At 52.1% G+C, this 114,504-nt stretch overlaps 5 protein-coding genes across 11 annotated transcripts; 3 read left to right on the top strand and 2 right to left on the bottom strand.

Annotated features, from left to right (window-relative positions):
* Positions 1 to 4,057: 4,057 nt before the first annotated feature.
* Positions 4,058 to 6,712, bottom strand: HTATIP2 (HIV-1 Tat interactive protein 2). The gene is made up of 5 exons (XM_058842784.1): positions 6,521 to 6,712; positions 6,137 to 6,244; positions 5,914 to 6,051; positions 5,118 to 5,179; positions 4,058 to 4,548 (listed from the first exon to the last, which is right to left on the bottom strand). The coding sequence occupies exons 1-5, from the start codon at positions 6,674 to 6,676 to the stop codon at positions 4,323 to 4,325; spliced, it is 690 nt and encodes a 229-aa protein (XP_058698767.1). The 5' UTR covers positions 6,677 to 6,712; the 3' UTR covers positions 4,058 to 4,322.
* Positions 6,713 to 7,375: 663 nt separating this feature from the next.
* Positions 7,376 to 11,730, top strand: LOC131580969 (uncharacterized). 3 transcript variants are annotated; one of them, XR_009277992.1, is made up of 4 exons: positions 7,376 to 8,250; positions 8,500 to 9,788; positions 10,020 to 10,465; positions 10,549 to 11,729. XR_009277992.1 is itself a non-coding variant. In XM_058842783.1 (3 exons), the coding sequence occupies exons 1-3, from the start codon at positions 8,022 to 8,024 to the stop codon at positions 10,023 to 10,025; spliced, it is 1,524 nt and encodes a 507-aa protein (XP_058698766.1). In that variant the 5' UTR covers positions 7,376 to 8,021; the 3' UTR covers positions 10,026 to 11,730. The 3 variants fall into 3 exon arrangements, 2 of the variants coding, with proteins under 2 accessions (XP_058698766.1, XP_058698765.1); XM_058842783.1 differs by having other exon boundaries at positions 10,020 to 11,730; XM_058842782.1 differs by lacking the exons at positions 10,020 to 10,465; positions 10,549 to 11,729 and having other exon boundaries at positions 8,500 to 9,909.
* Positions 11,731 to 14,838: 3,108 nt separating this feature from the next.
* On the top strand, positions 14,839 to 25,105 carry SELP (selectin P). Of its 3 annotated transcripts, XM_058842778.1 has the most exons (16): positions 14,839 to 14,941; positions 15,585 to 15,672; positions 17,833 to 18,222; positions 18,563 to 18,670; positions 18,759 to 18,941; positions 20,858 to 21,043; positions 21,178 to 21,363; positions 21,499 to 21,684; positions 21,819 to 22,004; positions 22,139 to 22,324; positions 22,455 to 22,640; positions 22,782 to 22,967; positions 23,133 to 23,318; positions 23,462 to 23,581; positions 23,955 to 23,985; positions 24,187 to 25,104. In XM_058842778.1, exons 1-16 carry the CDS (start codon positions 14,849 to 14,851, stop codon positions 24,239 to 24,241), a joined length of 2,556 nt encoding a protein of 851 aa, XP_058698761.1. In that variant the 5' UTR covers positions 14,839 to 14,848; the 3' UTR covers positions 24,242 to 25,104. The 3 variants fall into 3 exon arrangements, with proteins under 3 accessions (XP_058698761.1, XP_058698762.1, XP_058698763.1); XM_058842779.1 differs by lacking the exon at positions 21,499 to 21,684 and having other exon boundaries at positions 24,187 to 25,105; XM_058842780.1 differs by lacking the exons at positions 21,819 to 22,004; positions 22,139 to 22,324 and having other exon boundaries at positions 24,187 to 24,914.
* A 227-nt stretch (positions 25,106 to 25,332) lies between these two features.
* ATF6 (activating transcription factor 6) lies at positions 25,333 to 96,003 on the top strand. Of its 2 annotated transcripts, none has more exons than XM_058842747.1 (16): positions 25,333 to 25,453; positions 25,556 to 25,620; positions 27,475 to 27,562; positions 27,868 to 27,962; positions 28,442 to 28,571; positions 28,811 to 29,017; positions 31,464 to 31,684; positions 37,115 to 37,300; positions 37,692 to 37,783; positions 50,049 to 50,192; positions 51,910 to 52,029; positions 53,243 to 53,354; positions 54,449 to 54,513; positions 57,046 to 57,157; positions 80,148 to 80,232; positions 93,852 to 96,003. In XM_058842747.1, exons 1-16 carry the CDS (start codon positions 25,384 to 25,386, stop codon positions 94,058 to 94,060), a joined length of 2,001 nt encoding a protein of 666 aa, XP_058698730.1. In that variant the 5' UTR covers positions 25,333 to 25,383; the 3' UTR covers positions 94,061 to 96,003. The 2 variants fall into 2 exon arrangements, with proteins under 2 accessions (XP_058698730.1, XP_058698729.1); XM_058842746.1 differs by having other exon boundaries at positions 57,043 to 57,157.
* Positions 96,004 to 96,408: 405 nt separating this feature from the next.
* OLFML2B (olfactomedin like 2B) lies at positions 96,409 to 110,035 on the bottom strand. 2 transcript variants are annotated; one of them, XM_058843017.1, is made up of 8 exons: positions 109,771 to 110,035; positions 108,438 to 108,701; positions 105,162 to 105,269; positions 102,230 to 102,400; positions 100,137 to 100,374; positions 98,816 to 99,286; positions 98,164 to 98,340; positions 96,409 to 97,909 (listed from the first exon to the last, which is right to left on the bottom strand). In XM_058843017.1, the coding sequence occupies exons 1-8, from the start codon at positions 109,930 to 109,932 to the stop codon at positions 97,308 to 97,310; spliced, it is 2,193 nt and encodes a 730-aa protein (XP_058699000.1). In that variant the 5' UTR covers positions 109,933 to 110,035; the 3' UTR covers positions 96,409 to 97,307. The 2 variants fall into 2 exon arrangements, with proteins under 2 accessions (XP_058699000.1, XP_058699001.1); XM_058843018.1 differs by having other exon boundaries at positions 100,146 to 100,374.
* Positions 110,036 to 114,504: the final 4,469 nt, after the last annotated feature.

The following is a 114,504-nucleotide window of genomic DNA, read 5'->3' as shown; positions in this document are numbered from 1 at the left end:
CCCTGCCCTGCCCATCCCTGCCCATCCCTGCCCTGCCCTGCCCATCCCTGCCCTTCCCTGCCCATCCCTGCCCATCCCTGCCCATCCCTGCCCATTCCATCCCATCCCTGCCCTGCCCATCCCTGCCCATCCCATCCCTGCCCTGCCCATCCCTGCCCATCCCTGCCCTGCCCATCCCATCCCTGCCCTGCCCATCCCTGCCCTGCCCATCCCTGCCCATCCCTGCCCATCCCCTCCCCTCCCCTCCCATCCCCTCCCCTCCCCTCCCCTCCCCTCCCCTCCCCTCCCCTCCCCTCCCCGCCCCCTCCGGCCTCACACCGGGACAGGAAAACCTGCGCTCTAAGGGCTCAGGACAGCCCATTGAACTGGAAGGGCCACGCTGATGTTTAGGGGGCTCCAGGAGGCCCACAGCATTTCTTTTAATGATGCATCAGGCTGCGGGTCAGGATTTAGAGGAAGAAATTTTTCAGGTAGAAATGCTTCATTCAAGTGGGATTTTTCCAGTGAAAATTAGGACTTTCAGAAAAGTAAAAGTGCTTACGAGAAGTCTCGCTGTTGATCTCAAGGCTGTGGCTAAAATACCCACCGCTTCAACAGTGGCGGTGGCTAACAGTGACATTTGTTTCACCTTGGCTCCTGGGTGACTGAAAATGTGCATTTCTGTGCTTTGTTTGGGAGCTGGGAACAGGGACTTTGCTCCCAACCCGGCTGTCCACGCCCAGGTGCACCAACAACCATCATTTCCCTGGCTAAAACCCGGGGTTACCTGTAGCTCTTGGTCCCCTTTCCCTCGTGCTGTGTCAGAGCTGTGCCCGCCTGGCTCTGGGCTGGATTTTGGGACTCTTGTGGGATTATCAGCAAGACACTGCATTCAGGCATCCGAGTGCAGTCAGTGCAAGCTGGAATTCTGCTGGAAACTGCCTCCCTGGAGAGCCTGGGCTGGCTTTGTAGAGGTTTGTGATGGAAACCGAATGAAGCAAAGCTTCAGAGGATGGGCTGCTCGGACAATAATGGCTTGGGCTGATCAGAGCCCCTGCAGGCGAGGCTCAGAGCCGGGGTCTGTGGGCTGCCCTTCCCTCGCTGCCCCCCAGCCTCCCCCGTGTGTCACAGAGCCGGGAAGGGAAGAGCAGCAGCACAGAGGATGGAGGTGCTTCACTCTGCCAGGCTGCTCTCATCCTGCCCTGTTCCCAGAGCGCTCAGGAGCAGCCTCAGCTGGGTCAGGGGTAGCACAGAGCCCCATTTCCCAGCAGCTGGGGTGCAGCCCCCGCTCTCTGAAGGAACACAGCCATGCAAACGGCACCTTGCCAGCAGGGATGTCACCGGGATGTCCCCGGGATGTCACCGGGATGTCACCGAGCGCCAGGCCAGCGCCTGCCAGCCCGGGGGCTGCTTTGAAGAGCTCCTCAGGAGCGTGGTGCTGCTTGCAGGAGGCTTTGCCAGCTGTTCCCTGGCTCGGAGGGAAGGGGCTGGCGCTTCCCAGAGCTCAGGGCTGGGACAGCAGGGCCACGGCACCTCCTGGGGAGGAGCTGAGCCCCGGGGACCGCAGCTCTCCTGTCAGCATGAACCCCCTGCAACCCCAGCAGTGTCAGAATGCCAGGAGAACGTGGGGCCAGGTGCTTTGTGTGGGTGCTGTCCAGCAGCCTGAGCACCCCTCCCTGCTCTTCCCCAGCTGCAGGCAGGGCTGTGTGCCCTTGGAACACGAAGAGCCCCGCCAGGCGTGCCAAGGACACGGCTCCATCCCTGCACACCTCCTGCTGCCCACTGACACCCTCTGGAGGGGCTGGGTCTGTTCCCTACAGAGCTTTGTCTCCTTCACCTCTTTCAGCCCTGGGGGCAAATCCCCTCTGCAGTAATTCAGTGAGCGATGGTCTAAAATCTGGGGGGGGGGGGGAGTTTAAGGAATGCTCAGAGCAAACTGGGGAGCTGAGGTCCAAAGTGTGGGAGGAAACTCCGCGTGGGAGGGTGATAAGGAAGCTGCACTGTGCGCTGGGACTGCATTTTAACACAGATTTATCTGAAACACTGAAAAGGACACTGTAACCACTGAGCAGAAACAAGGGTTACACAGAAATAGCTTGTGTTTTCCACAGACCTTTGTCCAGCAAGAAATGTTTGTTTTGTGTGTTTCAAGGCTTTGGAGTGGTAAGAAAATATTTCCAATAAGAAATTACACAGACCTTCCTTGTCTTCCCACGACAGCTTCATTTCTTTAAGAGCCCTTCAGGGAGAGCTTTTTGGAGACCTGAGTGCACTCTGAGGAGCAGATTGTCTTGTGTTCACAATGGCTGTTTCCTCCAGGAGGGCTCCAGGCTTGTGCTGCCCCTTCAAAAGCCGCGTGGAATCTCCCATTGCACCCGATTTATCCTGGACCCTGTTATTTCCAGACTTTATTATCCTTTCTAGCAACGTGCCTTTTATAGAAGGCAGCCTAGCTGCCTTGCAGTTTCCTGGTTCCCACTGGAACTTTTTAAGAACTAGCATCATATTTAACAATGTTGACCTTTTGGTAAAGGGATCACTGCAATTCTCACCCAGGAGAGTATCTGGCCGTTCATCTGAGTGCTCCTTCTGGCAGACTTTTAACCACGTGTTCTAAAAATGGGGTAAAAAATATTTCTTTTTCCCCTGCACGCTTTGGGACAGTAATGCAAATGTGCGTCCCCCAAGGAATGGTGGTAGTGTGAGCTCCCTAACAGCAAAGGGCAGCGCAAGTAACTCATTGAGGCTTTCTGTGATGGCTCATTCCTTCCTATAGAGCCCGGTCACATCCTGTCCTTGAGCCTCCCTGGAGAACTTTCTGCTTCTCACATAGTCATAATTCATGTTTATGCCTTTAGGATGCTTTCCTCATGTGTTCTGTGGCTGCCTTTCACCTGTAAGTTTCCAAAGCTTGCAATACTTTATTTTTTTTTTAATTCTCTCATCTCAATTTTCCCTTCTTTTAAGTTCTTACCACTTCAGGTATTCAATTCCACTCCCTTGTATAAGCACATGCCCTTTTAAAAATCTCTCTTTGAGCGCTGAGTGCAGTGTGCCTGTGTAAGCCAGTGCTGCAGGTGACCAGCCTTTGTACTCTGGACACTCAGGTGATGCTCACCAGCCTGCTGTCATTTCCCTTTCTGCATTAAATGCTGTTCTAAAGGTGCTGTTTGCTCTCACTGGGACAGTCTTATCAGGAGCTGTGGCTCTGTGGCCCCGTGGAACCGAGCCCCACAGGTGGCTGAGGAGCCAAGTGCAAGCCTTGCACCATCTCACTGCCTCCACCAACCTGCTGAGGCCCAACCCAACAATGGAAAGGCTTGTGGAGGAGGAGGAGATGAGATCTAGGCCCTCTCCATCTGCCACATCCAAGTCAGTGACACAGGAGCCGTGGATGAGGTCAGAGAAAATCCTGGAAAGCAGTGTTACCCGGAGCACTGGGACTCTGGCCAGCAGGGAATTTGGGAGTCACGTATGTTCTGCGTCCCATCCGAGGAGCCACCGAGTTCCTCGACCCCGAGCATGAGGCCTGAGAACAGCCGGGGCCGTGCCTGGGACACTGCCCTGCTCCTGCTGCCTGCTCCACGCCCACAGAAGGAAGCTGGGCAGGAGCAAACCCTCTCCAAGGTGTGCACAGGGCTGGCCTCATCTCCTGCACGTGCAGGGCGCTCCCGGGAACATGGGGCTCAGGTTCATTTGTGCCCCAAAGGAGAGCCCAGAGGAACAGGCACTTGCAAGTACTTGCCCGGTGTTTTTGTGACTGCAGGTACCGAGTGGCAGCCCAGGTGTGAGCAGCAGTGTCCCCAGAGCCTCCCTCTGCCCCCTGAGCAGGTGAGGACAGCAGTGTCTGCAGGGAGCTGCTGCAGGCAGAGCCTCCAGGGCTCTGCTGTCCAAGCAGCACTGGTGCCACCGTGTGCTCTGTGAGGTGCAGCCTCCACACACTGCCTTGCTCTGCTGTCCTGTGCCTGTCACCTGCCTGTCAGCATTCCCTCAGGTGACACCAGCTGAGCACACGAGCCCTGGGTTCCTGCTGCGTGGGTGACAGAGATTACCTCAGCACAAAGCCGGCACAACCAGATCAGTCACAGGGTTTTATTCACGGCCTGGATTACATCATCTTTACCCGTGTCACAGATCCAGCAGCAGAGCACATTGTTTATCCTCACCCAGAGCCAGCACCTGCATTTTGATCCCCTGACAGAATCAGCCACCGTGCAGAGAAGTGGGTGTACCCCTGGCTCCACACAAGCACCCCACACCTCTCCTGTGTGTTCATGTGTTCATCCCCAGCCCAGAGAGCATCTGAAGGGTGAACCGAGCTCCTGCCCGCCATCCCCTCTGCTCTATGTGCCCTGCTCTGGCCCTGCCTTTCCCAGCTCATGGATGGCCCCGTTCTCCAGCACCTCCACCCTCCCCTGGCCTGGCTGCAGCACACAGGCCACCATAGCCCTGGCCACCGTGTCCACAGGCACTGAGTGAGCGGAGGGGAACACCCGAGCCACAGCACCCAGGATCTGCTGGACTATCCACTCCATGGGCCGGGACTCCTGGCGCTTGCACAGCAGCACCCTGCAGAGCAAGGAGGTGAGCTGGGTCAGCCTGGAACAGACTGAGGTCTCCAGCTGCACCAGGGCCCAGACAAGCTCCCTGAACCAGTGTGGGCTCTGGGGCTTTGCAGGGTCGTGGGACGTGACAGAGCCGAGCCAAGCCCTCAGACACTAAACTCCTTTCCCCACTGTGCTGATGAAAGCAGAATTACAGTTTTCTTAGGTAGCAGGAGCACAGTACAGCTGAAAGGACACAGGTGAGCGTTCCCTCTGCAGAAGGCCAAGGTCCATCTGGAGATAAGCTCTGACCTATGTGCCCTGACCTGTGCTTCCAGCCCAAGGCTCCTGTCCTTGCATGGCACATGGCACTGGCACTGGGATGGGCCACAGGAAATGCAGAGCTTGCTCCCTGCAGCACTGGGAAGCAGTCCACTCATCCATGAGCTGCCTTTGCAGCCGGTGCCATTCTCCACTTCCCTCCCCAGCCCTGCCCTCATGTATCCTTCCTCTTCCTCCATCTCCCTGTGAAGCATCTCCCTGATGCCCTGGCAACCCTCCACCCTGTGCCCGCCCTCCTCCACCACTACTCACGCTGGCCGGAGAATGGTACAGCGATCAAAACCAACAGCCTGCACCAGGTTTTCCACTTCTCCCTGTCAGAACAGCCAGGCAGGATGAAAGGAGACAAGGGTGACTGCAAGCACCATCCTTGCTGCTGTAACACCCCGTGAACGGGCAGGAAAGAGCTGCAGGATGGCACTAATGCCAGCACAAAGCTGGGACGGGGCAGGCAGGGATCAGGAGCGTGGTGGACACGGAGCGCAGGTCAGCAGCGCACCCTTGCAACCACCAGGCCAAACTGCAGCTTAAAAACCTGCAGCAGGATGCTCCGGAGAGCGGCTGGGCTCAGCATCCAGCCTGGGGACGGGTCCAGATGCTGGCAGGCAGCTCCGAGTCCAGCAGCTGTTGGAGCTGCGGCACACAACACACGGAGAAGAAAGCTTTTGCGATGGGTGTGGTGTCCCTGGGGAGCGATCCTTCCATCGCAGGATAGTTCACATCTCACCTGGACACCGCCCTGAGCCTCCCCACAGAGCTGTGAAGCCACCCCAGCTTAGGGCTGGGGAGCTGTTATTGGGCCAGAGAGCCCAGCAGATGTTTCTGGAGCTTGAGGAGGGAGACAAACGCTGCATGCAGGTGTTGTGCTGCTTTACAAGAAGCCAGCTGCACCGCTGTCCAGCCAGCCCCTTCCCTGGTCCCGCAGCAGCAGGAGCATCCCCAGAGCCATTTGCATCTCAAGACCTCAGCTCCTGCTTCCTTCCCAAGCATCCCAGCACCCTGTGACTCCTGCAGGAACACCAGGAGCCCACCCCAGCCGCCCCCTCACCTTCACTCGGAGGTAGAGGAAGCGGCTGTGCGCGTTTGCCCCCCGGGAGGACTGCAGGACAAAGTGTTTGCAGCCCCCTGCCCGCGCCAGCTCTGCTGCCTGCGCCACGTAGTCCCGATCCACACGGACAAAGCCGTCCTGGGGGGACAGGAGGGTCAGCAGGGCAGGGGAGGGGACGAGCGGGACCCCTGCTCGCCCGGGGGTCAGCGGTGTCCCCACTCACTGCTCCAGCCTTGGCCCTGGTGGTGCCCAGGCAGCAGAAGCCCACGTCGTGTCCCTGGAAGGCGGCGGCGTGCTCGCCCAGCCGCTCGAAATCCACCACCGCCTGCTCCTGCGGGGAGACCGAGGGTCAGTGTCACCGTCCTGTCACTGCCACCAGGGCTGTCCCCTGTTCCCTGTCCCCTGTCCCTGCCACCACGGCCAGCCTGTCCCCTGTCCCCCGTCCCCCGTCCCCTGTCCCCTGTCCCCTGTCCCCTGTCCCCCGTCCCCCGTCCCCCGTCCCCTGTCCCCTGTCCCTGCCACCACGGCCAGCCTGTCCCCTGTCCCCTGTCCCCCGTCCCCCGTCCCCTGTCCCCTGTCCCCTGTCCTCTGTCCCCCGCCCTCTCACCACGGCCGCCTCGGTCCCTCCGAGGCTCAGCCGGCGCCGCCCGATCAGGGTGACCCTGGCGAAGGCTCCCCGGGCCAGCAGCTCCCGCAGCAGAGCCCGGCCCGTCTCCCCCGAGGCTCCCAGCACGAAACAGCTCCGGCCGCCGCCCGCCGCCATGGCCAGACCGGGGCGGGACCGGGGCGGGACCGGGGCGGGACCGGGACACGGGGAGGGGACACAGGGAGGGGACAGAGACAGGGTTAGGGATAGGGATAGGGATAGGGATAGGGATAGGGATAGGGATAGGGATAGGGATAGGGATAGGGATAGGGATAGGGATAGGGATAGGGATAGGGATAGGGATAGGGACAGAGGGACAGGGACAGAGGGACAGAGACAGGGATAGGGACAGGGACAGGGATAGGGACAGGGATAGGGACAGAGCTAGGGTCAGGGTCAGGGTCAGGGTCAGGGTCAGGGTCAGGAACAGGGTCAGGGACAGGAACAGGGACAGGGTCAGGGTCAGGGTCAGGGACAGGGCCAGGGACAGGAACAGGGACAGGGTCAGGGACAGGAACAGGGCCAGGGCCAGGGCCAGGGCCAGGGCCAGGGTCAGGAACAGGGTCAGGAACAGGGTCAGGAACAGGGTCAGGGACAGGGACAGGAGCAGACACAGACACAGGGCCAGGGCCAGGGTCAGGAACAGGGTCAGGAACAGGGTCAGGGACAGGGACAGGAGCAGACACAGACACAGGGCCAGGGCCAGGGCCAGGGCCAGGGCCAGGGCCAGGGCCAGGGTCAGGAACAGGGACAGGGTCAGGGACAGGAACAGGGTCAGGAACAGGGACAGGGCCGGTTCCGGCAGGAGCCGCTCCGCGGGTTGGGCGCTCCTTGCCCGGGGAGCCGCGGGCGGACGCGACGCGGGGCAGCTCCCGGGGCCCGGGCGGGGCTGTCCGGGGCGGGGGCAGCCCCAGGGACCCCCGCTCAGCGCAGGGAAGGTGCCCCTGGGCCTGTGCCGGCTGTGGACCCCCCGAGGATCCCTGTGCCCGCCCCGCTCGGGCGGATGTGAGCTGGAGGTATGCTCGGAGGGGTCTGTGACCTGCCCCGAGGCTCCTCTCCAAACCCCTCTGGGTTCAGTGTGTGCTGTCACAGACCCGGCAGCTGTGTCCCCTGGGCAGGAGGCGGGTCACAGCCCTGCAGTGACTCCAGCGTGAAGCAGTCCCTGGTGCCTGAGGAACAAGGAGATGAAGCCCACTCCCTTGGGAACTGCCGCTGAGCAGGTCCTGGGGTGTGCCGGCAAGCACGGAGCCCTGCTCCGGGTACTGCCTGTGCTTTGCCCCTCTGACAGGGACAGCCATCACTGGGGTGCTCCAGGTGCCACCGGGACACAGCTCTGGAGCAGGCGTGCGGCACCCGCGGCTCTGCACGGCCGCTCCCGTGGGCAGCATCCAGGGGCCCCGCGGCACCACGATCCCGTTTGTCCTGATTCCTGGGGAGGGAGGTGCAGAGGCCTGAATGGCTGATGTCGGGATTAGCCAGGTGGTTTTCCAGCCTGATGTGTCTGTCAAGTGCTGTCCCTGGCCGAGGGCTGAGGATGAATCCCGGGTGCACGTGCCGCTTGCGAGGCAGGACGCGCGTCATGAGTGTCCCCGGGTTAATGGCTGGCATCCCGTTCCACCTGCCAGTGTGCCGCCGGCACCCACGGCCCGCCTGCCCACCGGGCTCGGCTCCGCAGCCACAGGCAAAGCCAGGTGGGTGAACGAGGGGGAGCTGGGGCCTACCGGGGTGCGGGGATACTGGGACGAGCGCTTGAGAGCGGCGGGGGAACCGTACAGTGCCACAGAAGTAAAGGCGGGTGTACGGGGCGCCCGTGGTACCTCACAGGGTACGGCGTGCTCCAGGCTTTCCCGGTACGCTGGGGATGCCACTGGGGACGGCGGGATCGGGACGCATGGGGACCACACTCCCACCGCTCATGGTGTGTTTCTCCTCCGCGGCAGGGCTCCGGGGTGCCAGCCGGGCTCCGGGGTGCCAACCGGGCTCCGGGGTGCCAGCCGGGCTCCGGGGTGCCCGCTCTCCCGCTGGCATGAAGACCTGGTCCCGGCGCAGCGCTGCCTTCGACTGCGCGCCCCAGCCGGCAGCCTGCTGCCCCGACTGGATGGCGGAGCTCCCCGACGCTCTGCCCCTGTCCCGCCTCTCCATCCCCGGCACCCACGACTCCCTCAGCCTGTTCGGCGGCCGGCGCCTGCGGTGCCAGAGCTGGGGCCTGGAGGCTCAGCTGGCGGCCGGCATTCGCTTTCTGGATGTGCGCTGCAAGCTGCGGCGGGGCGAGCTCGGCATCTTCCACCTGTGCACGTTCCAGCGGGCCAGCCTGCGGGGTGTGCTGCGCCGCACGCTGCGCTTCCTCCGCGCCCACCCCGGCGAGGCCGTGCTTATGCGCATCAAGGAGGAGCTGCCCGGCCGCTCCCGGGCCCGCTTCGCTGCCCAACTGCGCCGCTGCCTGCTGGAGGAGGGACAGGGATGCCTGTGGTGCCGGGAGGAGGTGCCCACGCTGGGCCAGGTGCGAGGGAAGATTGTGGTGCTGGAGGCGCTGGCTCGGGACGTGCTGGGCATCCCCTACGAGCGGCTGAGCATCAGCGACGCCTGGAACGTGCTCTCGCTGCAGCGCAAGTGGGCCCGGGTGCGGCGGCACCTGGAGAAGGCGGCCGGAGGAGACCCCGGCACCATGTACCTCACCTTCTGCTCGGGCAATGGGCTCTTCACGTGGCCCGAGGAGGTGGCCCGCTTCGTGAACCCCCGCTGCTGGCAGCACCTGCGGCGCCGCGGGCAGCCCGTGCGCTGGGGGGTGCTCATCATGGACTTCCCCGGCTCCGGCCTTCTCCGCCTCATCGTGGACAGCAACTGCCCGAGGGGCAATGGACGGGACACAGCGGCCCCCCGCAGCCCCACGGTGCGGGCACAGAGGGGACACAGGGACACGGGGGACACGAGGGACACAGGGGATACAGGGGACAGGCGGCACAGAGGGGACACAGGGGACACAGGGGACACGGGGGACAGAGGGGACACAGGGGACAGAGGGGACACAGGGGACACAGGGGATACAGGGGACACAGGGGACACAGGGGACACAGGGGACACAGGGGACAGGCGGCACGGCCCTGCGCACTGGCCCTCGGCAGGGACGCTGCCCCCGTCCCCGCGCCGCTGCCCCAGGAGCTCGGTGCCTGGAGGACACAGGGGGGTTTCTAGGTCGTGCAGAGCAGCGGGGAGCCTTCGTGTGACAGCGGTGTGACAGCGGTGTGACAGCGGTGTGACAGCAGGATGACAGCGGTGTGACAGCGGTGTGACAGCAGGGTGACAGCGGTGTGACAGCGGGGTGACAGCGGGGTGACAGCGGTGTGACAGCAGGGTGACAGCGGTGTGACAGCGGTGTGACAGCGGGGTGACAGCAGGGTGACAGTGGGGTGACAGCGGGGTGACAGCGGTGTGACAGCGCTGTGACAGCGGGGTGACAGAGGGGTGACAGCGGTGTGACAGCAGGGTGACAGCGGGGTGACAGCGGGGTGACCGCTGCTGGGAGCGGGGCAGCCCGGGGAGCTGCGCCCTGCCCCGAGGAGCCGGGTTCGGTGCCGGAGCGGGGCTGGGCCAGCCGAGCCCCACAGGGCAGCAGGGATGGGGGGCACAGGACCTCCTGCCTCACCTCCTGTCGGGCCAGTGAGTCCTCCCAAAATGCCTCTTTGCAAAAGAGTCCTTTTCCTTAAGGGCAAATAAAAATAAAAAGAAGCTAGGAAAGCACTGCTTATGTTGCCTTGCCATTTCCTGACAGAAAAGGGGGGAAAAGACCTTTGCTTTGGCTGCTTAGATGTGAAGGAGCCTGTACCCCTCTGCCCACGGATGAAGCGCAGTTAAATTGTTCTCTGTGACCATCTCGCTCTTAAAGCACAGTTGCAAGAGGTCACAGGAGTAAGAATTAATTTCAAAGGTGACAACAAGTGGTTAGCAACATCCCTCCCCTCATTATTTTAGCTTTTGTTTCTTTCTTGCAGGGGTTTGCCCCAGGAATCAGGACTCTCAGGCAGAGCCAACTTCAGCAAGGGCCACTCACCCTGTGCATGGAGAGCTGGATGGCCCCAGAGGCAGCGATTCACACGGGGCTGTCCTGTCACTGCATGCACTCCAAGGGATGCTGCATGGGCAGAGCCCAGCACTCTGCAACAGCTGGGGCAGTGCAGACAGGGCAGTTTGCAGATCCACACTAGCAAGGTGCTTGAGGCATAAAAAAGACTTTAAAACATGTTGTTCCATGCCCCACCTGAAGATAATAAATCACTAATCTAAATAGACAACAGGATAACTCCTTGGAGCAGAAAGGTAACCAAGATCCCAGGGGGGAATCATCACCCAGGAGGGTGATGGCAGCAGCCGAGCCAGACAGGCTGTGTGCTGAAGCTGGGAGGTGAGAAAGAGAGGAACTTTTAGAAGATGAAAGCTCGGCCCTGGCCTGCCAGAAGGTGAAGAATGTCCTCAAAGTTGCTTCTGTATTGGGTGAAACACAGCTGGGCACAGTGCCTGCTGGGGGAGATGCCTCAGGGTTTCCTGGCCAGAGGAGAGGATGCCTTTTGCTCTGCAGCCCTGGCTAGAGACACGGCTCTTGGTGCTGAGCCTGTTCAGCTGCTGCCCAGGGAGGGGAGCAGGCAATAGTACACAGCGGGGACAGAGGTGACAGGCAGAGGAGTCTGGCTGTGTTTGCCATGTGAGACAAGGCTGAAATCTCTGCATTAAACCAGGCATGTGACAAAAGCACTGGTGGTGTCCAGGGTCCATTGGCTGCCGTTGCCTCCCGTGCCTGGGCTGTCCCCACACCGGGCCAGTGTGGCTGGTACCGCTGTCCTGCCAGAGGATGGGCTCAGGGCCAGGTGGGTCAGTGGCTCGTCTCAGCATCCCAGGAGTGCCCAGTGCCATGGAGAGCCAGGCAGGGCACAAGCACAGCAGCCACAGTTCCTAGGAGCTGTAGGCTGGCTGGTTTGGCTGTCCCTTAGGGCTGCCCCTGGAGGTGGCACGTCCCTGCAGCTGTCCCCAGCACCCCGTACCCACCCTGTAGCTCGCTGGCAGGGCAGAGGTGCCGCCCGGGATTCCCCGGGTGGAACTGGTTTACGCCCTATCGCCCAAGCAGTGAGATAATGTCAGTGTTCTCTGTACCCCAGGCATCCTGTTTGGCAAAGCCTCCTCCGTGCCGGGCTCATGCGGCTGCTGCCAGGTGCCCAGAGCCGGAGGCAGCACGGGCAGGGGGGCCCGGGGGGCGGTGATGCCCAGTGAAAAGGCTCTCCATCACCAGCTTCGCAGTGAAGGGCAGGAGGCAGAGAGCTGTCCTACAGCTGAGGGCAAAGAGACATCTCCGAGAGGGTCTGGATAGGGTGGGCAGCAGTGATTTGCCCAAAGCTACCCCTCTATTCCACAGCCAGGGCTGTCCCAATGCCTCGAGCTCCCTCTGGGTGGGGGGTACAGGGTACCTGCCCCTGGATTTCTGGTCCTGGATAATCCTTGCGATTATCTCGGTCCCTCCAAGCCTCTTAATGCGTCTCCCGGTGTCCAAACGCTTTCATACCGTGAGAAAGATTTTATCAGGTGCCGCCTGAGGCGGGGCAGGAGCTGATAAGAGGTTGGAGGCTCCGGCTGCTGGAGCTGTGCGCTGGCAGACCTGCCCAAGGGCATCCTGCAGCTCAGGGACACCCTCTGGCTCTAGCGCTGTCTGGGGACCTGTGGTGGAAGGGAATCTCCTGCCCGCGCTCAGGAGACGCCTCTCAAGGCTCGGGGAGAGCCGCCCGAGTCCCCAGGGCGGAATGCAGGGATGGCAGCAGCGAGGCTGAGCGCAGCCGTGTGTGTCCCCGCCGGTACCCCCGCACAGCCCTGGCGGGCCGGATCGGGGGCTCCCCCCGGGCTGCTGAGCCCTGCCGGGGCTCCCAGGAAGGTGCCCCCGTATCGCGGGCAGCAGCCGGGCCGGGCCGGGGTGACTCGGTTCCTGTGCGGTTTGCGGGGACATTGCACAAGGAGGGAACGGGCAGTGCCAGCCCGGGCCGGAGCCTCTGCCCTGCCCCGGAGGCACAGCCTGTGCTCGGCTCTGCGGCACCCAGAGCATCGCCCCGGCTCTTTGCTCAGCACGGCCACGGCCAGGGACGAGCTCTCCATTGCCTGAGCCCAGGGGGACGGTGCGGAGGTGGCACAGGGAAGTGTCCTCGTACCTGGCTGGCAGCTCGCCTTGTGCCCTCGGAGGGATGGCTGTGCCATCCTGACACTCGGGAAATCCCGACACGGCTCAGGCAGGCTCAGACCCTTCCTTGGCAAGCAGAGCAGCAGGAATCCAGCAGGAGCACCTGCCCTGCAGGATTCCCTGGAATCCCTTCCAGGGAAGGCAGCCTTGGAAAGAAGCTGAGATGTGAGAGGGCTCCTGGTGATTAAGCAGCTCCCAGCAGAGCTGACTCGGGTCTTCTCTCCCTCCTGCCATGTGCACCTTTTCCACTACCTGCAAAGCAAGGCTCAGTATCCATCCTGCCGTGTAGGAGCCCCTCTCTGAGCCCAGGCACGGGGCACCACACACAGCTCAAACTCGGTCACGTACTGTCTTTGCAGCAGCGACAGCCTCTGCATCTCAGACACCTTGATTCCGTTTTAAAGCAGTGCCAACAACTATTTGTAGTTACAAAAACAAAGGCGGGAGTATATTTTTCCTACTGCTCTGCCCTACCATGCTGGGTTTCAGCAGAAGTGAAACTGGCAGGGGCACAGCCTGCCCTGCCCTGGGGCCGTGTACCCATGAACATCCCTCTGAGTCCCAGCGGTGTGTCACTGTGCAGAGGTGACCCTGAGCACCTAGAGCTGCTCTCCTCCCCAGCAGCTGCCCCTCAGCCTCTCTGCCTGCCTGGCTGCTCCTTCCTTCCCAAACTGCCCACTCTCAGCAGAGAGAGCTGAGAGCAAGTGCTGCTCAGTTACTGGATACACACACTCAGCAATTCCACAGAAAGAGACAACTGCATTAAAACATTTTTCAAGGAAGATATCCAGAGACAGGAAACAAGGTTCATTTATATTGGCCAGTGATAAAGTAATTGTAGTGGGTTATGGCTCTTGCAGAATGGGTTCCTCCTTTTGTCTAGAATGAGTCCTGGTGGAGCAGCATCAAATTCTTTGGAACTGGAAAATACATGTGACCTGCATGGCTCTTGTTTGGCTTTAGCTGGAAGTGAACAGAGTAATTTCTGCAGAAAACCTGGCCAAGGCAATTCTACTTACGAGCAGGATGGGGTAAGAAAAGATTTATAATGATTGTAATGATCCAAGGGGCGGTGGACACAATTAGACATGTTCCTGAAACACTGGTGGAAGCTCCTAAAGGACGTTAATAAGTCAGGGGGAAGTTCCTCTGGCATATTCCTGGACCTTTATCATAAAGACTTAAAGCTAAAGACAGAAAAATACGTTGTGTAAGTAATTTTGTAACAAATAACAAATACAACAAATTGTTGTTTGTTTATAAATGGTATTGAAGATTCACAGCCAGAGCAAAATGCCTGCATGTGAGGAGAGTGTGTGGCACTGGAGCTGGGAGGTTGTGAGCCACACTCCCACTCAGCCCATGAGGGACCTCAGCACAGCTCAGCTCAGCCTCCTCTGTCCCCTGCCACACGGACACGGCGGCTCACAGAGCTCTCGGTGCTCTGGGAATCCTGGGCTGAGGCTGAGCACCTTTCAGGGGTCCCTCCTCCTCCTTCTGGGGTGCTCGGGCAAGCCTGGCTCATTGTGGCTCATCTCCTGTGGCTGTCCTGTCCCCGTGGCAGTGGGGCTGCAGCCAAACTCCCGTGCCATGGGGCTGCAGCCAGCTCCCATGCCATGGGGCTGCAGCCAAACTCCCATGCCATGGGACTGCAGCCAAACTCCCGTGCCATGGGGCTGCAGCCAAACTCCCATGCCATGGGACTGCAGCCAAACTCCCATGCCATGGGACTGCAGCCAAACTCCCGTGCCATGGGGCTGCAGCCAAACTCCCGTGCCATGGGGCTGCAGCCAGCTCCCGTGCCATGGGGCTGCAGCCATCTCCCGTGCCATGGGGCTGCAGCCAAACTGCCATGCCATGGGGCTGCAGCCAAACTCCCATGCCATGGGGCTGCAGCCAAGCCAGGTCCCGTGAGGACCGTGGCCAGCGCTGACCCCACTGTTCCCCACCAGCTCCGGGCTCAGAGAGGGGTTTCTTGGGGCTGGAGAGCCCTGTGGCAGGGGAGGCAGGGGTGTGGGGCAGGATGTGGGCTGGAAGCAGGGCTGGGGCGGGAGGGGAAGAGGCCGGGGCAGGCAGGGATGTGCTGCACGCTCGGAGGAAGCGTGAGCAGCACTGCCCAGCGAGGGACAGCTGCTGCTGGCTGGGCACGCTGCGATCACAGCTCTGGCATGGTAAATCCTGCTCCTTCCCTGGGGGTCACTGAGGGTCTGCCTGGACAGGGGGATTAGGGCAGGGCAGGGCTGTGGGAGGGCACTGAGGGTCTGCCTGGACAGGGGATTAGGGCAGGGCAGGGCAGGGCTGTGGGCAGACACTGAGGGTCTGCCTGGACAGGGGGATTTGGGGAGGGCAGGGCTCTGGGCAGGTATTGAGGGTGTGCCTGGACAGGGGATTAGGGCAGGGCAGGGCAGGGCTCTGGGCAGGCACTGAGGGTCTGCCTGGACAGGGGGATTAGGGGAGGGCAGGGCTGTGGGCAGACACTGACAGGAACCGCAGCTGGGGGCTGTGGGACACACAGGCTGCCCCAGGGACAGCCTGCCCGAGTGACCCCAAGCTCAGGGGCACTGCCGGGCACACCGGGCACTGCCGGGCAGAGGCAGATGCCAGCCTGGCTGGGCAGGAAGGGGCTCAGGGGGGCACAGGACTCAGGGGCTCCCCAGGAGTGAAGTGCCCTTTGTGCAGCAGAGCCGTACCTGGCTGGGGGCACCGCGTGTGCCACAGGGCACTGCCCTTGTGTGAGCCAGCACTGCCTGGCAGAGCTGGGGGTGCATGTGTGAAACCCTTGGGATGTGCACGCTCACGTCTCCCTCCGTGCAGGGCACTGCTGTGGGACGGCGACCGGCCGGGAGGACGCGGACTCCAGGCTCTCCTGGCACCTACCTGGCCATCGCTGCCCTCACATGGGGTAAGCCACCCCCACCCGCCCAGTGACCCTGCTGCCAAGGGCTCTGCAGCTCTGGGAAACTGCAGAAATGTAGCATTGTTATTTTGGGGGTTCATCAGTCACAGCCCCAGGGCTGGATCCCCCTGGGCTGGGAGGGAGCTGCTCCTTCTTGTGCCAGCTGCCTCCGGGCACACTGTGCTCCCCTGGGGGCCCAGGGCTGAGCTCCCTGCAGGGTGTTTGCTTCCCCAGATGCAGCGTGGCAGCTGCTGCAGTCCTGTGAACCGGGGAAACGCAGGGGCAGCTCTGCCCACTGCCTACCCCCACACTCGTGCTGGGGAGTTGGGCATGGATGGAGCCCCAGGGCCCACGGGTGTCAGGGTTCACAGCACAGCTGGGGCAGCACCACACACAGCTAGAGCTCCTAATTGACATTGGGACTATAGAAACTCATCTGGTTTTGCTGTCTGTATGATATTTCCTTCACAGGCTGGCATTGCACAGAGCAAAACCTACTGGTGCTCTGTCCCTGGAAATCCTCTGTGAGCTGAATTATTATCCTAAGAACCTTAGTGAGTGAGCTAAGGAACAGAAACGAGGCAAGTGCAGAAGTGTCAGGAGGAGGCTGAGATTTGGCTCTGAGAGAAAACAAAAAGGCAAAGGCACCTCAGCTGCAGAGGGAAGAGGTATCAGAGCGCCACAGGAGCCAAGGGGTCAAAACACAGGAAAATATCTCCCATTTGGGGGCTCAGCAGCAGCTGGGGCAAGGACAGGCAGCACAAGACAGGGGAGATGAGCTGTGCCACAGGGAGGCTGTAACTGGTGGAGCTGGAGGAAGGAGGTAGGAGAAGAGCATGTGGAGGATAGACACGGAGCAGATGTCAAATTTGGGGATGGGCTGTGTGAGGGGAGCAGGCAGCTGCCTTGAGCCATGCTGGGGAGCAGCAGGGGCCAGGAGGAGGGTGCTGGGAGCTGAGGATGGGGCAGGCTCCAAGAAGGTGCCCTGAGTTCCTGTCCTGCAGCCCCGAATTCCCAAAAGGTAAAGAGAGAACCACATTTTCCTCAGCTTCAGTTCTGTTGAACAAAGAGAATAGTTTGCTCTTTCACAAGAAAAAAACAGACAAATTATGGGAAATTACTTACAAAAAGATGTATAACAGTGGACCAAAGTACAGCCCTAATTAGACTTTAGAAGATGTGTATTTGCATCTAATCTGCAATGCCCAGATCCTTGCCTAACTGCAGTGTGAGAATGCTCTCCGAGAGGAAGCCAGGCTGGTTGTTTGGAGCAGCCTTTGATCCCCATCTCGCTTTCTGCACAGATGGAGATATGATATCCCCACATCACTTTCTGCAGCTGTGGAGATAGCTGCTCCTGGGGAGAATGGAGGAAGAAGCTTTCTGTGGCTAAAAGCCTTTGATTGCATAAAGTTGTGGTGTGAAATGCTGTAAATAAGAGCAGGGTTTCAGCAAAGTGCCCTTCACTTCTGGGTGTGGGTTCCAGTTACTTTCTGGCTTTTCCCTGCCTGGTGGGCATGGCCATGATGTGAGCTTGTTTTTGAAAGACCTTGTTTTGCAACACCGAGTTTTACAAGACTCTGGACCATCTCTGTCTCAGATGGGCAGGTTGGGCTCCAAGTGCTTTTGGGGGGTGAGGGCACACTGGCTGCTCTGTCTTGCTCCAATCTGGCTCTCATGCAGCAGGGTAAAGCAGGAAAACTGAAGTGTGTGCTTCTGCACCGCAGGAAGGAACTGTGCTTACAGAACCATCTTGAAGTGGGGCTTTCCCCTTTGGGAAGTTTTTGTGGGGAACAGGGCTGAACTTTCAATCCTTGTGCTGGAGGAGGGGTTGGCATCACTGCTTGGGGCTCTTCTGCCTCCTGTGCTCTGCCTGCCCCATCTCAGCCTTCACCCTGTCACCTCCACCTTCCTCATGCCTGCGCCATCCCCTCTGTGCTCAGCTCTTTCTGCCATGCCTGATCCAGCCACACCTTTGTGCACCCAGTGTTCCATTCTCATCCACACTGGTCCCTTCATCCAATCCCCTCACCTTCACCCAGCCGGTCACCGGCCTCTCTTGGCCGAGGTGTCAGGCTTAGCCCACCCTCATGTCCCAAGGGATCCCATCCCTGACCCAGCTCCCATCCTTTGTGCATCAGTCCCAGAGCTCGTCCCCTCCCACAGGCACGGTGCTGTGGGTGGAGGTGGGTGCCTGGACGTACCACTACAGTGACCAAGGGGACTACACGTGGGAGCAGGCCAGGAATTACTGCCAGACCTTCTTTACCGACCTGGTGGCCATCCAGAACCAGCAGGAGATCGAGTACCTCAACAGGAGCCTGCCCTACCACAAGCACTATTACTGGATCGGCATCCGCAAGCTGCGCGGCACCTGGACCTGGGTGGGCACCAGGAAGGCGCTGACCAAGGAGGCGGAGAACTGGGCCCTGGGGGAGCCCAACAACCGCCGCTCCAACCAGGACTGCGTGGAGATCTACATCCAGCGGCCACAGCAGGCCGGCAAGTGGAACGATGAGCCCTGCAGCCGCAAGAAAAAGGCGCTGTGCTACCGGGGTGAGCAGGGGACCGCGGTGCAGAGCTGGGGAGGGTGAGCAGGGTGAGCAGGGGGACCGCGGTGCAGAGCTGGGGAGGGTGGGCAGGGGACAGCGGTGCAGAGCTGGGGAGGGTGAGCAGGGGGACTGTGGTGCAGAGCTGGGGTGGGTGGGCAGGGGGACTGTGGTGCAGAGCTGGGGTGGGTGGGCAGGGGGACTGTGGTGCAGAGCTGGGGCTGGGGGACCGCGGTGCAGAGCTGGGGAGGGTGGGCAGGGGACAGCGGTGCAGAGCTGGGGAGGGTGGGCTGGGGAGCTCGGCAGGGTGGGCAGCAGCTGCTGATGGCCGTGCCCTGCGTGTGCAGCCTCCTGCCAGCCCTTGCTGTGCAGCCAGCGCGGCGAGTGCGTGGAGACCATCGGGAGCTACCGCTGCCAGTGCTACCCCGGCTTCCAGGGCCCCGAGTGCATGGATGGTGAGACACCCATCCCCACCCCTCCCTCCCTGCTGGGGTGACACAGCAGGGCTCTGCTGCTCCTAACGTGGCACCGTGTCTCTCCCAGCTGTGCAGTGTGCCGAGCTGGAGCCTCAGGGAGTGACCATGAGCTGCAGCCATCCCTTCGGAGACTTCAGCTACAACTCCAGCTGCGAGTTTGGGTGCCCCGAGGGGTTTGAGCGGCGAGGGGCGGCCGTGCTGCGCTGCCTGCCTTCCCAGGAGTGGTCAGCAAACATCCCCACCTGCACAGGTAGGGCCTGGCAGGGGCTGGGGGTCTATAGGGACCCTGCAGCTGGGATGCAGCACTGATGCTTTGGGGGGACGAGCCCCGTGTGCCCAATGCTGTTCAGACAAGTGTCGCTGTGCCCTTACCTGTTGAGGAAGCATCTCCTGGTGCTGCATGTGAGGTGGGATTCCCTGGGGAGCTGCAATGGGCAGAGCAGCTGTGAGCTGAGGCCCTGTTCTGCCCGGCTGTCCCAGTGCCCATGGGTCCCAGTCAGATAGCAGCACCCTGTGTGCACCAGGCATGGGGTCAGGATGGTGTCCTGGCTCCTCTGTCAACCCTGTGGCACCGTCTCTCTGCCCTAGCCCACCCTGATCTGCCTTGGGAAGGCATTTGGCATCTTGGGAAAGAGAAAGGGGGCTGCTGTCCCACAGCCAGGGGAAGAGTGTATCCTGGCAGGGGTGGTCCACATTCAACAGGCATAAGGACTCAAGAAATGATGTTAGAAATAAGCTGGGAGGGACAGAGTGTGGCAGGAAACCACACAGGAGAGAAAGCTGTGGTTTGTTATGCTGCAGGGGCAGAGAAAGTCTTCCTTCAGTGGCTTGAGGGTTTGCAGCCAGGCACCAGAGAACTGCCAGGCTTTTTTGGGGGTGCAAGAGTCTTGCTCCACCTTTCCTGTACTGCTCTGTGGTACACCTGCAGCCTTGCACAAGGATGGGGTGGGTGGAGGACTGCAGCAGACATGGGACACAGATGGGGACCCTCTGTAGTGAGAAGGAATGGGAGTGGGCAGCATCTTTGTATAAATATTCTTTTTAAAAGAAGCCTGCCTTGAGTTAGTGCTGCTGCTGCTGCCTGTGCAGGGCAGGTCTGTGGTCCAAGCCAGGACCTGAGGTAGCTGAGAGCAGCAAAACTGTCTGCAGTTAACTGGAACAGGGATGGAGACTGCTCTGTAACCAGTATCCCCAGCAGGGGCAAGGGCAGGAGCTGGCTCCCAGTTTTGTGAAAATCCCCACAAGCAAGCTGGGCTGAGCCTGTGTGCTCCAGGCTTTTTAAGCTCCCAGGGACTTGCTTTCCCAGCTTGTTGTTTTTTTCTGGCTGGCTGTAATATGATTGATTTTTGTTTTATTACAAACAGTCAGATGAGTCAGTTGGTTGCCTGTGCTGATAACAAAATGGTGTTAGCGAGCATTGCCAGCTGGGCTTACTCCAGAAACGAGCAGAGCAAGGCTGCAATCAAGGCTGATGGTGCTGCAAGGACAGAGGGACAAGGCTGCCTGCCCTGCCTCCAACTCTGCCCCACACCTGCCTGCAGCTATGCTCACCAAAGGCACCTCTGGGGACTCTGGGGAACCAGAACTGCCTGGAAAATAGCCATGAAAGGAAAAGTCCACCCAGGAAAGTGCTTGGTGTCAGTCTGAAAGCAGAAGATGCAGCGAATGCAGTCTGTCTCTGCTGGGCTGGGTGGTGTTAATGCCCTGCTGGCACTCACCTTTGGTCGCAGCAGAGCCACTCACCCCAGAAAAACCTTGGGTATTGCCCTGGCATGGAGCAAAGCACACTCTGGGTACAGGCTGGGGAGGCTGGTACACAACCTCTTTAGCCACTGCCATGGTTACACACCCAAAGCCATCCTCCTGCCGCTGTGGCAAGGACGAAGGCTGGTCTCTGCTCCAGGAAAGGGAGGGAGGTGAATGGGACTGCAGCAGCTGTGGTCCTTCCTCCCAGGGGCTTTGGCCCAGGGTAGTGAAAGGGTTAAACAGGGCTCTGGCAGAGCAGCAACTTTGTCCCCCCAACAAAATCACTTGTAGGGCAGAAAAATCATTGCAGCAACTACAGATTTGAGAGGTGAGTCTGAGTAAGCTCTGATTTGGATTCAGCCTGAATCATGAGATTTAACCTCATCTATCCCATCTCTGAGATCTGCTCTCCCATTGCAGCCGTCACCTGCCCAGTGCTCAGAGCTCCAGACCGGGGAGAGCTGAACTGCTCCCACCTCCATGGCAACTTCACCTTTGGCTCCACGTGTGCCTTCTCCTGCCAGGCAGGGTTTGTGCTGGTGGGTCAGGAGAGCCGTGAGTGCACAGCCACGGGGACCTGGACTGGGGACACCCCACACTGTGAAGGTAGAGCTGCTGCTGGAGTGATGGCCATCACTACCTTTGGGGTGACACTGTGCTGTTACCCAGCCCCTTGGTCCCAGAATTTTAGTCTCCCAATTCCCAAGCTGCTGTTTGATGTGTACCTCTTCACTCTGCAGCCACTGCCTGCCCAGTGCTCAGAGCACCAGAGCAGGGAGAGCTGAACTGCTCCCACCTCCATGGCAACTTCACCTTTGGCTCCACGTGTGCCTTCTCCTGCCAGGCAGGGTTTGTGCTGGTGGGGTCAGAGAGCCGTGAGTGCACAGCCACGGGGACCTGGACTGGGGATGAAACAAGATGTGAAGGTAGAGCTGCTGCTAGAGGTGCCACAGGCCTCTGGCTCACCCTGGAATGTTCTCCAGTGTCTTGGTCCTTTCATTCCAACAGTTTAGCCATATAGTCCCCAGACTCCTGCTCAAAGTGTTTCTCTGTCCCTGTAGCCACTGCCTGCCCAGTGCTCAGAGCTCCAGAGCAGGGAGAGCTGAACTGCTCCCACCTCCATGGCAACTTCACCTTTGGCTCCACGTGTGCCTTCTCCTGCCAGACAGGGTTTGTGCTGATGGGGCCAGAGAGCCGTGAGTGCACAGCCACGGGGACCTGGACTGGGGACACCCCTTACTGTGAAGGTAGAGCTGCTGCCTCAGCTCAGGGTGTCACTGCCTGTGGGGTGACTCTAGGGTTTCCCCAGTCTCTCAGACACCTAACACTTTAGCCATGTAGTTCCCTGGCTCCCCCTTGAAGTGTTTCTTTGTCCCTGCAGCAATCACGTGTCCAGTGCTCAGTGCTCCAGAAAAAGGAGAGCTGAACTGCTCCCACCTCCATGGAGACTTCACCTTTGGCTCCACGTGTGCCTTCTCCTGCCTGACAGGGTTTGTGCTGGTGGGGTCAGAGAGCCGTGAGTGCACAGCCACGGGGACCTGGACTGGGGACACCCCACACTGTGAAGGTAGAGCTGCTGCTGGAGTGATGGCCATCACTACCTTTGGGGTGACACTGTGCTGTTACCCAGCCCCTCGGTCCCAGAATTTTAGTCTCCCAATTCCCAAGCTGATGTTTGATGTGTACCTCTTCACTCTGCAGCCACTGCCTGCCCAGTGCTCAGAGCACCAGAGCAGGGAGAGCTGAACTGCTCCCACCTCCATGGAGACTTCACCTTTGGCTCCACGTGTGCCTTCTCCTGCCAGGCAGGGTTTGTGCTGGTGGGGTCAGAGAGCCGTGAGTGCACAGCCATGGGGACCTGGACTGGGAATGAAACAAGATGTGAAGGTAGAGCTTCTGCTAGAGGTGCCACAGGCCTTGGGCAGACCCTGGGATGTTTTCTTTTTATTCCTCTCATTACAAGAGTTCAGCCTCAGTCCCCAAGCTCCTGCCTGAAGTGTGCTTCTTCACTCTGCAGCCACTGCCTGCCCGGTGCTCAGAGCTCCAGTCCAGGGAGAGCTGAACTGCTCCCACCTCCATGGCAACTTCACCTTTGGCTCCACGTGTGCCTTCTCCTGCCAGGCAGGGTTTGTGCTGGTGGGGCCAGAGAGCCGTGAGTGCACAGCCACGGGGACCTGGACTGGGGACACCCCTCGCTGTGAAGGTAGAGCTGCTGCTCGAGGTGTCACAGGCCTTGTGTTGGGCATGGGATGTTCCCTAGAGGATGCTCTTGCTCCTCTTGTTTCAACAGTCTAGCCTTGCAGTACCCACATTTCAGCTTGAAAATGTTTCTCTGTCCCTGCAGCCATTGCCTGCCCAGTGCTGAGAGCACCAGAGCAGGGAGAGCTGAACTGTTCCCACCTCCATGGCAACTTCACCTTTGGCTCCACGTGTGCCTTCTCCTGCCAGGCAGGGTTTGTGCTGGTGGGGTCAGAGAGCCGTGAGTGCACAGCCACGGGGACCTGGACTGGGGACACCCCACACTGCAAAGGTAAATCTTGTGGTCTCACACACATCTGGGAGGGCTCTGCTGCAGCAGAGTGCTCTCCCCAGCACCCTGGGCTGTCAGTTTGTCCCTGGCTTGCCAGCCCACATGTCCCCATCCCATTGCCTTCAGTCCTGTGCTCTTGATGCTCCTGCTGTGCTTTATCTCCAGCCATCAGCTGCCCAGTGCTGGTCCCCCCCAGCAGAGCCCAGCTGAGCTGCTCTCACCTGCACGGGAACTTCTCCTACAACTCCACCTGCAGCTTTTCCTGCCAGGAGGGGTTTGTTCGGATGGGAGCAGAGATGCTCCGGTGTGAGGCCACGGGGAACTGGACCAGGGATCCCCCTGTCTGTGCAGGTACAGCAGGACCCCCAGCTCCTCTGGCACTGCCGAGGTTCCAGCTTTCCTCCAAGCACATCTTCAATGTGGTGGAGTGGGAGTCCCCAGGGCTGTGAAGCCCTGACAGCATTCTAACCTGTGGCTCTGTGGCTTTGTTTCAGAGGATGGTGCCGTCCTAAAGCAGGTCCTGGCTTACAGCAGCGGCTCAGCGCTGGCAGTAGCTGGTGTTGTGCTCTCTGGGGGGCTCATTGCCCTCCTTGCCAGGAAGCTCAGTGATAGAGGTACAGAAATGCTTCCTGCAGCCCACCCTAGCTTTGGCCAGGGGCTCTCAGGCAAGGTGGTCACAGTCCCAGGGGAGGCTGGGGTGATCAGGAGAGTGTGCCTGCCTCCATTCACATGTTTTATCTGCTGAGTTGCTTGGGTCCTTGGCAGTTTGTCCAGCTTGGTGTCAGAAGCCAGGTTTGGAGGGTAGAGCCAGATAATCACTCTGAGGAAGGCAGCAAACGCTTGTTAAAGCAGCCCCACCCCATGCTTGCTAAACTCTGCTCAATTTCAGATGCTGCTGCTGCAGCTTCTCATGACCTTCACTAAACAGAACTGGTTATTTCTTTTCTATGTGCTTTATCCCCATGGACATTTCAACACTGTTACCAGAGGAGAAGAAGAAGCTCCTGAAACCCACCAGGTGAGAGCCGTGCTCTGCAGGAGGGTGGCTCTGCCCTGTGACTGTCACAGCCCTGTGTGCATCCTGCTGACACCCAGACCTGCCTGTGTGGGGCTGTTTTTATACGGGAGCATGCATCATCCAGCATTGGCAGGGTGCTAACCCCTGCCCTTCACACACTCCTGCACTCCCCAAGGTGACACCCTTGTGCTTGCCTTCCAGCGACCTGGGAGCGCCGGGCACCTTCACCAACACAGCATATGATGCCAACCTGTGAGGTGAGGGCAGGTGGGACCCTCACAGCACCCTCTTCAAAATTCACCCGGGGTGCTCCTGCGTGGGGCCAGCCCTCGGGACGGATGTGGGTAACACCAGCTCCATCTCTGCTGTGCTCCCAGGCTGCCTGAGTGAGAGCCACCGTGTGTCCCAGGGCCGCAGGAGCTGGAGCACAGAGGGGCTCCATGCCCATGCTGGCAGCCTGGCCCTGGGCAGTGCCACCCCGCTGTGTGCAGCATCCCCTGGGCAGGGGAGCTGGGCAGTGCCACCAGGCTGTGTGCAGCATCCCCTGGGCAGTGCCACCCCGCTGTGTGCAGCATCCCCTGGGCAGGGGAGCTGCCTCCAGTGCGGGCAGCGGAGCCCCAGCGGGGCCAGGAGCAGCGTGCCGGGGCAGCACCCAGCCCTGGACACGCTCCCTCCGGGGATCTGGACACTCCCGGAGCTCCACTCCTGCTCCCACCGGGATCTGGACACTCCCGGAGCTCCTCTCCTGCTCCCACCGGGGATCTGCACACTCACGGAGCTCCTCTCCTGCTCCCACCGGGATCTGGACATTCCCCGGAGCTCCATTCCTGCTCCCACCGGGATCTGCACACTCCCGGAGCTCCATTTCTGTTCCCACCACTGAGCTGGTGTCAGCGGGCTGTGAATAAACACCTCTGTCTAAGTAACGCGTCCTGTGTGCCTGGGCCGGGCTGGGGGGAAGCGTTCATTAAAGAACCGACAGCAGCAGGGAAATGATTCTTGCCCCCGGACTGGCCCGGGTGAGGCCGCTTCTCCGGTGCTGTGTCCGGTCCGGGGCCCCTCGGCTCAGGAAGGGCGCTGAGGGGCTGGACAATGTCCAGAGAAGGCCATGAGGCTGGAGAAGGGGCTGGAGCACAAGTGCCGTGCGGTGCCGTACCGTGCGGTGCCGGACCGGACCGGACCGTGCCGTACTGTACCAGGCCGGACCGGACCGGACCGTACCATACCGGGCCGGGCCGTGCCGTACCGGGCCATACCGTACCGTGCCGTTCCGGGCCGTACCGGGCCATACCATACCGTACCGGGCCGTACCGTGCCGTGCCGTTCCGGGCCGTGCCGTTCCGGGGCGGGCCCCGCGCTGCCGGAAGCAGACGTGTGCGTCGGCAGGAACGGGAAGCGATGGCGGCGGCCGAGGCCGAGTGGGAGCCGGCGGGGCTGCTGCCCGCCCCGGGGGGCGGCCTGGACTGGGGTGAGCGCGGTTTGGGGCTCCGGGAGCGGGGCTGGGCCGGGCCGGGCCGGTGCGCAGCTCCCCGCGGGGCCGGGCCGGCCTCAGCCCGCTGTCTGTCCGCAGAGGCCGTGCTGGGCGAGGAGCTGAGCGAGCTGCTGGGCGCCGCGGCCCCGAGGGACGAGCCGGAGGTGAGTACCGGGCACGGCGGGCCCTGGCCCCGGAGCGGCCCGGCAGGAGAGCGGGGGCCGGTGGCCGAAACCGGCGGGGCAGAGCGGGCAGGGCTCGGGCAGGGTGCTGAGAGAAGGGCGGCTGTGTTACACCTACACCCAGCCGGGCCATGCTTCATCCCTTCGCCTCTTAGATTGCTGCTTCTTCTCTTCTGTAGCGTAGGATTCTCTCCAAAAACCTTTGCTTGCGACCTTATGAATTAACCCGTATCTTTTTCGCTGTCCCCTCGTCCGGTGTGCCTTTTCTCTCCGGTGTGCTTTTTCTCTCCGGTGTGCTTTTTCTCTCCGGTGTGCTTTTTTCCTCGTGGATTCTCCTCTCCCGGCCCTGCCGTGTCCCTGCTCGCTGTGTCCTGATCCGGCAGGAGCCGGGGTTCCGGGCAGTGTGAGCCCCGGGTTGTTGGGGTGTTCCTGCAGGTGTACAGCCCATCACCGCACGGCATTTGGGAACAGACCGGTGTCGCTCTATTGGGAACGGCAACAAGAATGACACAGATTCTCGTGGGAGTCAACTGGGAGAATTTCTCTCTGGTTTATTACCTCAGGTCTTTTTTATAGACCGATACGTGGAAAGTACAGAAAAGAAACTCTTATTGGTTAGCAAACTAACACATCACCATCATTGGTCAGTGGGGTACACCACCCTTCAACCTTCCCTTGCAGGAAAACAAGGAACAGACAAAACAGCACCTGCAAGGCTGTTCTCTATCTCTGAGGATTGTTCTGATTCCTCCTTATGAATTCCCAGGCCACTTTCCCAGGCAAGACTGAGAAAGCTATGTGGCCTGCAATTTCCACAGCTCTCTATTTCAGAGTTAGCATCCATAGACTGGTTGTACAAGGGACAGGCATTCCCCAGCAGCAGCTCTTGCCTGGCTGAAGACTCTTAATGCACAGCTCACGTTGTGGTTTTTTGGTCATTCTTCCTTTAAATGTACTGTGTTGAGCTTTCTTTGCATTCCAACTTGTAAGTACCCTTATCTGTGCAGTTTGCAGTGCTTGTGAGCCTCCCTTCACAAGGCGAGTTGGGAGCATAAGGGAAGGTATAATTGCAGTGTAGTTTTTAGAAAAATCTTTGTTGTATATTTGTATAAGCTGGGTAGGTCATGTTTGTATATTTCATGCAAGTGCTCATGAAGGGCCACAGGGGCATGGGAAACTGAGACTTAGAGATGCACAAGCAGAATAAGTGGAGAAAACCCCAATTGTTGTTTTAAAGGTTGTATGATAAGTAATAAGTATGGAGTGATTTCAGCCTGTTTGTTACATGTCTTTGGCTTTAGATGTTGACATCAGTGTATTTAAGTACAGGGAGACTTAACACACACTGTTAATCAGGTCTTGGGCAAACCAATCTTGTGTCTGTTTTCCTGCTGGTAAACTGTCCCTGGTGCTGCTTTGGTTTGTAAAGTGCTTTTAGACGTAAGGGTAGAAGACCATTAAATAAATTTTTCAAGGCAAATGAAGGATGGCAGCAGGTTCCTGCAACTTGTGTTTTATGTGAGATGGTTCAACAACTGAATTTAGAACTTTTGCTTCACGAATTGCAAATAAGAACGCGATAATTAGTGATGGTCTTAAACTGACCTGCCCCTTACTACGGTGTAAGTTAAAAAGAAGCCTTGTTTTGTGTGTTTCAGTTGAGAATTTCTCCTTTAAGGACTTTCATCTCTGCATACCTTAAGGCACCTTAAGTGATTGATAGATATGTTGTTTGTTTTATTTTCTGGAGGTGTAAGAATGTGAACATAATGGCTGATGGTGTCAATGTATTTTTCTTTTTCTGTATTTGTCTCTTTTTCTGAACTGTCATTTCAGGAAAATGATCTCTATAACTTTCATTTTGATTTGGATTTGATGTCTTGGGACTCGGACCTTTGGAATATTACAGGCCATGCTTATGAAGGTAATTAACCTTCTGTATTTTGCAGGTGCTACACTTCCCCTCCTTCCCCACAAGGGTGAGCTGTTAAAACTCCTGTGGAGCTGCTTGATTTTGCTCTGTGATGAGAATTCTGCTGTGTTTCTGTAGGATGGGTACAGCGGGCAACGGCTGCCCTACAAGCCATGCTATTTCATAACTTTAATCCCCCTACATTATCGGCTGTGCCTTGCTTTGGGAATTAAATATCTGGTGTAGGACAGTGTGTTCTTTACTCTTCCTGTTGCTAAAAGCCTGTGCAGTGAAATGTCTTTACCTGCCTCTTGCAGATGCAAACGTGAAGACAGAACCTTTGTCACCAGCCGCCTCCAGCTGCTCGGTCCCCTCGCCACCGTCTGTGGACTCTCCAGTGCAGAATGTGCCTGTATGCAAAGCCACATGTAACACACACAGCAACAGCTCTGACAAACAAAAACCCCGTGCTTTACTCCTCTCACCAAATTCATGGCATAAGAAGAAAGAGCTTATTTACCCAAGCCTTGCAAAATCCCCTCAGTGGTGTTTTCTTACCTCTTCTCTGTGACCCATTTGAATAAGAGCATGTTCAGCTCTCTTTCCTCAGCTATGTTCATTACATTTGTTGCCAAAGTGCCTTCTAAAGGCTTCTGGGTCTAGCAGGTGTTGACCTTTGCCTCCCATTGCTCTGCTGATGGGGAGAAATACTTGTTGGGTTGTTTTTTAGTGGTACCTGGCATTGGCCAGAATCAAATTGCAGAGTAAAACCTTTCTCCTGTTGGCTGCAGCAGCAACACAGATGTGATGAAAAGCAGATATACTCTGAACTGCTGGTACATACTGCTCTGAGTTTCTGAAGCATTAGTCTCCTGTGCTTTCTGTCTGCAGGATGATGTGGACTTCAGCTGTAGCTCCCAGATGTCTCCCATCTCTCTCTACAGCAAGAGCTGCAAAAGCCCTGCATCCCCAGAAGGAGATGGGGGGAAAAAGCCTGCTGTGAGCATCTCTTCTCGATCTGGTATGAAAGAGAAAGTTACTTTCATCCTATAGATAATGTGTGTTGTCTTGCATCCAAAGTATTAACTAACAGACACTAGATGTCCTATCATTTATGACTTGCATATTTAATCAGATGTGTTTATTTTTAACAAATATTACAGATGGGTAAAAAACCCCATATTAAAAGGCACTTCATTATTGCTTGCATTATATATTTTGTGCCTCTTGGTCCAATTCTGACTTTTTTTCCTTTTCTAGCAAATAATTCTGCGAGGAGCCTGAAGAGGTGTGGTCAGACAGTGTCCAGGCCTTTGATACAGCCCAAACCCCTTTTGCCTGCTGTGCCTGAAGCTCAGGCTAACATTGGCATCCCAGCTAAAACCATCATTATCCAGACTCTTCCCACACTTGTGCCCCTGCCAAAGAATCAGCCAGTTGTTAACATCCAGCCAGCCCCTCCTAAAGGTAAGGGAATGGTCTTGGTGATGAGCCAGTGACAGCATTGTCTATTTGGGATGGCTGATAGAATGAAGTTAGCTTTGGTGTATGAAAGAGGAGGAATAGAAAAAAGGGCCCTACATGCATTGCTGGAAAATCTTTGGGCTAAGAAGATGGCCTTGCTCCTCTTGTACTGTGAGGAGCAGCACTCAGATGGGCATTGTTTAAAATGGAAGGCTGGATTATATAATTGTTTGGATTGGAGGACAGAGGCTGTGCTGAGCACTGGCAGCTGTGGAGGTAAAAGTGCTGATTTGGAAGGATCTGTAGGGATGCTTTGCTCTGCTCTGCTTGCAGTGTCAGGTGGTGCATAAGGTGATTACAGTGCTGTTCTGTCATGACTGAAGGAAGATCCAGCAGAATCAGTTAGGATGAAGCTGGAAAGCTTGGGAGAAGTGATACAAGCCTTTTTTTAACCCCCAAAAAACTCTTCCACGGGGTGGTGGGAACATGAGTTTATGGCTTTGTAGCTCACTAAGCAGCATCAAATAGAATGTTGTGAAATCTGCTAAAAATTGAGAGCTGTGTCAGAGGTTAGAAAAGTTGCTGATGCTAACGAGAGGAAAGTGACTTCCTGCCCGGTGATAATTCTTCATTCCTGCAGTTACCCTGTTACTGATTTTTGAAGCAGCTTGAGCTTTCATTTCTGGATCCAGAGCATTGTTTCTGTCTCCAGCCTGGGCAGCAGGGACACTGCTTGCCTTGCAGGAATTGCCAGCTGCAGTTGCTCGTTCCACCAGCTGATGGCCACAGTCCCTTGCAGCTGATTGCACTGGCCCTGAGCAAGGAAAAGGAGACAAATTCTTAAGGGCACGTATCTAGAAATTATTGCAATTGGGAAAAACTTGTCTCCATTACTGATTTCTCTTCCATCAGGGGTTCAGCCTAATCTGGAGATGCTGACATTTGTTACAACATGCCTAAGATTGCTAGACTGCTTAAAACACAGGTCAGCACAGTCAGCGTGACCTAATTCTTATTCCTTCTGATGCTCCAGCTGATGAAATACCATCTGGAATAAGGAATGCTGGGGATATGGATTTCTTTGGATATAAGTCTAGTGCTCTGAAGATCAGCTTCTCTTTTTCCCTGATGAAAAGTCGGGACAGTAGTTTCTGTGAGACAATATAGAGGAAATACTTTTGAGAAAGTATGTCCATGCTTCCCTTTAACTGATGGTATGTTTAAAAATTCTCTTGTGCAGCTTCCATAACAAAAACCATAAGGATCTTTTTCATCACTCTAAATCCCCTGCATATGACAAGTTGGAACCACCAGTTTGAAATATGCCATTCTCTTCCAAGAAGGATGAGAAATTTTATTTTCACAGCCCTCTTTATAAAAGTTTGAAGGAGAAAGCATGGTCTTAGAGCATCATCTCTTTTCCACATTAGAAAAAAAATTGAAATAATCTCAACTTCATCATTAAAACTCTTAAACAGGATCATACTAAGTTTTGATGTCTTCAAGATGGTGTCTGAAAAAATATATTAAAAAAAAGCTCTAGTTTTACCCCATACATAAGATCTTGGCACGAGGTAAATTGCTTCACTTTCCACCTTCCAGAAGGCTGGATAAATGCTGTAATCCATTGTCGTGCTTTTTGGTTGGAATGCTCAGCTGGAATGTGCTCTTTCTGAGAGCTGGCAAGGTCATCCTGTTACAAAGGATTAGAGAGACATTAATGTGTTTTCAGACAACAGAATATTACTCAAGCACCTGCTTGAGTTAAATGCAGTTGTTGGACTGAAATTTCTTGGAAGTGGCTGTTTTTAATTCCATTTCAAACTCTGACAAAATTACCTCATTTTGCCGGCTTTTCTTTAAGCTCTGTTTGGTTTGTGTATAAACTTCTTTGCATAAGATGTTTTTCTAAAAAAATGGTCTTGGTGTGAATTGAAGCTTCAGTGTAAGTTTTGAAAGTGTAACTTGCATTGTTCTTTTTTGTTCATCTTCCATCTCTGCTAGTTTGAATTGATCAGTGTGGCACGAGTCACTTCTGTGTAGTAAGTTTTCTATTGAATACAGAAATAGAGTAGTTACAGAAAAAAGGGAGAAGGAGGATTGAGGTAAGCTGGCTAAATTCTTTGAAAAGGTTGTTCAGAGTGCTTCAAGTATTCAAGCAATTCTGAGTAATGTATATAACAAGTGTTGAATTTTATTAACTTTGAAGAGCCTTTGGGGCAGAGCTTGGTTTATTGGATTCCTCTAATATCTGTAGTTTTAGTTTGCAGGATGGATTAAGAGTCCTGTAAACTTTGGAACAGCCTCTTTCCATTCCTGATGTGTGGGATCTACTGATGGATTTGAGATCAGGTGTGCAGGGCAGGAGGGCATAGCAGTCTGCCCCTACAAAGTGGTGATGTACAAATGCATTTCATCCTTGCTGAGCACTGCTGTTCTTGTGTTCCAGGTCCATCCGTGGTGCTGCCCCAGCCTGCTGTGGTACAGCTCCAGGCTTCAGGGGTGCTTCCTGCCTCCCAGCCTGTCATTGCAGTGGCAGGAGGGGCCCCAGCACTTCAGAACCACACGGTGAATGTGCTGTCTCCAGCTGCTGGGAGCGGCTCCAGCAGCGCCAAAATCCCGGTGACGAAGCCCCTGCTGCAGAGCAGCGCCCCGGCCGCGGGGCTGGACGTGAGTTCTGACTCTGAGAGCTGCTGGCCAGGGCTGTGCACACCTCTGTAACCTGCATGTGGGGCTGATGGTCCCTTCAGAGTCTCAGGAAAACTCTTCCTAGGATTTCCAGCTGTAAACAGGGAATTTAGCAGCTTGGCACAGAGCAGGGAGGAGCAGCTCAGGATCTGCTGGCCTGCCCCGAGCTGCAGGCCAGGTGTGCAAGCATAGTGGCAGAAGACAGTGCTGATAGGTGTTTTCTGCCCCTTGTCTTCTCAAGTGCAAGCTCTCAGTGGCTGCACCTCTCTTACTTACAGGAAGATTGGATATATCTGATTTTTGATTAGTGCTAAATCACTTTTCTAATCCATATAATAAAAACATTTTCTTTGGAGGCAGATGAATTGGAAATTTCAGTGCCTCATTCTTTTTCCATAGCCATTTATCTCCAGATTTTAATAATGATTTTTAGAAACTTTAGTTACTGAGCTCCATATGATCCTAATCTCTTCAGGCTCCCTTTTGATGATGTAGTGAATGTGTAGAAGAGGGTTAAGATCTCAACAATTACAGTGCAAATAAGAAAGTTTTTCCATAGTAGCTCACAGTAAGCAGTAAGTGTAAACAGTGGCTTTTGAGAAGTGTGTGGGCTTTTTTTTCCCCTTTCAGTTTTGACATCTTAACCAGCTAGCCAGCTGGCTGTTAACTTGATTTAGCTCCTAGTAACTTGGAGCTGCTCTGATTGTGTTTTATTGTCCAAAGAAGACATGCTTGAGGAAAGGACCAAAGCTTCTTGTTGGTGACTTCAAAACTCTGTCGTTCCCCCATGTGGTATTCCAAGCTGTGAGCTGAGAGTCCTATCACATCTCAGTGTAAGGGAGGAAACACTGGTGGAAACACATGGAATTTTGCCGTATAGGCAGCTGCTTCTTAGCAGTGCAGGTCACCGTTTCCCAAAAGCAATGGGAGCCAATTCCTTCAGCTCCTGTGGAGGGATGATGCTGTGTGCTTTCCTTGTGTCTGGGATTGCCACTCAGGCTCAATGGTAACTTTTCCTCACTAATCATATTTGTGTGGGGGCTGCATTTTATAATGAAAATATTGTGCTACAAATAGTTCAGCAGCCAGAGTACAGTGGAAACTTGATATTCAGTGTGCAAGGAGCAAACAAAGGTCTCTCAGTAGGCAGAGCAGTTCAGTGTGCTGCATTTTTTAGTGATAATTCCCTGTCACGCAGAGTTAACTCAAGAGATCAGTGAGCTGCAGTCATTGGATTTGTGACCCCCTGTAAGCAGGGCTAGCATGGCACCTTGCCATTGCCTGAATGTCAGGTTTAATTGACAAAAGCCCCTTTTTGTCATCATACTGCATGTACATACCCATGACATCAGGAGTCAGATGTGTAGCTGGGGTAACAAGCAGCTGTTTGTTTCCAAGGGTGGCTGTGTGGGCATTTCCCCCTTTTAGGGAAGCAGTTTGAAGACTTGTGAAGTGCTGCACATCTTACCTGTGCTTGTTACATGGGAAAACAGTTGCAGCTGCTCTTTGGCACATATTGTGAAACAGTGCTTTGAGAAAAAACAAATGTTTTGGGATTCAGCTGGGGCCAGCAGGGTTAAAGCATCTCCTCGGGCTGCCTTGGATACTGCATGTGGAGCTCAGGGCTGCACAGATGGAGCTGTCATTTGAGCTCTGTAACACCTGTTATTGTTTGCTAATCTCAGCAGATGTTGCAGGATAAAAAGAAACACTGCAGGACTTTCTTTTGGGTTTAGGAGGGATAAACTGTTAGCTTTACACTCAGCCTGCCAGTGGATTACAGCAGCGTGAGCTGATGGCAGGGCTGTGAGCCTGGTGGCACACATGTGCAGCCTGCCAGCCATAGGGAAGTGCCAGAGTACTGCAGATCTAGAAAAGATTCATTATGCAAAATAACTTCAGCATAAGTGTGGATTTCTGTTGAGAATCGTTGTTTCTGTGCTGTACATTGTGCAATATTTGTGTAACATAAACACATTAAGCAAGTTGTGTTCTGTTGAGTTAGAGACAGGAAAACCCAGAACTTCCATAAGAGCAAAAATACCTTGCATAGGTTTTGTATTCCTGCAGTCAAAGATGTGTCTTCAAACACAGCAGCTTTCATAAGCTGAGGTGGGAAGCAGCTAATCCTACATTGAATGGTTTGTACTTTCAGCATTTTGTTAACTTTCCCAGCAGCATACAAAAAAACTCTCTGGAGTATGAGAAACAATCTTACTTCTAGAAGTACAGCTTGTGTTGGAAGGGAGGTGAAATTTTGCTCATGATGGAGTTTTCTTTGGAAGTAAATTGAGGTAGCAATGTTTATTTGTAAAGTGCATGACTCTTTGTAAAACCTCTGAAGATAAAGGACAATCTGAATCTGGTTAATGCTGTTTGAAGCGATGTTTGAAGGTTTGCAATGAACCTTCCAGTTCTCCATATTTACAGCATTTTTGTCTATATCTCCACTAGTGGTGGTCTGCTTTTCAAAGCCAGAAAAGCAGAAGTTGCATCACTGATTCCTGATTGTTTTTAAGGCCAATGTTCTCCCTCTGTGGTCTGTGTTTCCTTAGAACCAGAAGATGCTATCTTGAGTGGAAGATCAATACAATACAACTTTAAAAGTTGGAGGCTGCAAAAGAAGTTAGCAGGCACTTGCTGCCTTTAATCTTGGTTCAGCACTTGTGCAAAGCAATGCTGCTGAAGCAGAGTGACATTGTAAATGGGTTCCTCTCCCTCCTGAGTATCAAAGAGTGACATTATAAATGGGTTCCTCTCCCTCCTGAGTATCAAAGAGTGACATTATAAATGGGTTCCTCTCCCTCCTGAGTGTCAAAGAGTGACATTATAAATGGGTTCCTCTCCCTCCTGAGTGTCAAAGTGCTGGAGCAGGGGGCATGTTTGCCTTGGGGCTGGGCCAGCTGTGTAATGCTGATTGCCATACTGCTCCCAGGGTCAGCATTCCCGTTCCACTTCACTCACCCAGCTCTTCCCATTTCCTGCATCACTTCTAGCTGGGATTGGATTGTGGCACAGTCCCTGAGAAAAGCCAGGCAAGAGCTGGAAGGCTGACCAAGGAGGACCTTAAGCTGTTTACAGATTGTAAATTAAAACAGAGTATCTTAAGGGCACAAGTACTGGATTTTGTTTAAGCAAGGTTTAAAAATGAGTCAAAAAGTAGTTGGTGTGGCATAGGCTGAAATGCAGGTACTCCACAGAGTACCTGGAATCAGGCTGGGGAGAGCTCATGTTCCTCACAGCATCTGGAGAACTGTGAATAAAGTAGAGCAATCTGGATAAAAAATAACACCCAAAATGTAGATGGCAGTGTCTGAAACAAGTGACAGATGTACCTTAGGATGTACTCTCAGTGCAGAGTCACTGCACTGGTGCTCTAACACCTTGTTTTCTTAAGGGAAGCATCTAGATTTGCCAGGGGTTCCAGACACGTGATTAAAAGCTGTCCAGTAATGAATAATCCTGAGCAGGTCTGCAAACAAGAATGGATGTAAACAATTTGATCTTCTCTGAGTTCCTCTTTTTGAAAAGGGGAATGTAACTCCTTGTTTGGAGTTCACAACTTGAGCCAAAGCTGCTGCATGAACTCATTCCTTGTTTTTTCATCTCTGAACGGTTTAAGTGATCCTGGCCCCAAACTGGTGTGTTCTATACACTGCAGCTCTTGGCTAGCCTGAATCTTTTTTTTGGTCCAGTTTTTATATGTCTGCAGAAGCTTTTTTATGTTAAATGTTGTAGTACTTAAAAAATTCAAGACAAAGCTTAGTGTTAATGAAAATACGTTAAAATCTTTTCCTTCTCCACTCTGCTGAAGAGAGTAGCTGGAGTAAGTGCAAACAGCTTCACTTTCACAGACTTTTGTTGGTGGCAGCAGACTAGACATTAAATAAATGATCTTTATAAAAGCAATTAGACCAACATAGAGGCAACCCAGAACGTTAATGCACTGTAACGTGTTTTCTTCATCTTTGTCACCAAACTGCAGCATTGTGAAGAATGATGTCTTCAAACAGCTTGTGGCCACTTTTTGTTAAAGACGCCAGTGCCCTAGAACAGCATACTGTGTGCAGGTAGATACAGGGAGAGAGCTGAAGAGCTGTGGGAAAGGTTTTTTACATAGCCAGACTCAAAATATGAGTTAGTTAATGTTACTATTCTGTGATTATACTGTTTCCCCAAAATAATACTTCTGGAATAGTTCTTACCTTTTCTTCTTTAATATTCCTTCTCTGAGAGATACAGATTACAGCAGTGCCTGTGGTGGTAGGTACTGAAATATTCAGGTCTGTGTAAGAAGGATCATTCAGTTATCTGTCAGTGTAATGGTCATTAAGGCACTTCCAGTTGCAGCTTAATAATGTGATGGAAGTCTTCTGTTCCTAATGAAAAGACAGCTGCTAATCTGTGAGGGAAAGGAAATCAACAGACTAGTATTTAAACTTAGGATTTCAAGTAGTTTTGTGTAGTTCTGCAGTATCCATCATTGTTTATCCTTGTCAGCAGCAAGATGATTTCGGTCTGGATTGTCCCACTCAGTGCAAACCACAAAATGAGTAAGTGGTAAAAGATGATGGAGTGTTCCTGCTTGGGAAAAAAATCAGTCAGGACTGTTGGAGGATGGGGAGGGGTTGCTTTGAGCTGTCCCAGTCTGGTCTTGCAGACTGAATGCCTGCTAGTGGTTAGAGTGAGTTATGTGCTCTCCTGGAGTACGTGTGCTGAGCTTCACCCTGAAGGAATCCAGTGTGTGTGCTCTCAGAGACTGCTCTGTGATGTGAAGTGAAGCACATTTAGTGGGGCAGTCAGGAAACTGAGCCACCCTTCTGATCTGAATTAGGATGTTAGTGTAGATGCACCCAGAGACTGCATTTAAACTGCTGTGTGAGTGCTTGATACACACAGAATGTGCAATCTGAGATTAGCAGCACTGTTCAAAACCTCAAAAACTGTGTAGCCTAGGGGGAAAAGGTACAGAAACATGTGAAATCAGTGTGGAAATGACTTCCAGGCAGAACAGACTGGAAAACCCTAGAAATTTCCTGTTAGGAAAGCAGATTGTAGCCTGTAAAATGGTGCAGGGGGAAGCCAAGGTGGAAGGCATTCTTGCTGCCTTGCAGACCTGAAGAGAGGTATTTTCTCTCTTTGTGATTTGATTGATCAAATCAAACTCGAGTGTGTTTGATGACCCCTGCATACAGAATATTGAGAACACAGAAGGAAACTGAGGCAGTGCAGGATCTGTTTTCCCTTAGGTGTACTGTGATCCTGAGGTGCCTCTGTGCTGACCATTCCAGCTCACTGGAAGCAGAGTGTGGGAAGCTATCTGTGCAGACCTGTGACAAAGCAGAGATTCTGCATGAGACAGAGGCAGTTTTACCTTGTGGGTTGTTAACAGCCTTTGTTTTGTGTGCTCAGGTCAATGTCCTGAGGCGGCAGCAGCGCATGATCAAAAACCGGGAGTCAGCCTTCCAGTCACGCAAGAAAAAGAAGGAATACATGTTGGGACTGGAGGCCAGGCTGGAGGCAGCCCTGCTGGAGAATGAGAAACTCAAGAAAGAAAACAGCACGCTGAAGAGGCAGCTGGATGAAGTGGTATTAGAGGTAAGAGATTGTGATGAAAGTGTGATTTCATATGAAAACAGTTGTTTAAGTGGAAGGCACTTAACAGAGATGGGGAGATGTTGACTGAAGGACCTTTGAAGATTTCTAGCCCAGCATCCCATTCCAAGCAAGACTTTCACCAACTCTGATGCATTATCTGGTAGACTTTTAATTCTTTACTTCACGGTGCTTCTGAATATTTCACTGGATAGAAGTGGAATATAATGTATAAACCAAAGTTTTATTTTTAAATAGTTCAGGAATGTATTCACACGTAATTAGGCAAGTATAAATCAAAAAAGCAAATATAATTTAGTGTACTTGGCTTCTGACATACCCCTGCATTTGTGCACCCCTCTTTTACTCAGTGTCTTCTGTTCTCTCTGTCTAGAACCAGAAGCTCAAAGTATCATCTCCAAAGAGAAGAACACTGTGTGTGATGGTGATATTGGCCTTTATAATGTTGAATTATGGTCCATTGAGGTAAGCTGCTTAGAAATTCCTGTTTGCCTAGCAAGTTTGCTGTCCTGATATTTTTGTTGGAATCATTAATAACAGCCATTGCTGTGTCTTAAAGCCTTGCACTTGAAATCTGAAATCTGTCCTTTAGTCTCCTCCTGCTTAGGGGAAGATGCATCTGTATAATGGTTCCACTTTTGGAATCCTTCTGGCAGTAAGAACTAGATCTTGTACATCTCAGTTCTCCTGGTTTGGCATTTTTCTGTTCAGTGCAGCGTACAGCAGTTTGTCTGCTCCATTTTTACTTGCAGAGATTAAGAACTCTGTTTAGAATCCTTTTAGGAAAAGAAGTCAGACTTGGAGAGCTGATCTGCTTGCTCATGCCTGTGCTAATTTCAGTAGCTGTGACTTGAAGCTGCTTTAGTGCTCAAAATACTCAGGAAATCCTGCTGTACATTCTGTGCCTTGCAGTCCTGACTGCAGGATGTGTCCAGTCTCCCTCGTTACAGAGCCCTTGTCTCCCAGGTCTGGTGAAGAGGTTGTTCCTTCTCCTTGGTTGGAGGAAGTGGTAATCAGAAACCTCTCCTGTTGGAGCTGTTATCTGTGGGGTGTAGGAGCCAGAGAGCAGCAGGGAAATGCTACATCACCTCCCAGGCACTTTATAAAGAAATCTGTGGAAGAAAGGAGAATAAAAAAAAATACTGCTTGCACGTGCCTGTCTGTTTAACTTGGCTTTGGAACATAAAGACCTTTGAGATGGAGCTGTTCACTTTTCAAAAAGGCACAATATTTCAGTAGGATCCCAGTCAGCACTGTCTCCATTTGTCCTCAATGCCCCAGTCAAACTGAAGGAATGGGATAAATATGCAGGAAGACTTTGTTTCTGACTGTGATAGAGTTTTAGAGAGTGGTGTTTGCATTTTTAATATTAGAAAATTTGCTAAAGCTGAAATGACTTCTGAAGTATTTGCACCTACTGCAAATGTCCTTTTTCTCAGGAAGTGAAATACAGGTGATAATTTTGCTTTGATATGGATGATGTTAAGGTAGACCAGTTCTTAGTGTCTTTAGAATTTATATTGTGAGTTTTGACTGTCAGGCAGAAAAATCATCTTCCAAATACTAAGGGATTGATTTGTACATCCCATCTGCATTTCAGGCATTTCCACTCACTTGAGAGAGACACTCATTAAGAATTACTAGAACCAGTGATCTTTCTGAAGCTGGGGGAAATGCACTCATGTCTGCATTGCAGTGAGAGGATGCAATGCATGAAACTGTGGTTAGTGATGAAAGGTTTGGGAGCTCACAGAGATGGGGGAAGTCTTTCAGCAGAGTGCTCTGCAGTTCTGTGCTGTCTCCCCTGGCCCAGGGGTGAGCAAGGTGTGGAGCTCAGTGCTGGCAGAGCGGGCTGGAGGCTCTCGCTGTGTCCCTGTCCTTGCAGCACTCAGGAACTGTGGGAACCTGACAGGGTTAACTCCCTGACATGTGTGATGTTTAATAAAGTAGATAAAGCAAGAAGAAATCCTTGGATGTCTGACTGTTCCTGGCTGGTACAGTAGCTGAGCATGCCAGTGGAACTGCTGTGCCTGAACCAGGTGGTTTGCATCAGCACTGGATTTAGGCAATGAAGAGAAATGTAATTGCAAATTTGCAAGAATTACTCTTTCTGGGTTGGGTTTTTTTTTCCCCTCCCTAGAAGAAGAAATGCTCACACTGCAATTAAAATTCTAGGGTGTGTGGTGTGAATGTTTGATTGTGCAATACTCTTTAGAAGATCCAGAATGTGAGATTTACAGACTGTTTCTTTAGATTTCACTCCTCCCATACACATTTTCTCCCTTTTATAAAGGTGTCACTGAATGGCAGCTCCATGAACATGACAGGATTGCTGTTCTCTTTAGCCCTTCACAACAGAAGCTTCCAATATATGTGCTTTTTTTCAGTCCCTGCAATTTCTTACAGAAATAAGTAAATTTTTGTGATAATATCCATGCTAACTTACACTTTAGCAAAAAGCTTATAGTTCAGCAAAACCACTGAATTTTTCCCCCAAATCAGCTAACTGTGGAATCTCTAATTTCCATGCAGTGGCCAGCTGGAGGTAAGTATGTTCTGAAACCTTGTGTTGCCATTTTTTCTGTGTAAGAAACCATTTCACTTCCACACCTGAATGGAGCTGTGCCAGCATTTGGGCTCAGGATGTTTTGATCCAAACATATTAGCAGTGAATATTTTGTTACTTAAAACCAATGAACCATTTCAAAGAGAGAGTGACATCCAAAAAATGCAAAATCACTGGAAATTCACCCCCTAAAATCTGTACCAGATGTTGAAATTTCCTTTTCTGGCCTTACTGTTAGATGCTTCTTAGGGAAGTGGAGGGTTTTTTTGAAGACTAGAGGTAAAACAAAAGGGCAGAGGTGTAGGTTAGCTGTTTCTGTCAAATCAGAGAAAGCAGGGAAGCAGTTGGGTTGTTTGGGGCTGAAGAACAGGCAGTCCTGCAAAGCCTGCAGTGTTGGGGCACTCAGCATCCCACAGAGCAATCCCACCTGCAGGGGTGGCTGTTCAGGTACTTCTGGTTTTCCCTCTGCATTCATGGATGTCTGTTGCACTAATAAAGACTAACACATCATTTTCTAATTGGACCTCAGTCCTGTTGGCCGTGTGTGTGTGGTGAGATGTTTGTGATGTTTCATGGAGGACCCTGGGACTGCTTTCAGCTGTTTTCAGATTGTGGAAAGCAGGCCAGGATGTGGCAGCCCTTGGCAGATAAAATTATTCTGCTGACACATTTTTTCATGCTGACAGATGGGGGGGGGGGGGTAATCTGTAACGCTGAACTTGGGAGTTTGGGGCTGGGGTGAAAGTCTGGTAGTGAAGCTGGTCTGTTGACACAAGAAATGTGTCTGGAAATACCAGAAGGAGAGTTCTGCCCAGTCTGCTTAATTACCAGCAAGCTTTCAGAACATCCTTCATCCCTAGACACAGCACCATGGTATCTCTAAGAAAAGAATGCAAGTCTAATTTGATGTAAATTGAATGCCAGTGTGATTGGAGGATGAGAAAGGGGCTTGTGTGCAGTTAGTGGTCACTCTGCATTAGGTAGAGCTCTTTGGATTTGTTGCTGCTTTGTATTGAAAACTGAAACTTTCAGTTATTAAAAGCAGAAGTAATTTAGCAGGAATTCTGGTAGTGTTTCTGTTTTATCTGTTTGTTTTATACTGGAAGAAAGGCGCCCAGGAATTTCCCATCTGTGTGTCAGTGAACTATTCTGTAATCTTGGTGAGTTGTTTGGATTTGGATTCAACATGTGTAAAAACTTCCTTTTATTATTATTTAAGAGTGATTGGTGAGGTGTGTGGGGGGAAAAGGGTCCATTCTGGTTCAGTTCATTGCAGAAGTCACCCCCTTGCCCCAGGCTTGCATTCCCTGAGGTGCAAGGGAGGAATTGGCAACCAGCAGTGTTTGCACAAAAGGCAGTGAGCACACAGGCCCTGGCACTCAGCAGGGCTGGGAGCTGGAACCAGGGCATCTGAGCCAGGTGTACCTGGGGACCAAGTATCCCCAGGAGTGTCCCTGGGAGCCAGGTGTCCCCAGGATCCAGATGTCCCAGAATCCAGGTGTCCCCAGAGCCAGGTGTCCCCAGAGCCAGGTGCCCCAGAGCCAGGTGTCCCCAGAGCCAGGTGTCCCAGAGCCAGGTGTCCCCAGAGCCAGGTGCCCCAGAGCCAGGTGTCCCCAGAGCCAGGTGCCCCAGAGCCAGGTGTCCCCAGAGCCAAGTGTCCCCAGAGCCAGGTGTCCCAGAGCCAGGTGTCCCCAGGATCCAGGTGTCCCCAGGATCCAGGTGTCCCAGAACCAGGTGTCCCCAGAGCCAGGTGTCCCAGAATCCAGGTGTCCCCAGGATCCAGGTGTCCCCAGAGCCAGGTGTCCCCAGAGCCAGGTGTCCCCAGAGCCAGGTGTCCCCAGGATCCAGGTGTCCCAGAATCCAGGTGTACCTGAGCCAGGTGTCCCAGAGCCAGGTGTCCCCAGGATCCAGGTGTCCCAGAATCCAGGTGTACCTGAGCCAGGTGTCCCAGAATCCAGATGTCCCAGAATCCAGGTGTACCTGAGCCAGGTGTCCCCAGAGCCAGGTGTCCCAGAATCCAGGTGTCCCCAGAGCCAGGTGTCCCTGAGCCAGGTGTCCCCAGAGCCAGGTGTCCCCAGGATCCAGGTGTCCCCAGGATCCAGGTGTCCCCAGAGCCAGGTGTCCCCAGGATCCAGGTGTCCCCAGGATCCAGGTGTCCCAGAGCCAGGTGTCCCTGAGCCAGGTGTCCCAGAGCCAGGTGTCCCTGAGCCAGGTGTCCCAGAGCCAGGTGTCCCAGAGCCAGGTGTCCCAGAGCCAGGTGTCCCCAGGATCCAGGTGTCCCCAGGATCCAGGTGTCCCCAGAGCCAGGTGTCCCCAGAGCCAGGTGTCCCTGAGCCAGGTGTCCCCAGGATCCAGGTGTCCCCAGAGCCAGGTGTCCCCAGAGCCAGGTGTCCCAGAATCCAGGTGTCCCCAGGATCCAGGTGTCCCCAGAGCCAGGTGTCCCAGAGCCAGGTGTCCCCAGAGCCAGGTGTCCCAGAATCCAGGTGTCCCCAGGATCCAAGTGTCCCCAGAGCCAGGTGTCCCAGAATCCAGGTGTCCCAGAATCCAGGTGTCCCAGGATCCAGGTGTCCCCAGACCCAGGTGTCCCAGAATCCAGGTGTCCCAGAGCCAGGCTCTCCTCCATGTGTGCTCTCTCTGGAGCCAGTGTTGGTCCCCCTCCCAGCTGGCAGGGCATCCCTGAGCCATGGCACTAATTAGCTAATTAGCTGTGCAGGTTTTTTTGCACTGGTCATTTTCAAATGATTGCAGTTGCTACATGCCTTTTTCTCCTTTGATTTCCACGTTTGTGTTGGACTGTGCCTTAGAGTAAACAGATCTGAAAATGTGTTAAACAAGCATAAACAGGGCTGAAAGAAATGGCAACCGAGCACATGTTCTAGTCTAAACAATCCATGTATTTATTTTGGGAATATTTTTATTTTGGTTCTCTTCCATGTTCTCATTTGAATATAAATTGCCTTTTATGTTTGTTTTTGTTTTTTTAATGCAAGTCCTACATGTGATAGTAAAATATTTGCGGGAAAATAACCCAAGTTCTGTAAAAAGCAGGGAAAGGAGAACAATCACAGAAGATGCAAAGGATAAATCTTCTGCATCTCCTCTTGGGACAGTAGCAGCAAAGCATGTAAGCCAGGTATTTGCTGGTGGTGTGGCATTATCTTTCTGGCTATAAAAAGTGTTCAACTAGTTATTTTTTTATCCATAATCAGTCTGCATAAGCTTACATGGTGGTTGTCACCTAGAAGCAGTCTTGGGGCATTTATTAAGATGTCAGCCAGCCAGAATGTGTCCCAACTACCACTTCAGCTATGTAGTGGACAGAAAACAAAGAAAAATATGAAGTTGGAGGGAGGAAAGGCAGATTTTCAAAGAGATTGGAGCAGGAGGTTTGAGAGGTTGGTGTGATACTGCTTTTTTAATGTTATTATTAGTAATTGTGTGTTCTCTTACAAGTTGGCCACCTCTGTGTGGCTGGAACCCCTTTCAAACAGGAAGCCAGACGTGGTGATGTGCAGAGAGCTGTATTTGTGGTGGAGGATGAGTGAGGTGGTGATTGATGGAGCTCAGTACAGCTGCTGCTGCTCCAGAGCCTCTTGTGACCTCGAGCAGCTGCACTAGAATTGCTGGCCTTTAGCAGAGGCTTCACTGCAGCCCCTCTCAGGGCTGTCCTCATGGACTTCCCTCTGCTTTCCAGGACTAGCCTGGAAACTGAATAATCTGTTAAAAGTTTAGATCCACTGAGCAGTTGTAAATAAAGACACTGGCCTGGCTGGCTGAGAAGTGTGATTTGTCTGCTGTTGTCATAGCCTACAGCAAATGAAGCAGCAGTTATTTTTGACTCCTGAAAGACTTAGGGGTGTGTCTTGTTTCTTAAATTGGTAGCAAAAACCAGGAAAAATATCCCAGAAGTGCTAAGATTAATAATCTTTTACTAAAAACGAGGAAATTGCCCAGGGATTGTTCAGCTTGCGAGCTACCATGACCTTCTGCTTGTGAGGATAAAGCAATGAAAACACAAGTCTTGGATAGCAGTGCCCAGATGATCATCCCAGCTGGAGTGCAGGATGGCTGTCAGCTCTGCTGGGCTCTGCTGAGCTCTTGGAGCATGCAGGGTTTGGGCTGCTGACACTGAGCCTGTGCTGGTGTCACTCACTGGAGCTGAGCAGTCTCTTGGGGTGGGCAGAGCAGGATTGTTCTGGGGTCTGCTGCTTTCAGCAGTGTTCCTGAGCACCTTTGCTCTTGCTTGAGACTGTGTGCTGGACTCCTCAGTTAGAGAACCAGAGCCATCTCAGGGCCAGCAGGAGCGTAGGGACACCTCAGGGGTGGGATGTTGGGAAGTTATGGTGTAATGCCAGCAGGGAGCATTTTCTGTGTGGGCAGAGGAGCTGCTCTCGTTCCCATGGTGTCCCTGCTGCAAGGGCTGTGTTGCTGCAGAGGTGTGGGAGCTGTGTGCTCTGTGCTGGGTCTCAGAGCACATCCCAGCAGCAGCCAGGTCCTGCTGTGCCCTGGAGCCACCCTGTGCTGCCCTGGCAGGTACCCCAGGCAGTGATGTGACATGTTCAGAACCATCCCAAATGAAGCCACGTGTCTGGCACCTGCCCAACACGAAGGGCAGGGACCAGCAGCTCTAACTCAGCATTATTTTGCCTTCCCAGACTCTGTGTGTGCTCCTTCCTGCCTCCACCCCAGAGCAGAGTGGGGCAGGTTGGTTGGAACCACCCCTGGCTTGCAGCAGGAGTGGAAGAGGAGCTCCCAAACTTGCAGTGACTGCTTGAAGCATCTCTAGGAGGTGTTCTGAGATCATGGGCTGTACTTCAGGGTCAGTTTCTTTTTCTCAGTTCATCCAGTCCTGGGCTTTCTTTGCACTCAGTGAAGGATAGAAAAGGATTGGTTTTCTGCATTTTGCAAGCCTCAGTGGCCTCCCATGTGTCTTCAGGAGGTTGGTAGGCTTAAATGTGATGTAAACCCACATACAAATGATGACAGCCAAATGCCTGTGAATTTCTTACACACTAGTAGAGAGGAGCTGGTGAAATGTGAAGGAAAAGCTGTGAGATGAGTGCAAGAGGCGTGGAACAGAGCCATGGTAGCCAGGTCCAGGCTTCTGCCAGGGAAAGATGAAACCCTCTGGGTGTTTGAGCAAAAGCAGCAGAAGCGTTGGGAGACATTTGAGGCTCTTAACACTTGTAGTACAGGAAACTCAATGTAATGTTTGTGACACTGAAAGAACACATTTCAGGGCTGAGTTGAGTGTACATTTGTGTTGGAGATGGCCCAAGGATATAAAATTGCTTCTGCAGCACACCTTTGGTCTTGTGTTGTAGTTTCCTCCTGAAGACAGAGGGGGAAATCAAAAGAAAAAGGACTCAGTGAATGGGACATGGGTCTAGGTTCCAGAGCTTTTAATTCCTCTCTTGACAGGTTGAATAAAATTTGGCACCTTTGGTTTTCTTACAAACTAAGCTCTGGGAGCAGGAAGGGATTCCTTCCTCTCTCCTCTGCTGATCACAGCCACAAACTTTGGCAGTGAAGGCTGGATAATGGTACAGAGTTTTCCAAACAAAAAAACAAGTGCTCTGGGTGTCAGTATTTGCTTTCTTCCCTTCTTTTCCAGAGGCTTAATTAAAAATAAATTGCTATTTGAAGCATGCAAAACACACCAAAAATGCACCAAAACTCCACTTAGGGTTGCTTTCCTGCTCTTCCCCTGCAGAGGAAGGAGGCTGGGCTGCTCTCTCCAGCCCAGCACTCAGAGAGAACAGCTCTGGAGCCCTCAGGAGAAGGCAGAGCCTTGCTGTCAGCAGATGGTGGAATAGAAACGAGAAATACTTTCCAGAGAGTGTCTGGCACTATGGCAGCCTTGTCTGGAATCAGTTAGGAAGAGGACAAGGTCTTTGGTTGGTGTCTCCTTGCAATGTCAACTTTAGCTTGTTGGAAACTGCCCAGCTCATGCTCAGAGATGGTTCTGTCCCCAGAAAACTCTTTGTTATGATATCACTGTTGGCTTTCGTCTGCAAATTACTGTACAACTTAAATGTCAGGATTCAAAACTTGAAGTGCACAGGATTTCTTCAGCCAGAAGCACAAATGAAATTTAGTTTGGTCTCCTGGCTAGACTTGCTTTCCCATTTATCAAACTGACATTCAAACCAAAGAAGTGAAAATACAGCTAAAATATCAGGTGCTGTTGAATGCCTGGAGGAGCCACGGCAGGAGTGCTGCTTTTCTTTCCCTCTTGTAATCAAATTTATCTACACTTCTGAACAAACATCTGCATGAAGTATTTAGTGGTTCTTTCTTTTTTCCCTTGGATCTGGTTTTGCATCTGAAGCAAGCTGAGAGCTCAGCCAGCTTGGGCAGGGTGTTTGTGGCTTGTGAAAACCCTTTCATGCTCACGGGCTCTGGGCTGTCCAAATGCAGGCTCTCAAGCCTTGCTGGGCACCACAGGTGTGTGAGTGAGCCAAACAGGAAAGATTCCAGCTTCCAAAAGACTGCCTTGCCCAGTAAAGCCAATTCTCAGCTTCAGGCTTTTTCGACTTTTGATGTGGGGCAGCAGCTCAGTTCCCACCAATAGCAGGACTTGCACAGGGCAGGTTTGCCAAAGTCCTCTTCCTTTTCCAACCTCTCATCTTGTAGCTCAACAGGATGAAAAAACTGGCTGTGCTTTTGCCATCTGACATATTAAACCAGTTCTTAAACCAGCTGTTGATACCTTAGTTGAAAATACTGTTTTTCTGGAGCTTTCTTCCCTCTGAACGGGATCTTCTACCTTTCTTTTTCACATTTTCTAACCTCTTCTGCCTGATGTTGATATTTATTTCCTCTCCAGTGTCATGGTGCTGGGATCTGTCCCGTAGACCCTTCCTGTTGCTGCTTGTATCATTGCTGTTCTTGGTGCTTGTGAAGCTCAGCAGATGTTTCCAGATGCTCTCTGCAGGACAGGTCCATCCCCATCCCAGCTGCTTTGAGGGATTCCTTGCTCCAGAGTCGTGCTTTTCCCCCTTTCATTTGAGATGAAGGAGGAATATTCCTGGTACCCTGTCTCAGCCCACGTGGCAAGGAAAGGGCACGGACCATTACCTGCACATCCCCTCCTGTTTGCTTCCTGGAGCCCTGTTTATGGACAGACTTCACTGGAGTTCCCTCTGGGGAGAAACGATACAACAGAACAACAACCTCTTCTGTTCCCATGGGGAAAACACTAACAAAACTCCCCAAGTAATTAGAAGGTGGAAGTGGGACAGAATTTCAATTTGTGGGGTTTTTCCTTATCCAGAAGTAAAATTATTTTGGTTTTGGGTCATGGCCACAAACCAGAGGAGTAACAAAGGGGATTTTTACGTTGATTTTTTTTCAGACATATCTGAGACATTGAGAAGGAATAATCATTTTCAATGGCCTAGAAAAAGAATGGGCAAGGGGGAGTGCAAAAGTGGCCCATAGAGCAGGAATTGCTGCTAGCCCTGCTTCAAAAGAAAAATAACAATCCTGATGAAGGAAAGGGCATTGGAAAAAACACCCTGATATCATATTTTGTTCTTGACTTTGTGGGAAGTGGGTGCCATGGTTTATGCCTGTAAGGATGGCAAAACATTTTCTGTTCATTCTTTGTCTCTTGCTGCTGAAGGTATCTTCTTCCAGGTTGAAATGTCCCATGCTCAGCTGATTTTTGATGAAAAGATAAAGATGTTTTACGCTTGAGGGAAAATAAACATCTCTTCTAAAGCTGGTGCAATAAAGTGAGGTGTGTGTGGTTTAGAATGGGTGTGTAGCTAAAAGAACTAAATCACAAAAAGGAAGATTAGCTTTGATTGCAGAGCAGCGTGGGTCTTTCTCCTTGGTTTGAGTTTGTCTCTGTTGTTCAGAGTTCAGGGTGAGCTGCAGTGGGAATGGATTGGATGTGACACTTCACCTCCCCAGGCTGGAGACTGAAATTACAAGAGCTGCTTTTGCAGAAGGAGACAAATAGGAAGGAAGATGCAGTTTGGAAAAAATGCAATTTGTTGCAGTTCTTCTGCTTAGATTTTTTCTCAGCCTTAACTAACTAGTTACATGGAAAGTTTCTCTGGTTCCATGTGTCATTTTGAATAGGAAAGGAGAGAAGTAGGATAGGCTAAACCACCAGATCCCGGGGTCCAGCAGCACCCTGGGTGGCTGATACACTTCAGGCTGTGGAGGAAGGATTTGCAGGAGAGTTAACAGCTTCCAGATCTTGTGAGGGATATTCTTGGTCTGATGAATAAGGTACCATGTAGTTCTGGCTGTCATGACTCCAGATGAAGTACAGTAAGGGCATTTCACAGGTGAGGGGCTGCCAGCAGCAGTGTGAGGCATCCTTTAAATATCAGCCTTAGTCTGGAGCTCTGATTCTTGGGCTGAGACACTGCCAGTTGTGCTGATGCTTTCATTGGCAGAGAAGAAATGTGATCTCATGAAACCTAGTAGGTAGTGGAGATTGTTTCTGTAAAATTGGATGGGCCTGGTGTTGCCTGATAGGAGGTTGTGAATAAACCATCCAGCTTTCCAGGCAGTGGAAGCAGTGAGACATCTGGACACCGATGTACATGGGCAGTAAGGAAACTGTAAGTGCTTTTCTGCCCATTGGCACAAGTGAAAGCAGAGCCTGGAGCACTTCTGCTGCCCAGAAACCTGGAGAAGAGGAGGCACTCAAAGCAACATCTGCCTGGATCGAGGATTGTCCTGCTCCTGTGGTTCTGAGCATGACACAGTTGCTCACAGGGACACCTAAGAGGAGTGCAGAAGTGTTGGCAAAAGAGAGGGGATTTCTGGGCAGTGCTGGCTGCCTTCTGCTTAGTTGTGGAGTGTTTAATCTGCCCTCCTTGCTAGGCTTTGCCTGTCTCTGTTTGTATTTGTTGCCTGTTGCAAAGTGATGCTGTGTAAGACAGGAAACACTCCCTTGCAGAGTTTATGCTGTGCTGCACAGGAGGAGGGGGCATGAGTTAAAATCCACTCTCTGAACTGACCAGCAGGAATGGCAGAGACCTTGTGGGTGTGCTGGGGGCTTGTTGCATTTTTGTTTTGCCCCTGTTGCTGCTGGTGATGCTCTGCTGCTGTCAGCCAGGAAGGTTAGGATTTGGGTTTGCAAACATGCATATTTCAGGAAGCAGCCGTGTTATGAAAGAGGAAATGCAGCCTCTGGAGAGGAGAAACTGAAGTGTTGCTTCTGTGCCTTGGAGAGTTCCCCCCTGTAGCTCACCCTTCTGAGGATGCAGGTGTGGCACAGCCATGGTGGGGCTGTGCTTGCAGCTCACACGTGCAGGGCTGCTCCTCTGGGCATGCAGGGATGCATGCTGCTCTCTCTGTGCATGCAGGGATGCATGCTGTATGGCTCTGTGCGTGCAGGGATGCATGCTGTCCCTCTGTGCATTCAGGGATGCACACTGCATGGCTCTGTGCATGCAGGGATGCATGCTGTCCCTCTGTGCATGCAGGGATGCATGCTGTCCCTCTGTGCATGCAGGGATGCACACTGCATGGCTCTGTGCATGCAGGGATGCATGCTGCTCTCTCTGTGCATGCAGGGATGCATGCTGTCCCTCCTCCTGTGCAGCCTCCCAGCCCGCAGCAGGACAGGCTGTCTGGCACCATGGCCTGCTGCCCTGCCAGTTGTTCCACATCCAAGCAGAACTGAACATATTTAGGTTTGTGTACAGTCCTGGTGGATGTCTGGCATAGCATTCCAGGCTTGCAGCTGCATGGAATTTGATAGCTAACTTTTCCTTACATGCTGTATTCATATAAACTGTGTAAATTGTACTTTGAGGCTGATGAAAGTTAAAGTTTAGGAGTGCTTTGATTTGATTGTAGATAATTTTCTTATCCCTGTAGACCTGTTACAAGCAGAGTAGTTTCAGCAGATGAAGCTTGTGTGAGGGAATGTGAAAACTAGAGCATCAGAATCCTTCAAACAGTTAAAACTGAAAAGGAAAACAGAAATGCTCTTCTGACTTCTGCTGCTTTGAACAATGATATTATAATGACACATCAGTTTTGTGCAGGAGATGTGATGTGAACCTTATCCATGTGACACAGCAGCAGCCAGAAGCTTCTCCCCCTGGGTATTTATTTAATGCCTTACAGAAAAGTGCCTTGCAGACCCCTCATGTGTGTGATACATTTGGCTGTGTTTGTCACGTTTTCCAGTGTATTTGAAAAGGATCCCAATGGAGCAGAATCCACTGTGAGTTCCAACCACCGGACCAGAAATCTTCTGGAGTTCTCAGCTGGCCAGGAGTCCAGCTCAGCTCAGAGGGTACCTGAGGGCATCATTTCCGAGAAGAGCAATAGGTGAGGTGAAAACCTTTTACATATTTTGGGTGGCAGAGGGCAGTGGTGCTTTCAGCCCTCACTGCCTTGCTCAGCTTTTACAGTGCTCTTGCTGTTTTTACAGAGTACCTGAGCTCTAAACACAGCATTTTGAAAACTGCTCAGTTTGCTTTTCAGATGAATGTGGTGTTTTATCTTGCAGAGACACAGAGCTTCAGCAGTGTACGTGTGTCTGTGTGCACAGTGTTAGGGAAGAGAGCACATCCACAAGTGCTTGTCACCAAGGCCTTCAGCACCTTCTTCAATTCAGCTCTTTGCTTTTCTCCTCTGATCTGTATTTTAGCTTGCATAGTTGTGATGTTTGTCATGCTGTCTATCTCTTCTTCCTTTTTAAGCTGGAGTTTTTATTTTCTTAGTTGCTCAAGAGTTGACTGGGGAAGTTCACGACTAAGAACACGCTCTGAATTTAGCAGTGTCTTTTTCATTTAAAAAAGTCCATCTGAGTCCATCCCTGTGCTTATCCATTATTTAATTAAATACTGACTTGCAGGCTTCCTAGATCTGCAGCATGCAGTACATAAGTGAACATATAATTGCCTCCAGATTGAAGTCTGGCTAGTACAGCTCATGTTTTCCCCTTACAAGATTTATCCTATTAGACTGTCCCTTTCCAGTGGAGTGTTTTGGCTGCTTGAACAAAGCCAGGCACAGATGTGCAGAAAGCCCTAATGTATTTTGCCATGCAGAGAGAAGGCAATAAATCAGGAACATTTTAAGGCTGTAGCCATGGTGAGGGCTTTGTGTCCTACGTGGTGCATTTCAGACCTGTGGGACAGAAGAGGGGAGTGGTTCTCTTAGGAGGATGTGCTCGTGCCTGTACCTCCTTTTCTTTCACTCTTTCACCCTGGCTTTGGCAAGCTGTGAGCTTTTGCTGCATACTCTTTATCAGTCCTAGGTGCAGTGGAGAGGAGAAGCAGACAGGAGGTTGGAGAGAAAGCTGGGAAAGGGAGGGGACTATGAATAAGGCTTTCATGAGCTCTTATACCTGATTTTTCAGAAAAAAGGTGAGGTTCAGGAGCTACAAGTCTGTCAAAACCAAGAGGACTAAAGCTGTTACATTGAAAACCTGTCAAGAGAGAAACCTACATTAGGTATTTGGTGATAAATAGTTAACCCCTCAGGAACTGCTGAGGGTGTTACAGATTTTTGTACTGAGAAATACGTGCTCCTTTTCACATTTTATCAAAACCAAGCTAGATTCTGGAGACAGAGATGTAAATCCTCTCCACTCAGTCACAGTTTGTGGCTGCTCAATTGTCATATAGCTTATGGTCTTTCTATCTGCATGGTTTTAGTGGATAATAAATTTAGTATTTCTGGAGCAAGTCTTGCACAGCTCTGGAATGAAAAAGGAAGTTGTGTCTGCAGAGATTGCATAGTTTGCATACTATGAGGAATATTTTACAGACTACATATTCTATCAATATCTGACCTTCTTGGGAAGAGATCCAACATCTGCTGGTGCTCATCTGTCTGCCCTGCACTGAGAGCTGTCAGCCCTCCTTGAGGGATTGACTGAGAACATTGGATGTTTGATAGGAATTGTTACTCACCTGTTTCAGAGGTCTCAGGGGAGCAGCTGTGACTTTCATGGGTCTGCTGGTGTCAGTGCTCATTCTTTGGCTTTGGTCAGAGTTTTTTAAGGGATTTCTTGATGTGGTTTGTTGATTTTTCCCAGGTATGACCGTTCTGTGTCTGACAACAAAGCACTAATGATAGTCTCAGAAGAACCACTGTTATATATTTCACCCCCACCACCCCCCTGCCGGCCCCTGATCAACAGGACAGAGTCACTGAGGTGAGCAAACAACCAAAATGTTGTGAGCATTTCAAATTTATTAGGAGTTGATACATCAGCTCTGTGTTGCTCCTGTGAGTGATGCTGTTGTTCAGTCATGGTATTCATCCAGTACATGACCAGTGTCTGCCCTGTCCAGTGCCTGCTGTCATAAGGACAGATCCACTTGGATCTTTGTAATCTTTCTGTGGTTTCAGTAATGATTTGCACCACTCTCTTTTCAAACTGGTCATTTGCAATAACCGAATAACAATTTTCTGATTGTCTGGGGGGTTTTCATGACTTAAAAGAGAAATCACTTCATGTGTAGAAATGTTAATGGTGTGGAAATCAGGTCCAGCTAAAAGCCTTTCCCAAGAGATGGTCTTCTGTTCTTCAGCTTCTGATAGAAGCAGACTGAACCTGACATTGCAGATGTTCTTTGTTCACTGTTAGAGCTCTAACACCTGGCTCCACTTTTCTGTAGATACGAGTCACTGACCTTATCTCCATTCTCTTTGTCTGTCCTTTCTCTGATTTATTTGCCATAATTTGCCCTTAACCAATAATTTGTCTTGATCAACTTTTGATTTCAAATTTCAGTAGTCCTTCCAGTAATTTCAAAATTACTGTTCATTGGGCAAAAGAAAGGGCTGTCTACAATTTGTGGGAACACCTGTGAATCTAATACTTTATAGATAAATCTTAAAATTGTATTTTCTTCCTGTGGTATTAGAAATAAGCAATCATAAGGTGAAATAATAGTAATCTTCAGTGTCTATGATGTTTTGTAGTGGATACCTAGAACAGAGGCTAGACAAGATTAAGAGAGTAAAAGCAGGTATTTATTAAAGGCCTTCAGTGGATATTCCTTGGTCCACCCTGGGGCTACACCCAAAATGGAGCACAAGTTTTAAAACTTCTGTAAGTTTGGTCCATTTGCATATTGGGGGTTAATCTTGCAGGTAATGAAGTCATTTACCCCAAGTTTGCTCCCCCAACTCACTTTTACATTTCTCAGGGCCTGAGGCAGTGAGGTGTCCTTGGTTCTCAGGCCTGGAGAGGAATTTTGTCTGATCACAGTGTGAATGTGTTAGAGTTCCACACTAAAGAACTGCAGGATTACAAATCTATGAAAAATACAAAATCCCAAGGCATCTGTCTGGCAGCTGCAGTGCTGTGTGGCCCTGGTGGCAGTGCTGTTTGCAGCCTGTGCTGATGCTGTGTTTCCTAGGCTGACCCACGAGCTGCGAGGATGGGTGCACAGGCACGAGGTGCAGCGGACGCGCTCCCGGCGGCTCATCAACAGCCAGCAGCAACAGCAGCAGCGAGCTCGAGTGCCACAGGTGTGCCCTGCCCTTCCCTGCCCTTCCCTGCCCATCCCTGCCCTTCCCTGCCCTTCCCTGCCCTTCCCTTCCCTGCCCTTCCCTGCCCTTCCCTGCCCTTCCCTGCCCATCCCTGCCCTTCCCTGCCCATCCCTGCCCTTCCCTGCCCTTCCCTGCCCTGCCCATCCCATCCCTGCCACCCCAGATCTGTGCCCTGAGCAGCCTCCCTCCCTCCCTCCCTCTCTCCTCTGCCCTGGGATCCAAAAGTGCCATCCTGCCTGTGGTTGGAGCAGCCACCACTGCCCCTTCCAAACTGCCCAGTTTGCTCGATTGTTGCATTGTCAGAGTTGTTCTTCCATCCCTGCTCGTGGATTCAGGGTCTTGAATTTTTTAGCAGCCATCAAAATATGTTCAGCATTTCCTAAAATGAAATCAGTCATTATCCTTTTTATGGCTTCTCTGTAAGGATAAGCAATTAATGGGGAGAAATACAACCTACAGCACATTCATCTGTCTCACTGTTAAGGGCCACAGCTGATTGCTTTGGTTGAAATATTTCTATTGTTTAAATTTTTGCTAGAGGGGTTATTTTCTTTTGTAAGACTACAGAATTATCAGACTTGTGCTCACATTTCCCATATTTTAAAATCTCTTTTATCTACATGGTATACTGGTATAAAGGCTGAAATTAAGACAATGAATTTTTTAAGTATTTAATTGGTTAGACATAGTAACAGCTTTAAAAAGTATTCAGCATTACAATGTGGGAAATACTGCAGTTTTCTAAAGAAGTGTGTATTAAACTTAGATCCTTCTCACTGGTCTCCAGAGCAGAATGGTAAAATATTTAGAAACATTGTCTATAGTGCCAAGCTCCCTTTCTCGTCTCTGAATGTTGACTTCAAATGTGGCCATATTAAAATCTTGCTGGTTTTGTTGTTCCAGCTTGATTGCTGACCATTTCAGGTTCTCATTTCAGTGGAAATGTGCATGTTTCTGGTGCAGGGCACTGGGTGAGCTCTGCCCCCCCTCTCTGTGTGTTGTAGGGCAAACCAAAGGAATTATTGCTTATGGGCTTCACTTTGTGACACCTTTTCTTTCTCCCCCTTTTTCAGAGCTCCCTCAGTGACAAAGCAGATTCCCAGCTAATGGCCATGCCTTACACAGACACCAGTCTCAGGTAATGCAGAACAGCTCCTTTGTTATTGCTTTCTACTGAATAATCTACTTTTTCACCAACAGTTGGTAAAGAATGCCCATTTTCGTCTTCTCAGGGTTCTTAAGCCAAATGCAGCTACTTTTCTTGGCTTGATTTTGTCTCTTAGCAAATAACTGCTTCTAATTATTTATATTACACTTAAAGGAACCCTGGTATTGCAGCTCCACTCTTCCAGGGCCTTTCTAGCCATGAATTTTAAGAAAATCCTTGCTTTGCTCTCCAGAATCCCTTTCTAAGCAGATTTGAATATTTAGGAAAAAACAGGGGGAACTTGCTTTGGATTCTCTGTGGGTCTCTCATTGTCTTCAAGAGTTAGAGCCATTATAGCTATCACCAAATTATGATGATGACCCTGAAGTACCATTGTATCTCATTTGCATCCTTTGTGTCCATCTGCTGACTTTGCTGATTATTGGAGCACGTTAATGCAGGGTTTCCTGCTGTCCCCTCCTCATAACTGTCCTGTCCCCCTTCCCTGATGACAGCAAGCACTGGACAGAAGAGATCTGGGAAACAAAATTCCTCTCCTGATCTCTGTGTGAGACTGTTCAGGAGGCTGTCTGCTTTGAGGTGCCAAAGAGGAGTGTAAGAGCTGAATGGAGAACAGACTCCTTGGTGAGAGCAGCACCTGAAGTGGTGCTGTGGGAAGGAACAGCTGTGCACTCTCTGTTTGCAGTGCTGCATTGAAAGCAGGATCAGCCTGGGGGAGAAGAGCAAGCTGCAGACAGAAAACAGGCTGTCAGATTTTGATACATCTTAACTTACAAGGAAAAAAAAAATAAAAAGATTTTTGAGTTCTACAGGCAGATGAAGGATGGCTGTTTTAACTGAACACTCATGAACAAGCCTCATGCCATAAGGCAGTTTAATGTACATGCTTGAATTACTCTTGAAAAAAATTATCTGGATTATTGGAAACAGTGTGCAACATCATGCAACTCTGCATGGAATAATCTGTTGTGCTCTGAAGGAAGTGAGATTTTTGGGGCTGTTTTTTTCAGATTAATGATGTTTACATGAAAAGCAGCAGTGAGTCATGGCAGCTGCATGCTGAGAGTGTCCTGGAGCTGCTAAGAACATAGAACAGATCTCCAGTTCCTCCCAGAGCCACCAGCTATTGGGTGCTCCATGAAATCATAGAATCACGGAGTAGTTTAGGTTGTAAAGGACCTCTGGAATCTCTAGCCCAGCTCCATCTCAGCAGTGGCTTGCTGGGCCTGGGTGTTTCCATGAGTGAGTAACCAAGCTCAGATGAGCTTTGTTTCCTGTGTGAGAGGATGGGAGCCCATTCCTCTGGTGCAGAGCTGTGCAGAAGGGGGTGTCTAGAGAAGAGCTGCCTGCTCCTGGGCCCGCAGGATTTACACCCCCAGGCCCATGGGAGGGCAGCAGGACTCTGGTCTAGCAGTGGCAGAGAGGATGGTGACAGCCTGCTGTTACTGCTGCTGGAGAAAATCTCTTGATGATAGATTTGTTCCTTGTTATATTTTAGAAACATACTAAAATAATCTCAATTAGCCCCCCTAGTTCAAAGCCTGGGTGAGCAGAAGACAGCTGGGGAGGGGAGGTGTCCTTGCCACAAACACAGTGTGCTGGTAAAGTGGAGGACATGAAAATGGTCCAGCTCATGGTTTCCCTGAGTACAGCTTTGCAGGGTGATTAAACAAGATACTTAGGCATGGGATTGGGGAAGTATAAATGATAGCAGGGTATGCCAGGAATTTCTCACCTTTCCAAAATAAACAGTGGATAAGTACCATGATTGTAGGATTTGCCAGTGTTTTGGCTTAGAATGGTTTAGAGCATCTTTTCCTTGTGTCTCATATGTGTAAGATGAGAACCGTGGAAAAGATAAGCCAGAATTATGTGAATAACTTAGTTTTGCTCCTCTGTCTAAATTGAAAATCAAGAGCAAAACTTTTGAGCTGACCAGGGCAAAAATCTTTGAGTTGACCAGAGGACACAGCAGGGAAAAAAAAAAAAAAAGAAAAGGTGGGTAAGAAGGAAGGTGAATTTGTCACTTGACAGTAAATTAAAAGCTCTGTTTATGCTTAACTTTTGCACTTCTTTCAATTTCAGTGGTTTGGATTCTTAGCAGTAAAAGAAAATTATGAAATTATTAAATGGTTTGATATTTTATTTCAGAATGACATTTTATCCTTAAATTTATTTTCAGAAGTCATCACAATTTTTCAGACACTTCAGATTGAAACTTTTTTTCCTGTTGAGCTAGCAAACAGGATTTTGCTGGCCTCAGAAGCATGAACAAAAACAAATCTGGAAAACTTGGCCACAGTAAGACCTCTGAAGCACCTTGAACTCTCAAAAAATACTGGGTAGTTTTGTTGTCTTCACCTGTGTTCTGTGCTCCTCATGCTGCTCTCAGTGGATGAAGAGCTGCAGTTCCTTTGAAAAGCAGGTCTGCAAAGTCACTGTCTCACTGAAATTAACTGTCTGCTCTGAGATAATTACCTTTGCCCTTCTTTATTTCAGCAGGAGCTCAGGGAATGAGCTGCAGGTGTATTATGCCTCCCCCAGGAGCTATCAAGACTTCTTTGAAGCAATTCACCGAAGGGAGGACACGTTCTATGTGGTGTCATTCCGCAGGGTAAGATAAGGAATGTCACTGGCTGATATTGGCCTTTCACCTGTGTCCCCAAGACTGCTTCTAGCAGAGGCACCAAAGATGGCTTAGTCAACATTGAAAGTGAATTTGTTTCTTCTGAAATGATGCTTCACTGTGTCCTTTACAGCATCATGGCCAGATCATGGTCTTTGTGAAACGTGCCTATCACAGTGGGAATGGAAAGAGCTTTGCAGAGACTTTGTAGTGCCAGGGCAAGACAGCCCAAAATTGCGTGAACCCTGTGGTTAAACACATCTAATTAGTGCTACCTAATGGGGGTACAAAGCTTCTGTGCTTCTGGGTAGAGGAGCAAATGGACCCTCTGCATAAATTATTACTGTTAACACAGTTTCTATCTTCCCCTAAGACTCTTGCTTTTGCAGTTTTATGTGTCACATATTGCAGCTCTGCAGGACTCTGTGCAGGGCCACGATTTTTCTGCTGTTTTGTGACTTGTAGGTTGGTATGGATGAGCAGGTATGCTGTCTGTGCTGAGATAGGACAGAGGCTTGTGCCGCAGCTTTGTCAGGCACAGCTTCACCTCTGCAGCACAGTTAGTGATGGTAAAAGCTGTTACAAAATGGAATTTCAGGTGTCTGGTGGCACTTTCTGCACTGCAAGCACAACTAGTGTTGAAGGCAGGACAGCTGCAGCAGTGAGAAGCTGGTTGGGATCTGGTAATGGAAATGCTCAAGGCAAACAGTGGCTGAAACTCCTCTGGAGCTGGAGGAATTTCTTCCCTCCCTTTTGCAGAGGTCTGGATGAGTTGTTAGATATGTCTGTAATCTTTGGCTGAGCCTGGGGTCCTGCTGAGCCTCCTGCCCTGCATTTTGCAGTTGGGGTGTCAGATGGGAATTTTTCTGTGTGTGTTCTCAGCCAGCTCCTCCCAGGACCCTGCAAGGCTCCATTTGTTTCCTCTTCATGGGGGTGTCCTGAGAGGGCTCCCAGGGTGGTGGGGGAGCAGTAGTGGCCATGGCAGCAGCTCACCCAGCTAAAACCAGTTCTGTGTCACAGCACACAGATAAACACAGCTGGTTTTAGCAGTTCCTGTGTTGTCATAGCTACCAATCTATGGGTGTCTTAGGTACAGAGGTAATACAGCCCTGTCCTACCTGGCACCCAGCGAGTTTGTTAATTTGTGAGATGCATTTCTGTAGGGAAGGTTCAGACAAAGCAAAAATAGCAGTGCTCTTCTTAGGACTAAGGTTTTATGCTGAGTAGAAATATGAAGTTAGTTTCCAGTCTTGGGATTATTGGGTTGTGTCACAAGGCTGGAATTTTGTTATTAAATGCTTGGCATGTTCTGCTGTTCTTTCAGCTAGCAACACAAATACAGCCAGCACCAGGCTCCACATATCCTGAGGATGAGGAGAAGGGAGCGGAGAATAAAAGCTTTCTTGGCAGCTCTGAGAGCAAAGCAGAGCAGTGTTTGTAGAGTTCTGCCCTTGGGGCCATTGCTGCAGCTCACCTGAACACATGCACATGTGCCTAGGTCCTGTTTACACTGTGGGGTTAATGACCTGGAAGTTGTCAGCTCTCATTTCAAGCCACAGATGTCCTTGGGAACAGTGAGCCTTGTGCCACACACTCCCCACAGCTTGCTGTGCTCTCTTACAGGAGAGCTGTGGGGGCGGTTCAAACCCATCCATGAAGTTTATTTGGTTGCAAAGCTTTTGGTATTTCTGTTTTATGAATGAAATGTCCTCACACAGAAGGCCGTTTCATGCATTACCTCATTTATTGTTTTAACAGGGCGAACCTGGTCTAGCAGCAAGCTCTGCCCTGAGGCACTTTAAATGACTTGCTTGGATTGTTTAGTGAGTGCAGAAGAAAGGATCCTGCACAGCCCAAGGGTGGCATCAGCAGGGCCCCAGCCTGGGAGCTGCCCTTTCACCTCCTCCTGGGGATTGCTTCATTTTCTCTGGCCACAGCTCCCTTTTCAGCCATGACTGGGGCTGGGAGGGGACTGGTTCCTCCCCAGTGTGTCCCACAGCTCACTGTGGCACTTGTCCGAGTGAGGAGCCAGGAGAGGTTTTGTTCTCTCGCTGTTTGCCATGCAGATGCTCCCACAATCTCAGTAAGCTGTTACAGCCCTCTGACACACAAACCAGAACCAGAATCCTGCAGCTGAAAGCTGCAGGCACTGGGTGGTTCTGGTGGTGGTGGTGGTGTGCTCCAGGGGGAAGGTGGGACTGGATCTCAGGAGAGATCCCTGGATCCCATGTCCCCATTTCCTGCTCTGTGCACAAACCCCAGCATTTCTCCTGTGCATGTGATAAAACACTTGCACTACAGGAGCTGTGGTGTCCCTTGATTTTCTAGAAAATGGGTTTTGCTAGGGCTACCCCTGCCTCTTACGTGGTGGGACTCAGCCAAGACTTCCTGAAGTGCAGGGGTGGGTGTTCTTCTGGTGATGGTCGCTACCTGTAAGACTGAGACTGCAATGATCTCATCAATTTTCTTTTCTTTCCTTGCCTTGGAAGGCTTGCAGGTCTGCATATTTACAGTTGAAGTTTATGTGTTTGGGTTTTTTTTCCTTTTTAAGGAGGAGAGAGGAAAATAAAGTAGCATTTGGATCAGCTGAGTCCACAGAAGCAGAGCTTTTGCTCTGGGTCTCTAAGGAAATTAATTTGTTGCTATTTTCAGGGGAATCTGGAATGTCATTTTTAGACAAGAGAAGTCTGCTGCTCTGCCAGCACCTTTGATTTCTGCTCTGTAATGTCTGTGATGCCAGGTGTGCTTGCTGTGTCCTAAAAGCCCAGAGCAGTGTGGATACAGAGCCTGCTGGCTCTGGCTGAGCCTGGCACCCACACTGCTCTGTCACAGCTCACATCTGCTTTGCCACAGCCTGCTCAGACCTTGGGATTTTTCTAGAATTACCTGAATAGCTAGCTTCATTTGAAAGGTAATTAAGTAAATCATTGGAGCAAACAAATCCCTTCCACTTTACTTTGGTCTGTAAATGCTGCTGGAGATGACTCCACCCTTGTGTGGTTGGGGTCAGAGTCCCCACAACCTGGAGTGATAAAGCAGGAGATTTCTCCATCCTGGGGGGTTCACTCTGACCCTTTGATGACATCTCTGCAGGCATATTTAAAGACAGTGACATTTTTTAGGGTAAGAATGTAATTAGTGTTCTTAAGGAAAGCACAGTTTAAAGTTTAATTTGCTTGGAAAATTCAGAGGATTTCTGGCATTTCCTCTCACTACTTTCTCTGTTTCAGAGCACAAATCTCTCCTAATATCAAAGTGTGCCCCTTGCATTTATTGCAGTACATATACAGTATCTTACAGCTGGATGTAGTAAAAAGTAGATATTAAATGGTGATTCTGTTTGTTAGAGCAAGAGTGATGCCAGCCCTATGGGAATCAATGGCAAAGCCTTTACCAACATCTGTAAAATCAGGATTTTGCTCTATAAATTTCTGCTTCAGTGCCATAAACCATAGAGCTTCAGGAAAACCTGTTATTATGAAAGTAAATTTTTGGTCCTACAAGCCAACATCTGCAGTAAGCATTTAAGGGTTTCTCAAGTTCTGCAAACAATTTTTTGCTGAAATGATGAAGACAAATTTCAGTCATAACTTTGATTCTTTCTGTGTTTGCTAGGAGTAAAAATGTCAGATTGTGATGTGCTTCTGTTGGTAGTAAGCCTGTGCTGTGCTAATTGTATTTGGGATGATATAATTGTGTTTGGGACGATCTGTTACTTTCAGGAAGCAGAAGATTACAAAGGCTGGCTTTGACATGCTTGGGCAGCAGCAGTTTGCTGTGCTGCACACACTTCTGGAACAATAATTGGAATGTATCAGAGGGCACCAGGCAGGTTCCAATTGACTGCACTCCCGATGCCATCTACATCCTGCAGGCAAAACTGCTTTATTGGCTTCAGATGACATTTCACAGCTAGAAATCCATCCCTAACATATACTTGACTCCTACTTTGTTGCACTTGACAATGGGTGGTTTTTACTGAACATGGAGTTTTCTGCTGTTGACTTTTTTGTGGATTTCTGCAGACTGGGATGTGTAATTTGGTGTTTGATTCAGATGAACTGATTTGTCCTGCTGCCCCTAGAGACAGAGCAGCTATTCTGTATGGCTGAGTCCTGGGGATTTGCAACTGCTGCAAGTTAACATGCAGATTTTTGAAAGATTTTACAAACTGCCCTTTTTTCCTGTGGAGCCTGACCTTAGCTATTCAGAGGAAAAAAGCTGCTTTATCCCAGGACTGTAGGATTTTTAGATCTTGTCCTGTATTTTATAAATACGCTGAGAATAATACGTGGTGAAAGAACTGAGACTCAGGGCATAGTATCCATGGTAAAATTGTCTGTCCTTTTCAGAGCAGAGGTCACCCTTTAGCCTGTCTTCTCTGTGAGGCCAATTCTTGCCTCTCTGGGAGAGCTTGAGGAAGCAAACAGTGTGTGTGATTGTGCTTCAGCATGCCCTGAAGCTCAGTGAGTCAGCCTCTGTCAAACTACAGCTGTATTTGACTTCCAGATTTGAAAATCCATTATGAAAACCTCCTGTTTCCATCTAAGTGTCAATAGTGAAAATTAAGTCTGGCCTGCCACATTCTTTGTTACAAATTTCCTCTTTTCTGGCCAGACTTTGGATTCTTTCTGTGTCAGGGAATTTTCTCCTTCTGAATCCCCAGTGTCCACATGAAAACAAAGAAGCAAGCTTTCTTTCTGGTCTTTCTTGAATGTCTTCCTTTCTGCTGTGGACTATTTCAGGTAGGTGGGGAGGAGGGAGAGGTGACTTTCAAAGGGACTGAGAGGTGGTGGGGAGAAGGTTTCTCTGTGCTCTTCCTGTTACTCAGCTGGGGAAGATGATGCTTTTGGTACCATCTTAGAGCTTGGTCTAAAAAACCTGCTGAGAGAAATCTAATAATCTAAATGAGGTCTAAAAATTGATGTTGGTCTATAGAACACAAATGGAGGTGGTGTTGAGGGCAGAGGCAGAAAACTCGAATATGTCTGGCATGAAGCAGAAGCTCCTCTTGGATTTTGTGTGTATAGTCTTGATTCATTTGTCCTCTCCATGGCTGCTGGAACTTCATGAATCCTATTAATGCCCTCACTGAACTTCTTTACATGTCCCAGATCTAACTAATACTTTGTTATTTTTAAACCAGTGTTTGGAAGGACAACATACACTGCAGATAATTACAGTGAAGATAAAACATGCTGCAGGAAAGGTCTCCAGAACCCACAGCGGTTGCAGAGAGACGTGAGCAGTAATGGCACACATGTATTTAAAATGTGGGAGACAAGGAGCTGTGGGCAAGGAGGAAAGAAGATTGTTGGGTTTGGAAAACCTCTGTAAAAGACCCACTGCTTAGGAAATGGATGTGGACATAGGCTAGAGAAGTGTAATTGGGCAGCGTGGGAGGAAGATGTGATTATACGGTGGGAATTGTCTCAGTGAGGGAAGTGACATCCATGTCTCACTTAATGAGAGTACAGAACAGACATTTGCTACCAACCAAGTGAGCAGGAGCACAAGTTTATCCACAGACAATTAATTTGTGTTCAATTAGAGCAGGTGGTGAGAATATGTAGCTCTGAAACAGTTCCTTCAGGAAATAACCCAAGTTCAACCATGCATTAATAATACTTTACTTATGCCAGATAATAGCACATCTTTCTTTAGTGATAGCATGGTATTCATTGAGGAAAATTTTACTGAGGTTATTCTGAACAGTTCCCAGAAGGGAATGATGGCTCTTGCTTCTGATCTGCAGCAGTATTTAATGATGGGATGGATGCTGACAGAGACATAAATGACACCTTCAGCTCTGCAGCTGCAGGAGCCAGTAAGAAATGACTTGGATCAGGAATGAGCCCTTGGAAAAATTACCTTCCTGATCCTTTGTTTGCCTTGAATGGCAGCACATTTGACAGAGGGCACTTTGAAGTAGCCATGCTTGCTTTCTTAGGTGTGCTTCACACTTCCACAGCTTCGGACTAGTGATCACATTTTCCTGTTCATTTTCAGTTTTTCTGTCTGACACTCTGGAGTCTGTATAAAAGTAAAGCATGCAGAATAGAGATGGGTTTGGTTTCATCAGTGTCCTACCTTTTAGCAGTTGTTAATCATGACAGTATTACATTTGAGACCGCTATTTAAAATCTTAGGCACACTTTTAGAGTTAATTCTGGTCAGATGAAGTTATTTACTTCCAGTTGGGATTAATCCTTTTGCCAGATTTTCAGCTGGACAGCACACAAAGCTTACTTTACGAATTTAGAGCCCAGGTGCTGTTATGAGTGTGTGCAGATTATCATCACCTCCCACTGGACTGAACAGAACTCTTGCAGCTTCCAGGTTTTATTTTTAAATAGCTGACACTCCTAGGACAAGAAGTGTGATAGAATTCACTGTATGTTTTTATCTTTAAACTGGCTTCGAAGCTGCTTGAAATTGGAACATGAAACTTGTTTTCAGCTTCTGGGTCTCCTGGTTGCTTGTGGTCTATCTGCTGGGATGGTGGTGAGAAGAGCTCGTTTTGCCTGGTGCCTGGCATGGCTTGCTCCTTACCCTGCATTTGGATAAATTCAAGTTTTGCCAGCACATCTGATAGAGACTGCTTTGAGTTGGTGATTAAGGGTTTGGAATGGCGTGGGCTAAGCTGAGAGATCCTCCACGCTGGAAAGCACTGCTCAGGAAATCCTTTTGGTGTTTTGTTTGCAAATGTTCAAATGTGCCTGTGAATAGTTCTGGCACTTGAAAGTGCCTTTGATGGGGAGGAGGCAGAGCTGTGCAGGAGGGGCACAACTCAGCAGGGCTGCCCCAGGAGGATGCAGAGGAGAGAAGCTGCCTGCTCAATGCCACGGCCCCTGGAGCTGCTGGGCAAAGGCCACTGAGAATTGCACAAGAGATTGGTGTTGTTCTTGGTTTTGTGACTGTCCAAAACAAGGCTGGAAGTGTCAGCTGTCTCAAAGAGGTTATATCCAGTATGAGAAAGGGGTGTGAGCTGTGCTCAGAGAGGTTGTGCTGTGTGAGAAGGTGCCCAGCCCTTTCTCTCAGGATCTGAGTCCTGCCAGGCTCCTGTGTTAAGCTGTGCTCTCCTCTGGGACTCCAGCAGTGCACATTCCCAGGCTGTGGAGATTCTTAGGTTGAGTCACTTGTTAGCATCTGGGAGGCCCTTGTTTAACCTCCTTTCTAGGAAAGCAGCGTGGAGCTCCTCTCCTCTCCTCTCCCCTCTCCTCTCCTCTCCTCTCCTCTCCTCTCCTCTCCTCTCCTCTCCTCTCCTCTCCTCTCCTCTCCTCTCCTCTCCTCTCCTCTCCTCTCCTCTCCTCTCCTCTCCGAACCTCTCCGAACCTCTCCGAACCTCTCCGAACCTCTCCGAACCTCTCCGAACCTCTCCTCTCCGAACCTCTCCGAACCTCTCCGAACCTCTCCTCTCCTCTCCTCTCCGAACCTCTCCTCTCCTCTCCGAACCTCTCCGAACCTCTCCGAACCTCTCCGAACCTCTCCGAACCTCTCCGAACCTCTCCGAACCTCTCCTCTCCGAACCTCTCCGAACCTCTCCGAACCTCTCCGAACCTCTCCGAACCTCTCCTCTCCGAACCTCTCCTCTCCGAACCTCTCCTCTCCGAACCTCTCCTCTCCGAACCTCTCCTCTCCGAACCTCTCCGAACCTCTCCGAACCTCTCCGAACCTCTCCGAACCTCTCCTCTCCGAACCTCTCCGAACCTCTCCGAACCTCTCCGAACCTCTCCGAACCTCTCCGAACCTCTCCTCTCCGAACCTCTCCTCTCCGAACCTCTCCGAACCTCTCCGAACCTCTCCGAACCTCTCCGAACCTCTCCTCTCCGAACCTCTCCTCTCCGAACCTCTCCTCTCCGAACCTCTCCTCTCCGAACCTCTCCTCTCCGAACCTCTCCGAACCTCTCCGAACCTCTCCGAACCTCTCCGAACCTCTCCGAACCTCTCCTCTCCGAACCTCTCCGAACCTCTCCGAACCTCTCCGAACCTCTCCGAACCTCTCCAAACCTCTCCTCTCCGAACCTCTCCTCTCCTCTCCTCTCCTCTCCTCTCCTCTCCTCTCCTCTCCTCTCCTCTCCTCTCCTCTCCTCTCCTCTCCTCTCCTCTCCGAACCTCTCCTCTCCTCTCCTCTCCTCTCCTCTCCTCTCCTCTCCTCTCCTCTCCTCTCCTCTCCTCTCCTCTCCTCTCCTCTCCTCTCCTCTCCTCTCCTCTCCTCTCCTCTCCGAACCTCTCCTCTCCTCTCCGAACCTCTCCGAACCTCTCCTCTCCGAACCTCTCCTCTCCGAACCTCTCCTCTCCGAACCTCTCCTCTCCGAACCTCTCCTCTCCGAACCTCTCCTCTCCGAACCTCTCCTCTCCGAACCTCTCCGAACCTCTCCGAACCTCTCCGAACCTCTCCTCTCCGAACCTCTCCTCTCCGAACCTCTCCTCTCCGAACCTCTCCTCTCCGAACCTCTCCTCTCCGAACCTCTCCGAACCTCTCCGAACCTCTCCGAACCTCTCCGAACCTCTCCTCTCCGAACCTCTCCGAACCTCTCCTCTCCGAACCTCTCCTCTCCGAACCTCTCCTCTCCGAACCTCTCCTCTCCGAACCTCTCCTCTCCGAACCTCTCCGAACCTCTCCGAACCTCTCCGAACCTCTCCGAACCTCTCCTCTCCGAACCTCTCCGAACCTCTCCGAACCTCTCCGAACCTCTCCTCTCCTCTTCTCTCCTCTCCGAACCTCTCCTCTCCGAACCTCTCCGAACCTCTCCGAACCTCTCCGAACCTCTCCGAACCTCTCCTCTCCTCTCCGAACCTCTCCGAACCTCTCCTCTCCGAACCTCTCCGAACCTCTCCGAACCTCTCCGAACCTCTCCGAACCTCTCCGAACCTCTCCGAACCTCTCCTCTCCGAACCTCTCCTCTCCGAACCTCTCCTCTCCGAACCTCTCCTCTCCTAACCTCTCCTCTCCTTACCTCTCCGAACCTCTCCTCTCCGAACCTCTCCGAACCTCTTCTCTCCCAATCCTGAGCACTGGTACTTGCAGTTTTTCATCAGGAACTCAGCAGGTCAGGCTGGAAAAGGTGGCTGAAAAGAAACCATTTTGCTGTCTCAGGTAATTTGGGACCAGCCTCTCCAGAAGGGCATCTCCTTACCATCAGTGAAATTACACTGTGGGTTCCTCTTTGCTTTTGCTGGACCATGTTTGGCATTTGCTGACCAGCTTACTGTGAGCCTTAACTCTCCAGCAGGCAGCAGAGGTGCTGCACAGAATCCAGGCATGAAGTTTCCTGACTGCTCAAGCTCCGTTTCCAAAGTGCCAACCTAGAGAAATGTGCAAAAAAAAAATAAATCTGTGCAACATAGAGAAACACGTGCAAAAAGGAAACAAGACATAAACATGCTGTCATTTGGAGAAAAGCAGCAGATGCAGCAGTTTGCTTGGTGTAAAATTTTGGTGAAATCAGGTAATTGCAGCTCTAGGAGAATAAGAGAAAGTGTAAAGGATTACATTTACACAACCAGAAAGAAACTTTAGGCTAAACACAGGTGTGGTACCACAGATGCTGAAAAAAAGGGTTTTGAAATAAATTTTGAAATAAAAAAGCTGGAAGCTCCAGTGGCTTGGTGAAATGTTATCAATGGGGCATTTCATTTCTGAAACCCACATTTATGGAAGCAGAGCTTCTGTGCTTCTCTGATATGGTTGCATCATGCTTTGCAGGATGTTTGTGGAAAATGTTGAAGTTAACTTGAGACTTTTTGTTCCACGAGCAAAATGTACCTAATTAGAACAAAAAGCCTTTCCTGTAGTTCTGGATGCTTCTGGCACATGCCAAGTGAGAATTGCACTGCTAAAGGCTTAGATTTGTGCAATTTGCACTGTACCTCTCATACTTCTGTTTTTCTTCCTTAATTTCTTTGCATCTGGCTTGCTTTCTGAAATCACTTCACAGGTTGCTGCTGCTACTTTACGGACTACCAGGCACCACAAATTCTCAAACAGCACTCAAGGCTCCTTCTCTGCTCACTGGAGTCAGAAAAGCTCTTCTCAATTCCCCCCCCTATCCCAAACACCTACCATTGCGTGGACTGGATTTCCTTCCAGAGGTGCCTTTCCCTCTGCAGGTTTTAAAAGGAGCCCAGACAACTCTGTAAGACAGCTAAAGCTGGAAGAAATTAATCTCAGTCTGAGTGGGGAGATGAAAGGCTTTTATTTGCTCGAGCTGTTACATTCTAAATGTGGTGGAGGGCTGGCAAGTACTGATAGAATAAAACATGTTATTCTGCAGGAGGAGATGGGCCCAGCCTGACAGCCACAGCCTGATCTCTTCTGAGTGGCGTGCTAGCAAGCATCTCCAGGTTTTTATCTTCCCAAAGTGACCTTTCCCTCTCTTTTATCCAATCTGCTGCCTGTGATCTCGCTGATTCAGTTGCTGTGGCAGACAGGCAGCTGCTCTCATGCACATCAGGAGATGGACAAGGAGCTTGTTTACAGTTTCCACCTCTCTTTATCCATTCTCAGGCTTCAGATCCAAGTAAACTGTTGTCAGGAGAGAAAGCTTTTTCTTTCCCTAGAAACTGCTGTTTTCTACCAGCTGTACCATGGACAGGTGCAGGTGGCCTGTGTGATGGCTGCAGTGCTCACACTGTTCAAAAGTGGGTGATTTCTTTTCTTCCCCAGCTCCATGAGCAGATCCCAGCACTTTTTAGGGGCAAAGACCAGTGAGTCATTGACATGGTTTATCAGCACCAGAAAGGAGGGTTCCTGCTGTTCATGCCAGTTCCTTGGCTGTGAGTACTCAGGTCCCTCTTTGGGCCATTTTATTGTCTTGGTGGGAAAACAGCCTGAGCAGTTCAGGCTTTCAGGAGAGTCTGACAATTGGCAGGGAAGGAGAAGGAACCTCCTGCTTTAGGTGGTCATGGGGATCAGATTGCTCAGGCTGTGCCCAGACATTCTGGAGTGCACTTAAGGTAGCTTGGGGGTGATTAAAGAAGAATCTCAATGTCAGGCATCCTTTCCACTTCCAAGTATGAGTTAATCATGTAGCTTATATATGCTTTTAAGACCATTTTCCATCAGACTGTTTTCTTGTTTTGGTTTGAGAGGTTCTTTTTAGGGGAAAATGCTAAGTTTTTATAGTCCTTTTTCCCCTCACAAAATGATCTCTCTTTCTAAAAACTGATTTATGTCTTCCTCAGCAAGAAATTCAAACAGAGCAGACAGCAAAAGATCTGGACTCAGAACTGAGATTTAGAAGTGAATCTTAGCTACAAATATGAAAAAAGGAAGCTCATTGGGCTGTGCTAAATACAAACCAATAGGCAAAAAAAACGAAAGGGAACTTCATACTCTGTTAACTGAGTGTGCTGGTTTTGCATTAATTGATATTTGGTGAGTATTATTACTAACAGAGGCAATAACTTCTTTAACATTATTATACTGAGTATCTCTTTAATTAGAAGGAGCTATTAATAGTTGATGAATCCTTAGCCATACAGATGTCCCAGGATCTGCAGAATGAGAAACATCTTTCCAACAAGCAGCAGTAATGCAATACACATTGCACAGCTTAAAATGCTGCCATCAAATTTGGATTCAGCCCACTGCATCCTGATATTAAAACCTCTCTGTCTGCGCCAGGGTTTTGAGGGGAACAGAAGGCAGCTTGGCTTTGGAGCCCCACCATGGCCTGAGTGTGCCAGACCAGCACTGTCCAGCATGGGCAGAGACCCCCCCAGCTCTGAGCTGAGCTCATTGCAGGGCTCTGGGTGAAGCTGGGGGGTTCAGGCAAAGCTGCAGCCCACTGAGAAGTTCATTTCTGTGTTATCTGTGTGTGTTTCTTCCCTTGTGTCCCATATTGCTCTATCCCTGGGGCTTTGGCAGTGCCATTTGCATTGGGGGTGATTGCATTTATATAAAGGTATTCCCTGTATAAGAGAATATTTTGGCATGGTTTGGAAGGAGGGAGAAACTGCTTTCAGGAGTGAAATCAGAGGAGAGAAAATGTCAGATGGATAGAGAGGAAAGAGCACTCAGTTCTTGAGGTTCCACAGAAAGGTGCTTTCAAAGCCACTCTGCCCAGCAGGTACTGACAGTGCAGATGAGACAAATGAGTGTTTTTAAAAGCAGGTCAAAGGCAGTTCACTAAAAGTACTGCCTCTGTTTATAAAGCAGCTTTCTGCCTGTGACCATCATCAAGGTGACCTGAAATACAACTTCTTGCTGCTGCTTGGGGGGTGATTACCTGCATCTCAGTGGAGTGAACTTCACAGAGGTGTAGAGAGACATTCAGGTACCCTGAGCATGTGAGGCTGAAGGATGGAGGAGGAGGAGATCCCCAGACACATAACCCACGGTCAGTTGCTGTTTCCAAGAATTTGAGGGATAACAAACATTTCTAACCCAGACTTTCCAGTCCTCTGATGTATTTCTGTGTAACTGATGCAAACTTCCACAATTAGGAAAGATTTGTTGCTGATTTCCTGTACATCTGCTGTGCTCTCAGAGGCAGCAGCTCCCTGGCTGCAGATGTGAATCAAGCTGCCACCGTCTGCTCTTGGGCAGCACCGTGGCTTAACCTCATCCAGTAAATAAGAACCATGCAGACACTTGTTCATGCCCTGTCTCCCCACCAGTGGGGAGAAAAAAGTACTCCTTGGAAAATACAAACAGTTCAATAAAATATATTAATATAATAATAATATATTAATATTTAATAAAATAAATCTGATTATAAAGGTGGTAATAATTGTAATGAAAAGGAGAAGAGAGCAAATGATGCACAGTACTGTTTCTCACCACCTGCTGACTGATGCCCAGCCTGTCCCAAGAAGCAGTCCTGGCCAGTTCTCCCCAGTTTGTGTACTGGACACAGCTCTGTGTGCTATGGGGTATCCCTCTGTCCAGTGTGGGTCAGCTCTCCAGGCTCCCAGCACTGCACCTGCTCACTGCCAGAGCATGGGAGAGCCACAAGTCCTTGATTTGGGGTAAGCTCTACTCAGCAACAGCCAAAAAATCGGTGTGTTAGCAACATAAATTCAAAACAGGCGCTGCTAAGAAGGAAAATAACTCTCCCAGCTGAACCCAGGACAGGCACCCAAGGGCAAAGCAGCACCAAGCTGGGGCTGTTCCAGCAGGGAGAGGAGAGAGAGAGGAGCACCCTGAGTTTAATTTAGACTTACTTCATTCTCTCTTGTCATTAGCCTTGCTTTGAATTTGTTTGTTTACCCCTCCCAGTGAATACGTTCCCAGCAAGTTGACAACAAGCACAGATCAGTGGATGGACCAGGAAAGGGAGAAAGTCACAATGACTGTGAGATGTAAGCTGCAGTTGTCATTTTATTCCTCAAACCAGGTCTGAATCCAGTACCTGATACCCTGGCTGCCAAGGACATGTATGCTCTCTTTGCAGACACTAAAACAAATGTTAAGATAAATCCCAGGTGTTCAAGTCAAGAATGCATCTGTGAATGCTCAGTTTTTGGGCTGATGAACAGTTGGGTCCTGTTGTGCCTATTGTGCACACTTTTTAGGATAATTAGCAGCTGTAAAATGAAGTTTTGCAGTCTAGTAGTATTTTTACCCAAATGTGTTTTTGCTTTAACTGTATATTCACCTGTGCACCAGTAATATATATGATTTTTCCTTGCACGGGAAAATGTTTGGATCCACGTAATAAAAGTTGCCCTTCAGACTGAATCCTGTGTCTTGTGTCCAGGTTCTGACTGTGTCAGCTTCCTTGGCTGAGCTGTCAGAGATGCTCAGTCTGCTGCATTGACAGCTGCAGGTGATGTGTTGCTTCTCTTGCAGCTGTCTCACACAGTGTGGGGCTTGAATGGGAGGCTGAAATTCTTTCTGTCACTGCAGAAGGCAAGGAGACAGCAATTTCAGATCAGAGCTGGCTCTTGTGCCATATGTGTTGTAGGACTGAACACACAAATTAATGATCAAATTAATTGCCTTGATTTAAAAAAGACTGAAGTTTTGACTCTGCTTAGCAGTTGTTTCTGATTAGGATTTTAAAGTTCTCTTGAATCCCCAGCTGCCTGCATGTGTGGGCATTTTTGCTCTGTAAGAAAGCATCCTTTCTCCTGCTTGGAAATGAACTTGTTCTGCCAGAAGAGGCTGTGTGACCTTTCCTGGATTCGTGTAGCTGTTCCTGAACGCTTCTCGTGTGTATTTAACCCTGATTGCTGTCTTTGATGTCTTTGTAACCCTGATTGCTATCAGCAGCTTTCTCATACAGTTTTTTCATGAGAAAGTCAGGGAAAAGGTAAGGTGGAAGTATGACCTTGACAGACTTGTGAATTTGAGCCCAGGTGGTTCTGGGTGTTGGAATTGGTGCTTGGAGGAGCCCCCTGGTGCATTCTCCTGTGTAGAGGAAGGCTGTGGCTGGCAGGACTGGCTGTGCCACTGCCAGGGGGCTCTGGAGACCTCTCAGGATGGAGATCTCAGCACAAGGCGAGATCAAAGTGCTCCAGTACTTGCCTGTCCTTTGAAGTCAGCTGGAGGAGGGAGCAGAGGACAGCTGTATTAGCAAATGGATTTGGGAGTGTGTTGAGCCAGCCTTTGGAGGAAGCCTGGCACAGTTTCTGTTTGGCTTTGAGCTGATGGCAGTGATGGCCCTGGCTGCAAGGAGCGTGGCCATGCAGCAGCAGCTCTTCTGTGCTGGCTCACACTGGAGAGCTCTGTGCTGCTCAGGCTGGGCTGAGAAAGGCACAGAAGCACAAAAAAGGGCTGATAGAGCATTCCCCTCTGCACTTGGGGTCTGCCTGCTCTTTGGGGCAGTCTCCAGCTGAGCAGAAATTCTGGGGATCCAGGATTTGTCTTGTGTAGAAGAGCTGAGGTTGTGCTGAAAAGTATAGAAACTTGGGGTTAATGTTTTGTGAGAGAAGCAAAGAATCTGGATTGTGTCCTTTCTGGTTTTACTGGACTGGATTCACATGCCCTACCTAAATTACATGTTTTTGCAATTACAGATTGCAGTTGCAAAACTAATAGCCTGCAGATGGGATGCAAAAGCAGAGCTCTGCTGCAGTGAATTGTAGAAGGAGGGATATTTCTTTTTATGGGTAATAGTAATAAAACAATTAATTCCTTTTGGGTCTTACAACTTTGTAAAATCTGCAAAGACAGTTGACAGACTCAGCTGGGAGTTACAGATGAACTGCATTTCTGTGCTTCTATAGCCCCTGGGAAGGACAGAAAATGGCAGAGAAACATAATTTTCAAATAATTCAAAACAAACATTTTTAATTTTGAGATGCTGGTTAGACTGAGAGAGCCTTTAGAAGAAAACCTGATCCTTATCAAACATAATGGAGAAACTTTTCCACCAGTACAAGCTGGGATTCTTTTTCCTTCACAGAGGCACAGAACCAAGTCAGCTAGACATACCTTTTCCAGTTTGTTTAGAGACTCAGATAATTTCCACAAATAACACCCACACAAATTATCAAAGCATTTTCAAGTCCTTTAGAACGTTCCTATATGACTTTAACCAAAACTGTTCATTTAAACATAGAATTCTGTCCCTCACATCCTCTTACTTCGTGCTTAGGAATTTTTTTTTAATCTGCTGCCAAACCAAAATTACATCATAGCAAATGCATGCATTGTTCTTTACTTTTGGGCCTGCAGAGCAGTTCTGCAGACAAGTTTAACTGGCAGGATTTCTGTCCAGTCTCTGTCCTGTGCCCTTCACATTCACACAGCCTTTTTCCTTCCTATTCAAATCAAAAAGAACAAAACTACAAGGAAAAATACATTTATGAGAGAAATAAAGTCCAGATGGGGTTCCTTCACCTCGTTCTCCCTTGCAATTGGACTGGCATTGGTGTGCCCCATTCAAGCTTCTGCAGACTGATTTCCTGGGGCATTCCTTATCCACAGGGCAAGGATAATGGCATTTAGTGCCTCTTACTTTGGGTGTCTTGCCAGTCAGAAATGAGACAGAAATAGCTTGAAATGAAATGAGGTGGTTGATCCTGGGTAATTCCAGGATGAGGGGTTTGCAGAGGGATGGGGAGCTTGAGAGGAGCTGGTGTCAGTTTAACAGGTGAAGATAGATGTTTCAGTAGGACAGAGGTTATTGAGCTCTCTTTGGAAGCGTGCTCATATTCCTCTCCCTGGAGGGGCACGTGGTGCCTTCTCAGAGCCCTGCTGGGTGCAGTCTGCAGAACCTGGAACCAGCATATCTCAGTGTTCTTTTATGGCATAATTCCTCCTCTTCGGCCCTCTATGTTGAACACAGGGATTATAAACCGTGAAAATGGAAAAACTGAGCAGTGCATCAATGTTTTTCACCTTTCTGTGGCACTGCCTTCTGTGCACGTTTGTGAACCGCAGGGGACATAGCTCCCAGCAGGTCTCTGCCACCCTTTGCAGTCTCCATAACCTCTCTGGTTCCTGAACCAGCAGAGATCCTTTGCTGGTTCTCATTCAGACAGAGAGCAGTCTCCATAACCTCTCTGGTTCTTGATCCAGCAGAGATCCTTTGCTGCAGGTTCTCCAGACAGAGAGCAGTCTCCATAACCTCTCTGGTTCCTGAACCAGCAGAGATCCTTTGCTGCTGGTTCTCATTCAGACAGAGAGCAGTCTCCATAACCTCTCTGGTTCTTGATCCAGCAGAGATCCTTTGCTGCAGGTTCTCCAGACAGAGAGCAGTCTCCATAACCTCTCTGGTTTTTAATCCAGCAGAGATCCTTTGCTGGTTCTCATTCAGACAGAGAGCAGTCTCCATAACCTCTCTGGTTCCTGATCCAGCAGAGATCCTTTGCTGCTGGTTCTCATTCAGACAGAGAGCAGTCTCCAAAGCCTCTCTGGTTCCTGATCCAGCAGAGATCCTTTGCTGCTGGTTCTCCAGGCAGAGCTCTGGAAGCTGAGCCCTGCTCGTGGGCAGGCAGCAGGGCTGGAGGGAGGGAGAACCTCTCGAAGGAAGCTCGTGACAGGGTGAATTTCCCGTTCCTCTGAGGTCTCTGGGATTCTCACAGGGCTCTCTGGCTCACACTGAGGTGCTTTCCAGTCAGGTTTTGGAGTCCAGGCCATATCACATCTGGCAGTAGCACAATCTACAATAAAAGGCACTAAAGACTTCTTCATTAAAAGGTCTCTCATGTGGGAACTAAACTGGATAGCAGCTCCTTCTTCTGCAGGAACAGTGACTAGAAGCTGTTCCAAAGTGCAGTTAGGCTTTATTTATGAAAATTTGTCTGGGAATGGCAGAAAGGTGTAATCTTACACTAGAGGAGGACATTCATTGACTGTGGGATCGAGCTGTTTCTGGTAAAACACTTAAATAAAAATCATATCTCATCACTTCATTCCATCACTGTGTGCAAAGTACAGGCTGTAAAAACCACCTGTGCACAGAAACACTGGGATTGAAACAGCACAGGGGTAAAAGGAGCAATTCTGGCAAAAAATGAAAGCAGAAAAAAACCCTCTATTCCCACTGCTTTTTGAAGCTTTCTTGTTCTGGGACAATCTTCTTCCCATCCCTCAAAATGGGCTTAAAACCTAGAAAAGTAATTAGATGCTGTGATTAGGGGTTCAATTCTCAATTACAAACTCTGTTCTTGAGGTGTGCTGCAAACTCAAGCTGTGTTAATGTGTGCTGGCTAACGTAAGGTTAGCATAGGTAGAACTGGTACAATTTCAAATTAAGTTAAATGATGTTGTTAAAGTGGTAAAGTGCTCTGAGGGTGGGCTGCTGGTACCTTGTGAAATTCTGTTGTGGGTTTTCTGTGGGTTCCTTGCAGTCATTATCCCATTTTTCACCTGCTCCCGTACTCCTCATGTCCTGGATTCCCTGTAAGGATCCATGAGGAGGTGAATAAATCTCCTTGGATTTCTAAGGTCTACCTTTGAAAAAAACCTGAGAAACCAACCAAAGAAAAATCTCAACACATGAGCTTTAAAAACAAGTCAGCTTTCCTAAGTTCCTGGTGTGATGAGCAAGAGCAGTGGCAGTGAGTCACAGTTTGTGCAGAGGTTAAAACTGGTTTCCTCTCTCTTTTTTTTCTCTTCTCAAAACCATCCCCGTGCCTTTCAGATATAAGGATCAGGAATGTTTCCAGAGGCGCCCTCCCCTCTGCTTTTCTGCCCTGTTTAACATCTACTGGTGGCAAAGGCAGTGCTCAGGAAGCATTTCCTGATGGACCAGTGCTGCATCCAGGGTGGTGGAACCTCAGGGCACCGTGTGGTTGCCATCCCCCAAGTGAATCAATAATGAAATGATGCAGCCATTTCCTCTACAAGTTTGTAAACTTTCATACACGTCCCTTTTGAACTGGCAGAGGAAGGCAGAAATGCCAAATTCCCATTTACACCCTGATCTGTGCTCTGTGCTCTGCAGTGTTGGGAACTGCTGGGGTAGAAGAGCATCAGTCCCTTGGCTCTGAGTGCACTGGTGAGTTCTGTGCCCTGGGAACAGCCTCCTTTTGTACTCAGAGAGCTGCTGAAATCCAGCCCTGGATTCCCAAAAATGAAGTTCTCAGGTACCATTTCCTGGCCGGGAGTTGTGTGCCAAAGGCTGGGATGCTGCTCAGAACCTCTGTGAGAGAGCAGGACAGACACATCACATCTCTGGCAACAGCAAAAAGCCTGAAACAATGATCCTGAAGTTTTTTAGAAGTGTGAAATGTGTGGTTTGTGGGAGGAAAAGCTGTCTCAGGGGCTCTGTCAAACCAGGGGTTTAAGAAGTCCAGCTCCTTGGAGTGTTTGTAGTCTGAATCAGTCTCTGAAGTGGCATGCAGTATTTTGGGCCTGGGAGAGCACATTTTTGTTGCACATTCTCTGTACTGTCAAAAGCATACCTGTAAAGAAGGTCCAGTGTCGTGTCAGACTTGAAATCCCTGAAGGTGTTCAGAAAAAATGGGGTTGAAAGTGCCTGGATTTGATGCACAATTTTTGTATGATCAAAAAACCACTTGTTCTCTATCTGCTTCATCTTGAGATCACTCACTAGGTGTGGCCAGCCCGTGCACAGGTGAGGATTGAAGCTGTCTGGAGGTGGTGAACACTGGCAGAAGTTGTGGTATTAAGGGAAATGTCCCCTCCCTGGGATGTGGGGAGCTCCTCAGCCTGGCTCGGCAGCGGCTGGAACGCGGTCCTGGAACACAGCGGGGAGATTCAGGCTGGAAGAGGTTGAGGCACACAATTCCCTGGGAGACTTCTTAGTCATAAACAGAGATGAAAAAATGCCCAGCCACAATGTTTGTTTGCTGTCAGAAGCCTTGGGAAGCCGCTGGAGCGAGCGCCCTTTGGCACGCCTGGCTCCTGCTGCCCCCTCTGCCTGGGCAATTTTCATTTGTTGGTCGCAATGTTCTAGCACAGAGCTGGTCTCCAAGGCAATGCTAGAGATCAAATCTCCTCATCAAGGCAAATTACCAGAAAGGCACATTAAAGTTTTCCTTTGGTATTTTAATCCAGTCTCCTCGGAGCTTTTATTGCTGTAAAGCAGCAAATGTCACTTGTTTTCGCGGAAGGTTATCCCGGGTTTGTTGGGGATGGATCTCTTGAGGAAGAGCGGGGATGGTTGGGACAGAGTCTGTGTGGGCAGGGGGCTGGGGGCCGTGTTCCTGCAGCCCTGGCTCCCACAGGGATCACATCTGTGCCTCTGGGAAGGGTCAGGGGCTCAGCCCACCCTGCAGCAGCATGGCCAGCGCTGCTCCCACAGGCACATGTGTGAATGTGCCCAACAAAGCACATCTCAATCAAGTGTCATTAATTAAGACCTTGGAAAAGTCTTTTGAAAAACACTTATCCATACCTAAGCACAACAACTAAGAAGGTAAGAAAAATGTGGGGGAATTGATTTGACAGATAGGAGCCCCTGGGACAGGAGGAGAGACAGCTCCTGCTGAGAGTGCAGAGCCTCGCGGGGCTGGAAACGCGTTCCTTTGTGTCCCGTGTCACGGGGGCTCCCCTCCAGCACCTGCACCTCTCTGTCCCCAAACATCCCCTGCAATATTGTCCTCCAGGGCAGGCACACTGCCAGGATTAACTCCTGGGTTTGTGTCCCCGGGTGAGGCAGAAATGGAGGAGGTGCTCCCTGGGGCTGGGGGGATATGCATTGCAACAGCCAAAACGAGCAATATTGCCAGTTCTGTTATTTGAAAGCCAAGAAGTGATGATAGTTTAACAAAATGAAATCAAAAAGACCCATGCCCAGCATTTTTTTCTCTGTTTATTGAAACCTCGTGGTATGCAATGATGTTTTGTTTATGTCCTTAAAATGATGAGAATTAAAACCAGTTTTTTAATGAAAAAATGAAAATGAAAGCTAAAATGTCTCCATATTTTAATGCATCTAGCTAGGAAGGACATTGAGTACCAAACCACATGTCATGAGTCTGAGGCTGAAGCTGCAGGAAAAGCAGGACTTTTGGAATATTCTAGCACAGTGGAACAGGATTTCCATTGCCATTTGGCTGTAGGGTTAGAGATACATGAGGCTCTAAAGCTTTATCCCTGCTAGAGCCCTGATAACGCTGATCTGATAGGCAAGAAACCTCAGAATCCTTATTGCAGTTCCATGTGTTGCTGAGAGTTATTAAATTAACGTGTTCATGGCTGGAATTTTAGTATCTGTGTCTATATTTATCTGTCTGTGTCATCTGGCCTCAGCATCACAGAACTGCAGAGATGATCAAAAGCAAGATGAGAGTGCTGAAGCAAGGGTCTCATTTGGAATATTCTTTCCAGGCTGATATTTTCCAGCCATTCTGCCAGCAGTCTCAGGTCTGCTCTGTCTGTTTAAACTGTCATCTCAGTGCAGCTCCTGCTCCAAGCCAAAGCCATCTGTTGTTGGGTAATAGTTCTGATTTATTCTGCCTCTGCTTGACACTCATGTTCCTGAGCCAGATGCTGACTTGCAAAATTTGCTTTTATTTGCTTTCATTTTTATACCATGTGTTAATATCACAAGCAGTGTTTTAATTTAGGTGTTTTTTTTGTCTACTGTTTAAAATTTGGGTGTCACAGCCACCTCTGGGATGCAATTCAGCATCCTTCAGAAAGGCACAGGACATTTTAGAAACGCATTCAGACAGTGCTGCTAAATGTCCAATATCTTCGAAATCACTAATCTGTGCACTCATTTCTGTGGCATAGAATTCATTATATATTGCTTTCAAATAAAAGGTTTGGACTGCTTGAAGGCTTTTGGCCTTGAGAATGTTGTGGGTGGCTAACTGTGCTCAGAACATCTGATATTCCACAGCATACCCTTTGACTTCAGTGAGTATGGGGGTAGTTGGGGAACTTTGCAAGTTTGCACTGGCTGCCACAGTGCATATGGAAGATCAAGATGATTAGAGAGATGGATAAACTTCACCAATTGCAGATCTACAAAATGTCTCTTTGTAGGTGGCAGCTTCCAGACAATGTGTGCATCTTGCACGTTAGCTCCTGGTGGAGTCTGGCTTTAGAGCTTTTTGTTTGTCTGTTTTCTCCAGAGTTGGTGTTCAATCACTGGGAGTTGTGCAGCAACTCCAAAGCACGTTTGAATGCAACTGTGAAGTAGCTGTTAATACAATTTATCCATCCAGTAAATAGAGGTACCATTGTAAGGCAGCATGAATTACTGCACCAGGCTGCAGACAGGTTAGCAAAAAGCAGTTGCTACTTGTTAAAGACTCTCAGGTGGTGATGTGTGCAGTACTTGTGGTTTGGTGGGTAATGATGGACTTGCAGAAACATTGAAAAAGGAAAAAAACCAAACAGTACCAGCATTTTTTAAGCTCTGTTAAAAATAGTCATCAAACCATGGCAAGGGCATTGTTACAGAACATAATTTAATGGACATCTTATCTTGGGGCTGTTCCTTTGGGTTTCAAGAACAGTTTTTATGTAAGGTTCATTGTCTTAGTGACTGCTGCCTTAATCTTAAGCAGTTCAAAAGTGAAATGGGAATTACATATGTGATCTGAGAATTATACCAGAGTGGTTTTATAATTTTGGTACCAAGATGGTTTTTGCAGACATTTATTTAAGTAATGTTTTCTTCTCATGGTCAGTCATTTGGTGTTTTGGGGGGGAAAAATTTTCATGGGAAAAAAAAGAGAAAGAAAGTGATATTTCTGCAATGTATCTCCAGAATATCTTGATATATTTATCACCTAACTTTGTGTGTAACTCAGTTCCCCCAATATTACATATAACACTGTAGTGCTTATATTTTAAAATGGCAAAATTACAGTTACCCTGACATTAATAAATCAATCTATCCTGAAGGAAGTCTAATTCAGTTTGCCAAAAAGATAACCTTGCCCAAAAGTACAAGATGTTTGTATGGGAAAAGCATGGGAAAGCATGAAAGGAGAGCATCAAACTGGCCTAATAATATGGGAGATGCCTGGACCAGAGCTTTTAAGTTCTGTTGGTAATGGATGAACCATATTTTTCCTGGCTGCAAGTAGAGCAGCTTGGGTTCAGCAGCAGCACAGAACCCTGAGGAAAGGCTGGTTTCTCCTGGCAGGCCAGGGCCGTGTCCTGAGCGTTTCCAGCTTCCTCTGGCAGAGCCAGGGCAGGCACTTTGGGCACTGCAGAGCTGGTGTTTCACCCCCAGCCCAGCTCTGAGCAGCACAGCCTGCACGTGGTGTGGAGCTTCACATGTAAACAGCTGCACAAGTAAAGGCTTCCATTCAGCAAGCTCCTTTAAACCACATGTTTAAATATCATTGAAGTCAAGTTAAATTACTTTAATCATATACATAAGCACTCTGATGAATGAGGGCTTAACAGTAGTTTCCATCTCTTTCCACATGATCAAGGCTTTTTCATATTCTGCTGCATGGAATAGGAATTTCTTCTTGGTTACACAGCATGAGCAATTGCTGTGACTTTTGGAAGACTCCCTCAACAATATGAATTTTCTGAGCTGTTGTAAGCAGTGCAGTGTGGAATGCCAGTAAGAGAGAATGGAAAGGCATTTTCCCAGCTCTCTACTTTGAGAGTAGATCTAACACATCTTCTCTGCTTTTCCAGGACCACCTGTTACTCCCAGCCACCACACATAACAAGACCAGGAGACCAAAGATGTCTATAGTGCTGCCAGCTGTAAACATCAATGGTAAGTGCAAAGGGAGAAAGGGAATGAGAACAGTTTCAAAGAGATGTGCCTGACTCGTACATGAAGAGCCAACTGGGGCCAAATGTCTGTCATTAGAGCTTTGCAGAAGAAGTCAAGCTGACCATGAGTGGGGTTTGGCTGCCAGGGTCCTGTTGGAGCTGGAGTTCCAGCAAATCCCCCATGCGTGGTCACCCAGACCCTGAGGATGGGGGGACGTGGCCAGGAGCAGTGTGGCTCCCTCAGGAACAGGGAGGGAGCCATCCAGTGCTGGGGATTTGTACCAGCTGATTAAGGGTTACATGGATGGGATTTAACCTCTCTAACTTGGTGGCTCACAGAGCCCATGGGGACTGTCCTCCTCTCCCCGTTTGGGTTCCTCCCACGCCTGCTTAGCAGGGCAAATTCCTTGGCCTTGCTGGTTTGTTGGGATGCTGACTGCCTTCCCTGGCCCTCCTCAGCTGTTTACCACGCTGTTACACAACCCTCATTGTGAGTGGGACCTCTCAGCACTGCCTGCTCAGGACTAATAATCATCACCTTACCGTGCTGCAGGACAGCAGAGAACACAGCCTTGCACTGGGGCAGACTTCTGGGTTTATTAGTGCACAGAAATGTTCTGGGTCAGCATTTCAGTCCCACGTGAGACAGGACATGACTTGCACAAATACATCATGAATTCAGATGCTGAGGAATTGCCAGGTTGGGACATGTTAGGGACACAGGGTCACTGCCACACTCACCAAATGTATTGAGAACCCTGCAGCAGTGTAAACTTTACTTTCTGAACAACTGTGCACATAATGCTTTTTTAAAACATCTGTGTTTTACAGTACATGTGAATCATAAACCCAAGTGTTATTGTTAAATCCCAGCATGCCCAAAACATTATCTGATGATGTGAATTTCCATAAACTAAGAAAGAAGGAATCAGTTGAGGCTTTCGGCATTTTGATAATTGCACTTTCCCATGCAGTTCAGCCGAGTGTGATAATCTCTACAGCTGTCTTAGGGGAATTTTTATTACAAGTATCAGAATTATTTTTGGCATTTATCTGCCTGAAACTCCCTTTTTATGTCTATTACAAAAATCCTTTTCTGGCTGACCTGAATTATCACATACAAGTGGGCACTTTATCACTGAAGTACAAACACTATTTCTAAATTGCAAATTATTTCTTCTTGACATTTTACTGAGTCCTGTTTTTACTTGAAATAACTTCATTTGTTGGAGTAAATATAACTTGGAAAATATGCATCAGAATCCAGTGACAAATCTTATCCATAAATAATGAAACATTGTGAAATTGTATTTTCATCAGTTCTTCAGGATTTTTCTTTGGAACATCAGCATAATCCAGGAAAAAAAAATGTCCAGGGATTTGGGCAGAGATGTGGAAACAGATGAGACACAAGAATAGCATTAAGTAAACAAGAGCATCAAACACAGATTCCTCTGTGACACCCAGCCAGGTGTTAGGGGAGAAGTTACAAGACACACAAGAGCCAGTAGGTAACTTGGCTTGCTTTCTAATCTGACTCTTGGTAACCTGTAGGAAAGGATTCCCTAAAAGGTTCTGCCTGGAGGAGAACCCATTTCTGTCCTTTGAGAACATTGCTTCTCCACCCTGTTCTGCCTCTGTGGGGGCTGGAGATATCTGCACAAGCACCTGGGAGTTAGCAGAGCTTTCCCCCCAGCTGTCTGCTCTTCTTTTAAGCCCACCTTAATTCTTTGTGCACCTGCAGAGAGTTGGCTGCTGGAAAAGGACGAGTCTCCTTTGGAGAAATTGGCAAAACTTTTAGTGAAAGAACTTCTCTTTCCTCATGCCTCAGCCAGATGTCTGTGCAAGAAGGGAAATCTTTTCTAGAATCTTTTATATAATCTCTTCCTTTTCACTGCCACAGCCCTGGCAGAGGAGATGACAGGAGTGCAAGTGAAGGGGTCTTTGTTTTAAAGTTTGTTCAGAACTTCATCACTTGCTTCTGCGAGCTCTGTGTGGTGGTTCCTGACATGGCTGTGCCAGACTGACCTGGCAGTTTTCACCAGTGAACAAAGCAGAGTCAAGGTTACAGCCTCAAGAGTTTTTCTGGGAGGAAAGTGGCAGTCCTTGTGCTGTGAAGTAGTGGCAAATGCCAGCAGTCTTGTAATCGATGTGCAGGTGCACATGTTGCAGTCAATAAAATGGAAGTTGAAAAGAAGATGTACAAGGTAACAGCAGTATGTTATTAATTTGCCAGATAAAAATTTGCTTTCAAGCATTCAGCTGCTCTGTGCTGGAAATGAGTAAAAGCAGCCATTACTTTGTAACATTGTGCCATGTGCTCCTTCTCAGGGCCAGCCTTGCCCCTCAGAGGGCATTAGGATAGAACCAGATCCTCACTGTGCACGTGCACAGAAATATATTTGCCTATTTAAGTATGTTTAATATGGTAGCCTATGTTATATATGTTTATTTTTTTTTAAGTATAGGAACTTGTTATACATTGGTACATGTTAATCCTCCACCTCGTAGTCCCTTTTCCTTCTTCTCCCCTGGTCATAGACCCTTTCCAAGCTGGCTGGGCCATCCCCCAGTTGACAGTCAGTGTTTGCTGGCAGCTCTTCCCTTTCTGCCTCCCCAGCTGCTCTGGCAGCCCTCTGTCCTTGTGCCACATCCCTGCAGTCCCCTGGCACAGCTCTGTCCTGGTCCCTGCAGTCCCCTGGCACAGCTCTGTCCTGGTCCCTGCAGTCCCCTGGCACAGCTCTGTCCTGGTCCCTGCAGTCCCCTGGCACAGCTCTGTCCTGGTCCCTGCAGCCAGGCTGTGCCCAGAGCCAAAGCCCCAGCTCTGAACACGTGCAGTACTCACAGAAAATCTGCCTGATGCTGCCTAAGGAGCTCAGCACTGGGAAGGCTGCAGGGAGAACAGCAGAACTGGGGAGGCTTCGTCCCACTCTACGTGGGTTTGGGGGCACCACTGGTGTGCCTTCCTGAGAAGTTACTCCAAGAAGAAATATCTTGCAGTTTCTCATGGGAATGAAAATGAGCTGCAATCTACAGTTAAACTCAGCCTTTTGTTTTCAAGCAAGTCATGTTTGTTATGCTGGATTGCAGCTATTATTTTAGAAATCTAACTATGCACTTGAGACCAGTTAAGTCTCCAGTAGGTTTCATTCCTAAATTTGCTTTTATTGTAATTCAGAATGTTGTTGGCTCATTACACCAATTCCAAATTGACATATAGGCGGTGCCTTTCTTGGAGTTTAAGTGAAACCATCTGCCATTAGCCCTCTATTTATTTAACTGCAGTGGGTTACAGCGTGGATCTGTGGATCCAGGTGACCTGTAGAGAACAGCGTAGCTGAGCCTCTCTCCCCATGTGAGCACAAACCTCTGTGTGTGCAGCGTGCCCAGCCTGGCAGGGCTGCTCTGGGCTGCCCACAGCAGTGGCATGGGCAGTGCCCCAGGGCCAGCTCAGGGTCTGGCCCAGAAACCCCTTCCAGTTCTCCTGGGATCAGGTGAGGCACTCTCACAGCTTGCTAGGAGCAGCTCTCGATGTCTGTGCAGGTGTGTACTGCTGGCCTTGGCAGCACAAACACCAAAAAGGGCTTTTTTCTTCTCAGGATCCCTGTGCAAACAGTTCCCTATGCCTGAAAGTCCTTCCATCATTCACTCTTTAAACTGAGGGCTGGTGTCTGTGCTCCAAGGCCAAGACAAAAGTGAGAGATCTGCTGGAAAGTCCCTGGTGCAATCTAAGGCTCATTTTCTTGGAATTCGCAGCCGTGACAGAGTTTTGAATGTTTCACAGATATTCTGGATAGGTCCAGGGGCGTGTCTTCATTCTGCCTTTGAGATGGCTGTTTGTGTGCCTGACCCTTGATAACCTCTGTGTTTCTGGGCTCTTAAGGAGCCCTCTTCTCCTAAGGGTTGCTTTTTGTCATGAAATCCAGCAGCAAAATAATCTCCCAAAGGCAGAAATGGAACAGAATGAGGACTTCAGCAGAGTCCATGTGCTCTGCTGTGTTGGCCAGCTTCTGATTCATGACCAGTTCCATCAGCTTTCCCTCTTGCCATCCATCATCATACTGGTGCAACAGACTTCAAAAGTACTCTGAAATAATCCATGTTCTAGTGAAAAAGGGGGAAAGCAAATCTAGTGGAAAGGCTCTTTGATCAAAACTGGAGCGATTTCTGCCATCAGGCAGCAGGATTGTTTGCATGCAGCTACAAAGAACCTCCTTCCAGCTGACAGCCATGTGCAAGCAAGTCACAGATGTCCCAGGCTGGTAGAAAACTCTGAAAAATCTGTGAGGCAACCAGAACCCACACAGGCTGAGGAGGAAAATAAAAACAAAAGCTCTTTGGGAAGTGACAATGCTCTGTAAGTTCCCATGTCTTAGGGCTGAATAAATAAAGTCTTCAACTTCCTCTGCCTTTCAGGGTCAAGCAAACAAAAGATGCTGTTTCCTTTTTTCAGAGCAAGAAACAGAATTTGCAGTCAGTCATTGAGGAAGGTCTGAAACAATACATATCTGAGTGAAGAGCAGCTGCCTTCCCTGAAGGTTACTGCCTGACATTTTGGGAAGCCTCTGTCCCTTTGGAGAGCCTCAGTTTCCAGGGGGGCAGTGGTCCCTGCTGTCCATAGCTGTTCTCCACTGCTCTCCCTGGCTGTAAAAGCCAGGCTGTGGTGCCCGTGGCTCCCTCTCACAGCTGCTGTCCCTGGCACCAGGCTGGGATGCCCATGCCATTCTGCCAGGCATGGAGGACACAGCTGTGAGCTACAGAATACTTCCCTCAGGGTTTCTGCTTTTCATCTGTGTTCAGCAGGAAGTGCTGAGAGCTCAGCACGGCCTCACGAGCTGCAGTGTGTGAGCAGAAGGCTCTGGGAGTTGTGTATGTGGATTAGCACCTAGATGTGAGATGGAAGAAGGATGATTGCTAAGGTTTTCTGGGAAAGTCACTGAGAGTTTGTCAGGTTCTCTAAGCAGGATGTAGGGAAATTCATCTGAGAGTGTCTCCAGTGCTGTCCTTCCCGTCGTTCTGAACTGCCATTCTTCTGTTCCTGGAGCTGCCAGTGGAGGAATAGAAGTTGTTTGAGTAGGGGAGAGTCAGAGCCCTGGTTAGAGCTCACTGCAGCAGCTGCTGGCTGAGCCTGGCTGGCACAGGAGAGCCCTGTGTGCAGCCATGGACAAGCAGCAGGCACTGTGTTCTCCTGGAATTAGCAGGATTTGCCGGTGTCAGAGGTGTCCTTCTGCTCCAGAGCTCGTGTAGGGCTCAGAGCTCAGGACTGCAGCGATGGCAGAACATTGTTTAACAAGGAATTTTAACAACAGATTTTAGGAGTCTTGTAAGATGCTGCCATTCGTGTTTCTGTTCTCAAAGTCATGTAAAAGTGCAGTTTGTCAAAATAAAATATTCCCTCAAACTTTGCTGCATTTCTTTGAATCAGAATTGATCGTTACCTAGACTAAATCTTAAATAAAAGCTTTCAACAGCTTTTGTTACCCTTGAAAGACTTTGCTCTACCCAGCCATGTTTGTTAACATATTTTTGACAGAAAGGAGGAGATTAAATTATTCAGAAAAGTATGAAAGAAATCATTCAAGAATCTGTGCACAAAAGTAATGAAATCGGTGTCACTTGAGTTCATGTTTATTTATTTAGACAGGAAACGATCAAGAAATGAAATCATGAAGGCTTATTCCCTAATGACTTTTTATAATGAGCTGTTTACCTAAATTGCTAAATGACTAATCTATTTTTATGCATTTGAAATAACAGGAAGGTCATTTCAGAGGCTCTTCAGTGCCTTTTGCCCCATGATGGAGCCAGGATTACCCAGGGGTTTTGCTGGAGCAGGCCAGGTCCTGGTGTGCCGGGTGCTCCCTGTGCAGACAGGGCAGCTGCTGCAGGTGGCATTCTGCTGGGGCAGAGAATTACTCATAAATCAGCTGGACTTCATTCTTGGTATTTCCAGTGCCAGAGTGGAGTTATTGCAGCAGATTGGTTTTTCCACAGGAATGACACACTTGTGTAAAATTCACGAGGTGTGATCAGAAAGAAGCCCGTGCCCTCGGCTGGTGCCAGGGTGGGAGCTGGGGATGTCTGTGTCTCCTGGAGGTTTGTTAGCCCTGGCTGCTGAGCTCTCAGCTCACAGAGAGCTGTGCCCAGAGCTGTGCTGCACAGAGGGAGCTTTCACCCCAGCCTGGGAGGTTATTGTTGCTGTCCCAGCTACTCTGTGCTATGTGCAGCATGTTGTAATTCTAGCCTCCAGCCCAGCCAGTCTGCCTTCATGTATCTTCAAATGTTGTAAACTGGAGATTGTATAATTCCTCTTGGTGTGAAATTATAGGTGGCAAACGGTTTTATGCTTGTGATACATGGGGCAGCTGTGTCTTTATTTCTGCAGTGATCTGAAGCGTAATTATCCATAATGAGCTCACCCCATAAAAAAGCTGCAGCAGAGCTGGTAGAGGAGGTTCACATTTATGAGTTGTGTCTTGAGGACATCACTGGAGTGAAGCTGGAGACTGGTGAGAACACAGCAGTGTGAGAGGCCTGTTTGGGTGTTTGGGTCAGTCTCCAAGGACACTCCTGCAGCAGGGCTGGGAGGTTTCTCCCTGCTCCTCGTGTCCTGGCTCTGTCCTCCAGGCTGTGCTTCCCTCAGCCCTTCATGCAGCCCACCTCACCCTGGTGGGCACCTTCTGGCCTTGGGAAGTATTTGAAAAACACTTCTGAGTTCCTGAAGGACGTTTTTGCTCATTCCCCAGTTCATGAAGTAAATCATATCCCTGTCCAGCACAAACACCTTCTGGGTGAATGTGGGTGAAGAAATGACTGCCAGCCCAGCTGCCCCTCTGCCTGGGAAAGGAGGCACCCCTGCTTCAGAGCAGGACTCGTACATTGAAGCTGTAACTCTCCTGTTGCTGTAGCTGGGAGACAGAAAGACAGACAGAAGCTGTCTGCCTTTATTAGCACTGTGTTCAGAGCAGCTCTGCAGCGCTTTCAGAGTTCACTGACACATGCTCTGAATCACTGGAGCTCCAGTGAGGGGACTGCTCGCCCCACACACACAGGACATGGTGTTAGAAATACTCTTCTACGAGCAAGAGCTGATTGCAGTATCTAAACAAATGAGGTAACTTTATGTGGCCAAGTGAGACAGGTGGAAAATTCGGCTCACGCTTTGGATACCGTCCAAACTATAAAGATATTTCAGCTGGGAGGGGATACAGGCTCTCACTGGCCTGCAGGCTTAAACCAGTGACACACTTTAACACCAGGGTACAAGTGATACTGGGGGATAGGCAAGGTCCATGCCAATGAAAACGTGATGCTGCCTCTTGGAAATAAGAATTAAGGCCAGTAGTTAAATTAATTTTACCAGTAGGTGCCTGCAACTTGAAATGCCACAGTTCAAAGGTAAGGGTTAAGTAAAATAGGAAAACATTAAGGGAAAAACTAGTGGGGTTAAAATGCTGGCAAATAAAGATTGATTAAAGATTAAAAGCTTACTGCAAAAATCTTTAAAGGAGCACTAAAAAGTCCAATGGGGTTAAGTAACACATTAAAGTCAATTCATAGAAGTAAGAAGATGATATCTTTTAAACAATGGGCATTGCAGCCAAATGAGGGAATGGGAAAAAAAAAAGAGGATAATTTCTGGCAGACTAAATGTCAAATCATAAGAAGTTAAGCCAGAAGATGATACTGAGCAACAGCATGCCTGAGGCATAAAAAAAATAGTAAAAATATTTTTCAGAGGAAGCCTGCCAGGGAATCTCTAGTGCCTGTGGAGGACCAAGGTGTAGAGGAACCCTCACAGTGGAAGTCAGCACTGCTGAAGGAAGGAGTGAAGTGTTCTTGTGCTGGTGTTAACCACTGAGGCTGTATAAACACGAGGAGAATGGCAGGTGACAAATGAGGCAAGCTCCTAAAGCAGGGCTTCAGCTGCAGTGTCAGTTCTGCAGCAGCTGGCAGAGTGTGAGAGCTGAGAGTGTCCTGGCACGAGCAGCAGATGGGGAGGAGAGCAGGGCTGATCCCAGGACAGCCCTACCTTAGTGCTCCACTGCAGGCCCCAGGGGGAGGGAGGATAAGGGTGCATTCAAAAACCCTTAAAGCGTTCAAAAACCTTGGAAAAAGATGCTTCTTTGAGGCTGCTGGAGGGAAGTGGCTTTTGTGAGGCAAGAGGGAAGGCTCACTCAGAGATCAGTGTCTCTCTAAAGATGGGACAGTTCTGCAGTGGAGAGGAGGGAAGGCTGGCTCATGGATCAGTGTCTCTCTGAAGATGGAACAGTTCTGCAGTGGAGGGGTTGTTCCCAGGAGGTTCTGCCCCAGCTCTGTGCTGGGGAGCTGCTCCAGTGCCTGCTGCACTCAGAGGGAGCAGTGCCCTGCTCTGGGACAAGCCCTCCAGCCCCAGCTGTGGAAAGAAGCCTTTCCTGGAATGCCCTTCCAGGCTGTTCTCCTGTGTGCAGTTTTATGTCCTGTGAAGTGGGTAGGTCTGGATTTGCAGGCAGTGTGGGAAGTTTGTTTATTCTTTTAGTGCCTCCCAAGTGGGCATGGGATGGTTCTGACTAGGAGCACTGCTCTTCCTTTAGCCTCTTTCCTTCACTCCCAAGAGTTTTTTGTGCAGCAGAACTCCTTACCCTTGCCTTTGTTTTCTCTTTGGGTTTTTGCCTCTTGTCATTAGCATTGTCACAGCTGATTTGGTTTTAAATATGGTCATCCTGCAGCAATGCTACCCTGCCAACAACACACACATGCACAGCCAGAGCTGTCAAAAATGTCTCTGTTTTTTCCGAGAAATACTCCATCTGAGGGAGTTTTAAATGAAGTGCCTGTGAGGGTCAGCTCTGGCGAGTCTGATCTTCTCTTGCTGAGGTGACCGTCGGCTCCCTCTCCAAAATGAGAGCAATCACACCAAGTCCACCCTGGGCCATCTCTGCAGGAGCTCATGTTCTTCCTCTTAGAGGGAAGTGATGCAGCATGGAAAGAGATTGAAAAGGGAGGTGGGCAATCCTGGGGAAGAGCAGCTTCCCTCTCCCTGGGATCTCCCAGGCTCTGCAAAGCAGAGCTGGCACGGGCTGGCCACGGATTGCTCACGGGTGCTGCTGGCCTCTTCCAAAAACCACACTTCTGGAAGCTCAGGGCAGGTGTGCTCCTCACACACAGCCACTGCCAGTCTCTCTGGTGCCTCCATTATTTACTTCAGAGGCCACAGAGAGCTCGTTTCCTCTGGTTTTCTTGTCTGCCTCTCATGCCTGTGTGTATCTCCCTTGGATGACCCCTGAGAGCGCTGCTCCGACGGGTCAGACACTGAGAGACCCTCTCTGCTGGCTGTCAGCTCTGCCAACAGCTCATGGCTTCTCAGGGGGACACTGATGCTGTGGATCCAGTGCTCCTGGACTCCTAGAGACGCCTGGCCCACGGTCTGAGGGGTGGCAGGAGACCTGGAGACTGAAATGCCAGGATCCCAGCCTGTGCCTGGGGCTGAGGACAGCTGAGTTCACACAGGCGAGACCGCTGCAACCGCTCTGCTTGGAAGTAGTTCCAAGTGGGAATTTGCTTTTAAAAAGGGAAGTTATTTGGGTCACACTGTAACTTTCTCCCTTGCCTCAAACAATCCTGTCCAACAAAGCAATCTGTAAATGTTTTAGCAATCCTGCTGCGTTGTTGCAGCGAGCGTATTTTTAGTCTGTAACACTGCTTCACTTCTATACTTATTTGGTAGTGTATACCAACCCTTCAGAGGGAAACATTGGCCAGATGTGCTGGGCAGGACAGTCAGGGCTCCTCAGAGGAGATGAGCTGGAGGATTGCAGCAGTGACAATGTGAGGTGACCCCTGAGTGAGGTGTGGGGACAGCTGCAGCCCTTCAGCAGAGCAGGGACAGAGTGCAGCTGGTGCCTTCAACTCATGAAACTCCTGCTTTCCCAGCCCTGCTGCCCTAAACATGAGCTCTGCATTGGGCCAGGGAGGTTACAACAAAAACTATTTGGGTAATTAGGTGCTAAATCATTCCTAAAGCTCAACTTCATCGTTGTCAGCTTGCAGAGCTCACACAGAGCACCCAGGATCTGGAACATGTTAGTGGCTCTGGAAGCTGCCCTGGTCTCTGCTGCTGTCAGAGGTGGGCTGCAGAAGGGGCTCTGAGTGCAGAGTAATGCTGAGACCGAAAACTTTCTCTTTAGAAGGGACTGTGGGAAGTACAGAGTGTGAGTAGGTGTTGGGTTTGGAGCCAGGGATGGTTTGCTGGCTCCTGTTAACATCAGTTAAACTGGTTCCATGGATAGCAAAGGCACCCTCTGCTCCCCACCACGAGGAGGGGATGATTCTCTGTCCTTACTGACAAAAACAGGTAGTTAAAGTAAGGATGGGGCAGGTGATTGCCCTCCCTGTGCCTTACCAGGAGCAGGGACCAGATCTGTAATCCAGACCTGTGTGGCTGATGGCACCTTAAATGTGTGTCAGTGAGCCCAGCAGATACAGAGCCAGGCAGGTTCTGAGCATTTTGGGGTCAGAAAGCAGCCAGTAGTTGCAGGGTTATCTGCTGAAAAGGGCCTGAGGACTGAGGACAGCACTGAATGATAGAGTATTGGTCCCACAGAGTAATTTTTGGTAATCCACTGTGATATTGCCCAGAGTAAAGTAAAATACATAGTTCTGGTAGAATAAGGATCTATAAATGTACCTGTGGCATGAGTGCACCTTCAGAGAGCTGTAAAGCTTTTCCATGGTGTTTGTAACAGTCCAGCAAGCTCAGGTGGCCTTTCAGGGGAGCTGTTTGAGTTTCTCTGCAGACAAGTTTTCACAATGAACATTTGCTGCTGCAAAGCTTTTTGGGGAAGATGTAATAGGAAAGGATAAATTATCAGAACTACATCTTCTTTAAGACAGGTGTGTCCATAGGGCCAGACATCCTGATGATATGTGTAAAGGTGAAGTCTGTGGAGACAGCTGGCATCACCATTTGTTCTTATTAACTGCAATTAGCAAGGCAGTTCCATTGCCTGCCTTTCAAGGCCTCTGCCCATCTTGTGCCTTTCTCTGAGAGAGCATCTCCCATAGAATGTCTCCCAGACATTTGAACACTCAGCTGACTGATAGATGTCAGTGCTACTGAGGAGGATTTTGGTTTTATGGCCTTTTCAGTAAGACAGTTCTGACAGTGCTTCAAATATGAAGACAATTTTCCATCATCCTCGGTAATTTGTAGCAGTAGTTAATGGCCTCAGCCTTATTTGGTTTTGGTTTGGACTACAGACTTTAGCTTTCTTCTGCTGGCTCTTGCAGCATGATTGTTTGTAGGGGAAGAGCAGCACTGGGAATTAGGTTTCTGTTCCCTAGACCAGGCTTGTGCTGGGAGTTTGGTAGAGCCTGCAAGAGCCAGCGAGGCTCTTTGGGAAAGTGCAGCAATGCTTGGCACAGTTACCTTTGCTATTAATTTGAAATAGTCAATCATCTGAAGCACGGCTTTTAAACCTGTTAACAAATAATTAACTGCAGCACAGGCTCTTGGGCCAGCAAGGATGGCTTCCTAAGCTGAGTCTGCACCATGTGAGAAACTGTATGTTCTGAACTTGAAAGAGGAGCAATAAATCTATTTATAAATCCAGACACCTCTACAGGAGATCCGTTCCTGTGCTTTCACTTACGTAATCCCACCAAACATCAGTCACAGGTGACTCAGTTCAGTGAACTTTGGAATCCCTGGGTGTCAGGGTTGCTCTGGCTCTTGGGCACAGCCCCGTGTGGTGCAGCTGGCAGCGCTGACACCCAGCCAGCCCTTGGGCTCAGGCAGAGCCAGCTGTGCCTCCCAGGCACCCAGGGGTGCTGGCTATGCCCAGGCAGGGCAGAGGGGGCTGGCTGTGCCCAGGCAGGGCAGAGGGGGCTGGCTGTGCCCAGGCAGGGCAGAGCTGTGGCTGGCTTACTGCTGGCACACTTTGTTGGGAGGGAGCTGTGTCAGCACAGGGGGATCCCAGCTGGCCAGAAAGGGCTGGGCTGGTTCCCCAGTGCCACCCACACAGCTCAGCTCCTGCCTGGGCACCGGGATTGCTGTTCTCCTCCATTGTGCAATGCCCAGAAGTTAATGATAGCCCTCTGTGCTGGCTGCTGTGGCTAGTCAGGGAAGCTCACTGCATTACCAGGACGTTTTCCTGGCCCTGGCCACCATCCCACCCCACCTCACCCTCTTGTGGCTTTGGAGCACTGTTTCTCACGGAGCTGTCTCCTGTCAGCTGCAGCCTGGGAGCTGAGGAGCTGTGGCCAGCTGGCTGTGTCACAGGGAGCCCATCTGTGCCATTTGCTGGCTCCAGGCTCGGTGCCCCTCAGCTTCCCCTGGTGCCCCTCTGCCCCCCTTTCCAGCCCGCTCTGCTGACTGCTCCTGAGCCCCTGGGGTGGGAGCAAAGAGCACCTCCAGAGGCAGGGAGAAAGGGTGACCTGGAGGGACGGCCTCTGAGAGGGTCCCAGGAGGGATGAGGTGTGTCACCCCTGTGCTTCCCAGGGGTTTGGGTCAGTGGCACAGAGACCTGCACAGCTGCTCCTGGCTTCAGTCACTTGGTGGCACATACAGAGCTTTTTCCATTTCATTTCTTGCAGGTGGGAGCTTTGATTTCCCTTGCAGGCTCTCAGCCCCCTCAGCAAGGGTTTGCTCCTGCTTTTCATTACTGTACCAGACATAGTTGATCTAATGGCTTCCACAGGTGGCGTGGGGTACAGGAGGGTCCGGCCACGGTTGTCAGCTGTCATCCAGAGTCAGAGTTAATCCAGGAAAACAGTAAAAATTAGTAATGTATATTGCATTCCTGCAGTCCATACGCTTTCCATTAGGTGATGTTCCACCCTCCTCAGCACAGAAGGGAAGCCCTGCCAATGGCAGTCTTCTGACTCTGAAAGGCTTGGTCGTGCCTGGAAATCCGATCTCAGCTCTTGCATTCCTGGGCACACTGTCTATGCAGGGAACAGTCTCCCACCTTTAAATGCAGGCAGCAGATGCTGGCCATGTGCACAGCCTGGAAACCCAGCAGCTCCTGTGGCAGCAGATGTGCACACTGGGGTCCCCTGTGCTGCTCAGGGCCTTCTGTGTCCAGGGGTCTGCCAGGGGAGTGGCCTTGCCCAGTGTCACCACATCACTCAAGTACAACAGCCAGCTCAGGATGGGAATGAGGCACAGTTAATTCTTCTGAGAGATCACATTTTAGCTTCTTTTAATTAATAAACTGGTGAAGAAATTCCTCAAGATCCTCAGTGTCAAGAGGGTTACAGAAAATGAAACATTCAGCTTTCTTAAATAAACCTTATCTTCAATCACTCCCATGCTTTAGTGGCTCAAGAACAACAGTTCTGTAATGAATGTTTCACGGTGCAAGTTCCATGGGTAATTATGTGCAGATGAAGAAGGGGAAATAGAAGCCATTAATTTCCAGGTATAAGTGCAGATGCAGAGTGTGGTGTGGGCTCTTTGGGATGTCACGAGCAGTCTGGGGCTCTGCTGTGTGGGATGGAGCTCCACGTGTGCAGCTGCAGAAGGGGAGATCCCCCACTGCAGCTCCTGCTCCAGACAAGAAAAGGTCCCCAAAGCTCTGTGGGGATCCCTGGCTGGCAGGGCCAGCTCTGACCCGGTTTTCTTTATCCTGACCTGTGCAGAGAACGTGATCAACGGGCAGGACTATGAGGTGATGATGCAGATTGACTGCGAAGTGATGGACACCAGGATCCTCCACATCAAAAGTTCTTCTGTCCCTCCGTACCTGCGCGAGCAGCGCAGGAATCACAGCGGCAGCTTCTTCAGCTCGTCCCCCTCGGTCCCCGAGACGCCGCACGCCCTCAGGGCCATCGTCAAATCCCTTCGGTAGCTCCTGTGGCAGCCACCTGCTGCCTCCAGCCCTTCCCTGGCAGCTCCTGGGGCTCCTGGCCCAGTTCCTGGCCAGTTCCTTCAGCCCGTTCCTGTGCCTGACCCGAGCCAGTGGCCGCAGCCTGCCCGGGGCTGCACGGCTCAGCTGCCTGGGGCCAGTCCTGGGCCCTGCTGGCCATGGGCTATCCCTGCTGCGTGTCCACTGGCCACAGCTGGGGCTTCTGGGGCCTGCTGACCATGGCTATCCCTGCTGCGTGTCCACTGGCCACAGCTGGGGCTTCTGGGCCCTGCTGGCCATGGCTATCCCTGCTGTGTGTCCACTGGCCACAGCTGGGGGTTCTGGGCCCTGCTGGCCATGGGCTATCCCTGCTGTGTGTCCACTGGCCACAGCTGGGGGGTCTCTCCTGGGTTTGTCCCCGTGAGGCTGCTGGAGCTGGGCAGGTGAGCCAGAGCCAAGGCAGCAGATGCCCACCCCTGGGATCGTGGCGCTCTCCCCGCAGTTCCTGGGCAGCCCGAGGATGCCCTGTCCAGCCCCCAGCTGCTGGGCCTGACCACACAGCCCCTCTCCTCATCATTCCCTGCCCAAATCCTGCCAGTGCACGAGGCCCTGGGATGCAGCAGCGTGGTGGGGCAGCCCAGCCCAGCCGCCCAGGAGGGTGCTGGGACCCTGCTCTCACCACTAAAGCACCAGTTCTGCTGAGAACAGCCCCTCGAGGCACTGCCAGCACCTGCCTGGCTCTCCAGGATCCTGCTGCTGCCTTCCCCGGCCCGTGGGGCTCCATGGCTGAGGGCTTGGCCCAAAGGAAGTGATTTCATGCAGCAGATGCATTTGTAAAGTTTGGGTTTTTTGAGTTTGTTGGGTTTTTTTCTTCCTGGTTTTTGTTTGCGTGGGTTTTTTTGTGTGTGCTATTTAATGCTTTCCACTGCTAACAACAGACCATGGCCCTGCTGGGGCAGAGGGGCTGCTTCAGTTCCGTGGGACACAGCCACAGCACCTTCTCCTGGAGCCTCACACACGCTCAGCCCCACACACCCCTCTGCCCTGCTAGCACTGACACCCCTGGGCAGGGGGGGAATGTTCTGTTCACCCCAAACGCTGACTGCAGCCAAGTGCTGCCGCTGCAGAGCGTCTGTGGAGCTCTGTCCACTGATCTGTCCCTGTTTGTCAGCAGAGCCAGGCTGGAGCTGGGCCCAGCAGCTCCAGCACACTGGTGCTCGGCTGGGATGGGCTGCCAGCACACCATTAGCCTTGTGTAATGACTCCAGCATGTTGTTACATTATTTTTTCTCCCCTGGGCAGTTTGCACAGAAGATGATGAGTTTCAGTTTGCCAGCCAGCTGCCATTCCTTCATGCTCTGAGCGCTAACCACCTCATGTGGGGTTTTTAATTATTATTATTATTATTATTATTATTATTCGTGCATGTGTGTGGCTGTTAGGAAATAAAGGTTGATCCCACAGCAAGACAAACAGCTGCAGGGCAGGGAGGAGGAGGATGAGGAGCAGTTCCCCCCTGTGCAGTGTGTGCCCTGCAGCAGTGTGGAAGAGCTGTGCCCTTTGCCACGTCCTGCAGGCAGCGCAGGCCCCGTCCTGGCGGCGCTGGCGCTGCTGGAAGGAGCCGGGCTGGGCTCTCTGCTCACACCCCTTCACTTTCCTGGCCTGGCCCCACCTGAGCGTGGGCCAGCTCACACAACAGGCAGAAATGACAACCCCAGCGGTGCCCCAGGCAGGGGCTGCTGGCTGCTCTGGGGAGCTGGGGAGGGCACCGGGTGCTGGCTGGGCTTGGCACGGCAGGAAGGGAGGGCTGCTGGGGGCTGGGGGCTGCTGTGGCACCACATCCTCAGCCAACACCCCTGGGCTCCGGTGCTGGAGAGCATCTCTCATCCTGTGTAATTCTGTTCTCTGTGTCCCTAGTACTGAAGGCAATAAAATCCTTCTTTTATTTATTACTAATAACTGTTATTGTGCTTGTTAATGCTGTTTTCCTTAGGCAAATTACTGGAACACATGTCCTGGTCTGTCATCTCTGGGGCTGCAGCGTGGCTCTGCTTGGCACAGTGCTGGCACTGCCCTTGGCACAGCCACCCTGTGCCCCTCCTGCTGCTGGAGACGGGGCACCCTACACGAGCTGCTCAGCCAGGGCCTGCCAGAGCAGCCCATGAGGGCTGGATCTGGCCATGCCACCCTGCCCCAGTGCCAGTCCCAAGCAGCCTTAAGCCCTCTGGGGTTTGTCTCCGTCTGGTGTGCAAACCAGCTCTCCCCAAACCACCCAAAATCCCCCCAAAACACCCCTGTGCGTTTTCATGCACCCAGAGGGTGTAGCAGAGCCAAAGAAAGCCCCAAAGAGCTGCGAAGGTACTGGATCCTTTATTACTGACAGCAGGTAAATACAAGATGCTGGTGGGCAGGAGGGCAAGGGCTGTCTGTGCCTCTGAGAGGGGATCCTGATGGTGCAGGAGCAGGGAAGGGAGGAGATGGAGAGGCACAGCCAGGGCTCTGCCAGCCCCTGCCCAGGCAGCCCAGCTGAGCAGAGCCTGCACCCAGCACATGCCAAGGGGGGCTACTCTGGGTTACAGAATGAACAAACAAAAGCCATCCACACGTATTTACAGCATCCCCCTCCCGCCGCCGGCTCCCTCCAGGCTCGGGGTGTCAGGAGTCAGGGCTCGGGGTGCACCCGGCCCCCCAGAGCGGCCTGCAGAGAGCAGAGCCCCATCGGAGGGGACAGTCCTCGGCGTAAGTACCAGCACCAGGGGCTGCTGGAGCTGTGCTCGCAGCCCCGATGTACAGCAGGATCTCCAAGGGGCTGGGAAGGTGGTCCTGAGAGACGGGACATGCCCACGGGACGTGCGGGTGCTCCAGCAGGACGGGCAGCAGCAGCGTCCCGCTGGGACCTGCTGAGTGCAGCTGTGCCCTGCTTCGGGGTGCCTCGCTGATCAGATACAAACATCATCGGGAGCACCTTGTCTGGGCCACCTCCTCTTCCCCGGGCAGGAGAGCTGGGCCTGCCCTTCCAAAGGAGAACCTCCTTCCCCTGGGAAGGAAAATCAGAAGCAAGGATACAGCAAAGACGAAGGGGGTGGTTCTGGCCTGGGGATCGATCTACAATCCACCATAAAAAACCAGCTTGGAACAAAACCCATCATTTACTCTTCAATTTGTACAAAATAACAATAATAACAATAAAAATAATAATAAAAGGTGCTGGTGGCCCCTGGCTTGCAGTGCCCCACTGCGGTGGGGGGTCTCAGTAGGCAAAGATGACGTGGTAGGTGACTTGGTGGCCATTGTCCCAGGCGTAGAGCAGGCGGTCCTTGGGGTTATAGTCTATCTGTGTGGTGTAGGCGTACTCGTTCTCAAAGAGCAGCCTGGGGATGATCTGCGTGTTGGTGTGCGTGTCAAAGGCGTAGGAGATGTTGGCGTTCCTCTTGTTGTAGCTGTCGACCGCGTACAGGACCCCACAGATGACAAAGCAGTTCCCGTAGAAGTTCTTTCGCAGCCCTGTCCTCCACGTGGTCTCCTTCTGCGTGCTGAGGTCGGCCGCGTTCAGCTTGCTCAGCACGATCACCTCCTGGCTGGAGCCCTCGTAGCTGATGGCCGGGTAGATGACCCACAGGCCGTTCTCGTCCACCGCAAAGTCCACGTCGGAGTGGCCCCGCCACCGCCACGGGGTGGACTCCTCGTAGGCCACGTCGTGCAGCATGGCCCAGGCGGCCACGTAGCGCTGCTTCAGGTCGTACTTGATGATGTTGCGCGTGAAGGCGCGGTTGTAGTAGAAGGAGCCGTTGTAGACGACGTGTCCCGTGCCAATCCAGCTGTATGGGAGCTTGTAGGAGTTGCTCCAGCGACCTGCAGGGCAGACACACCTGCCTGGTGAGACCTCCCTTCGCACTGGGGTGGGGGCACGCTCTGCCCCAGCTCTGCCTGCACCCCCTCCCCAGCCAGCAGGCACAGCCTGAGCTGTCCCACGTTCGTACCCCACACGCCGGGTGCCAGCAGCCAAGGGTGGATGGTCCCCAGGCAGATCATCCCCCCACGATGCAGCATCCCCAGGAGTGAGGATGCTCCTTGGATCAGTGGTACCAGAGCTGGTGCAAACCCACCTTGCTTGAAATTGTCAAGGTTCCTGAACTCCACCAGTGTGTTCCCGTAGTAGTAATTGGTGACGTAGATCCGCTCCTCCTGGGCCAGGGGATCCTTCATCCAGGCTCCCTCGTTGCGCCCGTAGGTGTTCTGGGTGGTGGGCCCCGAGATGGTGGACAGCGTGTCCTTGCAGCGCCCTGCAGGGATGGGAAAGCTTGTGAGGCAGAGGCAGGGCTGCCACACTGGAGGCACCACCCCCCTGCAGCCCCTTGCTCACCCAGCAGGTACCTCCTGCCACCCCCTGCCACCCCCTGCCACCCCTGCCACCCTGGCCCTGCTGCAGCTTTGTGAGGTCCAGCAGGACCGGCCAGACCCCACAAACATCTCCCCACAGCCTCAGCCATGTCCCTGCTCCAGCTGAGGCTGCTGCCTGTCTCAGGTCCTGTCTCTTTTGCTGTGCCCAGCCCAGCCCCTAAAGGTGGGAGGAAACTACAGTAGGTTCCAGAGTTAATAAGTAGACCTCAGTGAAGTGGACATGTCCAGCTGCCATCTCCGTGACACCTCCCACTGTGACCAAATCCAGGAGTGCTGTGCTCAGCAGGACACACTGTGGGCATGAGCCAGCCCCCCTCACACGGCAGGATGGGTGCAGGACCTGCAGCACTCACTCACCAATGATGCTCCTGATGTCCTCCTCCTCCAGGCCCTCCTTTGGGGTGGCAGGGGTGGCCGGGCTGACCGGCGTTGGGGGGGTGTTCGCCTGGAGCCAAGTTCCTGGGCTGCTCTCCACCTCACTCCAGCCTCCAGCGGGGGTGGCCACGGGCAGAGTCTCTGTGGCCATGGCCACCAGCGTGCTGGCCAAGGCTGCTGGCAGCTGTGGGGTGCCCTCCTCGGGCAGATCTGCCAGGACGGTGATGGGCCCTGGGGCGGTGGGCTCCGGCGTGGTGGGGGACAGGGACAGGGACAGGGTGGCCGTGGCGGCGGTGCTGGCGGCTGGAGGGGTGGTGGGAGCGCTGCCCGGGGTGGGTGGCCAGCCCACGGGAGAGGGCTTTCTCACGGCCTCGCCTGCCCTGCTGCTGGGCCTCAGGAGCTGGTCCTCTATCAGCAGATCCACCGTGTTGTCCCCGCTGAACAGCTCGTCCGCTGCCGAGCACAGGCACAGGTGTCAGCCCCGCAGCCCCAGCCAGCTCCCACCCACCTGTCCTGGGGTGACACCACCTCTGCAGGCTCTGAACCACCCGTGTTCCCTCCCCACGTCCCCTCAGAGAGCCACAGTGCCCGTGGCAGGAGATGAGTGAGGCCCCAGCACCTCAGGCCAGGCAGGGCAGGAGGTGATGGGGATCAGCTCTGCCCTGCCGGGACCTCCCAGAGACTGGGCAGGATGGAGACCCAGCTGCATCCCCAGGCAGATGCCACTCACCTAACCCAGAGTGCCAAAGCAGGTGCCTCAGCTGGGGCACGGGGACCACTGGGGTTCCCCAGCAGTGGGGTTCTCCTCCTCGTCAGGAGCTCCCAAAGCCCCGCAGGGCTCAGCCCCTGCTCCCAGCACAGACCCCTGGCCATGCTCGGACCCCTGGCCATGCTCGGACCCCTGGCCATGCTCGGACCCCTGGCCATGCTCGGACCCCTGGCCATGCTCAGACCCCTGGCTGTGCTCTGAGCTGCCTCCACCCTGCACTCTGCACAAACCTCCCGGGAGGCCACTGGGCAGGCAGAATTGAAACACGAGCACGTTTAATAAACCTCCATTTGCTCCTGGAGAGGTGTTGATGCTGGGTGTTTTGAACTGAAGCAGTGACATATTTCCTCAGCTCCCGGGGATTTTCCATGGAATAACAATGCTACAGTGGCCCACATCCGCAGCTCACAGGCTGCATGGCCACGAGGTGCCGGCTGTCCCACCTCCCCCTGCTGCTCCCACACATCCCCAGGGGATGAGGCACTGGCTCTGCTGCGGGATGCAGCCACCATCCCACCAAGCACGGCTTCATACCCAACTCACGTTGCTCCTCGATGTCATTCTCGGACTCGGTGGACTGGGCTTTGTAGTAGGTGACCCCTCGGACAATGGTGGGCTTGGAAGGAGGCCGGCTCCTCACCCGCAGCTTCCTCTGCAGGAGCTGCTCGGGCTTCTTGTCCTCCAGGGAGAGCTGCAGCTCCGGGAGGGATTCCACCGAGTTGATCTGCTGGGAGATGGTCTCATCCTTCAGGAATCTTTCTTCGTATTTTCCCTGGAAAAGACACAGGAGGTTGTTACCAAGTGGGCCAGAAATGCCACTTCTTGGCAAGAGTGGGTCAGGCTGCACAGCCCCACGCCAGGCAGGAGGATCTGAGCTCCCTCCTTCCTCAGGGTGTCCCTCAGTGCATTCTGCCATGGGAACCCCAGGAGACATTCCTCAGGGTGTCCCTCAAGGTGTCCCTCAGTGCATTCTGCCATGGGAACCCCCAGGAGACATTCCTCAGGGTGTCCCTCAGGGTGTCCCTCAGGGTGTCCCTCAGTGCATTCTGCCATGGGAACCCCCAGGAGACATTCCTCAGGGTGTCCCTCAGGGTGTCCCTCAGGGTGTCCCTGAGTGCATTCTGCCATGGGAACCCCTAGGAGACATTCCCCAGGGTGTCCCTCAGTGCATTCTGCCACGGAAACCCCCAGGAGACATTCCCCAGGGTGTCCCTCAGTCTGTTCTGCCATGGGAGCCCCCAGGGTGGCAGAGCAGCGCTGCTCCAGCTGCAGTTCTGGGGCCAGGCTGCATGCAGCACACGCTGTGGGATGCGGGGCAGGCAGGAGGAGCGGGCTGGCTCCAGATTTCAGAGTGTGCAATGTGCACTGAGCTCTCCCAGCTCGGAGAGGCTGAAGGCACCTTCCCAGCAGGAGAGGGAACCTCTCGGAGCAGGAACCCCCCGGGCAGGGACCAGCTGCCACAGCCCGGGTCTGAAGGATTTCATCTCATTAAAGGAAATCGGAAAGGCAGCCTGAGGGTTGAAGCGGTGCCCATTTGGCTGAGAAGATGGGCCCTGCTGCAATTAGCAGCGAGAAAAGGGGAATATTGGGAAATGAGGTCACTCGGGGTAATAAAAGCCCCGCGCTCCGCTCCCCTGCCTGGCCGGGGCTGGCTCCACTCCAGCGGGCAGCAGCTGCTGAGAGCAGGCTGGGGAGATGGGCAGTGGGGCTGGGGAGATGGGCAGTGGGGCTGGGAGCAGGGCAGTGGGGCTGGGAGATGGGCAGTGGGGCTGGGGAGATGGGCAGTGGGGCTGGGAGCAGGGCAGTGGGGCTGGGAGATGGGCAGTGGGGCTGGGAGCAGGGCAGTGGGGCTGGGGAGATGGGCAGTGGGGCTGGGAGATAGGCAGTGGGGCTGGGAGCAGGGCAGTGGGGCTGGGGAGATGGGCAGTGGGGCTGGGAGATGGGCAGTGGGGCTGGGAGATGGGCAGTGGGGCTGGGGAGATGGGCAGTGGGGCTGGGAGATGGGCAGTGGGGCTGGGGAGATGGGCAGTGAGGCTGGGAGATGGGCAGTGGGGCTGGGAGATGGGCAGTGGGGCTGGGGAGATGGGCAGTGGGGCTGGGAGATGGGCAGTGGGGCTGGGGAGATGGGCAGTGGGGCTAGGGAGATGGGCAGTGGGGGACAGGAGGCAACAGGAGGGGACAAGAGGCGACAGGAGGGGACAGGGGGGGACAGGAGGGGACAGGAGGGGACAGGAGGGGACAGGGGGGGACAGGGGGGGACGGGGGGGACGGGGGGGACGGGGGGGACGGGGGGGGACAGGAGGGGACAGAAGGCGACAGGAGGCGACAGGAGGCGACAGGAGGCGACAGGCTGTCCCTGCAGCGAGCCCCAAGCCCTGCTAATCAAAGGCTGTTTCCCACCGCTTCCCGCAATGACATCAGGCTTTCCAAGCGGCTCAGCCACCGCTGACCTCGAAAATCAACATCCCACCTCCCCCTGTTTCCAGCTCCATCCCGTCCCAGCAGCAGCTGGGCTGTGCCGAGACACTTCTGGGGCTTGGGGGCGCATGAACAGGGCCCCTCCAGCCGGGAGAAATCCCCCGGGAGCCCAGGGCTGGCCGGGCAGCAGCGGTGACACCGAGCTGTACCTCTGGGTGAGCGTAGGCAGCCTCAGCATCCCGCTGCAGGGAGCTCTCCATGTCGGCCAGGCTGCTGCTGAGGAGCCTGGAGCAGTTCTCCCTGCCAGGGGCATCCTGCAGAGCCTCCTCCCCGCTGGCTCCAGCCCGCTGGCCTTCCTGCGTCAAGTTCCTGGACATGCCCTAGGAGAGCAAGGGAGGAGACTTTACCCCACTGAAGGACAAGGGGTGCTCTGTTCTCTGGCCCCCGAACCACAGCCCTGGAGCTCCGTTCTGCCATCCTGGGCTCACAGCTGGGGATTCTCCACGAGGCTGGGAGCTTCAGCTGCTACAAAGATGCCCCTGCCCCCAGTGGGATCCCCATCCCTGGTGTGCATATCCCAGATCTTTGCTGCAGGTTCCCTGGACTGGGAGAGTGGCCTTGAGGCTCTTCAGCCCCCATCTTCATCCACACTTGCCAGCAAGTTCATCTTGCATTTACTGATCCCACTTTCCTGGCCTGGTCACACAGTGCCTGGTCACACAGGGACTGCTCCTCCTCAACACCCTCTGCTCCCACAGAATCTGAGAATCTGGGGACAGGACAAGAGCCAGTGACACCCAGAGCAGCTGTCCTGTGAGCAGGGGGGAGCTGGGGCTGGCTGCAACTCATCCAGCAAGCAAAACCCTTCACCCTCCTCAGTCCCCAGCCACGGGCACACCCCGTGCCCGAGGGATTGCTGCGGTCTCTGCTCATCCCTCCTTGGGCTCCCACACCTCACACAGCACCTGCTTTGGGGGGCACATTGGTCACTTCAGCACAGGCACTGGTTACCCTGATCCTTCACTCTCAATCTGTCCTGCCATCCATTTCTCCTAAAAGCCACTGTGGCCTCCATCTGGGACCTCCAGGTTGGCAGCTGGTGGGACAAAGCTGATGTGAGCTGAGGACAGGGCAGAGGAGCTGCCTCTCTAGAGAACGCACTCCATGGACCAAGAATTGGGAGTTCCTTCCCTCTACTGACACCATCGGTCTAAAACACCTTCTTGTAGTGGAAAGAACTCGTGAGACCTCCTAACCTCTGTAAACCAGAGGAGTTAACCCCCAGTCCAGCAGGAACTCTCCAGCAAGCGTTTTGCTGCAACAAGCAGAGGAACAGGGGGCCTCATGATGCTCTCCCAGGAGCAGCTCTCGACACCATCCTCCTTTGGAGAGGATGAGTGATTCCAACAGCCCTCACCACTTCTCCTGTGTAATGTTTGCTTTATGACCTGCTCAGGGACAGCATTTGCCTCCCCTGGAGCGGAGAGGCAGCACCAAAGGCTGGCCAGTGATGGATGCAGCAGAGGCTGCTCAGCTGCCGCGCAGGGCAGCAGCTGCCAAAAGCACACCCGCCCGCCAGGGCCATGCTTTGAAGCCGTGCCAGGCTCCAGTTCAGCACTCAGCTGTCCCTGCTGTCAGACCCCGGGGCTGGTGCAGGGTGTGATCCTCCTCCACATCCTCTGGACAGGAATTCCCGTGCTAAGCCAGCAGCAGGAGGCATTTCACACCTGCTGCCTGCATCAGCTGGGCTCTGCCCCAAGCTCTGGGCAATCTCCTTCTAAGCCAGGCCTCTCCTGTCGTCCTCCATCCTGTCCAAGTGCCTGCAGGCAGCCTCAGCTGCTTTTACATGATCCTGCAGCCCCACTTCTGGGAAACCAGAGACTTCTGTGAATTCCCTGCTCCTGCACCTCTGCAGCTCCATCTCAGGCCAAACTCCTTATGCCATACGGAGCTTTCTGCCCATCTGCCTCCCTGTGGCACACAGGCACTCCTGAGCAGGGTGACCAGGCTGCAGAAGCCAGCCCGTGTGCCCAGCGTGCCACCAGCACTGCTGGCCCCAAAGCCCCGGCAGGAACTGGCTGCCAGGCAGGGCCACCTTGGTACTGGAGCAGAGCGCAGGGACAGCCCCACCTGAAATAATCCCTTGGCAAGCCCAAGGAAGGACTGAAGAACACGCTAAACCACAGGAAGAGGGTGGGATTGCAAAGGAGAACATTGGTGCTTTGTTATTTTCAGACCTCAAAACCCCTTTTGAGTCAATTTCCATGCTTGGAAAGCCAGAGCCCCCCAGGCAAACGTGCTCCCCTCAGCTGTCTCCCTCCTGACCCCGGGATGGAGCACGCCGTGCCTTCCCGAAACACTTTAAAGTGGAATTTTGGCTTTATAAATCATCGCCTCTCAGCTCCTGGCTGGAGACGAACAGGACTGCTCCACTCCGACAAGAATGTGCAATTACCGTCCCAGATACGGACCACGGGAGAAAACTCCAGTATTTAATCTGGCAACCTGTTCCTACATAGCTGAGCTCAGCTTAAACTGCAAACCCTACCCTGTGCTAGCCAAAGAAATATTAAACTGTATGGAAGTGAGAATTATTTCACTGGAAGTCTGCTCTAAAATAAAATGGAAGCTTGAGGGTTCTGCTCTGTTTTAACGGAGGCCAAGACGTAACTTGGTCCTCCAGGAATCTGCGCTCCTTGGCTCCCCACAGTCCTGCTGGGTGTACCCCTGCACCAGCCTGGACCTCTCGCCCCCACATCAAACAGCTCCAAAGCTCCTGCTTGACAGCAGCCAGCACACCAGCCCACAAGGAAAAGGGAGAAGAGGAAAAACTGAACAGCAGCGCCTTCTGACCCAAAGGAGATGCTGCTCCTGGTGAGGCCATGCTGGGATCCCGCTCCCAGTCCAGGCCCTGGGGGACTGGGGGAGCTGGAGAGGGTCAGGCCAGGCTGATGGGGTGGGGATGCACTGGGCACTCCCTGTGGTCCGGTCTGGTTCAGGGATCCAAGCCTGCTCTGGTTCAGTTTCAGCCGAGTGAACATTTCCTCCCAGCAATGTGGCTCTGAATGCAGCAGGGCAGCAGGAACTCGGGTGAGGCCAGTCCCACCGGGGCCAGGGACACTGCAGGAGAGCAGGACTCACCTCCTCCAGCTTCTCCACCCGACCCACCAGCTTGGTGGTGACTGAGTGCAGCTTCAGGAGGTCTAAGCCATAGAAGGCACTTTCCAGCATCTCGACGATGGAGGAGAGCTGCAAGGCAAGGGCAGAACACGGTCAGGAGCAGCACTGGCTCTAACACACCCCATGGAGCTTCCTCAGCCGAAAGGGCCAGGGTGATGCACCCACCTGAGTGCAAGAATTTGGATTAAAGAGCAGGTTTTCCCTTACACAGCCCTGCTGCACTGCTGCCCTGGTCAGAGCACAGCATGCAGAGCAGAACTCGCCACCCCCACGGAGCCCCAGGACTCCAGGAGCACATTTTGGATGCTGGAGATCAGTAGCAGAGCAAGGTAAAACACTGCTCTCTTTGCCAGCTCTAGGCAGGCTCTCCCAGGAGCCCAAAGGCTTCACTGCTCCACCAGTGATGTGACTGCCAGCAAAGGAGGCAACAAGAAAAAGGCAGCTCAATTTGAGATCAGACTCTGAGTTCGTGCCATCCTGTGCTCTTTTTCCTGGAATAAGAAAATACTTGTTAAAAAGTCTTGAAATACTCTCCAATTGCAAGGGTGAAGAAACAGAAATTCAGTGCCAGCCTGGCAAGTGTTGCCTTTCTGAAGAACAATTTTATCAGAGGGATGCTGCCCTCTCCTGCAGCCAGCCCTTTGACAGACAGCCTGTGTTGAACCCCCCCTGTGCCTGTGTCCTGCCCAGCCCTGGGTCACCATTCCTGGGGATATGGAGGGAGCATGGCACGGCTCCACGGTGGGAAGGGCTCCTGGGCCACCTCCCCTGCATGGCCCTGCAGCCCCCGTGGCTGAGCAGCATTTCCAGTGCATGGGAATTACTGCAGGGCAGTGACATTTTCTCCCAGCAGCTACAAACCGGTCAGCAGAGCTTCATAAACATGGGAGAATCACAGGCAGCGCTGCTGGCAGCACTTGGAGTTTCCACCCCGGCCTCTGCAGCCTCCCTGTGGAGCTGACAGCAAAGGAAAGATTTTTTGGGCCAGATAAAATGGCAGCATTAAGAGACAAGAGCTGTTTTATGGCTGTGCATCCACTTTCCACTGAGAGCTGGATGGAGACGGCCGATACAATGCACAGGGCCTGCCAGACAGCCGCTGGAGACAAGCGCTTTCCCTCCAGGCTGGACAATTTCCATCACTGCACAAAGGTTGCAGACCACATTAACCTCCTTCCCAGTGATCCTGAGCTCAGCCTCCTCGCACTGACTCTGCACCAAGACCCCCAAAATCACGCTGTGCCTGCGAGCAGCACGCTGCCCTGTCACAGGAATAGATGTGAGATTCAGCTGCTCCCTGCCAGCACCACACTGACCTTCCCCTGAAGAGCACACTGATGTTCCTATCAGCTCGCTGCTCCCTTCCCTTCACCCACTGTGGCCTTTCATGCTCCATGAATTCCCACTGGACCTTACTAAAGGCACAGAAGGGACTGAAACCTTCTGCTGGGGAGCCCAGGGCAGGCACTCGACTGAGTCTGGCTGCCCTGGGCTGTGCTCCTGCTGCCTGGATTTCTCTCTCTCTCTCTCTCTCACCATTCCCTCAGGGATTCATCCTCCAGCCCACCCAAGGGAGGGACCTTCCCACAGCTGTCCCACACATGGAGTACCCAGGGCTTTTGTGTCAGACCATAAGAAAGTCTGGTAAAACACAACACACAAATGACCCTGTGCCCTTCCTGCTGCTGGACCGGGCAAGGGAGATGCTTGTCGGAGCAGCAAAGGGAGTAAAACCCTCTGGGGCTGCTCAGAGCTGTGGGGTGGCTGTGGGAGCTGCTCCTCATGAGAGGCACGAGAGTTGCAGCTGTGTCCTCTCCTGCTTCCCAGCTTCTCCAGGAAGGGGCTGTTCCCAATGATCCCGACCCCCGGAGGGGCTCTGGGCTTGGAGGGAAAGAAAGCGTTCCTGCTGCCCAGCTCCTGGATGGAGCTGGATGGCAGCTCAGGAGAGCCCCGTGTGTGCTTGGAGAAGCCCTGAGGAGGCTGTTCCTAGAGGACACAGCCGTTCCCTCACCGCAGCTGGCTGCGAGCTGCTCCCCACTGGAAGCGCGGCCGGAGCCAAGGGCAGCCAGGCACGCTCTGCTCCTCCCCGAGGAGGATGAGGAGGACAGAGCAGGAGCTGCTGGCACGGGAACTCTGCCTGCCTCCCGGCAAGGGACCACCAGGGTGGCTCTGTCACCTCGGGGCTGTCCCCTCCCCTGAGCACAGAGAGCTCACCACTCTCACCTAAGGCCATGTGGGACCTCCTGGCTTTTCCCCAGACGAGGGACCACGGAACAGCCCCAGACTGGGACCCCTCCTCCCCTGAATGATGGATTGTCTGCCTGTGCCTGTTTATCTTCCCTAGCTGCAGGACAAGGTGCCTGGACAAGAAGCTGCTGCCTGTCTGCAGTCGGACACGATGGAACACATCCTCGAGCTCCAAGTTAATTACAACGAGCCCATCGTGGTGGCCTCGATGGCAGCTGCCCCACGGCGCCTTGCACGCTGCCTGCCTTCCCACCCGAGAGGGATTCGGGGGCACCAGTGCCACCAGCACCCAGCCTGCCCCTCCAGGGGCTCCCCAGGAGCTCCCCAGGACTGGAGCAAGCCAGTGGCACCTCCTGCCGCCCTGCCCTGGCAGCAAACTGGGAACCCAGCAGGGTCTGCTGCCAGCCAAAGGAAGCACCCAGTGAAAGTCAGGAGCGCTTAAACACCACCACTTCTGGGGAAGAGGGATGTATGACTACAGAGATAAAATACTAAACAGTAGAGAAGTGTCAGCCTTTGAAACAACAAATCCATCCTGCCATCAGACAGCTGTGCATCACACCCTCACGCTGACGCATCAGCAGCTCCCGGCCCGTGGAAGCCAAAACAGCTTTTTTTGCGTGGGTCCTTGGGAGTCCCTCTCTGCAACAGAAAAAAGAGCTGGCAGCTGCTGAGCGGAGCAGAGCTGTCCTCCAGGGACACTTGGGGCTGGGCAGAGGGCAGGGAGCAGCCCAGTCCCTGCAGAAAGCCACGGAGGAGCCCAGGCAGCAAGGGATGAATCAAGTGAATCATCCACTGCAGCTGCTCGACTCAATCCCTTAAGCTGAGCTCGATTTTTATATCAAACATGCAGATATAAATGTAACTAGGAGATCGTTCAGGGAAAAAGGTTAGGGAGCAGGGTTTTTTTAGAAAAAGCTCAGAAAGAAAAGGCTTCAGATGATCTTCTCGTCCCCGAAGAGTCGGGGGCTGAAGAAGCTGCTCCCCTACCTTCAGGTCGCTGCTCTCTGCCTCCCGCAGCTTCTTCAGCCTGAAGTCTCCCTCGCAGGGGTTGAGGGCCGAGGGGGGAGCCACGCACGCACACTTGCAGCTGGGTCCTGACGTGATGGTTTCCACCGTGTAAAAATCCTCGGCTCTGAAAGCGCCCTCGTTAATCCTCTGGCAGGCGCCACGGCCCAGGGGTCTGACCAGGCATTTGCAGCGGCAGTCGGAGCCCTCGGACACCGCCTTCACCTTGTCGTAGTCACCTAGCAGCTGAGCACAGGCCAGCAGTGAGCAAACCTCGCTTCCTCCGCCCGCACGGCCGGGGACAAGCACGGCCTGCAGCCCAAGGTCCAAGCAAGGACACTCTGGGCACCCCGAGCCCCGAGGAAACCGGCCGGCTCTTCCAGAACCTGCCAGCCAAGGAGCCTTCTGGAGAGCTCAGAGCTGCTCACTGCCCACGAGAGGAATAAAAACTGGCTTCTTCCAACAGGGTGGTTTTTATTCTGCTGTGAGCAGAACGCTGCTTTGAATTTTAAATACAAGAACTTTAAATTTTTCCGCTTTCCTTTAATGCTCTGTGTGCAAAAGACCCAATAAGCCACCTGCTCCCCAGAGCAAGAGCGTTTTACACAGGCCAACAGGGCAAGGGTGCACTGGGTGAGGGACTGAAAGGCACCCCATAAGCAGCGTAACCTGGTGGTGAAGCAGTATTTCTGATCAGCCCTATACAATGCCAGGAATTTCCTTTACGGAGATTTGCAGACAGCGTTTCTGAAAGCCCAAGCACAAAAATAACTTTGGCGGTTCGTTTCCAATGGTCTCTGCGTTAGCCATTTCCGAGGGCAGATAATAACACGCTGCCTGATCAGCCAAATCTGACAGAAACCTCCACCGCATCCCACTGGCAGGGAACGAGCCTGGATCGGCACACAAAGAGGCCCCACCAATTCTCCTCCCAAGGAGCTCCCTTTTTCTCTGAGTGCCCCCGGAAAAATGATAGGACGGAGTCTGTGAAGGGCTCCCTGACGGGCTTCACCGATTTCCCTGCGCCCCGGGTGAAGGATGAACTTCCTCCAGCGCGCAGCATCACCGGGAATGCCCGGCCGGCATCCCCCGGGCTGCGGCAGCATCATCCCCCAGCACCCCCGACAGCGCACGGCCAGCACGGCTCGGAGCGAGCCCGGAGCCCCCGAGCTCCCCGGGAGCCCAGGCTGAGCCCAGGCTGAGCACCGGCAGCCCTGCGGAGCAGGCAGCATCAGGGGGCAGGATGGCTCAGCAGGCAGCACCAGGCGGCAGGATGGCTCAGCTGTGCCCCGAGGCTCCCCCAGCCCCGCGGTACCTGCGAGAGGATGTTCTCCTGGTTGTCCGCCTCGTCCTGCAGCGGCTCCGCGGAGGGCCCGGCCGTGCCGGAGGGGGGGGTCCCTGCCCGGGTGGGGGTCCCGGCCCGGCAGCCGGCGCCCAGCGCGGCCAGGCAGAGCAGCAGCGGCAGCGGCCGAGCCATGGGCGGGCGGCGGAGGGGCCGGGGCAGGCGGGAGCCGCCGCTGCTCGCTCAGGTGCGGAGCGGCGGGGCCGGGCTGCCCCCCCGCTCCTCCTCCTTCCCTCCCTCCGCTCCTCCTTCCCTCCCTCCCTCCATCCCTCTCCTCCTTCCCTCCCTCCGCTCCTCCTTCCCTCGCTCCGCTCCCCCCTCCCTCCCTCCCTCCGCTCCTCCTCCTTCCCTCCCTCCGCTCCTCCTCCTTCCCTCCCTCCGCTCCCCCTCCTTCATTCCCTCCCTCCCTCCCTCCCTCCCTCCCTCCCGCTCCTCTCCCGCTCCTTTCCCCTTCGCCGGCGCTTCCCACCCTCGCCCGGGGCTCCCCGCAGCCGCTCGCTGCTGGGGCCCGGCGGGGCTCCCGGGGGTCTCGGGGCTCCCGGAGCTCTCGGGGCTCTCGGGGCTCTCGGGGCTGTCCCGGAGCTCTCGGGGCTCTCGGGGCTGTCCCGGAGCCCGGAGCAGGCTGCGGGGAGCCCCGGCACGCTCCGGGGAGTCGCCCCCCGCCTCCCCCGGGGCCTGCGCTGCCGCTCTGCGCCCGGAGAGCCCGAGCATCCCTCCCCTGCCGTGTGCCAGGCAGCCGGGGGCGGACACAGAGCCATCCTTTCGGCCTGTTTGGCTCCTGTGGCGGCTCCAGGAGCGGCCTGGCTCTCACCCTGCATCCTTTGGGAGCGGTCCCGATGGCACGGCACGGCACACCGCGGCTCTCGGGCCCGCTGCCCACACCGGGCTCACTCAAGCAGCGGATCCGAGCCAGGCTCCCGGCCACGAGTGCCGCCCGCTGTGTGCTGAGTGAAATTCGGGCTGGCTGGGCCGGGAAGCTCCGGCAGTGCCGTACCCTGAGCACCTCCTGCCAAGAGGAAATGTCCTGGACACGCTGTTCCCAGGGAAGCGCAGCGCAGCATCCTCCGCTGCGGAGGTGTCCCCGCTGCCGTGCCAATGCACGCTCGGCTCGCTCGGGGGAACCGGAGGTGCCCTGAGGAGCCCACGGACCCAGACCGGCACCACGACCCGGGGACAGCCCCGCATCTTCCTCCAGACGAGCCCAGGGCTCGGGCAGGGGTCACACAGGCGGAACGAGAGGCCAAGCGCCCTAAGGCACGCGTGTCCCAAAACCAGCCCAAACCCGGCACCAGGCACCCTCCTTGGGGGACTCCATCTCCTCCATCCCATCCCTCCCTCCCGCCGGGGCTGCCAGACACAAAAACAACATCCCGTGGGAGAGAGGAAGCGGCTGTGGCACAGCGGATGGAGGGAGATGCTGAGCTCAGGATCCGTGTGGGATGGCGCCGTGCCTCCTTCTCCTCCGGCCTGCGGGGAAGGAAGGGGGCAGGGCCGTGGGAGGCAAAGGCATCTCTAAATCCTCCCCCCAGCAGCCTCTCTCAAGGATAACAGGTCCCTTGAGCGCTGGCTCCTTCCCTTGGTTTCCACGGCTCGGTTTCGCTGCGGGCAGCTGCCCCTGCTGTCGGCACAGGCTGGCTGTCCCCAGGCTGCCAGGCCAGCGCTTCTGGAGCCTCCCCAGAGCCCCGTGCAGGGCAGGCAGGGACAGCAGCCCCAGAGCTGCCACAGCAAACAGCACCTACAGCTCTGCATTTCACTAATGATCACTTCCAAAGGCTGGGAAAACATGAGGGAAACAAATCAACCACGCTATTTCAAAACTAAAAGGAAGGATTTCTGATGTTACTGGCATCCCTTGCTGATTTCTTTTCTTTCTCAGGGGAAGAAAGCATTTCTGGTGGTATTTAGTTTGGGTTAAAGATGGGTTTAAGCCTGTCTTTTGGGGCCAAGGAGAGAAAGTGACAGGCACTTCGGGTTCAGAGCAGTCATCTCTAGAGTCTGAACATTCCTCCTTCAAGAAAAAAAAAACAACAAATCCACAGACTGAGGAGGACAGCAGAGCAAGGTAGTGTGGTTCTGTCTTGCTGATGGAGACTGGCCCACACTTTGATGAGAGCAGGAGGCCCCAGTATTCCCATACCTGAGCCCATCCTGTGTTACTGGGCTCGAGCAGAGCCAGGGCTGCCCAAGGATGCAGGTGGACAGTGCTGTTCAAAGTGCAACGAGAAAAAACACCACCAGCTCTGGGTTAAAGGGAACTGAACAGTCTCGACAGAGGCAAGGAGCGTGTCTGTCCTGGAGCTGTGAGTGCAAAACCTGTCCCCTGGAAGCACATCCCTGCTGCCCTGCGCTTGTCTGGGCCGCTGGGAGGGACCCTGCAGCAGGGACCCTGCAGCTTAGGGCTGTGCCAGCGGGAGGATGAAAACTCGGCATGCAGGGACCATTCCCTGTGATGTCAGGGTGTGCTGAGATCGGCAGGACAGACAGACAGACAGCACAGGCGTTTGGGGGCACCTGAGGCGGCTCCCGGGGATGGGAGGGCTGCGGGCAGGTGCCTGGAGCTGGATCCCGAGGGATGCAAGGGCTGGATCAGAGGGATGTCTGAGCTGGATCCCGAGGGATGTCTGAGCTGGATCCCGAGGGATGCAAGGGCTGGATCAGAGGGATGCAAGGGCTGGATCCCGAGGGATGCAAGGACTGGATCCCGAGGGATGCAAGGACTGGATCCCGAGGGATGCAAGGACTGGATCCCGAGGGATGTCCGAGCTGGATCCCGAGGGATGCAAGGGCTGGATCAGAGGGATGCAAGGGCTGGATCCCGAGGGATGCAAGGACTGGATCCCGAGGGATGTCTGAGCTGGATCCCGAGGGATGCAAGGGCTGGATCCCAAGGGATGCAAGGGCTGGATCAGAGGGATGCAAGGGCTGGATCCCGAGGGATGCAAGGGCTGGATCCCGAGGGATGCAAGGGCTGGATCAGAGGGATGCAAGGGCTGGATCCCGAGGGATGCCGAGGCTGTGCCGCTCCCTGCGGGCCGGTCCCGCTGGCGGGTTCGCAGCTCCCCCGCGCGGCTCGGCCCGGCCCGGACACACCGGGCGCTCGGGGCTGCGGCTCCTCACGGCTCCTCACGGCTCCTCACGGCTCCTCACGGCTCCTCACGGCTCCTCACGGCTCCTCACGGCTCCTCACGGCTCCTCACGGCTCCTCACGGCTCCTGGCCATTAAAAGGCTTCATGCCGGGGCCACAGAGCCGTGCTGGCCTGCCCGCGACCCCCCGAGCCTCCTGCAGGCGGCACAAGGCTTTCCTGGCAGGAGAGATGCTCCGGGGTGTTCTCCATGGCTGTGACCCCCCCGCGGGAGCTCTCCGGTGCCTCTTCCGGTGCCGGGCAGCCCCGCGCTGGGTGCAGCGCTCCAGGTGTGGCTGGGCAGAGGGAAGGATCCTCCCAGTGGCTGCCATCAGCCCTGAGCTGATGCACCCAGAGCACCTTTCTCCATCCTCCCTGCCAAGGTGTGTTCCTGGCTCCCGGCCAGCTTGTTCCCTACCAGCAGCCTCGGGGCTTTCTCTGCCAAGCTGCTCTCCAGCTGGGTGGCCCAGCACACAGCGCTGTGGGGCTGTTCCTGCCCCGCTGCAGGACCCTGCCCTTCTCTGCCCTGAGCTCCCTGTCACCCCCTTTTCCCCAGCCCGGCTCTGCAGGGCAGACCCAGCCTCCGGCTGGCCAGGCAGCCGTGCCGCTCCGAAAGGACACTCGTCACACAAGCTGGGCCAGGAGCTGAAAGATCCCCAGCATCACATGGATGGGACACATCATCTTCCTTGTTTGCTGGCCCGGAGGTGAGCGAGGCGAGCTACAGACTGTGGTCTAAGAAAAATAATTTAGTTGGCATCTGTTAATTGGGTAAATGGACATATAAAAGACCTTGAAGAGGATCTTTGTTAGCCATTTTACCCTTTTCTATCATAGTGCACATAGCTCCTTGTACCTTGTAATGCTGATAAGAAAAAAATAAACAACTGAGACCAAACAAGAGAAAACTGCCTCCCTCTCATCAATCTTCAGTTCAAAGGGAAAAAGAACCCAAATCCAAAAGTCCAAATACATGCTCCTGGTACGTGCTGGAGCTCTTCCCAGGATCTCCCTGTGGCCTCAGCTCATGTGGCTTTTGGTGCAGGGCCTCGGGTATCAGCAGCAGGTTCTGGGGGCAGGTGGTGTCCGTGCTCCCCCCTGGAGCCCTGCAGGGGTCACAGACAGAGAGAGGCTGCTGGAATGTGGCACCAGGGTCCTGTAGGTCCTGCAGGAGCTCCTGTGCAGCTGCCAATGGCTGCCAGGGAGGCCGGCCAGTGTGGGGAGTGGCAGGGGGACCCAGCAGCTGCCACTGAGCTGCCACAGCACAGTGACACGGTTTTTGGGATGGCAGGAGGCCAGGCAGGCCGGCAGGAGCTCCTGCCACAGCTCCAGCAAGGTTTGCTGCAGGTGCCCAGGGTGGGGGCAGCTCCCTCCCACATCCATCCGCTGAAGGAGGAAATCCATCCCAAGGGGTGAATTAACCGGGCAGGAAAACTCGTGACGTGGCCCTGAGCTGCACAGCAATTTGAGAGGTTTCCCTACTGACCTCAGCAGTGAGATTTTTGTTGATGGTTTTGTTTTGTGTTTATGTGAGTCAAATGATAGCTGGGTGAGCAGGCACGTGCTCCGGAAACCATTCCGGGG

This window comes from Poecile atricapillus, chromosome 7 (assembly GCF_030490865.1).
Source record: "Poecile atricapillus isolate bPoeAtr1 chromosome 7, bPoeAtr1.hap1, whole genome shotgun sequence".
NCBI classification, from domain to species: domain Eukaryota; kingdom Metazoa; phylum Chordata; class Aves; order Passeriformes; family Paridae; genus Poecile; species Poecile atricapillus.
Note: the sequence above shows the minus strand (reverse complement) of the source record. Positions and strands in the feature narration are given on the sequence as shown.

Bases quoted from the DNA above. Each gene is read 5' to 3' on its own strand.
- HTATIP2 (XM_058842784.1), bottom strand. From the start codon at position 6,676: ATGGCGGCGGGCGGCGGCCGGAGCTGTTTCGTGCTGGGAGCCTCGGGG. The intron at 6,052-6,136 runs GTGAGTGGGGAC...CTGTCCCCCCAG, and splicing joins CCAGGGCCAAGGCTGGAGCA to GACGGCTTTGTCCGTGTGGA. The intron at 4,549-5,117 runs GTGAGTAGTGGT...CTTGCTCTGCAG, and splicing joins TGTACCATTCTCCGGCCAGC to GGTGCTGCTGTGCAAGCGCC.
- LOC131580969 (XM_058842783.1), top strand. From the start codon at position 8,022: ATGTCGGGATTAGCCAGGTGGTTTTCCAGCCTGATGTGTCTGTCAAGT. The intron at 8,251-8,499 runs GTGGGTGAACGA...CCTCCGCGGCAG, and splicing joins GCAGCCACAGGCAAAGCCAG to GGCTCCGGGGTGCCAGCCGG.
- SELP (XM_058842778.1), top strand. From the start codon at position 14,849: ATGTGCTGCACGCTCGGAGGAAGCGTGAGCAGCACTGCCCAGCGAGGG. The intron at 14,942-15,584 runs GTAAATCCTGCT...CCCTCCGTGCAG, and splicing joins GCGATCACAGCTCTGGCATG to GGCACTGCTGTGGGACGGCG. The intron at 22,641-22,781 runs GTAGAGCTGCTG...CTGTCCCTGCAG, and splicing joins GGACACCCCTCGCTGTGAAG to CCATTGCCTGCCCAGTGCTG.
- ATF6 (XM_058842746.1), top strand. From the start codon at position 25,384: ATGGCGGCGGCCGAGGCCGAGTGGGAGCCGGCGGGGCTGCTGCCCGCC. The intron at 28,572-28,810 runs GTATGAAAGAGA...TTCCTTTTCTAG, and splicing joins GAGCATCTCTTCTCGATCTG to CAAATAATTCTGCGAGGAGC. The intron at 54,514-57,042 runs GTAATGCAGAAC...TCTTTATTTCAG, and splicing joins TACACAGACACCAGTCTCAG to CAGGAGCTCAGGGAATGAGC.
- OLFML2B (XM_058843017.1), bottom strand. From the start codon at position 109,932: ATGGCTCGGCCGCTGCCGCTGCTGCTCTGCCTGGCCGCGCTGGGCGCC. The intron at 105,270-108,437 runs GTAGGGGAGCAG...CTTGCCTTGCAG, and splicing joins CAGAGAGCAGCGACCTGAAG to CTCTCCTCCATCGTCGAGAT. The intron at 99,287-100,136 runs GTATGAAGCCGT...TGTGCTCGGCAG, and splicing joins CGAGGAGCAACGTGAGTTGG to CGGACGAGCTGTTCAGCGGG.